This window comes from Bidens hawaiensis, unplaced genomic scaffold, assembly GCF_021521415.1.
Source record: "Bidens hawaiensis isolate Kalapana, Puna unplaced genomic scaffold, B.hawaiensis_p1.1 tig00011438_1, whole genome shotgun sequence".
NCBI classification, from domain to species: domain Eukaryota; kingdom Viridiplantae; phylum Streptophyta; class Magnoliopsida; order Asterales; family Asteraceae; genus Bidens; species Bidens hawaiensis.
In genome coordinates, this window is record NW_027491891.1 from 537,501 (window position 1) to 661,382 (window position 123,882).

General features: G+C 37.5%; 5 protein-coding genes, 1 non-coding gene and 2 pseudogenes across 8 annotated transcripts; 4 read left to right on the forward strand and 4 right to left on the reverse strand.

Annotated features, from left to right (window-relative positions):
* The window catches only part of LOC143537951 (large ribosomal subunit protein eL13z-like), a 3,015-nt pseudogene extending 500 nt beyond the window's left edge, over positions 1-2,515 (reverse strand).
* A 5,229-nt stretch (positions 2,516-7,744) lies between these two features.
* On the forward strand, positions 7,745-18,914 carry LOC143537971 (putative polyamine transporter At1g31830). Of its 3 annotated transcripts, none has more exons than XM_077031622.1 (2): positions 7,745-7,957; positions 17,110-18,914. In XM_077031622.1, exons 1-2 carry the CDS (start codon positions 7,781-7,783, stop codon positions 18,571-18,573), a joined length of 1,641 nt encoding a protein of 546 aa, XP_076887737.1. In that variant the 5' UTR covers positions 7,745-7,780; the 3' UTR covers positions 18,574-18,914. The 3 variants fall into 3 exon arrangements, with proteins under 3 accessions (XP_076887737.1, XP_076887738.1, XP_076887739.1); XM_077031623.1 differs by lacking the exon at positions 7,745-7,957 and adding an exon at positions 14,231-14,397; XM_077031624.1 differs by lacking the exon at positions 7,745-7,957 and adding an exon at positions 14,525-14,658.
* Positions 18,915-25,866: 6,952 nt separating this feature from the next.
* On the forward strand, positions 25,867-29,857 carry LOC143537972 (26S proteasome non-ATPase regulatory subunit 7 homolog A-like). The gene is made up of 10 exons (XM_077031626.1): positions 25,867-26,182; positions 28,154-28,246; positions 28,332-28,413; positions 28,556-28,652; positions 28,772-28,847; positions 28,929-28,987; positions 29,083-29,205; positions 29,319-29,376; positions 29,474-29,559; positions 29,637-29,857. Exons 1-10 carry the CDS (start codon positions 25,996-25,998, stop codon positions 29,697-29,699), a joined length of 924 nt encoding a protein of 307 aa, XP_076887741.1. The 5' UTR covers positions 25,867-25,995; the 3' UTR covers positions 29,700-29,857.
* Positions 29,858-30,738: 881 nt separating this feature from the next.
* TRNAA-UGC (transfer RNA alanine (anticodon UGC)) lies at positions 30,739-30,811 on the forward strand. The gene has a single exon. It is a non-coding gene; the product is annotated as a tRNA-Ala (tRNA).
* Positions 30,812-31,871: 1,060 nt separating this feature from the next.
* On the reverse strand, positions 31,872-68,340 carry LOC143537952 (uncharacterized). The gene is made up of 11 exons (XM_077031608.1): positions 67,725-68,340; positions 65,038-65,069; positions 42,340-42,448; positions 41,986-42,253; positions 41,820-41,913; positions 41,623-41,741; positions 41,467-41,548; positions 41,248-41,365; positions 32,650-32,804; positions 32,218-32,570; positions 31,872-32,131 (listed from the first exon to the last, which is right to left on the reverse strand). Exons 1-11 carry the CDS (start codon positions 67,857-67,859, stop codon positions 32,049-32,051), a joined length of 1,548 nt encoding a protein of 515 aa, XP_076887723.1. The 5' UTR covers positions 67,860-68,340; the 3' UTR covers positions 31,872-32,048.
* On the forward strand, positions 44,645-44,979 carry LOC143537976 (18S ribosomal RNA; annotated as a pseudogene).
* Positions 68,341-83,777: 15,437 nt separating the features above from the next.
* Positions 83,778-85,323, reverse strand: LOC143537954 (uncharacterized). The gene is made up of 2 exons (XM_077031609.1): positions 85,100-85,323; positions 83,778-84,318 (listed from the first exon to the last, which is right to left on the reverse strand). Exons 1-2 carry the CDS (start codon positions 85,265-85,267, stop codon positions 83,791-83,793), a joined length of 696 nt encoding a protein of 231 aa, XP_076887724.1. The 5' UTR covers positions 85,268-85,323; the 3' UTR covers positions 83,778-83,790.
* Positions 85,324-106,830: 21,507 nt separating this feature from the next.
* Positions 106,831-107,923, reverse strand: LOC143537955 (uncharacterized). Its single transcript, XM_077031610.1, has 2 exons — positions 107,542-107,923; positions 106,831-107,450 (listed from the first exon to the last, which is right to left on the reverse strand). Exons 1-2 carry the CDS (start codon positions 107,707-107,709, stop codon positions 106,938-106,940), a joined length of 681 nt encoding a protein of 226 aa, XP_076887725.1. The 5' UTR covers positions 107,710-107,923; the 3' UTR covers positions 106,831-106,937.
* Positions 107,924-123,882: the final 15,959 nt, after the last annotated feature.

Below are 123,882 nucleotides of genomic sequence, written 5' to 3' on the forward strand. Positions count from 1 at the left end.
ATATAAAAGAGTCCACTGCTATACCAATAATTGGAGCAAGTTTCTTTGGAATACCGGCAGCCTATTTTTACAAAAATAATGAACTTCACAGCAAAAGAAAAATGTACAATTCGAGACCGTATAAAGTAATCTAGCTAAGAAAGTTCACATGTTGTAGCAATTGTAAGTGAGCCGTTCGGCAGAAAGTTCGTTCACGTTCATTTAATTAGAAAACAAACAAATATGCACAAGAATTTGTGTTCACTTGGTTAAACGAACAAACATGAACATATGTTTTAATCGTTCACAAAATAGAGTTTATGAATGGTTGAGTTTAGTGTTGGTTAATCGGTTTTAATACCTAAAAATACGGTTGTTAATATTTAAAAAAAAGGCATAATTATCACTATGTCACGCTACTAAGGGGTTATACATCAAATAGCGCCATAGCGGGAAAGAACCTATAGCGCTCTATTCTCGCTATTGACAACTATGTTGTGTTTTATATTCATTTATGTTCATTTATGTTGGTGAATTGTTTGTCTAGAACGAATGAACATGGACAGACACAGCATGTTAATTTTCTCAACTAATGAACATGAACAAATTCTTTCAATTAATTATTATTCGTGTCCGTGACATAGTTATTAAGTGTGTTTGTGCACTCAAGACGCAAGACCTCGTTTGGGGCCTAGGCGCCAAAAAACAAGGGCCTAAAAAAGCCTACTTAAAAAAAAGTTAAAATATATTATGTGCTCCAAAACTCAAATAACATAGGTAAAATACCAAAACTCAAATAACTTAGTTCAAAACTTGAAAACCAGATGTCAAAAAGGTTCAAAGCTGGACAATTTAACTGATAGCCCATGACTTATCAACAACAAACCAAAATAGTATACATCATCAATGAAAAGACATCCCATGACTTGTTAAGTTCAGAAGTCTGTATTGATACGTGTTTAATTAATTAATCTGGGATTTTTAGAAAGGTTCTGGGTGGGAACTTAACAAATAGCCCCATGAACTTAACAGCACTCTTATTATGAATTTAAAAATCATGGGAATTAACCTTACAGACAAGTTGAAGTTCAGATAATTACCTCCAACAAACTAAATTAAATTGTAGTTTAAAAAACATGAGCATCTTCATACAAGTATTAATTTGTCATTGTTTAACGAATAATTAAATATTGAAAGTTTTAAAAACCATGAGCACTGTTAATAAATAAAATCAACAAATAAACATGTTTTTATGTTACTAACCATTCGTCGATTGTTGCTCATGTTAACCTTGTTCTTCCTTCAAGAGATGATGAAGCAGAACTATCGATTGATTTGATTATATAGAGAGATTGGATCTGATTATGGTAATCCGCTTATGTTTAGGTAAATCTTTTAAATATGTTAAGAGATAAGGCAAAACAAATCAAAAGAAATTTTATAAATCCAAAAAAATATCAAATGCCAATATTGGCTCCTAGAATAGTGCCTTTACCATATAATTAGCCTGAAAATACCGCCTAGGCCTGACAAGCGAGCGCTTTTCATAATTATGGTTTGTGTTAAGTTAAAGTTAAAACGCATGGTCGGTCCAACGATTTTGGTGCCCTAAAGCGAATTCTAAAAGGAAGACCTTTCGTGAAAAATAAATCATAATTCTGCTAAAAAGCTAACAAGTTGAAACATGGATCAATATTAGACAACGACCTGGGTTTGAGAGGTGGAAGTCATGGTTCAAGTCACACAGACGTTAAGACTTAACAAAAAATTCTTCGTTTTAAAAAAAGTAATAAAATCCACAAAATATGGACCTATTTTTCATTAAACAAAACATGAAATTTGTTAGCATTCTAAACGATCACCAGTGAAACGTTGATAAATCAATTCCTCTACCATAAAAACTATAACGAAGTTGATCTTTAGAGCATAAAATTTATCAAGAATGAATTATGGAAAGGATCATGTAACATGTATACATGCACTACACGTATCAATACTATGCAAGAATTAGACTAAATGTGATGAATATATACTTATAGTTTTGAGGCCCTAAAAAAGTGGTGGCCCCAAGCTAATGCTTGGGTTGGTAAAGCATAAGGGCCGGCAATGGTTAAACGAACCAACATGAACATATCTTCATTCGTGTTTGTCGAGTTCGTTTACAGACCTACTAGCAAGCTCCAAAAAGAGAGACTATAATTGTTATGTGATGCTAAATTATACGAATCATCTTACTTCCAACTCTTCAAGAGAAAATCCACGTCCCTCCCTAAGTTTCATGTTGTATTTCAACGTTTGTCCATGAACCTGCGGACGAAGTTTTCCAGCAGGCCTCGGGAAAACTTTAACCGCCTTCGCTTGCCGAGCTATAAATAAACATAAATAACACGAGTAACGAATCACCAAATCAGAAAGACAAAGTAAAAACGAGGCAAACTAATAATAATAACAACAACATGCGTATTGACATAATTCAGCCAATGCTTTTTGAAGTGCCCATTTGGCCATTTGGGACAACATTGTTGTGCTTAACCATGACCCCTCTATAAAAGATAACATTGTGAAACTTGTAGAATGAAATACTAAATAAGTGCAAATAATAACTTATCAAAAGTCTATTTTGATATAAGAGGGGGCAGTTATTTGGGTAGCTAACTTATTCATATTTGCAGAGATTTAACTTGTAGTAACATGTCATAATAATTTTAATGTAAGTATATCTGAGTTTGGCTTAACGGCTCAGATTCATTGTCATGTATACTGATCTAAACATATGTGGGCCGGCCAATACCTAAGGGAGAGAATGAAATATAAGAAGTTGACAAGTACAAGCAGGATTTTCTTTTTAAGGGCTAGCATATAAGAGCCCAGCCCATCGATTGCAAAAAACGACTTCGTAGACTAGTGATCGCAGAAATGTTGGGTTGCTCAAGCCCATCATCTTCTACTTTGGAAAAAACCCGCCAGCCAAAGGTCCACTACGGAAAACCCGGTTGGGATCAGATTCGAACTTCATAATTTGAGGTCTCCAGCTCAAATCTTTACTTCCGTCCTATGTCAAGCTTTATATGCTAGTGGAATCCAATAAAAAATTCACATGCCCCCTGCCCCCCCCAAAAAAAAAAATTAAGAATGCACCTTAGCCTTTAGAAGGCCAAATGAGAAGCTTTATTTTATCTAACCTCATGTGTTTAGTTTAGTCTAACAAACTGGAAACAGAAAACATCAAATTAATTTCCTGTTTTTTTAAATTAACTAACTATAAGCAATAGTATGCATTAATTATTACTTATCTGCATATATATATTTTTGATGCACGGGTAAGTGGGTAACTGACAATAGAGTACGTATGTCTATACAACTACAAGGCTCCTAAATCCGGACATAGTGGCTATTCATTCTACATGTTTCTTTCTTTAAGTTATGCAATGTAGATTTTAAAACCAAAAGTTGCACAATCGACATGTTTTGACCCATTATACTTGACCCGTTTTGACCCGTTACAACCGCGTTTATATTGAGCATATTTTTCCCCCACTGATGAAAGTTCCTGAATCCGCCACTGCCTATGTCGTTGAGCTAAATCTCATTGGCCGGCTAGACAATTAACGTATGCTTTATTGCTTTGCATTTTTATTTTTATCTTTATTTTTCTGTTTATTTTCACCTTGAAGTATAGTAAAATAGCAAATTGTCATTTTTATTTTAGATTTTTGTATAAAATTTTTTGTAAGGAAATCCTTGCATTTATAATAAAATATAAGCTGAACCATGTTGATATTAGATAGATGATTTTTCAAACAACAAAACATAAGCCTCTTTTTTAATGCATTGAAGGTAATTTTATTACTGCTTTTTAGAAAGTTGAATGCTTGATATTTCTAAGTTAACAAGTTTTTTTACCCGCGCTTCGCCGCGGAGGCGTGTACCTGAGAGAAAACAACCAACGCCGAAACATTAACTTCTTTCCTTGCGTTGAAAGGTTAAAGACAACTATAACTTACTCAAGGATAAAGGTGACGAAAGCTAACAATTATTTGAAGCTGTAGGCATTCACATATCAAACAATTTTTGTATCATATTTAATATCTTGTGAAATAAACTTGTAATTTGCATATGTGCAACATAGTTAGCAACCATACACGCAAATTTCAAGACTATAATAAACACATGTCAATGAAACTCTCCAATAGAAAATATCAAAAAACGAATTTTGCTACACTTAATAAAGCCACCACTGCTCACCCGCCACCACCACCGATTCCAAAATGAAAACCGAAAATAATAGATGATTGTCGTCATTGGCTCAGATACATGATCATCATAGCCGCATTCAACCAAACCGACAAAGACCACGACCCATAATCGACAACCATAACAGCCCACTGTCAACACGAATCCACAACCACCAAGGGTTTCTAATCTAAACCGGGCAACAGTAGACCGATTATCATTGTCAAAAACATAGTCATCATAGCCGTAGTCAACCAAAACGACAAAAACACAGACTAACAATTGGCAACCTGTGAGCTATAGACCACAACAGGCAAAGATAAACATCCACGAATAAACCGCTACCAAGGGTTTTAAATCAGAACCCGTCAACGATAGACGAAGGCTTCCCTACGGGTGGCCTCTTCGTCCACCGCCGCCGATTAGGGTTTCGTAACGGAAACCGGCAACAATAGATGAGGCACGTACCCCATCCATGGATAAACGACCAACAACAAAACCGCCATTAAAAAAACAGTAAGAGGCCACCAACACCGCTACCTAGGGTTTCAAAACAGAACCCGGCAACAACGTTGGTGACCAACACAATCGCCACCAAGGTAGCATAATCAAATGGCAACGTAGCCGAACAACCGGTGAAGACAGATGTAGTCTACGTCGGAGTCGTCGGTGCACCAAGGGTTCCGAAACGGCGTACACACGGGATTATTATACAGTAAAAAAGAATCCGGACACGGTGATGACCACTTAGCCACCACCCCACCGCCATAGACCTTTCACAACCACCACGTCGTTGCCAAACAGGTGTATGAGATGAGAAGATGAAGATGAGTAGAAGTGTGGGGAGATGTGTATTAGGTGAAGGTTAAAAAATTGTGTGGTAAATTAAAGTAAAGACTTAACAACACGTGTATAGCCATTTGTTGATGTTTTCATGAATAGTATTAGTGAGAGGGTAAAAAATTGGTTTTTGATATATATATAATGTAGACATTCCAACTTTAAACTGTATAAGATCACAAACGAGTCAGGCATTCCCGACACCAACAAGTATACACTCAAACAATGAAGGATACCCGACATGTATGGAACACATCTTTAAACACTATTAAAACAATACAATTGTACACATGGTATTATTCTAGGCCCTCCACATAAAATGCTACCTAGATGACATGTGGAATATTTCCTATTCTCTTAATTTCTAGCCATTAATATAAATCAATATTAAATATTCATGTGACACAGACCCATTTTAGAATATTTATAACCCATGACCCGTAATAACCCGCTTCGTCCACAAAAAACTATACCTTGTCCATTTTTCATAATCCACAACCAATTCCACCACTCATTTTTCTCTCTAACCTCCTCACGAAGATATGAACCCTAATTCCGTCGCTCATATCCAACATCGAACGTCTACAGTATTTACCAACAATTGTTTAATCTACTATGATTTTCTTCACTTCCAAGGTTATTGATGTCTCTAATCGATTCGATTCCGTTCAGTTAATCATTCCTCAAAGACGATGTTATAAGGATATTTTTGGTCAATTAATGATAATTATAACAGATCAATCATCCGATGAATATATTAAAGGTAATTAAGAATTCATTGTTGCACATAGAGTTAGTTATTTATTATAATATTTCCGGCCACTTTGTTGTTCTTTTCTTTAGTAAATTTTCTCAACGTAATTTCTGTCCAATTTCTTTAATTTTCGGCCAATTTCTTATTATTTTGTTTAATAAATATTAAGAAGTTAATTTCCATCCAATTTCTGATTTTTTTTCCGTCCAATTTGTTATTATTTTCTTTACTAAATATGATTTTTTTTTCCGTCCAATTTGTTATTGTTTTCTTTACTAAATATTAACAAACATAATTTCCATTCAATTTATGATTTTTTCCGGCCAATTTTGATTCAGTTTTATCAAAAGTCAGAAACTTCGATTTAATATTTAGTTAATTACAATTTTTTTAATGTTTAATATATTTGTTTGTAAATTATTTGTTTCATATATAATTGAACATATTCGAATCAATTAGAGATAATATTGATCTTTAATATTCCAGAAATATTTGTTCTAAATTTACTAAATTTTTTATAATATTTTATATAATAATTTAAAATATATCTTACAATATAATATTGATATTTTAAATATAATTTATTCTATAATTTTCTAAAAATTTAAATGTACATTAAGTTGATTCGTTATTATTTAACTATAATTGGTAGTCAAATCTAATTTAATATTTAACATGTTGACTATAATTTGAAATTCAAATTTTATTTAAAGCTTTGACTATAAAAACGATAATTAAGGAAGAATTTATGTTTTTATTATTGTTATTATTTGAAACCTAAAGTATTTTCAATGTATTATTATTAAATATGAATTGATTTCGGAAAAACCTTAAACATGGAAATATTAAAACTTATTATATAATACATTCTAATAATACTTTTTTTTATAATCAATCGCTTATTTTTGGAGATGATTGTTTGAATATAATTTATGTTTTAAAGGTTCGACTATAATAACGATAATTAAAGAAAGAATTTATGTCTTTTATTATTGTTATTATTATTTCATTATTTCATTCCTAAATTAAGTTACGTATTATTATTAAATATTAACTTTTTTTAATTAACCTTAAATATTGAAATATAAAATTTATAATATAATAATACATTCTAATAATACATTTTGAATATAATCAATTGGTTATTTTAGGAAAAAATATTTACAATAAACCGCTTTAATTATATTCAAACTTATGTTTAGAAAGTTTCTATACATAATTGTAATGTAACATTACTTTAAATTACGTGAATATTAATTATTAATTAATATTAAAATAATAACCTCGTTATTTTAGAACACAATATTCATATTATTTTGTTTTAATAAAAACAACAATTTAATAAAAACAGCTTTATTAATGTTCAAATGTTACTCATTATTAAATATGTTATTATGGTATATTTAATTTGGATGGTATTGTTTTATTATATTTTCAGGTGGTGAAGCAAAATAAGTTTCTTTTGATAGAATGCTTGAAGAAGTTGATGGTGGTTTAATGTGAAAGAACATGTTTATGTCTTTTGCTGATGTTTTTTGGTTGTTCGATGTACATTAACTTATTGTAACTTTTAACTTTTAATATCTAGACAATGTAAATGGTTAACGTTTTGGTCCGAAAGTTTAAAGAAGTTTTGTGTTGCATGAATTTTTTGTTTAAATTTATTATGTTTGTTGACATGTTTTTTCACCCGTGTTACTACCCTAGTTTTTATAATCATATGCATGAGACTAGATTAAAGTGATTAAGCCAACACAATGCCAATATAATAATTGTTATGGGCTAATATAAGAAACATGAGAAAACCCCGGAAGACAACCTTTGTAACTTAACACCCATAATACATGTCCCCCATCGACTCCAACATTAATGCCACCGAATTGATCGATTTCTCTAAAAAAAAACAATATATAGCACAACCACCTGCTAAAAGCTCTTCAAAAACACCCATTGCATCCATAAACAAACAGACCGATGGATCATCAAAAACATGTTTCATATCCACAAGCTCCGAAATCGGCTTCACCAACCAAGTGCTCTTTACATGATATCAGTGAGGTCAGTATCACCAACGGGGTACCTGCAAAAACGATTCCATCGGGTTCATCGGCAAAAAGCTCTGTCGATTGCACCGGCATGGTTGATGATCAGGTAAACAGTTTCTTTAATCTTTTGTAATCTTCGTTAAGCCAAAATCATTACTTGTTGCCGCTTATTAAACAATTATATATTCATGAACGTACTCACAAGTCATAAATCAGTGGTTCTTGTGCAATTTTGTTGATTTTGAGTTGATATTTAATTTTTTTTAATTACAATGTTATTAGGTTAATCCATAACTCTATATAAAGTTTCTAAAATTGCTTAAATTATGCGTAAATATAATTATCACCATCTTAAAACGAATTGTTGTTCTTTAATCTCACCATAATATGATAAAAAGGCATTCAAGGTATGTAAATATATGAACATGAATAACTTTCCGTATAAAGTAGTTTACATGTAAAACAGTAAAAGAAATTATAAGATGGTGTTTCAGATGAGTAAAAAAGTATATGTAGCATACATGTGAGCGGTATATATTCTACATACACTAACAATAACTCGTTTGCATGCTATACGTATATTGTGATGAGTGGGCCTGTAACTAAAGTGTGTAGACGTTAATTTAGTTGATTTCACGGTTACATAGATTTTAAACAAGCTTGATGATTTAATTATCGTATATAACAAGATTAGGTTAGTGGATTTTTCTAACCGAATTATTTATAGATGTTTTAGTAGCATTGATTTAGTGTACAATTTTTTTAACGTTTATTTTTATATATCTTTTTTACAACAATATCTTCTATGTTTATTTGGTCATTCTTTTCTTCAAACATAAATTTCTTATAATTCTTAAGACTCGAATTCAGATCTTAAATACTTCAAATTTTTTATCGCTGTTAGTAGACCGTCAACGGCATGACATTCTTTTTTTTTTTTTGTCTTTCTTAAATAAACTTTTATTTAGGGTTTAATAGGAAAAATAATAAAATATTTGATTTGATAGTAACTATGAAAAATATATTTTATTATTAATTAATTTAAAAGGACATTGAACATGAATAAGACGCTTTAGGTCATGAATGATTATTAGAACCTCAAAAGTCATAGCATCAAAGTGAAATAAGCGTGCTCTCGTGGAAGCTTTTCATTATTGAATTCAATGTATTAAAAAATAAAAACTTCTATTTTTTATTTACATCCATAATTCGTAAAATCGTCAAGTATAGTCTTCTGTTAACAATGATTCACATTTTCTTACTATTCATAAACTATTCATACTATTAAATTACACCAGCAAAATATGTAATCTACTTAATATCAGGATTTGAACCTTGATCATCGCTCCAAAAGACGATATTTACCACTCAATCAAGACTGGAAAGACATATAATTGTCATTTGTCTTAGATTTGTCACTTGCCTTAGATTTGTAATCGTAAATTACAATCAATAGTTTTATAAAGGTGTTATTTATATAAAATCAAATGTTTTTGCTCTTACAATTTTTGTTTTTTATTTGGTCAGCAAACTTATATGATATGAGATTTTTTTTTCTCTTCGGTTATTATTATGCCATTAAATAACAAAATACTTTGTCAAATGTTTATATTATTTAGTAAATAACGATTTATGGTGTAATATTAAATTGTAATTGACGACATGAAGTATTAAGATAATTATGATGTTACTTTAATAGGAGTACATCTCAATATTAATGTCAATAGCTAATGTTGGATCTTGCAAGAACAAGGATCATGTAAAGGGTCTAGAGATTGTTAGCACGTGTTATTAATACTTAATTACCATTAAGCTTGCTAAAACGGGCGGGTCAACCGGTTAACGAGTCATACAAGTTTTAAACAAAATAAGTTCGACTTGGAACGAATCGCTTTAAAACAATATTAAATTGTCAACCGATTAAAATGGGTAATGACTAAAAATGATATTATCTTAAATGAGTCGTTTTTTAGATCAAATTTAGACAAACGATTGCTGCCATAGTCATTATACAATGTTCTATATTTACAAATTATAATATAAGGTGAATACACACAAAATAAATATACATAATATATTTTATGATGTGAATTGCATATTTAAATATTGTGTTCTTTATTAAGTTCAAACAAAATAAATTAAAGATCAAATTTAACAATCGTATGGTGTTTTCAAAGTTTCATGCTCTCATTTTTGGTGTCACTTTATATAAACACTAATCATGAGATCAACACATGATGTTGATGGCTAGCATAGTAGCATAGTTAAAAGATGATAATGGTAATGGAATGTGGTCGGTTTGAATAAAATTAAATAAATAGTACAATTAATGATAGTGTTAAACATTTAAATTACAATAAAATAGAATATCAAAACTCGTCCTTTATATTTACATTAATTTTTAGTGGATGCTCTTTACAAAGATAAACACCCGAAAACATCATTTACGTTTAAAAACTCCATCACGTTATGTCATTTGACCCTAACCCTGTTAAATTTTTTCGTTAAATTTGATCATGTGCAAGACACATGAGGGTATTTTAGTAACCTTACACGTTATATAATAATTAAAACAAAAATAACATTTATAATTAATAATATTAAATATCTCTCACTCACTCTCCCCTATTTAATAATACTTATTTAATAATAAATATATTTTTTTTGAACGAATAGTTTCTCTTTAACATCCAAATACCATCACCCGCACCATCACCAACCAAACAAACAACCACCACCACCCGTCGCCTCCACCCGCAACCACCATTACTAGTCACTGTCGGCCGCCTCCACCTGTAACTTCCACACATTAAAAACCCAAAATTCATAATACTCTTCATAATTACAATATCAATAACCATAGCTTTAGCCGTAATCCATCTCCACCATCTCTGTCTTGTCGTTACATATTTGGCCGGTCACCATCTAGCGATGATCACCACCACATCTCCGGTAACCAGCCAGTGACCATCACCAACCCTTTCTTATCTCTCTATAAACCCAAACCGATCTTCTTCTACTCCATAACGGTCGTCCCATCTTCAAATCAATAGAGTTGTAGGTCAACTGGAGTAGAGAGAAAGGAAGATAAGAGGGAGGAACTTCGAACCCCCGATGACTTAGTCCAAATCTACAATATTTGGGGTTTCTTTAGAGTGAGAGGGAGACGAGCACCTGTGATGTGCGGTGGCGAATGCCTCCGGAGGTTTGAGGCGATAAGATGGGAACGGTGGTGGTGTTGGAGAATAAAAGGACAATAGAGCCAGAGTACGACTTAGAAGGGGGCGTAGGCGGTGGTTATGGTGATGTATCTTTAAACATATCAGAATTCAAAGAGATGTGAAGATATTAATGAATTGGTGATATGCTCTGTTTGCTCAAGATAGTGATTTGGATATAGAGTAAAGATATTTTATTTTTATTAAATTTAAATGTTCTTTTTGTTTTAATTATTAAATAACGTGTAATGTTACAAAAATACCCTCGTTTGTTTTGCACATGATCAGATTTAACAGAAAATTTTAACAGGTTAGGCCAAAGAAAATAACGTGATAAGGTTTTTAAATGTAAAGGATGTTTCCTGGCATTTATCTTTGTTAATGACATCCACTGAAAAATCATGTAAACGTAAAGGACGGGTTTTGCTATCATGTCTTACAATAATAAAGTTTAACGAGAACTATAATTGATGTAGCGTACTAATCGAGAACGAAGGAAAATCATGTTGATTCTACGAATACCTGTGATGATCCTTCCCCAAACCCCCAAATTCGACCCAAAAGTTAGGAATTTGAAAAGCAAAAGTTTTTTTATTCAATTCTGATCAATGATCGTTCACAAACATTCGTAGCATATTAATAAAGAATCCAAAATAGGCTTGGGCCGAAACAAACAACCATAGGCCCAACAACAACCCAAACAAACCCGAAAAGTAGACAAAAAACATAAAAATGCCCCAAAAGTGTATCTAGAAGGCTTATTTCAAAAAAATAAACGGGATAACCCGCCTACAGCTAGTTACCCCAACGTGGTCCACGTTCCAACGGTTGTTTTGACTGGTATCATGCCTGAAACGGAGGCCCGTAGCCCATTTTCGTGCAGCACTTCTGGAAGCGCAATCTTGATCCTCCATAAACATTATGGCCCGGATTTTACACTTTGGCCCACATTATTAATTGTCCTTTGGAAATAAGGGAGCATTTGACACGATTTTATCTGAGTGTGCAATATGTGTTTTTTTTCTGTAAAGATTGAAGGTTAATTGCTTAAAATCCTACAAAAGACAAGTTATGTAAATTTAAAAATAGTTTAAAAAAAATTGTCATTTGGAAAAAAAAAATGAACTTATATAAGTAAGTGGTGTGCGACTGTGCCCACAGTTAAAAGATTGGAAGTTTAAATTATGGGGTGCGCATTCTTGTGTATTTATCTTAGAAAATATGAAGATTGTTGTTAATAACTATAAGTATTATTATAATAAATGATTTTATATTATCTTATTACAAGATATTTAATTTTAGCCCTGCTTGTGGTGCGCACATATGATGTATATATGTGTGAACCCTCGGGTGGGCAAAAGTGAAATTGCACTAATTTTGACGTTATTTTACTAATCTCGTGAAAATAACGTTAAAAGTGACGGACGGTTAATCAGGCATCATGTAGTGGCGTTGATAGCCGAAAGACAAGGGTACATGCACCGATCAGCCGGTGTCCCGATGATTGAGTGCTATGTGTCTTATGTCCAAGGCTTGATGCAAAACTACTATCGAGCCGGGGGTCTCACCGAAAGCAGCCTCTCTATCCTTATAGGGTAGAGGTAAGGCTGTCTACATCTTACCCTCCTCAGACCCTACTATAGCTTTGCTATTGGTGGGATATACTGAGTAAGATGAAGATATTTAATTTTTTTTATCATAGAATATTGATTGCCATCGCATGGCTTTGATTAATGATTGGATATGTAGTAATAAATAATCAATTCAAGGTAGTGATTATATTGAAACACAATTAAGCGGATAATAAGTTGCGTCGCTATCTAAACATATTTAAATATGTTTAATAATACAAACTTATTATGTTTTTTTAAACGATTATTTATATCGCTATTGACTCACCCGGTCATCTTCATTCCATCATCAGGAGAAACCCATTATATGTGACAAAACCACTTAAGTCAACCTGCCCTCTCCCCCCCCCCCCCCCCCCCATTTTTTTTTGTCACAGAAAGGACTTAAAAAATATCTCCCCCTTTTGATAATGTCAACACTATATACATAATAAATGTGTAACCGAGATCGTTTATTATGCCACATAAACGTGAAGACATTGATGTTTTTGTTTCTTTTTATTTGACATTAGAAAATTTTATAGCTCTTTAGGATATGAACTTGCATAACCAGGATAGCTTATGAATTATCTTGTTTTCAATTTAAAATATTTTGTGTTATGCACCTTCAATAAAATTAAATGGTTTAGAGTTTGAAGAGCATTATGTGTCTACAATCGAACCAGGTAGGAGATAATCACATTGGTAACGCAACATCCAAATTGCTACTACTATATTTCTCGTTTGATTTGATTAGCTACAAATGAGTTCTCATTAAATTGTTCATGTTGTTGCTTGCATGTCTCTTCTTGAACTCCAAAACTCTTTTAATTGTCGATTTCAATCACTTTATTTATCGAATTCCCATTTAAGTCGATACATATGTGTTTACCGTTTCAAGTATAATGATTCTCTTCTTTCGCATCTCTTCATTTGTTACGTCTGAATTTTCTTCTAACAACTTCAATAACCCTATTTTATCAAAGTTTTATGGTTTTTATTCGATTAACTTGGTTCACAAATGTTCCATTTATATTTGAGGTGGAGTCTAACGAGTCTTACTTTGTCCAAATTATAGATCGATTCAAAAGATCTGGTTTATATATTATTATTTTCTTCATGTTATGAGTTGGAGTTAGAAACATGTAATGGTATTTCGTTATTGTTGAAGGAAAGACAAACTATAATTGGACCTCTGACGGACCGCTGATTCATTCGATCATCTCTATTTCACTCTCAGGAGGAAACCTAGCTGTGGGTGAGAAAACCATCTGACCCAACTTGAAACCTCCTATTGTTTTGCTCACATATAAGACTTGTAAATAAAATATTTGAATATCTTATCTTAACCACTTAAGATAGAATTTTGCTCACAGATAAGGCTTGTAAATGAAATATTTTGATGTCCCATCTCCTCGTCACTTAAGATAGGAATCCAGTGAAAAATGTTCTTTCTACAAACTTAAAAAATGTGAGATAAAATTATATAAAAAGTTTTTTAGAAATCTAAAAAAAAGTCATGGTTTTCATCATGTTATAAACAATTAAAAAAATAATAATAAAAGAATGTGTGAGGGATGTTATGTTGTGAATAAGTAATAATCATGTGTTATTAAAGGAAAACCTGAGTTTAGATTCTCTCTGCCTGCCTTGGACGATGGCCGACTACTTGGGAAGCTGGCAAAGCAAACACAAACCCCATCGATAATATATTCATGGTTCGTATATATTCAAACCCCTTCTATTCTTTCTTGTCTAAACTAATTGATAATCTATCTATTCATTATAGTATTATTATTTTATAAGCATCGATTGTATCTAAACATCTTTGACCCACTCATCATCTTTGCAAACTAGGTTACTTCCCGTCACGATTCCCCAATTAGTTGCTTATAGCTGATTGTATGTATCATTAAATTTGTATAATTTTAGATGGTTTTTGAATTGGTCAACTGTTGCTTCAATCTTGGTCAACTTTGGTGAATTGGTGAAATTTGATCTTTGTGTTGACTTCTCAACTATATTTCAGTTTCTTCAGTAATAAATTAAACTTATTGTTGAACACTATTGGGATAATACTATATTTCTTTTATAGTGATAGCCTTATTAAGCTCTTGTATTTATGAGTTGTATCTTGTTAAAGTTCAAATCTTTTTGTGCTCTTGCATTTTGACCTCATTTACAAGTATATCTTCAGTCTTGGTCAAGTTTGGTAAATTGGTTAATTCTAATCCTTGTGTTGACTAGTAAACAATGCTATCATTATTAATTAATAAGAATTCTTGATGAACAATATTGAGACAATTAACAAAAACAAGATATCATAAGTGAAGAATATACTTCTTTTACAGTGATAATCTTGTTAAAGTTCCGATCTTTTTGTGATTTTGCAGTTTGAATTTGCATTTTAACTTCATTTACAATTGTTTCTTCAATCTTGGTCAAGTTTGGTATATTGGTCAAGTCTAATCCGTGTGTTGACTGATCAACAATGCTTCGCTTTTCTTTACTAATTAACAAGAATTCTTAATGAACAATATTGGGACAATTGTCAAAATAAGACAATGATAACAAAGAGTACAGTTATTTACTTCTTTTATAGTCATAAGTCATAACCTTGTTAAGTTCGTCAAATCTTTTTGCGAATTAGGAGAGAAACGCAGGTTATGGTTAACCAATTTGGTTTCATGCAAGGACAGTCAACAACGGAAGCGATACACATACTGAGAAGATTAATGGAGAAGTATAGGGAGAAAAAGAGGGACCTACATATGATATTCATCGACCTCGAAAAAGCATATGACAGTGTGCCACGTAGGCTAATCTGGGATAGTTTAGAAGGTAGAGGGGTACCTGGAAAGTATATAGACTTAATTAAAGATATGTATGACAGGACTACAGCTAGTGTTCGTGCGCCGGTAGGAGATGCAAATTTTTTCCCCGTGGAGATGGGACTCCACCAAGGATCGGCGTTAAGCCCGTTTCTTTTCACGGTAGTCATGGATGAGCTATCCAAGTCGATTCAGGAGCCTGTCCCATGGTGCATGCTCTTTGCGGATGATATTGTGTTAGTGGCTGAGACTAAACAAAGCTTGAACGAAAGGCTAGAGGAGTGGCGTGTAGCTTTAGAGGATAAAGGTTTAAGAATTAGTCGCTCTAAGACGGAGTACCTTTGTTGTGACTTCAGTGGTGTTGGCGATAGCGAGGACACCCAGATCACTATTGAGGACCAGGTGGTTCCGTAGATAACGAAGTTTAAATATTTAGGATCGTTTGTCCAAAGCAATGGAGAGATAGATAGTGACATAACCCACCGCATACAAGCTGGCTGGTGTAGGTGGAAAGCAGCCACTGGGGTTTTATGCGGCAAGCGGTTCCCATCTAAATTAAAGGGGAAATTTTATAGAGTAGCAGTTAGACCTGCAATGTTGTATGGAACAGACTGTTGGGCCATCAAGAAGACACAGGCGCGCAAGATGGAGGTAGCAGAGATGAGGATGCTGAGGTGGATGTGCGGACACACTAGATTAGATAGGATTAGAAATGAGGTCTTTAGGGAAAGGTTAGGAGTAGTTAGCATATCAGACAAAATAAAGGAAGGGAGATTGAGATGGTTTGGGCATGTGAAAAGGAGACCAACAACAGCGCCAGTTAGAGTAGTGGAAACCCTCATTGTGGAAGGAAAGAAGAGTAGAGGCAGGCCTAAATTGATTTGGGATGAGAGAATTAGACATGACTTGACAGAGTTGCACCTCTCTGAGGAAATGGTCCAGAATAGAGATTCGTGGAGACGTAGGATTAAGGTTAGAGACTTTCTAGGGGAAGGTACCTAGTTGGCTTAGCTTTGTATTTAGGGTCTATTTTGGCTAGCTTGACTCCTTGTTGCTTATGTATATTTTTTGTTTGATGCTGTCTTGTGATTCTTATGCCCAAATCTTATTTACAGATTCCTTGGTATTTTGGTAGGGTGCTACTCTATGTATTGCTAAGTGTCTTTGCTTGTAGGATGTATGTTTACTCTGTTTACCTGTATGTAGCTTTATGAGTCGAGGGTCTCTCTGGAAGCAGCCTCTCTATTCTCACGGATAGAGGAAAGACTTGCTTACATCCCACCCTCCCCTGACCCTACCGATAGTGTGCTATGCGGTGGGATATACAGGGCTTGATTGATTGATTGATTGATTTTTTGCGATCTTGCAGCTTAAATTTGCATTTTGACCTCATTTACAAGTATATCTTTAATCTTGATCAAGTTTCATAAATTGGTCAATTCTAATCCTTGCGTTAACTGGTCAACCATGACTGGACAATTGGCAAAACAAGACAATAATAATGAAGAATGTAGTTCTTTTACAGTTATAATCAGTTTCAATCTTTTTTATATTTTAGCAGCTTAAATTTGCATTTTGACCTCATTTAACTAAATGCAGAAATTGAGGATCACAAGTAATAAACAGATATCAATTCCCATGGGAGGATACAATGTACAATATTCAGGGATCAATGAACAACATTCTCCTAGAGGAAACTCCAGTCAAAATATCAAAAAAATCTCCATTTTACCCCTCATTTTCCTCATATTCTATGAGGTATCTGGAGGCCCATTTGGTGTCGAGGACAGCGTTAAAGCAGCGGGCCCACTTTTAGCCCTTATTGGGTTTGTAGTCTTCCCATTTATATGGAGTGTACCCGAAGCATTAATAACCGCTGAAATGGGCACAATGTTCCCGGAAGATGGCGGTTATGTAATTTGGGTGTCGTCCGCTTTAGGCCCGTATTGGGGGTTTCAACAAGGTTGGATGAAATGGCTTAGCGGGGTCATCGATAACGCTTTATACCCGGTTATGTTTGTCGACTATCTAAAATCGAGTTTCCCGGCTTTAGGTGATGGATATCCTCGGATCCTAGCAGTAATCGTATTGACCATTGGTTTGACTTACATGAACTTCCGGGGTATGACGATTGTCGGGTGGGTCGCGGTTCTGTTAGGCGTCTTTTCGATCCTTCCATTTATTATTATGGGTTTTGTCTCGGTTCCCAAAATCGAGCCTTCGCGGTGGCTCGTGGTGGACTTGCATACGGTAGATTGGAACTTGTATTTGAACACTTTGTTTTGGAATCTAAACTATTGGGACTCGATAAGCACGTTAGCGGGTGAGGTGGATAACCCAAAAAAGACACTCCCGAAGGCTTTATTTTACGCGTTAATACTTGTTGTTTGCGGCTACTTTTTCCCTCTTCTTGTCGGGACAGGGGCGGTCCCGCTCCACCGCGACGTTTGGACCGAAGGGTACTTTTCAGAAATTGCTAAAATAGTCGGTGGCGTGTGGTTGAGATGGTGGGTCCAGGCAGGGGCCGCCATGTCAAACATGGGAATGTTTGTAACTGAAATGAGTAGCGACTCGTTTCAGCTTTTGGGCATGGCAGAGCGTGGTATGCTTCCCGAGTTTTTCGCGAAAAGATCGCGGTACAGGACCCCGGTGATCGGGATATTATTTTCGGCTTCGGGCGTGGTGTTGCTCTCACAGTTGACTTTTCAAGAGATCGTGGCGGCCGAGAACTTTTTATACTGTTTTGGGATGATTTTGGAGTTTATTGCTTTTGTGAGGTTGAGAATGAAGTGGCCTGCTGTGAGCCGGCCTTATAAGATACCGGTTGGAACCATGGGTGCAGTTGTTATGTGTGTGCCTCCGACTATATTGATTTGTGTGGTTTTGGCTTTGTCGACGATTAAGGTGATGGTGATAAGTGTTTTTGCTATAGTTATTGGGCTCGTTTTGCGGCCCTTTTTGAAGTATGTGGAGAAGAAACGATGGGTTAAGTTCTCGACTAGTGAGGATCTACCGAACCTGCATGATGGTCATGAGGGTGACGAGTCGTTGGTGTCTTCGTGAGTGGTGACATTAATGTGTGCCTTAGAGCTTGTTTATAGTTTGTGTTATGAAGACAGAATCTATGTTTTTTGGTGGAGGGTTAGTGGTCTTTTTGTTGAAAGTAATAGTAAAACTATGCTGCTAAACTTGTACATCTATGTGACTGATGACTATGATTGCGAACAAGTCTAACCGAGCTCTAGCTCGTGGTGGTGTCTCGATGGCTGGCTCGGTTTGTGAAAGATTTAAGCTTCTAGAGGTGTAAACTTTGATCCCTTTACTTGATATGGGTCGATTGAACTTGTATTTAATATGAATTCAAAGTTATAAACTTAGCTAAAATGATTTTTTTTATAAAAGTAAGGTATGTATTCACTTAGGGGCTGACATTTTCTTTAATCATAAATAGGGTAGTAGTGTTGATATCGACGGATAAGTATTTGTTTGTAGGTGTGTAAGTGAACGGCCAGAGAATGTAAGAGGAATGTCAGATGAAAAACCTTGATTACACTTAATTTTGACGAATAAAAGTAAATTTGTAAGAGCTCATGTGACTAGATGCTATTTCCACAATTAAGGTTTAACGTACTTTGAAATTGATGAATAAGGCCTAGCCTATACTGCCTATTATTTAGTTGTAACTAATGTTGGCGGTAATGCTACATTGGCGAATATTCAAATAAATTCATGAAAAGTTTGATTTGATAAAAGCAACTTTAATTCAAATACATTGTAAAATGATCTGGCAAATCAAACGCCTCAAATAAATCTAGAAATCTATAATTTCACCTATCAAACATTTACCTGACATTGATTCTTTATCACGTGAAACATCTTATTGTGAAAAGATGGTTTTTTCATAAACCATCCTTACTTTTCTTCTTTGAAAATAACATGTTTCATGGGGAAAAACTATCTTTTCATAATAAGATGTTTGCACAAACATGCTATTTTCGATGACGATTTGTGTCACTTGGCCACCAATCCTAGAATATATGTTGATATACTGAACTCTACTTAAAGCATACAAAAAAACGAGTTGAAAATAGATTCAAGTTAAGAACTCGGTTTGTATGTTGATATTGATACTGATATAGAGGCAGGGGCAATCTAATACGATCATACCTAAAATTTATATTAATAATTGTATATTCTTACGTTGTTTTACGGTGTAAAAAAAGTAAATAAAGTATTATATACTAGTCTATATTTTATAGTCAAGTCAGTTATTCATGTGTTTTGTTACGCCGACATTGATAGTTGAAATCACAAACTATAAGACTATCCTCTATGGTGAGGGGCATTAATGCGCCTTCACAGTGCCACGTCAGCATCACGTGGGCACTGGGGCATCGAAGCCTCACCCAATGATGCCCCTTAAACTTTTGTTTTTTTATATACCAAAAAAACCAACAAATATATAAAATACAATAATAATAATAAAAAACATCATCATCATCATACTCAGTATATACCACCAATAGCAAGGCTATAGTAGGGTCTGAGGAGGGTAAGATATAGACAGCCTTACCTCTACCCTATAGAGATAGAGAGGCTGCTTCCGGTGAGACCCCGGCTCGATAGTAGTTTTGCATCAAGCCTTGAACATAAGACACATAGCACTCAGTCATCGAAACGCCGGCTTATTGGTACATGTACCATTGTCTTTCGGCTATCAACGCCATCACATGATGCCTGATTAACCTTCCGCCACTTTTAACGTTATTTTCACGAGATTAGTAAAATAACGTCAAAATTAGTGCAATTTCACTTTTGCCCACCCGAGGGTTCACACGTATATATTTTAAATAAAAAAAAGCAACTATTTTTAGTTGTCGCCGTCGCCGTTATGTTGCTTGTTTCTCCAAAGATGTTCAACCAAATCCGATCGAAGACTGAAACTTGTTTCCCTTCTTCGTGTTCTTAATAAATTAGCAACTTTCTATTCTTCGTTTAGTGTTGAGATCGGCTCTGACGCATCGTTGTACTCGTCTTGACAAATTGCTCTACCAAAGTCCTCCAATATCATATTATGCAAGATAATACAAGTGTGCATTATGTTTCTTAACTTATCCATTTGGTGAAAACGAGTCGGATGTCTAACGATAGACCGACTTTTCTTTAATACCCAAATGTCCTTTCGATGTCCTTTCTGACCGACTCGTGTTTTTTCTTGATATATTTTTGTTTATCGTCAGTCGGGCACGTAAAGCTACGAACCAATGTGGCTCAATCCGGATAATGTCATCGACTAGATAATATATGTATTCGTAGTTGACATCATTCGTGAAAAATAAGGTGTCTGGTCCAACTTCGTTTATGAGATGGTCAAAAATAAGGGACACATTTATCACAGCTATATCATTGTTTGCACCGGGCATCCCAAAAAACGCATGTCATATCCAAAGATTAAATGAATTAACAGCCTCAAAGATAATTGTTGGACCATCATAATCACCCCGATGATATTGACATTTCCAAGCAACTGAGCAGGCTTCCCAATCCCAGTGTGTGCAATTGAGGCTACCAAGCGTACCCGGAAAACCATGTCTTTATTGATGTACCTCGTATATTTTTTGTATGTCAGTTTGAGTCAGCCTCCTCAAATATTTTTTATGATATAGTTGAGGAATACCTAATATTAATAATTTTAAGGTCAGTTTATAAAATTTAGACTTAAAATAAGAAGATTTAGAAATAAATAATTAAAATAATAATAATAATCACATTCATAGAACGTGTGAAGGGTTTTAGGAGCCACTGTCTCAGACATCTACAAAAATACTCTTCCATGGCGTCACTCGTGGTCCCGTACGCTAGTTGATGAATTTCCGCCGTGCATTTTTGCATAGGAGAAAAACCCGGTTTACCTCTCACGTCCTCTCGTTGTTAGAAACAAGCATAATCGCGTTCTAAATCACCAACTAATCGTAAAAATAGTTTGCGACTCATTCGAAAACGGCGCCGAAATCGTTCCGAATCAAAAGTCGCGCTCGGCGAAAAATAATCTTTATCAACCAGTCATGAGCACCTACACAATCCCGTTGAAGATGTGTTCGTGGTTGTGAGCTTTCGCAATGCTCGGCTAAGATTTGGGCAGCCTCTTGAATAGCACTAAATATCACTTCATCCTCTAAATCCGAGTTTGAGATAACGTCGGGATCAGGGTAGTAGTCGGGTGTCGAAGATGATTCGGAAGATTGAATGATATGTTTATAAGTTTGTAAAGATTGAGTGAATGAGTGAATGATATATATATATATATATATATATATATATATATAATATTTTTGAATTTTTTATTCAAACGGTTAAAAAGCCGTTGGGGTGGGGCCCACCCTATTTTCTCTCCATTGGCACCCATCGTTCTGACGATCCTTTCTCACCCCCCCCCCCCACTAAGGGCGCCCATTGGTGGTGTCCCGCGCCTATTGACGCCCACTAGGTCCCTCCACCGCTCCCCATAGTGTAAAGTCTAAGGACATGTGTAGTGGTGGAGAGGAAAGTGTCATCCGCCTTTCCCTTTATTGGCTGAAACCATTTTGTGACATTCGTCAGTTTCGGGTCACTTTTGTATTTGTTTTAATATGTAAACCGACCCGTTTTGTAAACCGAAACCTTCGATATAATCAAAATGATGGATTTTATGTTACATTATTGTTTTATACTTGTCGGGTCTCAAAAACACCATTTTCGGTCCTTAAAATGGCCTTAAAACGCTTAAAAACAACTCCGGAACCAAAACTGTCAATTTTGAAAGTTTAGATTTTTTCCTTTGTGACCTTAGCGCCGCGCTAATGTCCAGGGGCAGTGACATTTGCGCCGCGCTAAGGGAGGCTTGCACCAGCTGCACGTTTTTTTGTTATTTTTAAGCAAACATGTGACTAAACCAACCCATTTTCTTGCAAAACCCTTTATGCTTGACCCTTTCAACTTACTCTATATATACACCACCATTTTCACCCATTAATCCCTGCTACAACACCAAAAACTCTCTCAAATTCAAAGATCTAAAGGTTGTTTTATTAGTTTTCTTGAAGGTTTGACTTCCAAAAGTCAAACTGAGTTATTTCTTTCATTCTAATTAGTTTTTGTAGTCTAATTAATACTTGTTTATGGTGGTACAACATATATATATAATACACACTCCTTGTTACCTTTGGTAGTTGCTTCACCGACTCCGGTTGGTTAAGCTTCGGACTTCGTAAGGCAAGGCTTCATATAGGACTTTTGTGGACCTTGATATATGTATACACTTATATAACTTGTTGCACATATTAATCTTGTTTAACTTATTCTCTTTTAGTTTGTTTGTTATATTTATGAAGTTCCATGGTGGGGGTTTGTAGAGACTAACCTCGGTTAACCATAAATTGTCCAAACCGTGAACCAAACTTTTGCTTACTAGTTTTGTTATAAATAATTGTTTAAATATGTTTAATGTTAGATTTGAGTTTCAAAAATCATTTTTACAAGTTATTGGATATTAAGCATGCAGAATCCATCTATGAACTCGTTGGGAGATGGAAACCGAACCAAACCGAAACTTTTGCTTAAAAGACTTGTTGTTAACTTTTTAGTTGTAAAACTTTAATACTTTTCATTATAAATTATTATACAAGATCTATGATATTTGGGCATATGGAAACCATCAAGGAACATATTGTGAGAAGGAAACCGAATCAATCCGATTTTTACTCGCTTAAGACACACAAGTGTGTTTTTAGCTATCAAGACTTGTATATTTCTTTAAAAGTAGTTTACAAACTGATTTTAATTATTTTTTTTTCTTAAGTACTTGGAATTGTTGGATCCAACCTAATCTCATAACATAGTTTGGACCGACAAAACCGAACACTCGCTTAACGTGCGTTGTTAGTTCTAAAACAATAGATTTACATACGTGGTTAAGTCTTATTAAGTTTTATTGAGTTATCTCATAAAATTCATTATTTTGGAAAGTTGACTTTGGGTTTGACCAATTATCAAGACCCGAACCAACAACCCGAACACTCGTTAAAAACCCATTTTAGTATCTTTGTCCCAAAGGAACTTGCATTTAGCATTTTTTTCTCACCTTATTACTTAACATAGGTTAAGTAAATATTAAGGTTAGATACTTTAACCCGGTTTTGAGCGAACTTACATTTTTAAAGGGTTATTATTATAAATTCTTAAATAGTTACATTTTAAACCATGAACTTTAATTGTTTACTTTTTGCAACAATTATTTTATTTAAAGATCTTCAAGACAACCTTTCTAAATCCAAGACTTTCTTTTGTTTAGGCTTCATACTTTAAACCCGTCGTTCCGACAAATCTTCAAATTACCAACTTTTCAAGTTTATTACTTGAACGTGAGTAACTTCATACCCCGTTTCTATCTTTTGTTTTGGGGTGACATTTCATACTTATTCAAATCAAATGCTTTATACTTGAATCTTAAACCACAAATATTATTGTATACTTTACTTAAATAAATGCTCGATTTGGTGTTCTATGCTTGCATGATTATATGCTTATGTGTCTACCACTTTTGGAAGGTTGATTCATAAATTCGTGAACTATCTGGTATTCTCTTATAGTACGGTGCCGTTAATGTATTCTTATTAACGACCTCATAAAATCCGAATCTATTTGGTATTCTCTTATAGACGGTGCCGCTAATGTATTCTTATTAGCGATCTCATATTATCCAAATTATTGCTATTTATTTGTTGTTTCGTATACAAGATTGTGGCTTTTCTATTATATACATATATGCTCAAAAACTATAAATTGCTCACCAACCTTGGTGTTGACAAACTTCTATTTTATAAAATGTTACAGGTTTGCATCTAGGTTGATTTTGAAGTTCGGTGAAGAAAACGTCACAAATACCGTTAAGATATTAGCAAAAATGAACAATATTTGATTTGCTATATTTTGTTATATTTGACTTATGATTATTGTTATGTGACATTTTCGATGTTGTGAAATGAAATGAGTTGTTAAATATTGTCGCTTAAAATAATGTCATGCGCTTATGGGCAATCGTTACACCTCGGCATGTTCCGCCGCCTTTGATCGGGGTGTGACACATTTTTTAACAAAGTCAATCCAATTTGGATGCCTTCCACAAAAGACCCAAACCATTTTTCCCCAAAGCGCCCCCATAGCATTTTTGGGGGCGGTGTGTCTGACGCTATTGGGCTTCCCCCCTCTAAAGCACCATACTATGTTTGGTCTATCGAGTGAGAATATTTTTTGAGTCTCAAAATGAATCTTATGATTTGAAATTTAAAAATTTATTGACAATTCTTTCGCTATGTTACGTAGTCATATTTATTGAAATAAATAATAAGAAATTTAAAGACGGAGTTGTTTTTTTATTTTTCTTTTTAACTCACAGATTTAAAGAGAAAGTAAAATCCACTTCTAACGTATTTCAAAACTTCCTTTCATTTTTTTCGAACTCTAAGAATATGATGTTAAAAAATATATTCTTCTTTCCTTCAATTTATAGTCTCTTTAACTTCCTTCGATTATTAATCTTTAAAAAAAGTAAAATAAATAAATAACGTTTCTTCAATTTAAACCCTAAATATAAGGCCTTATGTTTGAAATCTAACCGGGGGGGGGGGGGGGGGGGTGGATCCTACCATGGTAGTTTCCTCTTTGACGGTTTTATTGGACGAGTTCGGTATAGATCGTTAGAATCACTGTGGATGGTCGGCATCCTGCCTCAGAATGACTAACTCAAGTATTGGAGGTACAGGTGCACAAAAAACCTAGACATGGAACAAGACCTTGACCCGAAAAAAACCTGAAAACCGGGTGTTTTTATACACGGGTTTTTATTACTCGAACCCGTATCGACCTTACCCATATAGTACGGATATGATATGCATTTCGGTATCAAAACCTACCTGAAACCGGACACAATATGTATCCGATAATACCCCGAAAACCAGGACCGGGTCTATACCCGGAACCAGGTCTTTTAAATTCATGTACCCGAACCCGACTCGGGTATGACCAATACCCGACTTTCTAGTTCTGATTATATCCAAACTAGGGATGAACTCGGGATGATACCGATACCGATCCCGAAATTCAGAAATATTTGATACCCGTACCGAAAACTCAAAATTTGGTAATGAATCGATACCGAAAGTATTAAATCGGTACCGAATTCGATAATAGCATCGTATTGAAAACGCTCATTCCTGACCAAAACCCCGTCTAAACATGAAACCGGGTATTATAAAACTTTGATAATCCGGGTCGGATCCAAATAAACCCACCCACACCAAACCAATATATCATTACCCCTTCACTTTCTTGTACAGAAAGAAAGCCAGACCAGGCACAGCCTTTGCAGAGAGCAATTCTAGGGTTCCAAATCACCACTTTAATTTCACCAATCAATCAAATCCAGCTAAACCAATTCCGGCATCTGCAATGGACGTGATCAAATCACAACAGTTGTCAGTGCGTTCCATCGAGAAGGTGGTGGTGCATCCCTTGGTACTCCTCAGCATCGTTGACAATTACTACCGAGTCGCTAAAGACACCAAGAAGCGAGTCGTTGGTGTTCTTCTCGGTAGTTCCTTCAAAGGCACCGTTGATGTCACCAATAGTTATGCAGGTTTGGCTTTCAATTCATTCGTGAGGGTTTGTTTGGATCTGAACTGTTGATTATTTCATAATTTCAGGTTAAGTGTGTATTCTAGGGTTTATTATTATTATTATTATTATTAATATTACTGTTATTATTATTAATTATAAAGGCATATATGATAATTGAGTTTTTGTGCTTGCTCTTTGTATTCAAGTGTTATGACATTAGGTGTTTGCATAGTTATCAAATGCTAGGCGGGCCTGAGAAAAAAAGCGCACTTAAATAATATATATTATGTATAAGAAGATTAATACTACCTCAAATAAAATTAAAATAATTAATATCATCTAATTAGTACCAAAAGTTCTGAAATAGTTAAGATTCAAATGTAATCTTGAATAACAAAATGTTCAATGCAATTTCTTTGACCTCGATCTAAGTTTCAATCGTACTCCTTGCGTTTGTTAGCTCAGATTTTATCTGTGCATGTTCCTGTCGCCTTCTTGGTTCCACACAGCCTCAATCTTTGGCTTTAATAATTCGCATGATACTAGAGTTTTTGTGCTTGTTCTTTGTATACAAGTTTTGCAGTTTTATGTGCTGTGTATCTGGTTGAAGCATGATAGGATTAGCTGATTAGGTGTTTGCATGATTGAGGAGGATCTGGTCTTACATTTTGTCCAGAATGACTGGTTTAAAAAAGTGCCTAGGCGTGAAGCGCATACGTGTGAGCTTTGAATGACTTAAAAGTGTAGTTTGCACAAAGGCGCAAAAAAAAGCCCTGAGGCGCGCACCTTTTGTACACTGTGATTTTGGTGCATTCGGATGTTGTATAGCAAGCTTTTTAGGCTGTACATGTATGCAATTTATATATTAATTCATATATAAAGCTTATTTGTGTCTAAATGTGGCTATAAACCTATAGAACATATATAAAAAAACTTATGTAATATTGTGAGCCTTGCGTACGAAACCCTATTTTGCGCTTTGCGCTTTTTGCCTCGGTGCGCCTCCATGTTTTTAAAACCAAGCCAGAATGCATGTCGAGCGGTTGACAGCTATGCAATGCTATCATTGATTCATTGGCAACACATTTGCACGATTCGTTATTCTAGTATATAAAACAGAATTTGCTTTGCGGTAGGTGTTGAATACTTGAAATAGTTGTCAATAAAGTAGGGTGTACAAAGATCAGTGTTTTAACTATAATTGCTTGGCTAATTTGGGGTATGAGATGTATGGTAAGCAATCAATGACATCCGGCATTTCTAGACTTCTAATACATTTGAAAGGTTTGTTTTGCAACATGTAAGGTCTTTCTTCGATACAGAATAATATGTTGGAAAACAAGATTTGGATAGATGTTTTGAAAAACTAGGGATTCTAGTCTTCATGCCTAAAAGAATACCATGAGCTTCTCAGTAACACAGTTGAAGCCATGTCACCTAAGATTGATTGCTTTACAGAACTTCATTCGGTGGATGCTTTAACAAGATGGAGTTGTTATAAAAAGTAAATTTACAAAATAGTCATAAAAGATCCGAATTATGCCTGTTCCTAATTTCTTATTGTATTGAATGTTTAATAAGGTCCACAAAAGTTGCAGCATAATTTTGTCTGTGATATTCTTCCCTTCGTTTTATGGAAACATAAATTTGAGTTTTGATGTATGTACTATGTAGTGTTAGAAGACAACCATTGCACTAGTCTTCATCTAACTATGTATGGTTCATATGCACCTTGAAAAGTTTTGTTGCATAAATAAACATCATTTGTTGAATTCTGATTCATGAACAGTCAATACAGAAGTTATAAAACAGAGAGCATATGTTTGCAATGTCAGTCCTGCACACCTCTTTATATGTTGCAGTCTGATTTATATGCACAGTCAAGAACTTCACATTCTGCAACAGTGACTATATATCTATGTAAAATACTTGTATGGTAAACAATTAACATCTAGATTCATTCTTTTATATGATGATTCATTATTTGTAGTGCCATTTGAGGAGGATGAGAAGGACCCCAGTATCTGGTTTCTTGATCACAATTATCATGAGGCCATGTTCTCTATGTTCAAGAGAATCAACGGTAATGCTCAAAATTTCAAAATTACAACAACGATTACAATTCTCCCATATCATAAAATAGATGCTAATATTTAAGTTTGTTGCAGCAAAGGAGCATGTTGTAGGGTGGTATAGCACAGGCCCAAAGCTACGGGAGAATGATCTAGATGTTCATGCTCTATTCACTGAGTATGCAATATTATCTTATTATAAATTTACTTTTCCTTACATTTGCAAGAATCAATCACTTCATTCAAGTTTCTTATGTCTTGTTAACCATTTTGTTATTGATTTATTATTGTTTCTTGACTGTTAAATCTTGTTACTGCAGCTATGTTCCAAATCCTGTATTGGTTATCATAGATGTGCAACCAAAGGAGTTGGGAATACCAACAAAAGCTTATTATGCCATTGAAGAGGTTAAAGAGGTAAATTAATACTACCTTCTATTTTATTATCTTTTGTTAGTTACAATATCTGTTGTATATAAATACATACCATTTATCTCTAAATGTTAAACTAAGCAGTGATTTGCTTCAATTTACAGAATGCCACTCAGAAAAGCCAGAAGGTTTTTGTTCATGTGTCTTCAGAAATCGCTGCACACGAAGTAGAGGAAATTGGTAATCACTTGAAGAAAAAGAAATATTTGTTTGTATTTTCTTGATTATTTGTTTTTTATTAATTGCAATACTCTTGAACAGGAGTGGAACATTTGTTGAGGGATGTTAAGGATACAACAATCAGCACACTTGCAACAGAGGTTTCTTTTTTTGTCATAATTTTTTTCTATATTTCAAATTCATCGATTGCCCACGACACTTGCAAAACTATGTTTTTTTGTTTAATATTGTATAGGTAACTGGAAAACTGGCAGCATTGAAGGGGTTAGATGCAAGACTGAAGGAGATACGAGGGTATCTGGATCTCGTTATAGATGGCACACTACCATTAAATCATGAAATACTGTATCATCTACAGGTTTATTCTTTTACCCTTCATCCAAATATCAAACATCATTAAATCATATCTACTTCTGTTCATATTTTACAACCTGTCAGAGGAATCAGTGTTAAATTGTTTTTAAATTGCAGGATGTGTTTAACCTTCTTCCAAATTTGAATGTTGCTGATTTGATAAAGGCATTTGCAGGTATACAAATATGTTACATTAGAAAAGGGGGGAAATTTTGTTAAAGATTCTTACTCTTGCTTTCGTATCTTGTATGTTTCTTTTTGTTACTTGGCAGTGAAAACCAATGACCAGATGCTTGTTATCTACCTTTCTTCTCTCATCAGAAGTGTGATAGCTCTTCACAACTTGATCAACAATAAGGTAAATGCCCCTTATCATTACTTTAATCTTTATGCTGGGATTTAATGAACTTTTCTTGTTCTATTGATTGTTCCCAGATGCTTAACAAGGAGCACGAGAAAGCAGAAGATGCAAAACCAGCAACGGTTGCCAGTAGTTAAAAGAGAGAGAATCAGCGCGAGGAAATTTTTAATCTTCATTTGTATTGGTTTTCTGAGTTTTTGAATTCATGAATGTTGTACCAGAATGTGTTGCTGCATATCTTCACAAATCTTGTCTAAATTTTTTCGTCAGTCGGTATTGGATAAAAAGTTTTAAATTGCTGTTAAAAACCTGTGAAACCAAACCAAGCTAAAAAATATATTTTATAAAATATGAACAACACTCCTAAGAAAGTACAAATCTCACAAAACAGTTATCTTAAGATGGCTAATCGAAACATGCTTAGATATAGACAATGTGATTTCAAAGCGATGGGGGTGAGTCCAAATTTAAGCTCATTTAGTTAACAAGAATGAACCCTAAATAACCAAAATGACTAGACTTATGTCTTCCAAAATAGCTTCAATTAGTTCTGCATTTTCTCATAGGTTTTTCAGCCATCATTTGTTCTTGATTTCCTCCCCATCCATTTCTTCAGGCCTTATATTCTTATATTTAAGAAAGTCGTTTTTTATTTTTTTTAGAACTGCATTCCTACACCTTAATATCTTATGTTTTAGTGTATGCCTTGGCTTTTGGCTGTCTTCTATGGTATGTTTTTGAGGTATAACCTATTAAACTTTCTTTGAACTTGAAGGAATACGTTTATGAGTATCTGGATCTTTGTTCTGGTCCTGGAACTGGTTATCTGATAATTTCTATGTTTGATTAAACATATATATTCCAACCACAAAATATCCTAAGGGTAAAATAAACCGTCTCAATCTTTTTTCACTATAATGCATTTTGGATATCAATATTATTTTTGTTGTTAAACATTTAGAATTTTCCAAAGGTTAGCAGTTTTTTTTATTTTATTATTAATTGATACGAATATATTTCAGCAATATATCCTATTGTCAGCATCAATTCTAAAAGTGAACTGAAGGGTATAAAATAATGCAAATTACATGCCGACTTGTAAACTGAAATCGTGCCTGACTTGCATACTCAATACAAATTCCAGTTTTTGATATGGGAAACAATGAAAAAGCACATGGGGATGTAGCTCAAATGGTAGAGCGCTCGCTTTGCATGCGAGAGGCACGGGGTTCGATCCCCCGCATCTCCAATTTTTTTGTTTCGTTTTATCTTATTTAGTGTTAAAATTTTGATGTTTGCTTCTACTGGTTTAAATTAAAACATATAATTAATTAATTATTTGTTGTTACGAAAGTGTGTTACATCAATCACATGGTCCTCAACTCCATCATTGTTTTTGATCGAGTTGATCATTACAGTATACCTAGTGAAGGGATCTTGGTGAAGCCGTTATAGAGCTAGAAGACCAAAGTCGCAGTGTGGCACATTGGCTTAAGTCAAAACTGGTATATATTGATGAAGTCATTACACGCTTTTCGATGCAATATTCCAAGCATATATGGTCTCTTGCCAATGACAAAAGATGGTTCTCACCAAATCCTAGAGTCCAGAAACGGATGATGAAAGGAAAACGAAAGATGTAAAAAAGTTTCATATGCATATGCTTTTGCTAAAGTGTAATATGCTTTGAGCATGGCAAGCCGATATTCTAAGGCCATGGCCGGGAGTGCAACGAAGAGCATTCTAAAGGATTTGAGAACATACATGTGAATTAAGAATACGGACTTGTCCCCATTGAACTTGTTCTCGAACAAAATGAATGCCAAGTTCGATGTGTTTCTTGCGTTGGTGCTGAAACCATATAAGTAGATGGCATTTTCGTTATCACAATATACAACAGCCGGTGGAGCTTGAGAAGAAGGTAAGTTGATAAGCACTTTTTTACTTTAGGACATATACATGCAGGCGTTACAAAAATTCAGCGTATCGAACCGGTATGTGCAAATGCAATTGCATTATCTTGCTGCTTTCATTTATTATCCACAAGGTTTCATTTTTTGTTCATTATTCTATAATTTAATCTTGGTATAAACGGGTGGGGCAGTTTCGGGTCAAACAGGTGAGCGCGTTTAAGTCGTGTTAGGGTCAACCAAGATTTACGGGCAGACCCATTTAACTTTTTTAAAATGTATTTAATGTAATAAATTAAATTGGTTTCGTATCTTATGCCAAAATCTACAAACTAAAAGACAAATTAACATAGCTAAAGCACGTGAGATAGGAAGCATCCCTGATCCCCGTTTATCGATCAATTTATTACTGCCACACATTCAGAAACAGAAAAGACACAATTAACCCATGACAATTACGACCCAGCCCCATGTATGCTGATCCGTACGCGCAACTCAGTACATATCACAACAGTGTGAAGTTTACGGTACACAAAAGGTGCTCTTGTGTAAGCGAAAGATAATTGTAATAATGTGCTATAAGGTTTTCAGGCGTTTTACAATACGTGTACTCTTTTTCGGTTTTTCTTTTTTCAGTTTGGCAGTGTCATCATCCGTATCTGGGAAAAAGAAAATACATAAGTATTATTACAAATCTCTTGCATATTCATTAAGAAGGGATTTTAGGGAAGTGTTTGGTATGTACCTTGCGAGCGAGGTAGCTTTCTTTTTACACGAGTTGACTTTGAGCTTGGTGTACTCGGAGATAGAGCGGGTGCTGTTGAGAGTGTGATGGTAGTGGGTAGAGTGGTTTGAAATACTTGGTTGATGATGAATCGAGCTGAACTTTTGAAGATAGGTATAGCTAGCTCAAGTTGAAAGATTCTTGTTTGCCGTATCATTGAGTGCAAAGGTTCTGGTATGATGTTCGGGTCTTTGTAGCCTTGGTCAACAACCATGTTGATGCACTCGGTTTGAAGAAGCGATGTCATTGCCTCGTCGAAGAAGATGGCTGATGCTGACTTAGTGTCATCAGTAATGGTGACATTGACACAATACCTGTTGTACGTTATTGGTAGATTAGGAATATATTGAGATCAAATCATGATGCTATTGATATATATTAGATGATACTTACATATATCTCGGTTTCAAGATGTCACCATGGTCTGCGCATGCCATTATATCTCCTCGAGGCTTCAACTTTTTAAGACATTCGGTGCATCCTTTGTAGTACCATGAACGGCGTTTGTTTATTTTTGTGATTGATGCAATGCATGTGAATCTAGTTCCCTGTATATACGGAGTATAATATTGAACATGTAAATATTTGAGTTGAATATATGTTTCAAACTTTCATTCAATTGGAAGGAAAATGAAAAAGAATTTGATTGTTGCAATGTTTTGGTATTATGTATAGAGCATCAACATAACCTAGTATAATCTACAGAAAAAAGCAATATTAATTTCATAATCATGCCGAACAACAAACATGCCGCCTCACTGATTCACCGGTCGTACTAGTTGAACCGGAACGAAGAACCAGATGACGCCATAAATAATATAAAAATATATTATGTGAGATTTATGGTCTGTTTTGGTGGTCTTTAAAAGCTGTTCTTAAACTGCTCCATTATATTATTTTCATGGACGTAAATGATATTTTGTATGCTAGATACAGAGTGGAAGATGTTGGATTTAATGGTCGGTTCGGGTCAAGTCAACGCGACTGACTCGAATATGACCCGGACTGAGTTACACCGGGGTGACGAGATAAAGGCCTATTTAAATGTTAATTAGGCTCAATTGGTTTAACTTGATTAAATCCTACTAATAATACTATATATACTATAAGATATTATTATTATGAGATAACCATAAAAGAAACAAAACCCTAGCCTCCATTTAAGGATTCCGGCGCCGTTTTCCGGCCACCGGAACTCCGGCCACCGCCTTTCCTCCACAGCAACCACACCTAAGCCACCGGAACCACCAACCCCATATCTATTGGTGTTGCTGCTCGCTACCGCTAACCCGTAGCTCGATTTTCTGGCGGATCCGTTTTTCCGGAGGATCCGTTTTTCCGGTGACCTATAATTTCCGGCAACCCTGTTCGTTGTCTGCCGTTCCGTCGCTTCTGCTGCTACATATTGCAGCTAATACCATTGGTCTGCTGTTGTACGTCAGAATCCACCCACCACCGCCGTTTCCCGTCGTCGCCGGAGAAGTCCGCCGCCGCTGTTGTTGGAATTTTGGAGGCTGTTGATAGTGTCGTTCGTCTAGTTCATCTCGTTAGCCTTCGGTGTCTTCCCGGTTTCGATAACCGAGGTATATCGACAAACTAAACCATGGTTGTTTATTACTGTTTAAATCGTACTCGTTTAAAAGTTGTAATCGTATCCGGGTTTTGGGTTTCGGTTTTTGGTTCGTTTAATCGTTTAACTTTCCGCTGCGTTTTATAGTTCGTTTTTATATCTATGATTATTAATATTGATTAATAACTATTAAACAAAAATTATAACTAAAATGGGTTTGAAATTATTTGACCGTTTTCGTTCCGAACCACCGTTGAAACCCAACAGTGGTATCAGAGCCGCGGTTACAACGTATGAGTCGATGCCGGTTCATTTAAAACCGGATCTACATCTTAAACTTTAAATCGTTTAAAGTTTATAGATCTAGTTTTATTTTCGGGTGATTTTGAGTTGGTCAAAGTTTTGTTTATTTTATTTGACCAAGTCAAAATGACCCGAAATTCGTTTATTTTAAATATGTAAATCCGGCCCCGACCTATGTGTTTGTTTGGTTGTGTTTGGTTTTTGAGCTTGTTTTGGCCATATGGTTGGTTCAAAAGTTGTAAACGGTTATTATTTATTTTTGGTTTTCTTTTGGCCATAAAGATGGTTCAAATTTGTAATAGGGCATATAATTGTTAGTTTATAAATTTGTAATTAAGAAGACGCGAAGATAACCGAGGACGAGCTCAAGGATTTCTTGGAGTTAGTGGGAGTTCGGGCAAGATGACGGGATGCACGAAGAAGTCCATCCTTGTGGTTGTTTTGTGTTGTCAACCCCTTGACCCGATCGGTCTCCCTAATTGGCTCTAGCGAGACCGATCACCTTTTGGCCATAAGGATTTACATATTATTATTGTTTGCTATTGTGATTACTTAGATTGATTATAATAGGATTATAATATCACCGGATCTAATACCAAATAAATTTGAAAAATAAACATTTTATTAATCAATTAAGTTTTGCAAATTGAAAACGTTTTGATTTCCAAAACTAATAACTTAATAGATTTTCTATTAACTTAAAATTGGTTAGTTATATCGCGACAAACTTAGTTTTTAATAGGTTATTTAAAACTAAGTGTCCTGAGAGATGAAAGGGTTCATCAATTCGTCTCGATAATAAAAACAGTAAAATTTGACTTTTACTCTATTTGGTAATCTTAAAATTAATCCCAATTTAAAAACCAATAGTTTATGCCAATCCTACTACAAGTCAAACTTGAGGCATATTGCGAAATTTCGAGTGTTTGGAGCTACAACATCGCACTTGTTTTCTAGCCTATCCCATCATGGTGAAAGCGCTTCGTTGACACATCCGGCCCTTTCACACATCACGGTACTAGGAAAACTATTACTTTACTCTCTTGTTACGTGCTAAAGCTGTCTCGAGACTTAAAGTGGGCAAAGATGAGGCTAAACGTATCTATACAGACAATCGTTGTCTCTATAGGCCTCATAACCGAGAGTTGTGCTCTATTCACAATTGGCAATCGTTGTCAGTCTAACCACTTATTATTGTTGTGTGCTACAGCTGCCTTTAATAACTGGAAGCCAGATTCTCATACTCCTAATTAAGTATTGTTATTGGGTCATTAATTATAGGACTACAACGTCGAAAATACTAATTAAATTTACTTTTGCTTAATTAATCAGATGTCGTCAAACGAAATCTCACCCTACGCCCTTAAGACTATCCTTGAGAAGGATAAACTGAACGGTACCAACTTCATCGAATGGCACCGCAACTTAAGATTTGTTCTCACCATGGCAAAGAGCCTGTATGTTCTCGATGGACCTGTTCCAACCGAGCCTGAAAACAACACAGCCGCTGCACGAAAAGTTCTTGACAAGCATAAGGATGACTCGGCTGAGGTCTCCTGTATTATGCTAGCCACCATGACTTCTGAGCTTGCTAAAGGCTTGGAAGACTTTGGTGCCTATGAGATGCTTGAGCAACTCAAGGGCATGTTCCAGAAACAAGCCCGTTAAGAACGTTTCGACACCATGAAACAACTCATAAGTTGCAAGATGGCAGAAGGGTCTCCCGTCAGTGCGCATGTTCTTAAGATGAAGGGGCACATCGATCAGCTCAAGAAACTTGATTATCCCATGCCTGATGAAATGGCATCTGATTTCATCCTCAACTCTCTCCCCAACTCATACGACCAGTTCGTAATGAATTTCAACATGAATGGTTGGGTGAAGACAGTGCCGGAGCTTCATAACATGCTCAAGGCGGCTGAGATGAACATTCCTTCTAGGACCAATCAAGTTCTGATGATTCGATCTGCTGGTGTCAAGAAGCCAAAACCAAAGAATCGGGATTTTAAGGGAAAAAGCAAGAAGAAAGTTACTGTTGCTGCCAAGGTTGACACCAACACTAACAAGGGAGTTGCAAAGAAAAATCCGCCGCCCTTTGAGGAGCGCAAGTGCTACAAATGCAACCAAATGGGGGCACTGGATGAGAAACTGCCCCGAATACCTTGCTGAGATCAAGAAGAAGAGAGCCAATGGTGAAGGCTCTTCTGGAGGTATTTCCAATATACGTTATTGAAATTTTCACTGTCTCTAGCAACACATGGGTATTTGATACCGGATGTGGTTACCACATCGTTAATGTCTTGCAGGAGCCTGAGAAGTGGAGGAAACTGAATAAAGGCAGCATGGAACTCATCGTTGGAGATAGGAAGAGAGTACCAATTCTGGCAACTGGAGTATTTCATTTTACTTGTCCATCTGGCCTAGTTTTTCCTTTAAATAATTGTTTGTATGCTCCTGGCTTGACCAGAAACATCATTTCAGTTTCGTTGTTATTTGAACAAGGATTTAAGTATGTTCTTAATGGCATGACTATTTCTGCTTACTTAAATGATATCTTTTATTTTGAGGCTAAACCTTAAAATGGTATTTATGAGATTGATGTTCAACCTGACAATAACGTATATCATCTTTCAAAACGTATCAAAACTAGCATCAATGATACTTTTCTATGACATTGACGACTTGGCCACATAAGCAAGGCAAGAGTTAAAAGACTCCAATCCGAAGGGATTATTGAATCCACAGGACCAGAATCTTTTGACGATTGTGAATCTTGCTTAGCTGGCAAACTCGCCAAAGACTCCTTCACTAATAAAAGTGAACGAGCAAGTGATCTGTTAGGACTCATACAACTGATGTATGTGGACCTTTCAGAACCATGACTAGAAACCATGAAAGATACTTCGTTTCTTTTATCGACGGTTATAGTCGATATGCTTATGTGTATCTTATGAAACACAAGCACGAAACTTTTGAAAAGTTCAAAGAGTTTCAATGCGAAGTGGAAAAACAACTTGATAAAACCATTAAGATACTTCGATCAGATCGAGGTGGAGAGTATCTCAGCTAAAAGTTCATCACTCATCTAAAGGAGCATGGAATTGTTTCACAGCTCACTCCACCTGGCACACCCCAACTTAATGGCGTGAGCGAGATGAGGAATCGAACTTTGCTAAACATGGTTCGATCGATGATGTGTAGAACTAACTTGCCTCACTCCTTTTGGGGATACGCCCTTATGACCGCCGCCCGCATTGTCAATCTAGCTCCAACTAAGAAGATAGACAAAACACCATATGAGATATGGCATAAGGGAAAGAAGCCCAAATTGTCTTATCTTAGAGTATGGGGATGTGATGCTTATATCACGAGTGAGTCTGATGACAAACTTGATCCCCGCGACGAAAAAGTTATTTTCGTCGGATACTATTATAAAAGCGGTTATTACTTCTTTCATCCTGATACAAATACGATTTCTGTCAGGAGGAAAGGCCACTTCCTTGAGAAGAAATTTCTCAATCGAGGAACTGGAGATAACATTGTCGATCTTGAAGAAATTCAAGATCCACAACCAACCGCTGAGGAAGTTGGAGAGTCTGATCAACAAGTTGTTGTTGCTGATACATCAGACGTGAACACAAGCGTTCGCAGAAGTAGGACTCCCGTACCAAATTCTAGATACTTATGTCATCTAGATGGTCCCGAAGTCTTATTAGTAGCCGAGTCTGGGGACAGCCTGCTAACTACAAATCTGCTATCTTGGATCCGGAATCCAAGAAATGGCAAGATGCCATGAACGCCGAGATGCAATCCATGCATGATAACCAAGTTTGGAACTTGGTTGAGATACCCCCCGATTGCCGGACAGTAGGAAGCAAATGGATTTTCAAGAAGAAAACCGACATGCATGGAAATGTGCAAACCTACAAGGCACGGCTAGTCGCGAAAGGTTTCACTGAAACTCAAGGTGTTGACTATGATGAAACTTTTTCGCCCGTTGCTATGACCAAATCTATTAGGATATTGCTTGCCATTGCTGCATACTATGACTATGAGATATGGCAAATGGATGTCAAAACCGCTTTCCTTAATGGACATCTTTCTGAAGATGCCTATATGGTTCATCCTGAAGGTTTTGTCGATCCAAAATATCCTAATAGGGTTTGCAAATTGAACAAGTCCATTTATGGGCTTAAGCAGGCATCTCGAAGCTGGAATCTTCACTTTGATGAGAAAATCAAAGAGTTTGGTTTTGTCAAAAACGAAGATGAATCTTGTGTTTACAGAAAGGCTAGTGGGAGCACTATATCATTCCTCATATTGTATGTGGATGACATACTGATCATTGGAAACAACATTCCTATGCTTAAGGAAGTTAAGCAATGGTTGGAATCTTGTTTTGCAATGAAAGATCTTGGAGAAGCCGCATATATTATGGGAATAAAGATCTATAGAGATAGATCTAAGCGGATTCTAGGGCTAAGTAAAAGTACTTACATAGACAAAGTAATGGCACGCTTCTCAATGGAAAACTCCAAGAAAGGAGCAGTTCCAATGACTAAGGGGACCGTGTTGAGCAAATCGCAATCTCCGGCAACGGACATTGAATCTGAACGTATGCAAGCAATTTCATATGCTTCTGCGGTTGGCTCTATCATGTATGCTATGTTGTGTACTAGACCTGACGTCTCGTATGCCTTGAGTATGACCAGTCGTTTTCAACAGAGTCCTGGCATTGCCCATTGGACTGCTGTAAAGAACATTCTTAGGTACTTGAATAGGACCAAAGACATGTTATTGGTGTTTGGGGGAGTGGAAGAAGAGCTCACTGTAAAGTGTTACACTGATGCTAGCTTCCAGACTGACCGAGATGATTCTCGCTCACAGTCGGGTTTCGTTTTCACTCTCAATGGAGGAGCTAATTATTGGAAGAGCACCAAGCAGAGTGTAGTGGCGGATTCTACCAGCGAATCCGAATATATAGCTGCATCAGATGCTGCTAAAGAGGCTGCTTGGATGAAGAAGTTCATCACCGATCTCGATGTGATTCCGAGTATTCATAAACCAATCGAGATATTCTGTGATAACACAGGTGCTATTGCTCAAGACAAAGAGCCAAGGTCTCATCATAGAATTAAGCATATTCTAATAAAGTTCCATCTTATTCGGGAAATATTGGAACGAGGTGACATCGTGATAAGCAAAGTAGACACAGATCAAAATCTAGCTGACCCGTTCACTAAGCCGATGACTCAGGAAAAGCATGATCAGCATAGAGATGCTATCGGGCTTAGACTTTGCTAGTGATTTATTTTGATTTAGTATTTGGATGTATGGACGTTTAATTAGTTGTACTTCTCTGTTCACTTTTGATTTAATGGTTAAATGCAAACGTTGAATAATACAACTGTGTTCATTTTAATACGTTTAATCTGTGAATATTGTATTCTAAATTATCCGTAGCCAATCAGACTCGTGGGAGCGATTCTGAATTAAGACTATTCTGAATTTGAACTCAAGTAGTTGACTTCCAAACTCACAGACCTCATTATGAATGACGTTGGATGTAACTCGCATCAAATCATCTTCATGGATCTTGGTCATAAGATTTTTTGATAATAGTATGCTCATTTAGTATCCTTAGACCTGAGATACATATTAGAACTTTCGTTTACCGAGGAATATTCTTTGATCATGTCAACCGCTGTTGCGTAACTGCCATCCATAAATGCATTGGTTGGGAATGTTCTGGAGTTCAGTGGGAGTTGTATGTAGTCAAGATGGGATTCTGTACTCTTACATTAAAATGTAACAGTTAGACATATTGGCGCCCTCGTTGATTCAAACTGGTAAAGTGTGAGGCCTCACCCAAACTAACTGTGTGTTTGATTGGACCACTTTGACTCTATATCGAGAATTACAATAATTGAACGCTATATGAGATTGATTTGATCCATGTCTCATTGTTCAATTAATGTCTTATACAGAAAGGATAGATGACAACGATTACTATAAATTCATTATCTTGCTATAAGGTATTCCAAGATACTTTGGTTATGGATTTAAAATGTCATATTCGGTTGGGGACAGCTATGTGTAGCTAGAACGCCTCTGGCTGTCAGCGTTGTGATACTTGACCCAAATCCGTCCAAGTGGGAGACTGTTGGATTTAATGGTCGGTTCGGGTCAAGTCAATGCGACCGACCCGAATATGACCCGGACTGAGTTACACCGGGGGTGACGAGATAAAGGCCTATTTAAATGTTAAGTAGGCCCGACACAATTATTTAGATGGACAAGGCTTTGTTTTGTTATTTGGGCTCAAGCCCAATTGGTTTAACTTGATTAAACCCTACTAATAATACTATATATACTATAAGATATTATTATTATGAGATAACCTTAAAAGAAACAAAACCCTAGCCTCCATTTAAGGATTCCGGCGCCGTTTTCCGGCCACCGGAACTCCGGCCACCGCCTTTCCTCCACAGCAACCACACCTAAGCCACCGGAACCACCAACCCCATATCTATTGGTGTTGCTGCTCGCTACCGCTAACCCGTAGCTCGATTTTCTGGCGGATCCGTTTTTTTGGTGACCTATAATTTCCGGCAACCCTGTTCGTTGTCTGCCGTTCCGTCGCTTCTACTGCTACATATTGCAGCTAATACCATTTGTCTGCTGTTGTACGTCAGAATCCACCCACTACCGCCGTTTCCCGTCGTCGCCGGAGAAGTCCACCGCCGCCGTGAGCCGCCGCTGCTGCTGTTGGAATTTTGGAGGCTGTTGATAGTGTCGTTCGTCTAGTTCATCTCGTTAGCCTTCGGTGTCTTCCAGGTTTCGATAACCGAGGTATATCGACAAACTAAACTATGGTTGTTTATTACTGTTTAAATTGTACTCGTTTAAAAGTTGTAATCGGATCCAGGTTTTGGGTTTCGGTTTTTGGTTCGTTTAATCGTTTAACTTTCCGCTGCGTTTTATAGTTCGTTTTTATATCTATGATTATTAATATTGATTAATAACTATTAAACGAAAATTATAACTAAAACGGGTTTGAAATTATATGACCGTTTTCGTTCCGAACCACCGTTGAAACCTAACAGGAAGATACTTACAGTGTGATGTTTTGGTATTTTTTCGAGCAGTTCTGCAAGTGTTGCCCTATTTCTTTCGCTTTCATTGTCCTTATTGCCTGACATGCTGCGTTCGATTGCCGTGTTTTCCCCCTGGAATCTGGAATGACAAGAAAATTAAATGAAATATTGTAATGATATGCTAGAAGGATATATGAGTGGGACCTATAGGTAATATTAAAAAAACAAAAGAGTCATTACTTAGCAGCAATAGCCTTTGCTTGCTCAATGTTTGGATCAACATAAATGTGTGTTGCTGATGTAGATGTTAGTTGAAGTGCACCTGTTATGAAAAGCTATGTTAATACGAAATTTATAAGACATGAATGTTGTATTTTTGTGTTTTTTTCCGTTGACCTTCGTTTTCAACAACTTTCATTGATGTTAACGCTGCTATAACCGTAGAGTGCATTAGAGCATCCTTATCGAACAAAGTTGCAACCTCTCCCGATAGAGTGGCTTCGATAACTTCACCGCTGGTAAAATGCTTAAAGATAAGTGGATGTGCCAACAGTTAGGTTAGATACTGATTAGGTGACGAAAGAAAGACTTACCTTGGGTCTTGAAGCAGTTTTATTTTCAAACAGTTTTTGTCTGATTGGATGAGACTGTCAGTTATACTTTCAATTTCAACTTTCCCCACATAATCTAAAAAGGACAAGTAATGTTTGTCATAAATGTCATGAATATGAATTTAAGATTGGTAGAAAGTTTAGAGACCTGTTAGAAGTTGACGTTTGTTAAGGCGTGCTCGTAAGTTCTCATATGTGACAAAGTTAAAGTAATGTGAAGGAAAACCGTCATCGAGTATTTGAAGAAATGTTGCGGCTTTACCAATCCGAATAATAGCACAATGAGGAACAACCTTTCCAATGTATCTGCAACTCTCACATATATAGTTGGTAACACGATAACATGACTGGAGTGTAATTATAGCGTTGAAGTGTTCTACGTCTCGCAGATCTGCAACAACTTGGATTGCATCTCTCTGTTGGATAAGTATATATATGTTACAAATCTAACAAAAAATTGAAAAGAGTAACTAAGCAAAATTTGAAGGAGAATGATACATACATTTCTGTCAACAAAAAGGTACCAACATTCAATCTCAGTTTCTGGGGGTATCCATCTCCTAACTACCCTCACCTCAATAGGTCCAGCTGCGTCACCAGGGGAAATATCTCTGCAGTATATTATAGTTTGCGTGTTACAAAAAGCAGCCAACAACGCATCAACATGTCTAAGAAAATGGATTCCTATTTGAAGAGTGCATACCCGCATGGATAAGCTCACACTAACCCGTCAATTTAGGATCCAATTCGATATTTTCATTGAGAGGTATCGGGAAGGAATTGGAATGGAATAATATCGATTCAGACAGAAGAAAAGGTTCTCGATTGATTCAAACACTGTACCTATGGGATAAAGAAATCTCGTTTGGAACATGAAACTTTGGTTTCATTCGGCTCCTTTATGGAAAATGGATAAATTTCTAGATTTAAGATGTGAACCAACTTACAAAAAAAATACCCATCTTACAAACAAAAAAAAGGATACCCATAACATCTATGTTAGCTTTTTTTTGAATATATTCATCAAATCAAAACGACTCGCTTTCTAGATGATCCCTCTAGAAGAAGGCGATTATAACAACCTTTGTAGTTACTTCGTTCTCTATTTCTATTTGAGAGGGTCCTAAGGAAAAGGGTTTTCTTTCCACAGAGCTAAAAAAAGATGTCGATGTCTCTACTAAACTAAAGACATTATTTAATAGCTATTTTGCTTCAATTTATTCGCTACAAATCAAAACAAAAATTGAAGATTTAGTTACGATTAGAAATTAGAAATCTACTTGTCTATCTTCATCCATGGATTCTTTATTCATACTCATTCAATTGGACATATTGATCCAATTTTCTCATTTTGTTTCGCAATTTCATAATCCAAGTTTTCAGTTTTTAATTGAACTTGGATAAAAATCCCGAAAATTTCTATTTTCCTTGAATGTTTCATTGAAAGGTAAAGGATTTAATCCTTTAAAAGAAATAAAGTTTTTTATCGGAATGAATCAAACCGAAAGACCCCTTAACTATTATGGGGGTTAATAGAACGAATCACACTTTTACCACTAAACTATACCCGCTACAATGCAATTATTATATATAAATGGACCTTTTGTCGAGGCACTTCTGTATATGTGTAACTGGGCTTCTTATATAAGAAGATATATTTTACTTACATAGTACAGACCCGCTCAGGAATTTAATGAACCAAGCCCTTTTTTTAACTCAGTGGAGGATTACTTCGTTATTGATAGTTATTTACTTAATCGGTAAATAGAAGTATACTCTGGATCGGAATCTGGAAAGTACTCCTTGATCATTTCTACCAATTTTAAGCCCCTAATTCTTTTTATACACAGAAATACACTTACATAATCTCTATTACGAACCCTTTGTGTACCTTAGTGTTCCTAGCTATCCACTCCCGTTTACCAAGCAAAGTTTCGCGAACTCCTCCTTCTTTGCCTTCAATTACATCTGAAAGCGACTTGTAAATTCTATTATGATCATCCCTCATTGGCTGTCCGCAGACTCCATCATCAAGAAGTGCATCCACGGCTTCTTGTAGCAATTTTTTCTGAGATATTATTAATTCTTCTGGCGTAGCTATACTTGTTGTTAATAGATCTGTACCCTTCCTCGTCTCTGGGTGCCTGGGTATCCACCGTAAGCCTTTCCTCGTTTGAACTCGCCCTTCATTTTAAGGCTATGCCATCCTAAGGTGCTGCTAAATTAAAATAAAGTCCCCATATCCAATTTCTAATGAATCGAGATAGCCGTTTGTTCCGATATAAATAGTAAGTATCTGTTCTTCAACCGCGAGAGGGGCGGATTGGGATTGTTTAAGCAATTCACGTAATCGTTGACCTCTTGCCAATTGATTCTGAGTACAATACCAGCGAAAACATCTCTAAACAAGGTTCGAGCAGCATGCCAAATGTGTCCGAAGAAGAAGAGCAAAGCAAATGAAGCATGTCCACCGTTCCGCTCGGCACCGTCGGATCACTAAGGCCGACTTGCGTCCCTGCTCGACGGGTGGGTCTTGCAGTCAGGCTCCCTTCTGCGTTTTCATTTTGATTTGCTACCCCGCCGTGATTGAATGAGAATGGATAAGAGGCTCGTGGGATTGACGTGAGGGGGCAGGGATGGCTATATTTCTGGGAGCGAACTCCGGGCGAATATGAAACGCATGGATACAAGTTAGGCCTTGGAATGAAAGACAATTCCGAATCCGCTTTGTCTACGAACAAGGAAGCTATAAGTAATGCAACTATGAATCTCATGGAGAGTTCGATCCTGGCTCTGGATGAACGCTGGCGGCATGCTTAACACATGCAAGTGGGACGGGAAGTGGTGTTTCTAGTGGCGGACGGGTGAGTAACGCGTAAGAACCTGCCCTTGGGAGGGGAACAACAGCTGGAAACGGCTGCTAATACCCTGTAGGCTGAGGAGCAAAAGGAGGAATCCGCCCGAGGAGGGGCTCGCGTCTGATTAGCTAGTTGGTGAGGTAATAGCTTACCAAGGCGATGATCAGTAGCTGGTCCGAGAGGATGATCAGCCACACTGGGACTGAGACACGGCCCAGACTCCCACGGGAGGCAGCAGTGGGGAATTTTCCGCAATGGGCAAAATCCTGACGGAGCAATGCCGCGTGGAGGGAGAAGGCCCACGGGTCGTGAACTTCTTTTCCCGGAGAAGAAGCAATGACGGTATCTGGGGATAAATGGAAACTTTATAAATAATAAGTAATGATCCTTATCAAATTATTGGTAAGTGCTACAAGATCTCGTGCATCTAAGTATCCATGCCCATGGAAGATACGGTGGAGCATCTGGGATAATCTATGTTCCTTCCGTTTGAAGAAAGGAAGGATCCCAAAGAAGCGATCTTTCTTTTAGTTGTTGAATCTCTCTTTGATTGAGCAATGTGTGATATTCAGAATCCTCATTACTAGTGGAATCAAAATGATCTCTGAATTGATCAGAAGATCCTTTCAATTGGTATTTATGCTTATTTCAATGAATGATTTTTGGGGTGATAGTGGAAAAGTTTTAATTCCCGACCATAGAGGTTCTTTCCTGAATCCGAAAGAGAGTATGCGATACAAAAACCGACCTGCCATGTAACTATTGTAATGAAAGATATATCCTTAGATGAATATATAGATACCGACTCTTTTACATGGTCACAAAAAGCTAATTGAAAAAAAAAAGGATAAAACTATGTCGTATTATGATATGTATAGTAATGGGGGAACATGGGACAAAAAATAAATCCAATTGGTTTCAGACTTGGTACAACCCAAGGTCATCATTCCCTTTGGTTCGCACAACCAAAAAATTATTCTGAGGGTCTGCAAGAAGATCAAAAAATAAGAGATTATATCAAGAATTATGTACAATTTAGTTATTGCTCGAGATCTTATATTTATTACACTGATGTGCACTCACAGTAACATATGTTTGTATAAAATAAGCATATGTCTGAAAAATAAACATACATTATAAACTAACAAACGGCAACCTACTCCCCCGGAGAGTTGGAAGCTCCAAGACGTTGGTCTCTAACTAGAAAAGTAAATGCTTGAGCTTGAGAAGCTTCTGGTCCAGTGGGTCCATAAAACTCACTAGGATAAGCCGTATTATTGAACCAGACAAAACAACAAGCAATGAAACCAAAGACAGATATAGCCGCTAAACTATAAGATAAGTAAGCCTCTCCAGACCATACAAGTGCACGTCGAGCCCATGCGAAGGGTTTTGGTTAAGATATGCCAAATTCTACCAATGCACGACATCTAAAACTTAGTTCGTTCATTAGACAAGAAAAGATTGAATACTCAGTTGAGTTAATCCCTACTACATACTACAGCAACATTTCAGAATAGAAAAAAATCCCTTTTTTTAGCTTTTCATTTCATTATTGAATTCTTTATTAGTATTAGAATATTTAGTGATCAATTTTTTATTTACAACATTTCATAACGCATGATTGGCCAAATCATTGATACAAACAATATCCAAATACCAAATCCGCCTTCTAGATAACCTTCGTGAAATAGAAGAAACACCCAATTGATCTTGTTCTAGTTGTTTATTAGATAAGGTAATCATGACAAAGGCATATTTTCCTACTTCTCTTGCAGCAATAACACGTTGATCTAGTCGCCATCACAACCACACAGGACTACCTAAATTGATTCGTTTTTGCCGATAAGCTCCAATTGCATCATAGGCATTACAAAAAAATGGTTCTTTTTTTTTTGTATACTTATAGTTATTATCTTCATTTTGATAGTTTCTACTATTACATGGATTATACCTATTTACACAAATACCCCGACGATTTCCAGACTGGCCTAGTGGATAAATCAGGAATACAAAAACAAAAACGGCAATTGGACCAGAGAATGCGATTGCATTATAAGGTCGCAATTGAACAATATAAGACCTAATCCCAAAAAGACTAAAAGAAAATCATGTATTAGTCCAGGTAAATCCATTATATATAAGAGATAAATAAATCAAAATCTTGCATAACTTTATTGACCCGGTCAGGAAAAAAGAAGTAACTCCACTTTTTTCTATTGATTCCTATGGATTGGATCCAAAACAATTCTTGAATGGGGTATTCAACTCCAGGTATGAATGGAAAACGACATCTTATTGGTTTTATTGGTTCTATTTCCTATTTTTTATGAAGAGAATGAATCTTTTTATCGAAGGATCAGAAAAAAAGGGTCCGGATCTCCTGCGGGAATGATTTGGAAGAGCCAAAACCAAAAATAGTGGTATTTGCTAGCAAAAACATAATGGAGGCAGTCAATCAATATAGATTGATCCGAAATCTGATTCAAATCCAACATACACCCATAGGTACATAAGAAATGTATTGAATTGATTCTTTTTAATGAATAGATATGGAATTCAAAGGGATCAAATAAGAAAGGATACTCTGAATCATAGAACTCTACTGAAATATACGATCAACCAACATTTATCGAATTTGAAAAAAAGAAAATTTTTTTATTTTATTTCTAGGGGCTATAAGGAAATCTTTTGTGCTTGTAGGTGGTTTGGTTATATGTTTGTAAAAGAAGATAAATCGCAAGAGGGGTAGCACCTAGAAATACAAAAAAATAAAAAAAAATTGGTTTTCCTATGGCACTTAGAAATACTAAAAACCGGTTTCACTATAGCACCTAGAAATACATATGTATAGAGAAAGGGGGGGAGGGGTTAAACATATATATAATTGTTTTGTAAAAAAGTGGAGGAAGATGTCACACCCCCGTCTAAGGCCTAGGAGCGTGACCCATAAGTTGGTATCATGATTGTAAATAAATCAGAGTTACGTTTAATTGCGGAAGACTTGTAAACTTTAAGGATCGAAAATGTAATATTTACGTATATCAAAAGTCGGGATTAAAACACCCAACGGTTAACAAAATATTTATGTGTTTATAATTTACAAACCACCATATGTTTAAGTTTACAAAAGAAAATCTGAGCCATCGGATTTATATAAGTAGCACTTCGATACTCCAAGCGCTAAACTTGTTCACCTGCAAAATGTAAGAAAATACGTCAGCAACGAATGCTGGTGAACACGCTGACGCAAAAATATTTTCTTTTACTTTATTACCCCTTGAGACTACGCCTGCCTCGGCCCAACGTGGCATAGGAATAACAAAGTCAAATAACACATTATGAAATAGAGCCTCTACACTAGGTCACCTCACAAACACCGCAGCGTTCGACTTCATTAAGTACCCGTAAATATACACATACGGTCGTACTCCCTGCAGGAGAGCGTCCTACGACCAAGGGTGGTGCGATCATGCCCATACATCGCATAGTACCACCTATGTAAGGATCCAGACATATGTATACCACAGCCTGAGGTCTAGGTTTATACCCATAGTTAACAGTTTAGGAACACATAGTTCCTTGTAAACAATTTCATATAACAAGTTGACTCTTTTGAAAACAAGTTTAAAAGTTTGGGGGTGTATTCACCTTGTCTCTTTAGGATCGGCTTCACTCACCGTCCATGGGTCTTTCCCTTTCTTTATCTCGTACCTATAGTACGAGTATAAATATTTGTTAGTCGGATACACGATCCGGCTTAAGACCTTTAGTCTTATATCTCAATCCTCAATTGAACCTTAGTTCAATTCTTATTTACTTGAAAACCTCTTGTTTAAAAGTAAATTTATAAACCTTTAGTTTATATTCAAAACCCGACGTTTCTTCTTCTCCAAGAAACGTAATCATTTTATTTTATTATTTAAGAATACTCTTTATTCTTTAAATAATATTTTTATAACAAAGAATATAATCATATATACTTACACACATATATATGTTATCACTATATTCATCAATCATATTTTCATTCATTTATTTATTATGTTTTTTTTTCTTTTATCGAGGCATCGAGTATAACCTCGACTTAAGGCTTAAGCCTTGAATATAATATTCAATTATATTGAATTCATTATTACGCCTAACCTCATTGGCGTTTAGAAATGCTAGGGACTCGAGCAGCACTCCGATGCCGCCTTACTTTGCTCGACACGCTAATCGAGGAATGCCAAATCTTCAACACTCGAGGACATGACTCTCGAGATTCCTCGCCATTATAACAACACCTTCTTGATTGAGTGGGGATAGAGGGTTGGCAAGTACTTCTAGGAAACGTTATACACAAACGAAGGATCGTGGCACGCTTATCGAGGCAAATCGTTTATCGGTTCTAGAGAGGTTAGAGAGAGAGTGGAAAGCTGAGTTTTGGATGTGTGAAAATAAACATCCCATGGCTGCTATTTATAGGCAAATTTTAGGAACCCATCACGGTACGCGATGGATGCTTTAGCAGACCTATCGCGTACCGCGATATAGGTCTGCTGACGCAGATCGTAGACCAGCTACGTGGCAGGCGCCGCTCCACCTGGCGACACGTGGCGGCAGTGTTGCCACGTGGTGACACGTGGCAGCACATGGTGCCACCGTGTGCCACGTGGCACACGTGTCACACGTTGTCAGACACCCCATCGCGGTACGCGATGGGAGTCTCTTCTGACTCATCGCGTAGCGCGATGGGTCAGGAAAACAGGATTTTCATTTTTAACCCACCAGTTTGGATTTTGGCAATTTTAGTCCCTAGACTTTGGAAAGTTGATACTTTGAACTTGAAATTTTCACGATGTTACATCCTCCCCACCTTAAAACAAATCTCGTCCTCGAGATTGCTTTACTCGAACAAGTGTGGGTATTTTCTTTTCATTTCCGATTCGAGTTCCCAAGTATATTCGGGCCCTCTACGCGAGTCCCATTTAACTTTCACAATTTTAAAGTTTTTCTTTTCAATTTCTTTGTTTTCAAATCTTCAATTTTAATTGGACGTTCTACGAATTTTAAATTTTCGTTTATTTCTATGTCTTTCAATGGCATAGCCAAAGATTCGTCGGTCAAACACTTACGCAGATTCGAAACATTGAATACGTCATGTATTCCTTGCATTTCCTCGGGCAGTCGCAATCGGTATGCAACAGTGCCGATTCGTTCAAGTAACTCGAAAGGTCCAACGAATTGAGGACTCAATTTTCCTTTCTTGCCGAAGCGAACAACGCCTTTCCAAGGCGAGACTTTTAATAACACTTTGTCACCGACTTGAAATCCTAGCGGCTTACGACGAACATCGGCGTAGCTCTTTTGGCGATCACGCGCCTTCTTAAGTCTTTCTCGAATTTGGACAATCTCAGGTCCAGACAATTGGTTGTTTCCGGTTTCAGACCAACACATGGGCGTTCTACACTTTCGACTATATAACGCCTCAAATGGTGTGGCTTGAATACTTGCGTGATAACTATTATTATATGATATATGAAAATTCCATTAGGGGTAAGTGGTCGTCCCAACTTCCGCCTAAGTCTATCACACAAGCGCGGAGCATATCTTCCAACGTTTGAATCGTCCTTTCACTTTGCCCATCAGTTTGCGGATGATAGGCAGTGCTAAGATTCAACTTCGTACCAAGAGCTTGTCGGAAGCTTTTCCAAAAATGAGACGTAAAACGACTGTCTCGATCAGATATTATAGACAACGGTAATCCATGCAAAGCGACAATGGTATTTACATAGTTACGTGCTAGTCTATCCATAGAGTATGACTCATTGATGGTTATAAAGTGTGCGGATTTCGTCAATCGATCCACAATCATCCAATAGCATTGTGTTGTCGAGTCGTCTTCGGGAGTTTGGTACTGAAGTCCATAGTAATTAACTCCCACTTCCAAACAGGAAGTTCGGGTTGCTGAAGCAATCCCGAAGGCTTTTGGTGTTCAGCCTTAACTTTTAAACAAGTTAAACATTTCGCAATATGCGAAACGACATCCCTTTTCATCCCATTCCACCAATAATTTGCTTTAAGATTGTGATACATCTTATCGCTTCCGGGATGCATCATGTACTTATACTTGTGAGCTTCGCTCAAAATTTTCTCACGCAAACCTCCAACGATTGGTACCCAAATCCGGTTTCCCATTATGAGGATACCATCATTACCTTTGACTAACAAGTCAATGGTACCATTACGCTTTTCGTTAGAGATTTGGTTTTCATTAATAGCTTGAGTTTGAGCTAACTTGATTTGCTCGATAAGATCAATTTGGAGCTCTAAACGCAATGCTCGAACTCTTTTTGGTTTCTCGTGTTCTTTACGACTTAAGGCATCGGCTACAACGTTAGCCTTGCCTTCATGATAAACAATTTCGCAATCATAGTCGTTGAGCGTTTCCATCCATCGCCGTTGGCGCATGTTGAACTCTTTTTGATCAAAGATATGTTTCAAGCTCTTATGATCAGTGTACACGATAAATCTTACTCCATAGAGATAGTGCCTCCATATCTTAAGTGCAAAGATTATGGCACCTAACTCTAGATCGTGAGTCGTGTAATTCTTTTCATGTACTTTGAGTTGACGAGAGGCGTAGGAGATTATATTCTTGCGTTGCATTAGTACGCATCCCAAACCCGAGTGAGACGCGTCACTAAAGACAACAAAATCCTCAGTACCTTCCGGCAAAGCCAAGATAGGTGCTTGGGTGAGCTTTTGTTTAAGTATATCGAATGCCTCTTGTTGCTTCGTTCCCCATTCATACCTGATATTCTTACGATTTAAGGAAGTTAGAGGAACGGCGATTCGAGAAAAGTTCTCGATGAATCTACGGTAATAGCCGGCCAAACCTAAGAAACTTCGGATTTCAGTTGGCGACTTAGGTACCTCCCACTTATAGATAGCTTCAATCTTAGCGGGGTCCACTTAAATACCGTTAACGTTAATGACGTGACCAAGAAATTGCACTGCGTGTAACCAGAACTCGCATTTTGAGAACTTGGCGTACAACTTCTCGGTTCTAAAAATTTCAAGCAACGTTCGAAGATGAATTTCATGATCGGCCTTGGATTTAGAATAAATAAGTATTTCGTTGATTAAGACGATAACAAATTTATCTAAGTACGGTTTACAGATTCGGTTCATCATGTCCATGAATGCGGCCGGAGCATTAGTAAGTCCAAACGGCATAACCGTGAACTCATAATGTCCATATCTTGTTCGAAAAGCAGTCTTTGGAATGTCTTCAGACTGAACTTTGAGTTGGTAATAGCCGGAACGAAGATCGATTTTAGAAAAATAGCTAGCACCTTGAAGTTGGTCGAAAAGATCATCAATTCGAGGGAGTGGATATCGGTTTTTGATTGTGACTTTGTTTAACGCATGATAATCGATACACATTCTCATGGAACCATCTTTCTTCTTGACGAATAGAATTGGCGCTCCCCAAGGTGACGAACACGATCGAATAAAACCTTTTTCCAAAAGCTCATCGAGCTGTTTCTTCAACTCCTTCATTTCAGTCGGCTCTAAACGATACGGAGCTTTGGCGATCGGAGCAGTACCAGGAATAAGATCAATCCTAAACTCTACTTCACGATTGGGAGGGATTCCGGGAAGTTCATCTAGAAAGACGTCAAAAAAGTCAGAAACGATAGGAACGTCTTTGATTTCTTTTGGCTTTGATTCTTCAGTGACGTAGGCCATGAATGCGAGGCATCGTTGGTTTAAACATTTGTTAGCTCTAATCATAGAGATTATGTTAACTTGGCCAGAGTCTTTGTCCCCTTCAATTCGAATCGTTCGTTTATCGGGGGCTTGAAGTTCAATAGTTTTGCTATTGCAGATGATACGAGCATGGTTATCGGATAACCAATCCATACCAAGTACAATATCAAAACCAGCCAGACTCATGGGTAACAAACATATAGGCAGAATATAACCGGCTAGAAGGATTTTTCCGTTTTCAAGGGCTTCGGAAATTTTAACGATTTTGCCATTAGCAGTCTCAACTCTTAGAGTTTTATCTAATTTAGTTAATGGTTCGTTTAATAGACTACAGAAACTATAATCTATAAAACTCAAATTCGCACCCGAATCAAATAAAACTCTAGCATAGGTGTCGTTGACTAGAAACGTACCGGTTATGGTTTTCGGCACATCAGCGGCCCTTTTTGTGTCGAGTACAAAGACTCGAGTGTTTCCCTTTTTGTTCTGGCCACTTCCACCTTCACCACCAGCAACAGGCTTGTTCTTTGGGCACTCAAAACTCAGATGGCCCATCTCCTTGCAATTAAAGCAAGTCATCTTCTTCTTCCAACAATTAGCAGCATCATGTCCCGTACGATTACAGGACTCACGGACTTTAGGAGATGGGGCGAAATTGCATCGGCCCTTATGGTATCTCCTACAAGTTTTGCACGGCATAGAGTTGTTTCGGTTTACGCCCATGCCTCTAAAGTTGGAACTTCCACCAGTCCTTCCTTGAGCTGTCGTTGGAGTCACCTTCTTGTCCTCTTCCTTTTTGCGGACCATGCCGCCTATCAAGTACCCAGCCAACTCCATAGCAGAGTCAGCGGTTTGAGGTAGGTGAGACCTTATCATGTCGCGGATTTCCCGCGGCAGTCCCCATATGTATCGAGTGACTTTGCTGGACTCAGGGTTAACCAGCTGGGGAACAAGGCGACAATACTCAAGAAATTTGGTATTGTATTCTCGAAGATTTGTTCCTATGACCTTATGGTTAAGGAACTTAGTTTGGATCTGATCAGTCTCATGCATGGGACAAAACTTTGCCATCACCATGGCTTTAAACGCTTCCCACGTTAGGCCGTACATCACATCTCTTCCCTTGCTCATCAGCAATGCATTCCACCACTCATGTGCTTCACCCTTAAACATGAGAGCGGAGTATTGAATTTTCTCCTCCTCAGAACACTTGCTTGTGATAACAAGAGTTTCCATCTCCTCGAGCCACCTCACAGTTGTGATGGCTCCTTTGTTACCATGGAATTCCTACGGTCCATAGTACTTAAAATCTTTGAATGTACAACCACTAATCTTGAGTTTCTTGAACTCACGTCTAATTCCGCCATCGGCGTTAGACTCATGAACACTCTCTTCAACACGAGATAGGTTTGGATGAGATTTTTCAGATTTCTATGGATGAACGGAAGGATTAACAGTTCGAGAATGTCTAGATTGTCTAGATTGAGATTTAAACGCGGATTCTTCCCTAACCGCATCCTTAATCATCTTTTGGATTCTATTCATGTATTTCTCAGGAATTTCTTCCTCTCGCTCGTTCTCAGGACCTTTCCCTTTATTTCTCATTTCTCTCTCATTACGAGCATTCTCGTTATTATTGCTTTGTTCAGACATTTTCTCTTAATATGTCTTTTAACTGAAATTTAGCAATTTCTCATATTAAACACACATTTTATTTCATATATACATATCACAAAAGGATATGTATATTTCATATTACACATAAGTATATATATCGTTCCAACGATATATATAACTGGTCCTATCATTACAAGAGAACGTTTCAAACGTTCTTTATTTATTCGTACTTATATTACACATAACAGACAGGACTATCGGGAACATCTATTGGGTTGTGTCGAATTCCGGGGTAGTACACTGGGTTGGACAAGTCGTGTTCCGCATCTTGGTTGAAGTATGCTTCATAGTATCCGTCACTCATGTTGTCTTCGGGGTAAGGTTCGGATATTCCGGCCTCCTTTGCCTTGCGCATATAGTTTTTGATGTGAGCTTTAAATGACATCTACATTTTATGGGTGGTTTAGAGTGTGGAGTGGGAAAGAAAGGTTAACAGCCTATCTTATCCCTAAAACACATAAACAATTATTTCCTAAACTTGGATCGAAGCTTGGGTATTGTTTTATGATACCCAATTCGCTAAGATCGATGGCTCTGATACCAACCTGTCACACCCCCGTCTAAGGCCTAGGAGCGTGACCCATAAGTTGGTATCGTGATTGTAAATAAATCAGAGTTACGTTTAATTGCAGAAGACTTATAAACTTTAAGGATCAAAAATGTAATATTTACATATATCAAAAGTCGGGATTAAAACACCCAACGGTTAACAAAATATTTATGTGTTTATAATTTACAAACCACCATATGTTTAAGTTTACAAAAGAAAATCCGAGCCATCGGATTTATATAAGTAGCATACTATAGATCTAAACCAACAACTACCTTGATTCAAAGGCTCAGATTTATTATTAGGCTTCTTAAGAAACTATACATTCTTTTACAAGCATACATTCTTGGTCTTCATTGAGTCAACATTCAAGAATGATAAATGATAATTAACGCACAACTTAGAAATAACCGACTTATTTTACAACCAAAAAATATAACTCAAAAAACTGATTACAATATCTTTGGTAGTGATGGTGGTGATTGTTGTGTTTGTTGTTGTTGTGTCGAACACTTATAACATTGTACATGTATTTATACTAGTAACCCAACTTGGTCACCAAACATAATATGTGGCCACCAAGGTGAACTTGGGCAACAAGGTCAACTTGGCCAACAAGGTGAACTTGGTCACCAAGCAAATGGAAAAATGTTTCATAACACCCCTTAGACTTTAACCGACTTGTTAAAACCTCTTAGGCCCGGTTCACCGACTCGTGTCCCGGAATAGGTATTAATTCAACATTCACCCCCTAATTTCTGATTCGGATTAGTAAGGTCTTCAACTCCAAGTAAGTCGCGCATCTCCGTGAACTTGATTCTTGCGAGTGCTTTAGTGAGGATATCGGCATGTTGCTCTTTCCCGCTAATGTGCTCAACATCAACCTCGCCGTCATTGTAGCTATCTCTGATAAAATGAAAGTGAGACTTTATATGCTTTGTTCAGTTGTGAAAAACCGGGTTTTCACAAGGGCTATTGCGGACGTGTTATCAACTTTTAACACAAATTTCTACAATGCTTCTCCAGTCAACTCACTCTACAACTCTCGGAGCCATACAGCTTGACATGTGGCTATTGAACCACCATGTACTCGGCTTCACACGATGAGAGTGCAACTGTCGCTTGCTTTTGTGAGCACCGTGTAATTGGAGATTGCCCGTAATAAAACACGTGCCCCGTGGTACTTCTACCATCATCCTCATCTATGTTGTGACTACTATCACTATAACCTACAAGTCGTTTGGACCCGTTCTTCATGTAGCTCGTCGTTTTCTTCAAATATCTCAATAGGTGTCGTATCGCCATACCATGAGATTCTCGTGGGCTTTGCATATATCGACTAACAATACCCATAGAGTACATCATATCCGGACGAGTGTGTAATAAATACCGTAAGCAACCCACTACTTTTCGATACTCGGTTGCATCGAGTTCGACTTCATTCTCGGCTTTTGAGTATTTCACACCATGATCCATCGGGACTTGAGACGGATTACAGTTTTGCATACCCGTCTCCTTTAGAATTCTTTGGGCGTATCTTTCTTGTGTAATTACTATCTCGTCCTCTCGTTGAAATACTTCGATTCCGAGATAATAAGTTAACTTCCCGAGACCCGACATCTCAAACTTGGTCGCCATACCCTTTTTGAAATCGGAAATTATACTCGAGCTTGTACCTGTCACAAATAAATCATCCACATACACGGCTACGATAAAAAAATGTTTCCATCCGTCTTTCGGTAAACAGATTGTTCCTTGGAACATTTTTGAAACTTCATGTCTCGCAGGATGTTATCGAGCTTTGTGTTCCAAGCTCGGGGAGCTTGCCTTAACCCGTACAAGGTTGTTGAAAACTTGTAAACTTTTTCCTCCTCGCCTTTTTTCTCGTATCCTTCGGGTTGTGAAACAAACACAACTTCTTTCAATTCACCATATAGAAAAGCTATTTTTACATCAAGATGGTGGATTTCCCACCCATTAGATGCAGCCAATGGGATTAGTAGCCGAACGGTCTCGATTCGGGCTACCGGAGCGAAACATCATCAAAGTCAATCCCGGGTTGTTGCACGTAACCCTTTGCAATAAACCGAGCTTTGTACTTATTTATCGTTCCATCCGCAGTACGTTTGATTTTGAACACCCACTTCAACCCGATACATTTTGCACCCTTTGGAAGTTCGACTAACTTCCATATTTCATTCTTGTTTATCGAATTGATCTCGGTATTCATAGCACGAACCCATTCTTGGTTCGACTTAGCCTCAAAATAGCTACTAGGTTCACCACTTGCTGCAAGAAGTAATTGTTCATAGTCAGAGTCAACATGTAACACATAATCTTCTTGTAATCTTCTTGGTAAAACCGAGACTCGGGTTGAACGTCTTAGACCCACTTGGGCCTCATTTTCACCCGATTGGACCTGTGACCCATTACTCGTCGACTGATCTTGAGAGCGGGTTGAGGAATTAGGCCCAATATGACTTGGATCAGTTGAGTCGTTGGACTCGGGTTGAATCGATGATGTAGGTTCAGAGCTTGGGATACTCAGGTTGCTTCTAGAAGTTTCTTCAATAATGGGTTCGATTTGACCAGTTCCATTGTCAACCGCACTCCCCAAACAAAATAAAACATACCCGGCTCTTAGTCATTCTTCTCAACTTTCTTTACCCAATTTCACCCTTTGTTTTCGTCAAACACAACGTCCCGACTAACAACAATGTTATGGGTGTTCGGATCGAAGAGACGATATGCTTTTGAACCCGTCTCCAACTCGAGATAAACGAGTTGTCTTGACCTATCATCAAGTTTCTTTAGATGTACACTATCAACTTTAGCATACACCATGCACCCAAATACTCGAACGTGTTCAATAATCGGTTTATTTTCCTTGAACCGTTCATATGGAGTTTGATCAACCAAGGCCCGGGTTGGGACCCGATTGATTAAAAAGGTTGAATGTCGGACCGCTTCTCCCCACATATAATTCGATACCTGCATCGCCTTTAGAATACTCCACACCATCCCCATTAAATTTCGGTTTCGCCTTTCAACCACGCCATTTTGTTGTGGCGTGTATGGGGCGATTAAATGCCGAATAATTCCACTTTCATCGTAGAACCGATTGAAATCATGTGAAGTGAATTCTTCTCCCCTATCGGTTCGAAGAGTTTTCATTGGTAAACCGGCCTCCATCTCGATTAGGGCTTTAAACCCCTTAAAACTTTCAAACCCTTCACCTTTTTCTTTCATTAAAAACGTCCACATATATCGTGAGTAATCGTCTATAATAACAAAGACATACCTATTACCCGAGATAGTGGATGGGGTTATTGGACCGCACAAATCACCATGAACTAACTCCAATGGTTGGGATGCTCTAAACGAGGATGTAGCCGGAAACGAATGCCTCGTTTGTTTACCCACCAAACACGATTCACACAACTGATTTTCGTGTTCAACATGTGGTAAACCTCATTTAAGAAAACAACTTGATGCATATACGCCGCATCATCAAAATTTTCATGGGCTTCGGTTTTGTTTGCTTCTTGACCCTTTTGAACTCGTTCTGGGCTACCAGATGCAAAGTGACCAAACTGGTCACATCGGTAACATAAAATATTTGACCGATCTTTCTTCACCCTTACTTTTCCCCGACTTGATGACCCTTGTTCGGTACTAAGGGTTCGGTATTGGCCATTAAAACGCCCTCGACCTCCTCGTCCTCGTCCCCCAGTAGATTCAAAACTTCTATGACTTGATGAATCATATTTACCGAATAAAAGTTTACCTTAGTCACCCCATTGAATTTCTTCTTCTCGGATTCGATCCTCATAGGCTCAGAGTCGGCCTACAACATCTTTAAATCCCGTTTTATTGAGATCCAACACTTGCTCAAGCGAAGCAACCATCTGAATATACTTAGATCTTGGGAGACTTTTGATAAACTTCTTTACCAACCTTGCTTCATCTATAACTTCGTCGAGAGCCACTGATTTCGAGGCAATGCTCGAAACTTGCCCGCAAAGTTATCTTTGGAATCTGACTCGTTCATCTTCATATTGTCAAATTCCATTGACAAGGTTTGGAGACGTGCTTCTCTAACCTGTTCGGCACCTAAGTGTCGGGTTTTTATCGAATCCCACATGAATTTAGCAGTTTCTTGATCTACAATTTGCATGATCAAGGTTTCGGGTATGGATTGAAACAACAAGGCCATAGCCATGTCATTTTTGTCTACATCGGAGACACCCGAGTTGATGGTGTCCCAAACTATGTGACTCTTAGGACTACTTTCATCCTCCAAGCCCACATGGTATAGTTCGTTGCAGTTCACATTGGACATTGAATGGAAGATGGCTCGTTCTCTTTCCCCTTTGGTGGCGGCGGTGGAGTCGTGTCACCCATGGCTAGTCAAACCCAACTTGTCCGAATAAAGTAACAATTGAAGGAACTATTTGATCGACAATGACAACAACTTCTCCGGGAGATCAAACCAACTTGTTCGATCAACCACGGGAACAACTTCTTCGAAAAATCAAACCAACTTGTTCGATCGAGACACCTTCTTTGTTGGTCGTTAATTATCGCGTTCTTGAACCGAGCTCTGATACCAATTCAAGAATGATAAACGATAATTAACGTACAACTTAGAAATAACCGACTTATATTATAACCAGAAAATATAAATCAAAAAACTTATTACAATATCTTTGGTAGTGATGGTGGTGATTGTTGTGTTTGTTGTTGTTGTTGTGTCTAACACTAATTTTGTACATGTATTTATACTAGTAACCCAACTTGGTCACCAAGCATAATATGTGGCCACCACTCAACTTGGTCACCAAGGTGAACTTGGGCAACAAGGTCAACTTGGCCAACAAGGTGAACTTGGTCACCAAGCAAATGGAAGAATGTTTCATAATACCCCTTAGACTTTAACCGACTTGTTAAAACCTCTTAGGCCCGGTTCACCGACTTGTGTCCCATAATAGAAATTAATCCAACAAACATGATAAACTTTAAACAGGCTACCACACTGATTACTATCTCGAATTCGTTCACTAAATTGGACGGCATACCTCTACATGCTCCTACATAATATCACTTATTTGTAGGGGCTTTACAATACCTCTTCCTAACCCGACTTGGTGTTGCATTCACTGTCAACAAACTTTCACAGTTTATGCACTCACCAACCAACCCGTCATCATTGGGCTTGCCTTAAACGTTACTAGGATATTTACATGACACTATTCATCATCGGTTAGTTATCAAATTATTGCAATATCTTATACTAGAAACGTGTGTCACAATGTTTCATATTATTGCAATATCCTAATTAGTCGAAGTAAGTCAAGGAATTAATGAACGAATTCAATTCCTAGTAAGTTGATGTGCCAATGAGTTGGCCTGTAAACGAACCGAATTGGACAATGTCTTGTTCATGTTCACCAGTTTAGCTTTTAGCGAACAAATGAATGGTTCACGAACACTTAACCAAGCGAAATTTCTTGTTAATGTTCATTCACTAAGGAAACAAATACAAATGAGCAACCGTAAACGAACACAAACAATCTTTTATATGATTTTGCTAACCGATAATGGTCAGTACCAATGGTTCGGTCTAGCTACTAAGTTTATGTTTGTGTTGTCTTTTAACATTTATATTCATATGTTAATTTGCATATATTGATCAATCACATAATATTCATGTATATTTCTTTTAGTATATAACTTTGCTTAAATTATATATATATATATATATATATATATATATATATATATATATATATATAGGGTTCGATCAAATACAAATAATATTAACGTGCTAATTGTGATAATCAAATAGAGTAATTATATATACAAGTAGAGTAATTATGTAATTACATCATAGAGTAATGTAATTACATAATTACTCTACTTGTTTATATAACTATGTACTTGATTCTCATTATTAGCACGTTAATTTCACTTGTATGTTTATTTTATCCTATTGTAACATCCTACGTTTGATAATAATAGATAAAAAAAATTTCGTTTGCTTATGGTGTGATATTATTTAGTTAAGCTAAATATTAGAGTGTGAGCTTGAACAATAAAAGATTGAATAAGAGATGGTGATGAGCCTTAGGTCCATGGGTTTAAGGTAGAGGTGCACAAATCGGTTTTTTTGAAAAAACCGGTTCGGTTATTAACCGGACCGGTTTTTTTTATCCAGAAAAAAACCGGTTCGGTTAATAACCGGACCGGTTATTAACCGGTTTTTATTGCTGAAAACTCAAACCGGCCAAACCGGTTTGGACCGGTTTAAAAACCGGTTAGAACCGGTTATTAAACCGGTTTTTTATAACCGGTTTTTAATAACCGGTCTAACCGGTTAACCGGTTTTTTTTTTTTTTTTTTTTTTTTTTTTTTTTTTTTTTAGGGTTTAGGGTTTAGGGTTTCGTTGTTAGCATTCTTTGCTTGGAAGATTAAAAACACATAACTTTCATTTATAGCTTTTACATTAAAAATACAAACATTAAATCGTTATCGCATATTCGTAACTCAAAAATACAAACATTAAAGAATGCTTAGACACGATTACATTAACAAGTTGATGTTTGTTACTCATTTTCTTCGCTACCCGATCCCGAGCTATTCCTTAGGTAATCGTCGTACGCGGCTTCTTCATCGGTCATTGGTTGAATGTGTCCTTGATTGACCTCGTCTTCATACAAGGCCGCCTCATAGTCCATTTCCCCCTCGAGTGAGCGTTGATGTTGTGCCCTGTCTAAAGAGTCCAAGTAATCCTTGTAGCAAATCGACATCTCTACAGCTGCTGGAGTGAGTCGAGTCCTCCTAATCGATATAACCCTGCCAGAAACAGAAAAAGCAGACTCCGAAGCTACCGTGGAAGCTTGGACCGTTAGTAAATCTTTGGCCATGGCGGCGAGGATCGGAAACTCATCCTCCTTACCTCTCCACCAAGCCAGCAAATCAAGACTTCTAAATTCATCCGGAGTCATGTGTTTCACAAAGTTGGTACCACCATACCTTCCAAGTTCACTGCTTGGGGTGTTTACCCTTTGACGTTTACCGGCGTCTTCCCAAATCATGTAGTACATCCCCATTTCAAGGTCGGTTTGGGATTGGGATTGGGCAACAGCTCTTAACGAGTCATGAATTTGGGAAGACGACCCGTGTTTTGTAAGGTAAACATCATACATGTTTGCCAATGTGGTGTTGAAATCATTCTTTAAAGTTTGGCTATAATAGGGGTTTTGATCGTCGTTTAACCCTAGCTCATCACAAATTTTTTCTATTAAAGCTTCAACACCACCAACATTGATGCAAGGGTTTAACGCAGCCGCACAGGTCAAAACAGCGGGTAGTTGTTGAAAATATTTTATAAATTTTTCTTTCATTTTTGCACCCATATCAAAATAAGGTGCACCCCTACAATGAATTTCAGTCAACTTTGTGCACATGACAGCAATTTTTGGTAAAGCAATGGGGCTTGTTGGATAGTAAACCCCGGATAAACTAGTTGTGCAAGATTTAAAAATTTGAAGAACCTCCGTAACGATCTCAATCAATAACCAGTTTCTAGGATCGTACGGTGCACATTTACCCCTACTTGACATTATTTGATGAAACGCAACTAGTGATTCTTTTTGTTGGATGGCTTTCTCAAACATATCACAAGTCGAGTTCCATCTTGTTGGACAATCCCAATTGGGCCCCAACCATTGACAATTAGCTTCATCACAAAATTTTTTGTATCTTGAAAATGTTTTATTGTTGCTAAAAACATCTCGTAACATTCTTTTAAAATTGTTTCTTTGCGTTTCGATCACGTTTAACCCATCTTGCACGGCCAAGTTGATAATATGTGCAATGCATCGGCTATGAAAAAACGCTCCATCACAAATAGGTTTATACTTTAATTTTAAATGGCCAACCGCGGCCGTATTGTTGGACGCGTTATCAAACGATATTGAAAAGATTTTATCTTCAATCTTGTATTGTCGAATGACTTTATCCAAGAGTTTAAAAATATTTCTACCCGTGTGCGGGTAATCAAACAATTGAAACGCAACGGTTCGTTTCATCATTTGCCACGACCGGGGGTCAACCCAATGAGCCGTCACACAAATGTATGAGTCGGGCGAACCATTAGGTACCGACCACACATCCGTTGTTAAGTTCACACCAGTTTGTAAGTTTGAAAAGTATGAAATTAGTTCGGATTTAGCGTTTTTCCATGCTTTAAGCATATCTCTTCTAAGGGTCGAACGACTTACGTGTTGGTAGCGTGGTTGAACATACTTTTGCATCATCTCCGTGAATTGAGGGTTGTCGAAGTGGTTGAAAGGAAGTGATTGTTGAATCACAAAGTTGCCAAACTGTTGACGTACCGCTTCAAGGTCGTACGTAAACACCGTTCCTTGATTCGTCATCTCCGGCTGCGAACTACTTCCGGATTCGTCCTTCAAGACCTTGCAAGAGGGCCTTTCTACATGAGCTCTTAAACTGGAGTTTGCTTCTTTGTTATAAAACTTCAAACAATGTTTGCATCTAGCTTTTTGGGTTCCGTTAGACATTTCGCATAGGTCGAAATGTTGCCAAATATCTTGGTTTCGTTTCGTGGGGATGACCCGAACGACGGTTTCTCCCGTGTTCGAGGCACCCATGTTGACCGATGAAGCAGCACTTTGGGAGGCCATGATAATCGACTACGAATTAAGAGTGGTATACACGAGTATGAAATAAACGACTACGAAAGAAGAGCGTTTGGAGTTATAATCGCGTATGAAATAAACGTTTAGAGCTTTTGGAGTTGTATAATCAAGTGTGATCTAACCAATACCCAACCTAAACTATATATAGATGTTTGTGGGGGTAAAAAAACCAAAAAAACGGCTAAAAAAACGGGCAAAAAAAAAAAAAACGGCTATAAAGCCGTTTGGTAACGTTCGAAAACCGGTTTAACCGGTTAACCGGTTATTAAAAAACCGGTTAACCGGTTTTTTTATAACGGCTATAAACCGGTTATTTTAAAGACCGGTTAACCGGTTTTTTATTAACCGGTTATTACAAAAAACCGGTTTTTTTTATAACCGGTTATAAAACCGGTTTTGGCTCCAAAAAGTATAACCGATACGTAAACCGGTTACGTAAACCGGTCAAACCGGTTTTTAAAAAAACCGGTTTTTAAAAAACCGGTTTTCCGGTTAACCGCCCAAACCGGTTCCGTAACCGGTTTTTTTGAACACCTCTAGTTTAAGGGCATATAAACGTTCTTAAACCTCCCTAAAACCCTAAAACTCTCATTTCCATCTTCTAGTCTCCATAACACACTCAAAACACAAACAAAACTCCCATCATTTCGGACCAGATCCAAGCTGAAGAAAGGTTGAGTTTTGTGTTCAGCGTCAGTAAACAACAAGAGAAGCACGTCCAGAATCACGAGTTGAATATGAGCCGAAGCAAAACCAAACCCAAAAGGTACGTTTTAGAGTAAATGTTGAGTTTTTGAGGTCGTTTGCCCTAAGATTTGATACTAATGCAAATCCGACATTATTATGCAAGAAAAGTATGAACTTGAACGTAAACGAGATGTTTGAAATGAAAGGGGACAAATGGGTAACGGTTGAACCAAGTTAGTGCAAGGAAACAATATGGTTAAAGTCCTAAGCTCATTTATTATGAATAAATCCAATACCAATGTAGGGCATCGGGACCGGGGCCTTACACCCATACACACACACACATGATAAGATTAGAAAAATCATTAAATGATATATAAAAGCGTTTAAAGAACAAACATAAACAAACTTTAGCGAACACTAACGAACACCTTATCGAATGTTCATTTACCTAATCGAACGAAAGTCATTGTTGCAAGTTCGTTTATTCACCTAACGAAATTCGTTGTTCATGTTCGTTCATTTATTAAACAAAATTTCCGTCGAATGTTTGGTTGGTTCATAACCCTAAATGTGAGTGTGATCAAATTTATCTTTTTATGCACGCTGGTTGCTAGCATGGACGCACATTGCGTTGTCATAATTGAGCAAATGATTGGTGACCATCCTCACCGGCAAACAATATAAAAAAGTTGAGAAGCCACGTTTCATAATTTGTGCGTAATTTTATGTTTTAATTTGTTAAATTGATGCCAATCATCTGACTTCAAAGGTCTTTCAACTATTGTCCATTTGTCCTTGATTTGTTAAATCCAACTTGCAATCTTGTCAATTGTTTGTTATTTTTTTAAGGCAAATTCTGCTATTGGACCAGCCGCACGTTGACAATTTTTTGGTTGTAGAGTTATTGAATGTAAAGTATAGCATAAAAAAACCAAGTGACTCACCTTAAGGGTATGGGTGGTGACTGGATGCTCTCCTGCATCATTAAAATTTCAAACTTTTAGTGTGAAAACGTTTTAACGAGAAATGTGAACGATATTATTTATATATTTATATGTTCCTATCAAGCTAACAAATGCCCAGGAAACCATTAATTGTATACTAATGCAACACACATGTAACATATAATATATGCGTGCCATCTCCACTTTGGTGGGATGGTAAAGGCTTAGGCCTTTGGGTGAGAGGTCCAGGATTCGATCCCTGGCAATGACGGTTTATTGTAAATAGTAGGAGGCAAGCTTAAACATTCAAAAAAAAAAAAATATGCGTGACAGAGAGAGAATATATAAAAAAAACAAAAATAATACATATAAGTACGTTGAATCTGCCTCTCCAACCTTTTATACTTCGAAATAAAAACCAAAAGTGTACATGTAATATTATAAGTTCTTGATTTTATATATTTTGGATTGTGTATAAGTTCTAATATAAAAAGAAAGATCAAATATAAAAAGGATATTGAATTTTAATAATTTAAACTTTGTCGTATTGACAAACGCTAAGCTAAACTTTAAAAATCCATGAGTACTAAGTTTCGACGTATTAAACGCAACAAGTTTTTCACTAACGGGGTTTAGATTATGTTAGTTTTGATGACGATAAAGATGCCATGTACGGTGATATGACAAAAAAAGTGACGTGGACTGCTTACATGGTAAAAAATATTTTGTAAATCATATACATTTAATATAAACTAGTGTTTTACCCGGCGAGCCGGGCAGGTTGATAAACCCGGGCGGTGGTAAAACCCTAGTATTGTCGGTCCCAAGCGTTGAGCCGTTGAGGAGATAAGTCAACGCGAATTATGTCGGTTTCGGTTACGTGCGTTATTGTACGAGAACAAAAACTAAATATAAAACAAAATGCATTATAAAAAATGAGGTTGATCAATGGAGTAGCGTCAGTCAATAAAACTCGAGTGTTCGCAAAGCCTGGCCGTTATCAATCTCGGGTGTTGAGGCTGTGAGTATACGCAAATTCGGTCGGTTTACACCACGTTTGTTACGGTACCCGAAGTAAAACAACAAAAAGGCATTCGGTTGATTTTCGTTACGGTACTGGAGGTAAAACAAAACACAATGAGTCTACATTTATTTGGTCAGTTTCCATCATGTTCGTTACTACGAGAATTAAAGCAAAACAAAAAAAAGAAGACAAAATAGTTGGCCCCAATCAGGGACTTACGGCATCGATCGGTTTGTGTAAAACGAAAATGTCGGTACCCGGTCGTTGGTAACGTTGTTGGTTCTGGGTGTGGCGGCGGTAAGTTGATACGAGTAACCATTTCGTTATTAAATTTAAAACAAAACCAAAATCCGGAAAATAAAAAAAACGTTACTCGGCTTGTCGGTACCCGGTCGTTGGTAACGTTGTTGGTCCTGGGTGTGGCGGCGGTAAGTTGATACGAGTAACCATTTCGTTATTAAATTTAAAACAAAACCAAAATCCGGAAAATAAAAAAAAAGTTACTCGACTCACTCACGCGTTGCCAAGTGGACAATCATCTTAGTGTGGCACCAAGTTTCAACTTTACTATATATAGATAATGAAAATATCAAAGTAGTGATTATATCGAAACATAAGACAAGAGGGCAACAAATTGCGCTGCTAACCAAAATAAACGAACCGAACCGTTTTTATAAACCAAAATAAACGAACGGGCTACTTTTCTAACCAAATTAAACGAACCAAACTACTTTATAAAAAAAATTAACGAACCGAACCACTCTTTTTTAACAAAAATAAACGAACCGAACTACTTTTTTTAACAAAAATAAACAAACCGAGCAACATTTTTTTAACAAAAATAAACAAACAGAGCCACTTTTGTGAACAAAAGTAACAAATCGAACTACTTTTTTTTAACAAAAATAAAAAAGCAGAACTACTTTATTTAACAAAAATAAACGAACTGAACCAATTTGTTTAAAAAAAAATAAACCAACCGAACCACAACCACCACCAACACCACCGTTCTGACATGAACCGCTTTTGACATGAAACACGTTTTGACCCGAACTCTCTCGACATGAGTTTTTTTTATTAGAAAAGTAGTTCGGTTCGTTATTTTTGTTAAACTTAAAAGTTGTTCGGTTCTTGATTTATGTTAAATAAAAAAGTGGTTTGGTTCGTTGATTTATGTTATAAAAAATTTGGTTTGGTTTGTTTAATATTGTTATAAAAAGTGGGTTGGCTCGCTTATTTTTGTTAAAAAAATGGTTAGGTTTGTTGATTATTATTAAAAAAAAGTGGTTTGGTTCGTTTATTTTTGTTCAAAATGTAGTTCGGTTCGTTTATTTTTGTTAAAAAAAAGTGGTTCGGTTTGTATATTTTGGTTCGAAAAAATAATTTTAATTTAAAATATTTTTTTTACCAAATAAGCAGTTCACGTCACTATCCACGTCTTAAAATTATTTCTTCCTAATATCTACATTTTAATAGTCTGTCAATCTTCGCAATCCTAAAGTGTACTTATTTATATTGTTACATACATAGAAGTAACTACATTTTCCTGTTAAGCACAATCATCTTTCTCTATAATTGGAGTTAAAAAAAAATAGCCTAAAGTGTTTCCCTCAAAAGATTTATCAGTTCGATCAGTTAATGGATAGAAAGGAGAAGAACTTACTTGATAATAAAGTGCAGTTTCAAGCGTACTCACAACCTCTGTCATTCGTGGGCGTGCTTCACGCTTTAGATTCAGACACCGATACGCAATTGTTGTAAATGTCTTCAATGAACTTGGATTTATTTCATCCTTCATTTTATCAAAAATGATTTCCTCTATTTTATTCTGATCATAAAACCGTTGTACCAATTCTATCAGAGGCTCCTTATACGTGCCATTTGGGAAACACAACCTCCCACATAGCACTTCAAATAACACAACACCAAAGGAGTAAACATCGCTCTCTTTTGTTAGTAACCCCGCCTGAACATATAACGGATCGCAATACCCAATTGTGCCTACTGGATTTGAAACCTGAAACGTCTACGGTTGGTTAGCAGGACCGATAGACCAAAATCTGAGATCCTCGCATTCCAGTCTTCGTCTAGAAGTATATTACCACTTTTAATATCGCGATGCAATACTCTTTGATGAGCGTCATTAGGACGATGGAGGTACGCAAGTCCACGCGCTGCTCCAATGCATATCTTAAGACGTCGAACCCAAGTGAGATCATCGCTATTGAGATAGAGGTCAAGACTTTTTCTAGAAACGTATTCGTACACAAGGATTTTCTCATCACAAAATCCCAAGAGAGAGACAATGTTTTCATTTCTGTAGCGAGAAAGCGTAATGATCTCCTTCCAAAATTCAGGTTCGCCTTGACCGATTTAAGCGTTTTATAGCGACCGTTGGAGTGGGCGAGTTCTCCCTTATACACACTCCCAAAACCTCCTTTCCCAATACGGTTTTCTTTAGAAAAGTTGTTTGTGGCTGATTTTATAGCTTCTAGTTGTATTTGAAGATGATCGAAATGTTTTATAGGAGGCTTCATTTTCAAGGATGGTGAAAACTGGAAATCAGAAACAACAAGTGCTGATCAATTAAGGAGATGATGCATTTATGTTGCTATGTATCTTTTTATTGTGCCACCAAACCTCGTTGACTCTTCCCACTAATAAAACATGTCTATGTATATACTAGTTAGATCCAGTGTATGATTATAGACCGGTAACAAAATAGAAAAAGAAAAAGACAAGAAAGTAAATATAATAATATAAATCAATCTTACTTTTGTTTATGAATGTTATTTATAAACTTTTCATTTTCATGGAGTTTAAAACATAACTAAGAGAGTGTTTGGGATTGCTTATTTTTACCAACTTATAACTTATAAAGTTTGTGAGAAGTAATAAAGTGCTTGGGATTGCTTATATTGTGAGAGGAAAAGTTCCATAAATTACACTTTTGTAACTTATGAAGTTAATGGAAAGTAATAGAAAGTAAAATAAGGAATCCCAAACACCCCCTAAGACAACTTCCGAGCATCTCAAAAAAGTTTAAACACATGTTCGGCCTAGCCCGGTTTATATGACCGGTTTCCAGTAAAACAGTAAACCAAATTGATACCGAAAACAAACAAACCGATCAAGGAAATACGAAATTGAATAATTTATCAATGTGAAAGGAGAATTTTTTTTATTTTTATTTCCTTGATTATAGAAAACAATGATTACTTTTATAATTATAGAAAATAATGGTCTTCAGTTCAGTTCAGTTCAGTTCAGTTCACACTACATCTATGTTGCTCAACATCTTATTAATGTGCCACCTAAACTCGTTGACTCTTCCCTCTTAGTCTTCACACATACATACATATTGTGTATCTATACTGTGGATCATATTTATTAAAATGATATATCAATTACTGTAGAATTTTTTTTTTTAATTTCTTCAAACTGCCAATAATTGTGTACATACAATTAAATATTCGGTTGATATGGGGCCTGACAACACAATCAGAAATCTTGGTAAAATATTATTCAAATATAATAACACAAAAACAATCTTACGTTTCAAATTTCGTAACTCTTTTGGTTGAATATAACTAGATATTTACCTGGCACGTTACGGAGGCTAGATCTATTTTGTTTTTTGAAACATACAAGCCTGCGGGAAATACAAACATAAAGTTGTCTGCTTCGAATTAAGCTGGAAGATTAACAACATAAACATCTGAGAAAGTTTAAGGGTAGGATTTAAATTTTTTGATTTGAATATATCCTGACATATTACTATCTTCCTAGCCGAGTCGATTTCTGACATACCTACAACGGTAGGCCGTTGTTCAAAATTATGTAACTGCAAGTCGTGTTGTTGTTTGCTGCTGCGCTTTGACTGATGATGTGGGTGTCACACCCTCAAAATCCACTAACGGAGTTTTACCGTCAGAGGGTGTGAACTAACAGGATCGGAATCATCAGTTATAATCAAACCATAAAATAAAGTTTTAAAACCATGAAAACGTTTACGAGTAAATAAATGCGGAAGCGTAAAAACCTTTAATCTAAAAGTTGCGTCACGCAGGACTACTTAAAACCAATGATAACCGTTAAAAATAAGTTTGCATAACAAAAGCGTTTTCAATCAATGCATGTTCCTAAACCGCGCGTCCGCCTCGGCTACCTGAGAATAACATACTAAAAGTGTCAAAACAAGGTTGGTGAGTTCACAAGTTATATAAAAATAAAGTGATTAGCGTTTGCGTTCAGCGTGTTGCGTTACAGCGTTTTGCGTTACAGCGTTTTGCGTTACAGATAGTGTTACGTCAATTATATATCGATAGGTAGCTAGTCTATACAACAAGTATTACTAAGTGTTCGACACCGAAGCTGACTCGTTTATTAAGTGCCTTGTCACCAGGTCCTCCAGACCATGGTACGTGTTAGCCAAAATTACACCCGCTCGACCTCCAGTCGAGTTTAGCGTTGGGTGGGGTTTGTCAAACCCAGTAGTACTACTCAACAGTGACTCGCTATTCTAAATATTAACCGGTTCGATGTGTAGGACTTCAAATGTTTCGTTTGCCACTTAGCCTTTACAAGTGATATATAATTTATAACAAAATCTTAAATGCGTTGTGGAGTATGTTATCTCCCCCAAGTGAAAAGCGTTTGAAAACAGTTTAAAGAGGGGAAAGTGAAACTCACTGTTTGCGAAGAATTTCCCAAATTAAATCACCAAGATGCGCGTCACCGAAAAACTCTCTCTAGCGTTCTAAAACAATAAAGAGATTTTTCTAAGTGTCGGAATATTATCAAGTCTCTAGACCCGGCACATAATACCTATGCACATAACATGTTTCGTGTTTCGTTTGTGAATCGTGTGTGACTTTAACAAGTGTTTTTGTGACACATTACATGTGTAAGCAATCATATACGTGTCATGTATTCATAACGTACATTACTAGCAATTATTCCCTGTAAGGGCATTTTGGTCAAATCATGACAATTAATTAGCCATTATTCCCCATAAGGGAATTTTTGTCAAAACACGACAATTATTTTGCAATCATTCCCCTCAAGGGCAATTTGGTCAAAACACGATAATAAATTAGCAAGTATCATATTTCATGCATTTTCACAAAACTCAGCAGCTAGTTTCACCGAAACAGAAATTCTACTTAAAAGATTGTACTATTCCACCGATCATAGCATCTCAATTAATTTACCAAAAATCATCACAGAAGCATATATGTCTTAGGTTTCCAGAACATATTTTATTATATTTTTATTCCACATAGTTTTCTCACAATCATCAAATCATTACAGCAAACTCATAACAGTCAAATTCATGCGCAACAGAATGTTATTTGCAATTCCCGTTAAACGAAAAATCCAATAAATGCAAGACCACTTGGGTTAGGTTCCTAACTCAATAAGTCAACTTCCAGAAGTGGAACCAACCCAATTGGTCTCGTAGTTCATGAGATATAACATTTACAACACAACCTAACAGCAGGTCTAACAGCTCAGCTTTGCACAACGTTTTTGTAAAATCATAAAAGTTAACTTCTACTTGTCCAAAAATTACAAGTTTATATTCTTTAGAAACTAGACTCAAACTAGTTTACTGTAGTACCAATAATCTCAACCAATTTTCACCTTTACACTTCGTTACAGTCACTTAAACATCAATAATACATTCTGTCCAGAAACTGTTTGCATCCAAACTCAACATAATAACAAACTATGAACTATCATGCATTCATATAACCCTCTAGACTCCATAAACACCATCCATGCACATCAATTACCCATTACATACATGATTAGGGTTTTTGTTTGAACTCAAATCATAGACACAAAAAATCAACATGTAACAATATCAATTCTAGTTATCAAATCGTCAACAATCATAATAACTATATATACATATAGAATCGGCAGCTAGGGTTTACAATTAACCCAACAAACATCAAAATCAAGTAATAAGAATGTATAGGATAATCAATTATACATTCCTAGCACCTAATTCTTCAATCAAAAGCTTGAATTGGTGGTTGTATGTGTGTGTGAGGGTGACGGCAGCCAAGGAGAACCAAGAGGGTGGCTGATCGGTTTTGAGTGGGGAGGAAAAGAAATAAGTTAGGGTTTAGTTTATTGTTATTATTTATAGAATACTATGTTACACTTTGGCCCCTCCACTTCTAAGTATTACTTTTCCTAGCTTAAACTAACTTAGTTCTTGTTTCTTGTCTAGCATTACACAATATAATCAAGTAACACATATGTTAACACATAATTATCACATAATTATTATGTTGACGTTTTTCGTTTATTCATCAACCGTTTGCGTCAACTCGTTTGCGTCAACTCGTTTGCGTTTCGGTGCAAATCCCGAAAGACTACACATGTAGTAAGTGTTAAGCGTCATTTAAACCCTAGTTTAAATGTAATGAGGTGTGCATTAGAGATTCAATGATCTTAAGTTTGAATTGACGGAGTTGAGTTAACGGAGTTAACCTGAAATTGACGATTGTCACAGTGGGTCGCAAAAGATTTCGTTGGAGAAAACTGCAGAGCTATGTCGAGTTGGCTTACGTGGTTGGATCATGAGCCCTGGTAACTCAGGTGTTTAGCCTACATTACCTGCAATATGCATGGTTGTGAGTTTCTAACTGTTGTTTTGTGTAAGTTGATTGTTTGTGGTTACCTTCACTGAACCAAAACAATGTCACTTTTAATTTGCGGGCCTATAGGATCAGTTCTTAGCTTTCTTTCGTGGAGGCGTTTCATCTTCTGAATAATTGTTGTGTGTGTTATCCATATGTCAATAAAAATCAGGATATGGATCTTTGTTCTGGTTCTAGAACTGGTTATCTGATTATTTCTATATCTGATTAAACATATTTCAACCACAAATTATCCTAAGGGTAAAATAAATTTCTACTTTTTTACCAGACCATCTCAATGTTTTTTTCACAAAAGGCATTTTTTGGACATATTATCTATTTATAAATTTGTTAAACATTTAGAATTTTCCAAAGATTTGGTTATCTGATAGTTGCCACTTAAAGCAACCGTCCAAACACGTCGTTTTTTTATATATAATAAGTGATAATCTGATTATGATTATTCAATAAGAACATCCAATATAAAGAAAAACCTTTTGAACAATAATACAAATTTATGATTTTGATAAGATAAGTAAACTTGCAATCATGTATGACACATTGACACAACTGATAGTTATTAGTTAAGCTTGATCATAAAGTTAAACAGTGATGGACATAAAAAAACTTATACTAAAATGTCATGATCCAAATTTCAGTTTGACATAAAGACAGCCTCAGGATTGTATGATCAAAAGACAAAATCTAAGACTTGAAATTTGTTGTCATCTAACTCACAATTCATAAATAGAACCTAGAACAATCCTAGCAGTTTTTCGGTTAATATATCACATCCACCTTCCTAAACGGAACGACCAATCAATGTTAAGTAAATCAGAAACAAGAATATAGATGTATGGGGATGTAGCTCAAATGGTAGAGCGCTTGCTTTGCATGCGAGAGGCAAGGGGTTCGATCCCTCGCATCTCCATTATTTTTATTCAATTTTATGAATACTTCGTGGTTTTTTTCGAATGTTTGAATTATTTTGTTGTCTGGAGTTATTCTTCCACTATCCATTTTAGAAGTACTTTTTTATTAACGACAACTCATCTCGTATTAATTACACCAAACATATATTGCAGATTGCAAGGATAACTTTACTTTATTACACTAGTGTTACTCTAGATTCATAAAATAATTTTCTAATCGTCTTATTTTGTACTTAAAAGTGTTCGACATAACATGTCTTCAAATCCATCTTAGTGTAGGGGTGCGTGTTTTATCCGTACCCGAATAAGAAAACCCGAACCGAAGATGCCCGAGACTCAAATAACCCTATCCGAATTCACCCGAACCGATTAAACTCCTAACCCGAAACCGAGATAAAATATTCGGGTCGGTATTTGGGTTTAAATACCCTTATTCGGGTTGACCCGAATAACCCGAAGTATGATACATCGATGTATGTATCCTGATTTTTATAGGGTAGTTTAGCGGTGAAGTAACATAGTGACCATATGTATTCTTGTTCAGCTGTTTTCAATACTCCAATTAATATTTGAATCTATCACATTGGATCCCAATATATTAATTACCGTAAAACATGTTGAGAATGTATCTTCAATTCAAAAACTTAAATAGTATAGTATTTAAACCAATATGTATTGGGCATGTTTCTTCAATCTACACAAGTATTGATCCACATGCTACAACACTCCATCTCGTCTAATGCATGCTTGTATGATAATTTTCAGGTTTTGCTAAATATTATAATTCATTATTGAATATGATTGTATAACGGCTTAGAATATGTTTTTTTTATATTGTTAAAGGTGGATAATTTTTTTTAATTTGTTAAACCCGAAACCCGACCCGAATTAACCCGAAACCCGAACAAACCGAACTTATTTGGGTCGGTTCTTGGGTCATATTGTTTTGAGCTCAAACCCGAACAACCCGACCCGAACAAACCGAAACCCGAATAAATAACCCGAAGAACACCCCTATCTTAGTGTATAGTGTCTATCAACTCAAGTCAAGATGTCAGATTTGAGGCTTAACATGTTTTATGAGTTGATCATGATCCTATATTATTGCTTTCTCAACTCACATACTCAAACCTTGCAACTACTATCGGCTCGGAAAATGTTAAATAAAGTATTTTGTTGAAGTCATATAATAAAACAGTGCCGGGTTCTTAAGATCGTTAACATTTGTTAGGCTGAATGGGCGAAATAGTTTGGGCCCTAAATAAAAGGTTTTTTTTTATTGTATTTAAACAATTAAAATTTTAAATGGACTTATTAGATTATAAATACATATTTACAGGGTTAAATTTTTAAAGCTAGCTGTGTAATAAAGATATACTAGGTTAGGTACTCGTGTACTACACGGGTTGAACATTTAAATTTTTATAATTCATAGCTCTATAATAAAATAATAACAAATAAAGTCATGTATTAAGTTAAACTAAAAACATATTAAATTACAGTTATAATTCACAAACGTTGTGTATACATTACAGGCAAGAAATTGAGAATCCGAAAATTATAGGCGATATATTGAGGAATGAGGGGGGAATGTTGACCCTTTCATTATAAGCAGTAATCATGACATGCTTTATAATATCATAATTTTGACCCGTTAATTAAAAAGTGGTCATCTTGACCTTTTCATTAAAATATAATAAACCGTCTGTTAAAAGCGACAATTTTGACCCGTTTATTAAATTTATAATTTTGACATGTTTACTAAAAGTAGTAGTTTTTTTTAATCATTTACCAATGCAAAAACTTTGTACTTCCGTGTTACCCGAATAACCAAGATATAAGAATAAAAAATGACTGGGTCCAAAAAGATAAAATTTGTTTATATTAAGAACACAAATGAGCGAACAATTAAGCCTCCAATCATGGATACAATAGAGTCGACACATGTATTTAACCTTTTATGCATTCATTTATAAAACTGAATAATAAAGTTTCTAGTACAACTTACTTTCTTTGAGTAGAGCATGGTAGTTGATCTCTTATTAAGGCCATGTGTAGTGGAGGGGCTATAATTGGGAGCGAATTGTGCCACGTGGCGCCCAGTTAGTAAGGGATGTGAATTTGTTTTTGAGGTGTAATGGTATATGGGCTACAAGTTTGGCCCACAGTATCTTTTTTTATTATTTTCTTTTTATAACTAAACTAATTAAATAAAAACCAATTTATTTAAATAATTTTTTCTTATTAAAATTAAAAAGAAATACAAAAAAAATACATAACTAAAAATATAAAAAAACATATAGCTCGGTTGGCGTACATGTTTAGGTTCGGGTCGGGAAATTGAAACGGATAGCTCGGTTGGTTTAGGTTCATCGGGTTCCATTGTAAGTTCACGTTCGGTTGGTTTTGCGAACCATGATGTTGACCGAAAGGAGGAAATGGGTGGTTCAATTGGTTCGGGTTGTTTCTAGGATTCATTTTGCATATACATATATATACACACACAACATATATACATATACATACACATATACATATATATATATATATATATATCACACACACAACATATATACATATACATATACATATACACACACAACACACACACACACATATATATATATATATCACACACACACAACATATATACATATACATATATATACAATAGTAATATAATAATAATAATAATAATATTCTTCATCTTCTCTGGGCGATAAAAGAACTCCGCCCCCGCCCCAAATCGCCTGGGGGCGGTGTTCTAGCCCCTTCGCGCCCCAAAATCGCCTGAACCGGCGCCCAGTACACACTGCCTAATAATGCCATGAGTAGGCTTGTGCTTAAAATGGTTTATTTCCTTACTTCCATATTAATAAACTTACTGTCACACCCGGCCCTGAACGGCGGAAACAGCCGGGCGCGCGCGAGTGGGGATTGATAATTAAGCACGGGCCATTGCAAACATTCAAAGTAAGATTTTCATTGCGCATGAAATGTTTAATACAAATACATTACATTGTTTAAAAATTACATAAAAACATCCAAGTATAAAAACTGTTGAAGATTTCCACGCCATATCCCCTTGCGCGGCGGGAACAACCACGCGCATCGAAGGGATAGAACTAAAATCTTCCAAAAAGCTAGTTTTAGATGTTCAGCGTGAGGTGCTCTAAGTGTGACTCCATGCGCTACCTAGTTATCTCCTGAAAGACACGTAAAACATTTGAATCAGTATAAACTGAGTGAGTTCACAAGTTTTAGTAACTTGATAAATCGTATCGCGTCATAGTCTTGATAAAAATCATATTGAAACACATTTCTGATTTCATGTCTAAACATATGCTTGATAAACCGTATGAAAACATAGATCTGACAACATATTTCTGATAGAACCGTTCCGCGGGTTACGCGCGAACGTTTCTGGAAAACGTGCTCGTCCATGCAAAGTGGCGCTGCCACTACGAGCTAAAATAATGTAATACCGTCCCGCGGGTTACGCGTGGACATTTCTGAAAAACCGTGCTCGTCTATGCAAAGAGGCGTTGCCCCTACGAGCTAATCAATAATACCGTCCCGCGGGTTACGCGCGGACGTTGTGCCGGAAAACAAGGCGCTCGTCCATGCAAAGAGGTGCGACCCCTACGAGCGGGCTCAATCCCATAGTACTGCTCCATTCTAGGCACTCGTCCATGCAAAGAGGTGCGACCCCTACGAGTGGGTGGATCAAACCAGCAGTCCCTACCCTTCGAGTTCCAATGGTAAAGTGATCACTTACTCGAATCGCACTCTCATCGAAAAACCATAGGTAACCGTTTGCATTGCTCGTAAATATACCATAATGAAACATTATTTAAACACATAATTGCTTGCATTGCTTGTAAGAGTATCATGATAAAACATAATTTAAGTACGTGTCCCTCGCCCCGAAAACAGTTTAAAAATAGTGAAAATAGGGGCTGTGAGACTCACATGTGGTTCTTGTTAAGGGATTAATCGAGATTCGGGTTTTCTTGGTGTTGGCCTCGGAATTGAAGGTCTAGAATACGATTAAATAACAAGTATATATATTAAGATCAAGAAATAGGAGAATATAAGGGTTGGAACGTAGATCTCAGGGTTATAATCTCGGCTTACCTAGTAACAGGATCGGAAATGAAAACAACGGATGCTTGGGAGATGATTAGTGCAAGTTTGCAGTTCTGAAGAGAGAAGTTTGAAGTGTGTTTGAGTGATAATTTGGGTTACATATTTATAGGCAAGATTTAGGGAACACAATCCCTTGCTTTAGGGGATTGTAATCTTTTCATATCTAGGTGTAATGATGATAAAGTATGGAAATTATTATTATTTATTTAAAAGTGGAGGAGTGGATAAAAGATTCTGATTTGATTTGGACAGGGCATGCAGGTCTGTGGTTGGTGGGAGTAGGGTGGCTGACGGTTGACTTTTCATGTTACAGTGTGCTTTTTCAGGTGCTTTTGTCAGTGTACAGTTTAAAAAGTAGAAATCTCTGAAACACGCAACTGTTTCCTTTTTGGGCGGGAATAATCCCTTATATCCGGAGATTAGGCTAAGTGTTCTGCGCGTATAGCTTTGTGCGCATAGCTTTCTGTGTGAAGGACATTCCTTTGCTGTGGGTAGGTACGTAACCTTCTCGTAGTCAGGGACATTGAGTTTCATTTGTAGATTCTCCAGGTGGTCTTGGTATTTCAACATAGTGATCAGTTATGTTGAAGTCAATTCCATCTTGGAGCTTCAGACAAACTAACTCTCAATGTTCCCGCCATGCGGGGAGGTTAGTTCCCCTTCCGCACGCGCATAAACGATTTGGGATGCACCCGCCTTAGCATCATGCGGGACGGTCAACCCATTAGACAACATAAAGTTAAGTTACATGAAAACATAAAGCCAAAACATTCGCGCATGGCGCATATAACATATGCCCACGCTGGTTCTTACATCGCGTGCTCGCGCAGGGCGCACATAACGTGCCCGCGCTGACTCTAACATAGCGCGCTCGCGCAGGGCGCACATAACACATGCCCGCGCTGATTCTAACATAGCGCGCTCGCGCTGATTCTAACATAGCGCGCTCGCGCAGGGCGCACATAACACATGCCCGCGCTGATTCTAACATAGCGCGCTCGCGCAGGGCGCACATAACACATGCCCGCGCTGATTCTAATATAGCGCGCATAATATTCACAATCACCTAATTATTAGGTTGATTACTTAGTTTATAGAGTTGGGAAATTACCGGGTGTCACACTTACCCTGATTTCAAAAACTTCATAACATAGGAGTCACAACAGCCAACACAATTTTTAGTGTCAAATTATATATATAACTTAGTATATCAGCAACACAAAGTTTATAAAAGAGAAAAAGATGGATAAAAACGTATTAAGACAAACCAAACCGTTTGATACGAATCAAAGAAAAAAAGACACATATGATATGGAGTCCCCTTAGCTCCTACTATCACAGCTCTTAGAATATCCATTCTCTTGTTGTAAACCCCAACCAAAAATAAAATTGTAGCAACAAAATCAAATCAACCTACAAGTAAAAAAAATAAATAAACTACACAACTTTTGTAGGAATAGGTAAATCGATTGGATGTAAGAATCGTCTACCAGTGGCATTAACAATGATTGAATTGATTTGAGTCGTTAGTGGTATTGTATAGTGTTATTGTATGAAGTATGAACTACCCACATCAATCGGCTCAAAATTTCAAAATTTTCAAAGTTCAAATTAAATATAAATAAAAAAACATAAATAAATAATAAAAAGAGAAAGATCAGATACCCTTGTCAAGCTATGAGGGTTTATCTTCAACATTGGCTTCTCCAAAGTTGAAGTTGCATAGTTAATCGTTAATGGGCATGCAAAGAACCGGCGACATGTTATGTACATTTAAAGTTTTTAACCATACAAACTATCAATGTAGATAACAAAACTGTAAAAAGATGAAAAATCTAATATCATTTATGTAGAGCTTGGAAGGAGACATAAGAAATCACTCCACTTGTTAACACATTTGAAATACAAACGAATTATTACTTAATTAGTCCACAATCTTACCAAGTAGATTCTAATTGTGAAGGAGGAAAGGAGCAGGAGTGGTCGATGAAAGGTTGCCGAACTTGTTTCTTGATCTTTAGTTACATCAGACTCTGTAAACAAACAAACACAAAAAAGATTCATAATAAAATATATTCTAACTGCTCTCACACAAAAAAAAAACATATTTCTTCCTATGAATCGTTTTTAAATACTTATTGATGACTAAGCAAGTAAATATCAGTTAAGAAGCAAATTACCTCTAATTTGGCCTTAGCTTTACCGTCAAATGTTTTACCAAGAATCTCATAGCTCTTCTCTACTTCAATTACTCCCATCTTCAAGATAAAGGTCAAGTAGTATGAACTAATTTAGTAGGAACACATAATGTACCTGTAAAAAACTGCATACGAAATGCAATATGTGTGTGTATACTACTTTATGACATCTTTCTAATCACCACAGAACCCATATTATTCTGAAAACACAAATAAAAACACAAAAATTAATTACTAAACCAATAATAAACACATCATTTAGAAACATTTCATATTACAGTTTATATATAATGAAGCAGATTCAGGCAAACAAAGAATCTAATTTAGCAAAGCCCCAAAATATGCAGATCATTGTAAGTCAAAACTGAGCTCTATAATGGACCTTATGATGCTAAACTTAATTTTTTATGATGTTCCAAACAAATTAGCAAGGAAATTGTTGTTAATTTGTCATCAGCAATTATCAAATATAATTCAACTTTTTAATTTAACCAGATCATCCAAAAGTCACACTAAAATAAAACAAAATAATAATAATAATTATACACTAAAATAGAAATTGAAGTACCTTGTTCTTAGCAGAATTAACCGACGATACAACAGAACCATTTCCCTTCGTTTACGTTTACATAACTACTGAGATTGCGAGGCTCAATTCCAATTTCCTTCAAAAGGTCCTACTCTTTATCTGGACTTATAGTCTAACATCGCAATCAGCCTCTTAAGAATCAGGATGTTGATGAACCACTAATTTTGAAAAAGAATATGAATTATTAATCACCCGTGCCCGTGGAGAGTAATAATAAACCTAAATATGCTTTAAGTGGGAAAATAAAAATATAGGTGACTGTACTGTAGATGTATCAGCTGTCTAATATTTGATTAGATTAGATTAGATAGAAATAGACCAAAGACTAACATTGGCTTAGAGCATTCACATCTAAACCATCAAAATTTGTGAGTGGAGTTTTTATAACTCATGAAGTGGTTTAAAGTGTTGTGAGTGAATGAGAGAAAAAATATAATGGTTTTTTTGTATATATTTGAAAAACTATTATAAAGATATAAAAAGATATTATTTAACTGAAAAAGATAAATAGAGAGAAAATTTAGTGTTTTTAAATGTAATTTTGGAATTACGTTCAAATATATATTGATAAAGTCATTACACGTTTTCCAATGCAAGATTTCAAGCATGATCATTTGCCCATGTCATACGAAGGTTCTCCTTCAATCTCAGTGTCTGGAAACAAGTGAAGGAAAGAAAAAGATAAAAAAAAAAGAGTTTTGTGTGCTTATGCATATCCCCACGAGTGGCGAAGAATTTGTGGCAAAACTGAAGAAGGGGCGGTGCTTGCCATCAACACCGCTACCATATCATCATAAAGAGCGACGATGCGGTGTTAATAAGGACACCCGTAGTGGGCAGTAAATTCAGGCGACAATGGTCGATGAAGGGCGAGAACACCGCCCCCCCTGGCGATTTTGGGGGCGATAGGGAGGGGGGGGGAAGGTTATTGTCGCCTGCTTGTTTTGTATATATATTAATATTATATATGTTTGTGAGTGTGATATATATATACATATATGTATATGTATAAATGGGAGAGATATTTTGAAAACTTAATAAGTTGTAAGAACTTTAAAAATTCAATTTTAAACCACGCATTTAATTAAATGAGCTAAGAATATGTGGCTGATATTAAATTTGATTAAAAAATGAATCAGAAGAGAGAATAAAGATTTTTTGTTGATTACACGAGTTTAAACTTTAGTTACACATGTATAAAAAGTCGATCGGTGTGTAAACAATTACGGTGATTTTTTGTACATTACTTACACTTACATATTACACATGTGTAAAAAAAATTCAAAAAAAAAGTTTTTACGTTGAGTTTTTTCGAGTTCTTAAAACTCAAAGCGGTTCTCAAAAGAAATCAATCCTATATGTGTATATATATATATATATATATATATATATATATTGGGTTACAACACCAATACACCCTTAAAGCAAAAACCCATCATTTGCTGATTGGATGCCACATGACGCAAAACACCTCATTTTGTAGCCCTTCCGGTACACATAGCCTAATACCATATAACTTTATTCCATCTTCTAAAAAATAAGTATCATCACCAAAAAAAGTCAAATATGATATAAACGCTTTAGCCTTTTATAAAAATTACCTTTATTTACAGAGTTTTTAAATGTTACCACTTTGCTAATGAAATTTACTTTTTAATATCACAACAAACACCATTGATCAGTAAACATTAATCACAATCCATCTTGTGCTCATAAAACTAGAAGTGTATTCAATTACATAAAAAAAGTTTACATCATATAAAGAGTGTTCTACAATTTCAGCAACCATGTTTACACCTCATTTGCTACCTCACTCACCACCCTTCCCTTCTTCGGTTCGCCAAACAAGAAATCAAGATTATAAAACACAGGCACCATCGTCATAGAGCACAGAAACACGAGCAACGGCCCGAATATCCAGAGTGTAAACAATTACGGTGATTTTTTGTACATTACTTACACTTACGTATTACACATGTGTAAAAAAAATTCAAAAAAAAAGTTTTTACGTTGAGTTTTTTCGAGTTCTTAAAACTCAAAGCGGTTCTCAAAAGAAATCAATCCTATATGTGTATATATATATATATATATATATATATATATTGGGTTACAACACCAATACACCCTTAAAGCAAAAACCCATCATTTGCTGATTGGATGCCACATGACGCAAAACACCTCATTTTGTAGCCCTTCCAGTACACATAGCCTAATACCATATAACTTTATTCCATCTTCTAAAAAATAAGTATCATCACCAAAAAAAGTCAAATATGATATAAACGCTTTAGCCTTTTATAAAAATTACCTTTATTTACAGAGTTTTTAAATGTTACCACTTTGCTAATGAAATTTACTTTTTAATATCACAACAAACACCATTGATCAGTAAACATTAATCACAATCCATCTTGTGCTCATAAAACTAGAAGTGTATTCAATTACATAAAAAAAGTTTACATCATATAAAGAGTGTTCTACAATTTCAGCAACCATGTTTACACCTCATTTGCTACCTCACTCACCACCCTTCCCTTCTTCGGTTCGCCAAACAAGAAATCAAGATTATAAAACACAGGCACCATCGTCATAGAGCACAGAAACACGAGCAACGGCCCGAATATCCAGAGTGTAAACAATTACGGTGATTTTTTGTACATTACTTACACTTACGTATTACACATGTGTAAAAAAAATTCAAAAAAAAAGTTTTTACGTTGAGTTTTTTCGAGTTCTTAAAACTCAAAGCGGTTCTCAAAAGAAATCAATCCTATATGTGTATATATATATATATATATATATATATATATTGGGTTACAACACCAATACACCCTTAAAGCAAAAACCCATCATTTGCTGATTGGATGCCACATGACGCAAAACACCTCATTTTGTAGCCCTTCCAGTACACATAGCCTAATACCATATAACTTTATTCCATCTTCTAAAAAATAAGTATCATCACCAAAAAAAGTCAAATATGATATAAACGCTTTAGCCTTTTATAAAAATTACCTTTATTTACAGAGTTTTTAAATGTTACCACTTTGCTAATGAAATTTACTTTTTAATATCACAACAAACACCATTGATCAGTAAACATTAATCACAATCCATCTTGTGCTCATAAAACTAGAAGTGTATTCAATTACATAAAAAAAGTTTACATCATATAAAGAGTGTTCTACAATTTCAGCAACCATGTTTACACCTCATTTGCTACCTCACTCACCACCCTTCCCTTCTTCGGTTCGCCAAACAAGAAATCAAGATTATAAAACACAGGCACCATCGTCATAGAGCACAGAAACACGAGCAACGGCCCGAATATCCAGAGCACAACCGGAAGCGCCAAATAAAAAAGGCGGTTTCCTATCGCGTTAAGTGAAAAACTCTTCTCTAAAAGCTCGGATACATACGTAGTAGTCACTATTGTAGAATCTTGTGGGCAGTTGATTAAGTAGTTCACTTGGCTTATGAATCTAATTGACAGAGAATGGCACATAAAAGAAAAGAGGAATATAACAAGGAGTGTCACATACTTTAACGCCACCATGAATTCTCCATGCGCCCCGTATATAGCGTCGTTAAGCGGTTTTTTAACACTATAAGTACTGCTGATAACTGCTGCTAAACCAGAACACAAAAGCATTGATGTGGTGGCCATTAAGGTTGATCCCATGATTGTATTTCTAAATGTCTGAACGGCTAAGATGTTTTTCTTGTCATTATCCTGCCAAAAGATAGTAAAAAAGTAGTTTAAGGGGTGATGTTTAATATACATGAATATTGCTCCATACGCTATTTGAATCTAAACTGGCAACGTAGACAACACGATTGAATTAGTAAGTGGTCTACGATTCTGTTAAGATGTTCATAATTTAAAAGTTTTCTAGACAATTCGCTACCCCTACAAGAGAAGGAGTTCGTTAGGGTGACAAACAAGCTCCATAGAGTTTTTCATCAAACTTAACGCGAACTCTATAGAGTTCGCTTGTATACGTAGCGAGCTTCTTGATGGTAAATCTGCAAAAATTCATAAATTGACATGTTTGTCTTTTCAGAAAAGATAAACACAATTTGTTGTGGTATATCTTTTTAACAGGACATAAACCGCCTTTTCACACCCTCAAAATCCCACTTGAAGTTGCCACCCTGAACCTGATACCTTTATGGATTCCTGCACGGATATGCACTCAAACGTGTCTACCCACTCCACTAAACATGTTTACAAATTAATTAATCATATTTATATTAATTAATATGTTTCTTATTTCATGTGTTTGATTTTTTAGAACGGCAAATTAACACCATGAAACACGAACTCTCAACCTCATGAAAAAAAAACACCACTAGATAACCTTGGTGTATCATCGAATGAATATATATCAAAGGTGTCAAATTAAAGCTGTTCAGAAATTACAATAATCATCACAATCACAATCATACTGTTGTTAATTAATATGTGTGTTTTAAAAGCAAACCAGCCATGAAAGTCTAGAGTGGTTACTCACCTTCATAATAGTTGATACCCATAGCCGACGTCCATGGGCATTGGTACCGATAACAGTTGAAAGTGGTTGAGTCCGGACCTTATGCCATAACCAAAGGTGATAGCTGATAGATATCACAAACGATAAGGGTACTAGAATTAGATCAAGATAATATTTCTTGAACTCCATCTTTCTAGCTCCTTACGAATCTTAACCTCTTTTTTAAGAATGTTTTCTAGCTTATGGTGTCGCTAGCTGCTAGTTATGTGATATATGCTGGTGTGGGTGTGTATTTATAATAGAGGGTGGTGAGGTATATGCATGCCTGTAGTACTAGTTGATTATTTGGAATAGTATCTAAAAACGTTTTACGTAATATTTTGTACTATATTAACTTTAATTAGTTTAGCCAATTTTTCTATGAAAAGAGGCTTTAATTATAAGACTACTAGTTTGAGGCCCGTGTATTACATGGGTAATTCTTGAAAATACAATATTTAATAAATAATCAGTATACAAGAAACAATAAACAGTAAACACTATTAATATAGTCGTACAATAGTATTTAATGCAATTTTATAGTAAAAGATAATTACAAATATCAAATGTTTGAAAAAAAAAAGTAAATATCAAATTAACAGATTTGAAGCATAAATCTTAAGAATTATAACTATTATTTTACTATTATAAATTTGTTAAAAAGTGTGAGGCTTAATGTAGGAGTGATAAGTAGTAAAACTTTGTAATATTTTATTAGAGACTATAGATATAGATTTTATAAATGGAGTTGTGGGTATTTCAAACTATCCAAAGTAATAATATCTAATTACATATTTCTAGCAATTTTTTTTTCTTTTAGCAATTGATAAGAATATTATAGAACAACAATCACAATTATGATTTCCAACTTTTAGTCTTAGAATTTGAAAGTCTTCTAAAATTCTTTGTATTAATATGTATATATATACACGTATAAAGCAAAGATAAAATGTATGATTTGATTCGAACTTTAAATCGGAAATTGAAAATTCGTATTCTATTCAAAATACGACAACTGAGCTTGAATTAAATCGAAATTTTGAAAACCAAATTCGAACAACCTAGAAGTCGAATTTGATTCGAATATTAAGTTTTTGATGCGCGATTCGAATACTGCATCTACTATAATATCGATACATGAATGTATAATGAAGAAATCATCTTGTCAAATAAATAGCTTTCTCAAGTTTTATGTTGTTATTATTATTACTATTATCATTATTGGAAATGAAGAAATTAACTTTTTTTTTTATTTTTTTTTATTTTGGTTTACTCAAGTAAAATATTCTGTTAACTAGGTATTTTCTCAAGTGCAAAGTCTACATATTAAAGAAAAGGTTTTTTTTACAGTAGAATTAGATTTAACTAAAATAAAATGTATTTTTGTATTATTTTTTTAAATAGTGTTAGTGTATAATACATTTTTTTCATCTATAAGAAAGGTTACGTATTAATAACTTTCACCCCATTTCAAAAGCTTGTAAGAAAAAGGGGGAAGAATAGGGTGGGAGGAGGATCCAACCTGCGATCTTTAATTTCCCATGGAAGCTAAGCTGGTTTATGACTTGTAAATGTATTTCGAAAGAACAATACCACACATCAAAAGAAAATTAAGGGAGTGGGTTAGTGGGTGAAAGGGGTTAAACCCGTGACCTCTTAGATAATGCTCCACACGTACTTCTAAACAAGAGGTACCAACATACAATCAGCAGCATTATCTGTATTTGAAGAAACACGGATCCACTCCTCGAGTATGGGTCCTGGATCTAGTGAGTTCACAGGGCACAATATAATAACTACTACCACGATATGAGTAAAGCTCCCTAAAGTCCAGTGACCGGAACCTGCAAAACAAACACCGTGAGTCTCGTTACAGGAAGGACAAGAGGGGGGGGGGGTCTTCCTTTAACCACCCTCCGGCGTGAGAATCAGTAACGTTCGTAATGAAGAAAATACCGAAGTACAGAGACTAAGTGTAGTCAGAATATATGTGAGTGAATGAATACCTCATACCGTTTAACAAGGTATTTATAGCCGAAGGATGATGGAAGATGATTGGGGCAGCTGTCATCTTCTAGAAGATCTTTGATAACCGCCTGGACACGTGTCTTCTTGTGATAGGTTGGGCTATACGTCCCATGTGCATGGGTATAACAACCTGAACACGTGTCACCAGCTGATAGGATGGATCGCACCCTGACCATGTGCACGGTTATAACAACCTGACCAGGTGTCATTTGTTCATTAGTTATTATGTCACGTATTCCCCAAGTAAGAATCACGAGCCTTTCTTCTAGAAAGTATTTGAATGGTGACAACTGTCCTACTGGCACTGTCCTCCAGTTATTTATGCGGACATATGTCTTGTCCCGCGGATGACTTTTGAGGACGCCTGGATGCTTCCGCGCGTATTATGAGGACGTTCCTCCTCTATCTTGATATGCGGGTGATCCGTTTGTCCCGCGGGTGGCTTATAAGAGCATTCTCTGTGACCCGCGGGTGGGACTTAAGGGTATTTGGGTCTTTTTGGTACCCTACCTCTACAAGTTCCCCCAGTCCAGTATTTCTTCCGTGTGAAGTCTTTATACGGGTGAAATTCTGGACTTAATGTGTGTGGGGGATTTTTTTTTATTCGGAAGTTAGGTAGAAAATATCTTCTGTTGGGATAGATAATCATGAAAAAGGACAAGTTGACCACTCGCAGGCGCGTGAACAGGTGATGGAACGTTTTTGACGGCTGTCACTGTACCCGACTATACAACTTTTTCTCTTTTTCGAATTTCTCGCGTGACGTGGAAATCACTGATTGGGTGATGTTTTTCTCTCTCTGCTGTTCATATCCCATCGCATTAATTGCGATAGGTATAAATATGGAGAGACTCCTTCTTTTAGAAGTTTTATCGCTCTTTTGCTTTGATTATCTTCTTAATTTTTTTCTCTAATAAAGCATTGAACTTTCTTGTATTCTCTCATCAAATCTTTCTAAGATGTCGAATGTTCAAACTGAGGTTGACGAGACAGAAGTGTCGTGAGACTATTCTGATTACGAGAATATGCTAGAGACTTATGGCATTCCACCGGAGTGGGGGCCAGAGTTCCCTGCTCCTGGATCCACAGCCAGTTTCCCACCGCCTGGGAAAATGGCTTTGTATGCCGATTATTTTGTTCACGGGAATTTTCGTCTTCCTATAACAAAATTTTTGCAGAGATTGTTAACTGCGTAGGGATCCACTTATCCCAATTGCATCCTCGTGCTATGATGCGGATTCGTCACTATGAATTTGTGTGCATAGCATGTGACATGAGGCCACATGTCGACCGATTCACTGTGTTTTATCGTCTTGCTAACCGTAATGGTTGGTATACATGTTAAGGGCTTTCCGATCGAAGTATCGGATATGAAGTTGAAAAAGGGTCCAAGGACTGGCGGAACAAGTTTTTTTGGATTTCTGAGAACGTGGTGCCGTTAGATATGGTTCGCCGCCCAGTAAATTCCGCCCTTCTTGACGTTGTTACCGTTGCTCATGAGGGCCAAGAATGGCACCGTGTACTCACAATGGAATCGACACCCATACGAGCCTTACCGGAAGAAGCTCTAGTGTGGGCGGGCATGAGCCGTTTGTGGCCAACAGAACTTATGGAGCCCATTTTTGTAGACTTGAATGAGCGTAAGTTTCCGTTTATTGTCTCTTTGCTTGCTTGAATATTTTGATAATTTGTTTTCCATCTTTTTTCAGGCCGAAGCTCTATGTTCAATGCCTTTTTTGAAAACAGGGGTTGTGTCCGCAAAAGTATCCGCGAGGCGGGGGACCAACCTATTCTTGAGAAAACTAAGTCCCGGTTTTTGTTTACGAAGAAAGTTCGGGCTGAACCTGTGACTTTTAACGCCACCTTTGAAACAGGTGCGTACACTCTAAATCCTCCTCCCCTTACTGCTGTTACTTCCGAAGGAATGCCTGCCATCCTTTCATCAAGCGATGATGATGGGGATGTGCCTCAGTTTTCTGCTTCGGAAGAAGAAGAGGACTCTGATGAGGGTGCTTCTGAATTTTCCTCTGTCTCATCTTTATTAGCATAATTAGAGAAGAATAGAGCTTTCCTTGCTTCTCAGATGGGTCATACGAGTGTGAAGACTGCGGATTCTGAGGCGGGACCATCAAGGAAAAAACGGAAGATACACCGTCCCAAGAAGCCACAGTATAGCCTTGCTGACCGTATTGACACTGTTGAAGGTACATGTTAACCCTTAAATACTGTATTCCTTGTGTTAGTATTTTGCTAAGTATAAATTTTGTTGTGTAGATCCGTTGATCTTCAGTGAGGATATATCGGAGAAGTTTTCCACACCAACTCCTCAAACTGAAAAGCCATCATACCCTTTTTCAAGGGGAGGGGCGGAGGATAAACCATCTACTCCGCCTGATGCTGCTTACGTGGAGGATCGTCCAACCTCCCCTTTGGTTGAAGTTACTGCAGACGAGAGGATGCCGACTCTTCCAACTGATGTTTCAAAGGGGGGTCCGGACGATCAGTCCGGCCGTGATACCCGTTTTGATTATTTGTTTCAAGGTGGGGGTGGTAGTGGTGATCAGCAAGACAGTCCTACTGCTGAGGAGGAGCATATTCAGACTGACGAGCTTCCACGTTAACCTCCTCCTCAACAGTCTTCTTCCACCCCGGCTCGCCTTAAACCCTCGGGTTCCCGTTATTACGGGGATACGGGCTTGGGTGACAAACACGAGTTGTTTGTCCCTCCATGGGGCATTACCAATGGTTCTCGGTTTTCCCAACCGAGAACTTGTATGGAATTTTTTGAACATTGTGCACCCCCTACTGAGATGGCATATCAGCGTGATCTTTCCCGCTACGACCTTCATACAAATGTTGCTTATCATCTGGCTAATGCCTTAGCCGGTAGCCATGAGGTCTTAAGTGAGTGGCGTACTCTAGGCGGGAAGGTGGGGGAAGCTCGTCGGGCGGCCGAGGTTGCCAAGAAAGAAGCTGAGGAGCAACGTATTGCTGCCCAGACCGCTAAATGGAAACAACCGATGCGGAGATTGCTCTTAAGAGTGAACAAGATCGCAATGCTGAGGCTGCCCGTCGATGGAAGGAAGCTTGTGAAAAGCAGAATTCCGTTCTTGAAGCTGCTCGAGCTAAGGCTCAGAGGGAAAGAGACGAGTTGACTCGGGTTCAAGAGGCTAATACTTCATTAGAAAATCAAGTAGCCCTTCAAGGTGCGCGAATTCACGATCTTGAAGCGGAGCTAAAGCTGCAGAAGGAGCGGGCTGAACTTAAGGATCAAAGTGCTGTTGAAATCCAGACTGCCTATGACTCTCTTCTTCAAGCTCATGAGGGAACTACCGCGGAAGCTAAAGAGTTCCGAGCGCGGGCAGAACGCGCGGAGCAAGAACGTCAATGGTTCCTTACTCGGGGAGTTGATGCTGTAAGTAATACTTTTATCCTTTGTTGTTTTACTCACGCCTTTTGATATTGGGAACTTACGTTTTTGTCTTACCAGGTCGTCCGCCATATCAAAGGAAGCAAGGAGCTGACTGACAGTTTTGCTAATGTGATGGCTGCTTCCACGTCACTCGGGCGTGTTACGGGTTTTCATGAAGGGATGAATTATGCTAGGAGTAACCGCTCCTTTAAAGATCATCCGCTTTATGGCGTAAACGTCAAACAAGACCGTACCGACCGGGTTAAGGAGCATGACACGTTAGTCTTCCCTCTACAGGATATTCTTCCGGAATTTGCTTCCGCATATGACGGTGTACAACTTTTGAAGAGCTATCTTGGGGAAGAATCTGAAGATGACTCTTCGGAAGATACGTCTGTGAAGGCTCCGGAGGACCCGTCCGCTTCAAACCCATAGGATAGATTTACCGTTTATATAACTTGTAATTTTTTCTTTTCCTTCTTGTAATGTTTTTATGTCATTAATGAGGAATATTTCTTTTGACTACGTATGATCTTTTTACTGCTTTTAATGCCTTCTGAGAGGGTTTTTCTGAATCCTTCAATTTGTTGAAATCTTTGAAAATTTTAGATAACTATAGTGACGTGGCGAAGAGAGAAACTTTTTGAGGGTAACTGACTGGACGTGTATGACACCCTTGACAGCCTGTTTGCACTATCTTGAACTTCCCGCCTGACGTGTCAGTCATCTGGCGGTCCGCGGTTTCTCTCTCTTCTGGCAATTTATGAATCGCATTAACTGCGATGGGTATAAATACAACCCTTGTGGTTTCCATTTAACCCTTATCGCTTTGAGATTTCTTTTCTTTCAAACGTTTAAAGCTCTTCATTTTTCTCTGAGACTTCTTCTTTTTTCTGTGACTTTCTTAATCCTTTCGGAGCCAAAATGGCTAAAGAGAAGAAGGGTACCCCTACTATTACTGAAGTTGAGGTTTGCCTTAAAGAAGAAGAATTTAACGATGTTGTCAGTGTATATGGACTGGCGTCGGAGTGGGAACCAGAACGTCCGGCTAGTGGTTCTATTGCCACTAGTCCGCCTGCAAAGAAGATGGCTGTGTATATAGACCATTTTACAACGGGGAATTTCCGGATTCAGGTGACGCAGTTTGTCCAGTCGATCTTGACGACATATGGAATTCATCTCTCACAGATCCATCCCTTTGGGATGTTAAGAATTCGACATTTCGAATTTTGCTGTCAAACTCACAATTTTGATCCCTCTGTTGGCATGTTTGTCGTATTTTACAAAATGACCTTCCGTGACGGATGGTATAGCTTTGCATCTATTGATAAGAAGAAGACTGTTGGTACGGAGTGGATCCGTAGTCTTCATGACTGGAAACCAAAATTTTTCTGGATCAGAGAGGATGTTATTCCGTTTTTAATGACGAAACGTAAGGCGGATTCTCCTATGCACTTGGTTCCTGCCTCCGCTCATGAGGGTCTCCCATGGTTTAAAACTCTAATCTCAACTCCTACTCCCATGCGTCCCATCCATGAGGGGGCGATGGTGAGCGCGAAGATGAGCTGTTTATGGCCGTTCCCTGAATTAGAACCATATTACGAGAAGACTGATAAGAGTGAGCTTTGTTTATGGCCTCCGTCTGTTCTTAATTTGAATATTTTCTAACTTTTATGTATTTGTGTAGGTGAAGGTTCTATCATCAGCACTTTACTGGACAAGGAGGGGGGATGATGGTGCGACGTCCGCTTGACCCAAGAGACAGACCCTTTCTAGATCGGACGAGCAACAACTTTTTGTTCCCCACTGCCTTTCGCCCGGAACCATTGTTCTCCAGACCAATGTATGCTAAAGGTGAGAAGTATGTTGAAGAAGCCATACTAAAAGGTGAGGGTATTTTACAACCCCTGCCTTTAACTGTTGTTACCTCTAGCGGGGTGATCGTACTCTTTTCGTCTAGCGAGGAGTCGTCTTTGTGAGGAAGGTAGTTCAACTGATGCTAATAAAGCTATGGACTCGATTGCAGGTCTCACCCGTCAACGAGCCGCGACCGATCAAGCAACTGCGGAGAAGACCGATAAAGTTGATGCTACCGCGGACGTTGAAGGTCCGGGACCTGATGATATTACTGCGGAGATTGGATGTCCGGTCGTTGACGCGGGCGTTTCCAAAGCGGCAGGCAAGCGCAAGGTTAATCCAGAGAAGACTGTCCCCAAGAAGAAGAAGTCTAAAAAGACAAATCTTTCCGCCTTGGGAGACCGGTTGGAACGTCTTGATGCAGAAGACCCGTCATTGGGTATGCGATGTTTTCCTTACTTTTATTATCCGTTTTGATTTGAGTCATTCCTAACCTATTGGTAATGTTTTTCAGTGAACCTAGATAACCTTTCTGAAGGTATTTTTGGTTTGAATGAGTCACCTATCCGTCCGTCACAACCACCTCCTAACACCGTTGAGAATCCGGTCGTTGTGACAGATGATTCTCCATTGAAGAAGGAGGGGGATGATACAACTGATCGTACTAAGGTGTCACCCTCTCATAACGTTTCCCGCCTCAGGGAACAAGGGGGTGTGAGCACATTTCCATATGCTTCCCCAACTTCTCCCTCTCCTGGGGAGGAGGACCCCACCCCACACCAACCTAACTGATCCTTACGTCAGGATTCAACATTACGTGACGTGGATGCATGTTTTGATTTCTTGGGGGAATGTCTTCCTCCTGGTGAAAAGGAGAGACGTCGCCTTAGTATTCGCCAAGAGTTGCTGAACTCTCATTCTTATTACTTGGCGAATACTATTTCCACTACCCATGAGATAACCAGGGATTGGTTGGCGATGAACGAACAATGGGATGAACTGGCGGCCTCTGCTTCCAATGCCAAGGATGAAGCCCTTAAGGCTATCAACGAAGCTAAGGAGGCCGGCCAGGCCCTAGAAGTGGAAAAGGCTGCTCGGTCTGCTTCCGAGGAAGCCAGGGTCGCTCTTCAAAAGCAATTAGATGAGCAGGCTAAATTGCTGGAGATCCTGCAGGCTAAATCAGCGACCAAGGACAAGCGCTTGACTGATCTTAACTCTAAAAACCGTGGTCAAGCCTTGGAATGTGCTAAACACAAGATGGAAATCATCCGGGCCAAGGAGGACCAAAAATGGTTATTGGCGGAAGCTATTCCCAAGGTATATGCCTTATTCTTATCATAAATGTTCTAAGTACTTTTAGAGTTACTTATGTGTAACTGTTCTATCAGGTCATTGCCGATGTTCGGGCTAGTGATGAGCTTGGGAATTGTGTTGCTATCCTTTTGAAGGCTTCTAAACAAGCTGGCCGCCAACTGGGTTTCCAAGAAGGCTACCAGTTCGGCTCAACTTCCCAGCTTCCTGAAGAATATGTCTTAGATGGTCAAGATACTGATGCCATCCTTAAGCAGAAATCAAAGGACTTCGACTCATTGAAATTCTCTTTGACTGATCAGATATCCGAACTTGCTGATAAGGAAGACAGTATCCAGCAGCTAAAGACTCTTCTCGAGCTTGATGAGGAAGAAGAAGAAGAAGAAGAGGAAGATGCAGGACATGAAGATGCTGCGCCATAGATAGAATTTTCTTCTTTTTTTTTGTAACTTGATCCTTTGTAATCCCATTTGTGTATATAAAGAAGTTTTAATTTTGTATCCGCTACACTTTGTTTATTTTGTCATAATATAAGTGTTTTTGTAGGATCTTTTTTGCGTGCCAATAAAGGATTACATAACAATACCAGTCTCAAATGACTTGAAACGAAAATTTTCATAACTAAGGCATAAGCCAAATTACAAGAAACGAAATTACAAAGGTTTTAAACATCTAATTAGGCACGCCATCCAAAAGACAAAACCACTAAATGTAGCATTTCTTCAGTTGGGCCCCATTCCAAGTTCTAGGGACCTCAGTCCCGTCCAACCTTTCTAGTTTATAGGCACCTTTAGACAAAATTTTCTGGATTCTATAAGGTCCTTCCCAAGTAGGGGCCAACTTGCCCGGAGGCTCTTGCTCTGAGGCTTCGTTACTGCGGAAGACATAGTCTCCCGTGTCAAATTCACATCGTTGAAACACGGATCCACTCCACGGGTATGGGTCCTGGATCCAGTGAGTTCACAGGGCACAATATGATAACTACTACCACGATATGAGTAAAGCTCCCTAAAGTCCAGTGACCGGAACCTGCAAAACAAACACCGTGAGTCTCGTTACAGGAAGGACAAGAGGGGGGGGTCTTCCTTTAACCACCCTCCGGCGTGAGAATCAGTAACGTTCGTAATGAAGAAAATACTGAAGTACAGAGACTAAGTGTAGTCAGAATATATGTGAGTGAATGAATACCTCATACCGTTTGACAAGGTATTTATAGCCGAAGGATGATGGAAGATGATTGGGGCAGCTGTCCTCTTCTAGAAGATCTTTGATAACCGCCTGGACACGTGTCTTCTTGTGATAGGTTGGGCTATACGTCCCATGTGCATGGGTATAACAACCTGGACACGTGTCACCAGCTGATAGGATGGATCGCACCCTGACCATGTGCACGGTTATAACAACCTGGCCAGGTGTCATTTGTTCATTAGTTATTATGTCACGTATTCCCCAAGTAAGAATCATGAGCCTTTCTTCTAGAAAGTATTTGAATGGTGACAGCTGTCCTACTGGCACTGTCCTCTAGTTATTTATGCGGACATATGTCTTGTCCCGCGGATGACTTTTCAGGATGCCCGGATGCTTCCGCGCGTATTTTGAGGACGTTCCTCCTCTATCTTGATATGCGGGTGATCCGTTTGTCCCGCGGGTGGCTTATAAGAGCATTCTCTGTGACCCGTGGGTGGGACTTAAGGGTATTTGGGTCTTTTGGTACCCTACCTCTACAAGTCCCCCCAGTCCAGTGTTTCTTCCGTGTGAAGTCTTTATGCGGGTGAAATTCTGGACTTAATGTGTGTTGGGGTTTTGTGTTATTCGGAAGTTAGGTAGAAAATATCTTCTGTTGGTATAGATAATCATGAAAAAGGACAAGGTATAGATAATTTTCTGTTGGGGATTTTTTATTGACCTTTTTGTTTTACTTTTGTTACCGTCACAAATGTAATCAGAGCTAACTAAATTCACATAGACTTACCGCTTATGTTTTAGTTTCGATACCGTAACAAAAACCGACTGAATGCCGATTTTTTTTAGTTATGCTATCGTAATGAACGTGATGAAACCGACCGGATATGCTTAGACTCATCGCCTCAACGACCGATATTGACAATGGTCGGTTTTACTATCACTCGAGTTTTACCGATAGACGCCGCCCGGCTCATTGGTCTATCTCGATTTTTATAATCTTTTTTTGTTTTATGACGCACTTAAATGAAACCGACCGAATTCACGTCGACGTACCGCTTCAATGCTCGAGACTGAGAGCGCTTGAGTTTTACCGCCATTTGGGTTTCACCAACCTGCCCGACGCAATGCACCTTGTAAAACACTAGTTTGTTGATAAACTATATTATGTTCTTATATATATTTTAATTACCATTGAAATAGTTAGTTACTTAGATAATTAGGGGGTGTTTGGGATTCCTTATTTTAGCTCCTTATAGCTTAGACCATATGCTATAGGGCGCTCTCAAGGGGCTTTTTTGGGCGACTTGGGCGCAGAACACCGTGGTGGGGCGCCGTTGAACGAGGGGTGGCGAGGGTTCGGCCGTTCCAACAGCCGGCGCGGTTCATTGAATTTTGGTGGATGCCCCCCTCCAACGTTCATATTAACGGCTAATTAAAAAAAATCTAATTATTTTATTTATAAATACCAACCCATTTTATCAATTTTTACTCAAACAAATACCAAATTTCTCTAAAAAAAAACCTTCAAATTTCACTACAAAAATCACTCAACTCTCTACCATGGACCCTTTCTCAAATTTCACAAGCTCGAGCTCAAACCCGAACACAAGCTCGAGCTCAAACCCGAACCGAAACCCGAACCCCAACCCAAACCCGTGGGATCCGGCTCAAATGTGGTGGGCTAGTATGCTCACAAACAATGACCCTACAAACCATTTCTATGCCAACCAGCATCTACCCGTAATGCCTCCAACCGTACAACTGTTTTCCAACGATATGTTGTATCGAATGCCAATGTTGTTTATGCCTCCGCCACTCGAAACCGAAACACCCCAAACCCCAACACCCGAAACCCAAGTTCCCGAAACGCAAGTTTGTCGCAAACGAAGCCATAAAATAAAGGTTGATGCCGATCAAACACCAACCGAAAAGGTTGACAGGAAAAAGTGGGAAGACGATGAAGAAGCGGCGTTGGCGCAAGCGTGGATCGACTCATCCAAAGACTCAGTCATAGGTGACGGTAAACGCAGCGCGATATTTTGAGCAGAAATACGTGATAAGCTCTTTGAGATAATGGGTCGAGGTCGCTACCGTGGGGATGATTCCATCTCCAACAAATGGAAGGCAATGGTTTTAAAAATGAACCACTTCTCCACAATTCACACTCGCCTTTCGAACAACAAACCAAGCGGCACGAATGACGCCGACCTCCTTGAGGCTATCTTGAAACAATACTAGGGCCTTCATGGTCACCACTTCGGCATGGTCATGTTTGAAATTTGGAGAAAATGCACGAGCTCGCCAAAGTGGCATCCGATTCCGACATCTTCACCGCGACCGTCCAAACGGTCAAAAGCAACGTCTACTTCGGCCAATCAATCGCCGTCTCAAGCCGGGTCGAATGCTCGTTCTCATTTAACTTAAACGAGATTGATCTCGATTTTATTTTTGATGAACCGGATGAGTTGTCACCTCCGGTAGGAAGAGAAAAGGCTAAGGCGGAGGCTAGAGGTAGGGATCTTCGTCTAGAACGACATCCTCGATGAGTTCCGACGTGAGCACGCGCGGTTTGACAAGTTGGAGCTTGCATTTAAAGAGTTTCGCGAGGACAAAAAACACTCGAAAGAGGAACTCAAGATAATACACGAAGAAAAGTGATGCATGTAGAATACAAAGCCATGCATGAAGAAAGAAAGAAGGCTAGCTCGGACGGCAACGAGAGAATGACTTCAAGCTCCTCGCAAAGGATCTCTCGCATCAAGATCCGGCCACTTGGGCGTTTTTGGAGAAAAAAAAGCAAGAATAATGGCAAAATACGCAAATGAGGACGCCGAATATTAGTTCTATTTTTTTATATTTATACGTTTTTTATGTTTTTAGTTTAATTTAGTTTGATTTTTATTATATTTTAAGTTTAATAAATTTGTTGGTTTTTTAGTTTTATTAAAAAAATTTTAAAGGGGCTTCCAAGCCCCCTCACCATAGAGCGGTATCTTTGGGTTGGGGCTTTGTAGCCCCCACTGCCCACGTGGCGCTGACGTGACACTGGGGAAGGGCTTCGAAGCCTTTTATCATAGAGGATGGTCTTACAAATTATGGGTTATGAGTTATAAGATGTTTGAGAAAGTTAAGTTTTGTAAGTGTGAGATATAAGTTACAACTTTGCGACTTATACCTTATACTTTAAATAAGTTATAAGGAGGTAAAATAAGGAATCACAAAAATTCCCTTAGGTTGACAATATTGTTTATCAATAAGGCAGATATTCAAACACACTGAAATATCCACTGCCACAAGAAAAAAAAATATGAAGGTTAATTTACGGTGTATAACTTTCATGCAGGATGTTCAATCCGTATTTCGAATAAATCTCAGATAGTTGATATCACTGTCTAAATTCGTATTTGAAATTTCGAATATCTGAAAATCGACGATCTGATATTTCGAATTTGGATTCAAATATCCAAACAAATATTAAATTATGAAAAAAAAGTAAATATAAAAAAATTATAGAATTATTTTTAGAGAAATCTGCAATTTGCCTCACTGGGTTATATCGTAGCTAGATGGAATAACCACTAAAAAAGAATTTGCGAATGTTGCGCCACTATGTTTCTCTGACGGGTTTTTCTGACTCCTGCCGTCAGTTGACTGTTGGTATTTTAGTAATAATATCAACATATTAAGAGTATTTTAGTGATCTTCTTCTTATAAATAATAATAATAATAATAATAATAATAATAATAATAATAATAATAATAATCATCATCATCATCATCATAGAACAGCAGCATCTCATCTTCATATTAGAACATCAGAAGCCTTCATAACATCATCTCATCTTCATAACATCATCTCATCTTCATCAGCATCTCATCTTCATCATCAACAACCTCAAATCCTCAAACCCACCACCAAGTAATCCCTCTTAATATCATCATATTCATCATCAGTTTCATAACAAGTAATCAAATCTCTCAAATCCTCAAACCCTAGATTTCATCACTCAAACCCTCAAATCTCTCAAATCCCACCACCATTCACTTCAATAATTCAACCACCGCACTCATAAATCATTCCGATTAAAACCCCTAACCTCCGGCCGCCATGGATTCCGGCCATCTCGTTTTTCCGGTCATGTGTCTTTTGGTGCTTTTATAACAGAGCAAGTGGAACTGTGGAAGGGTATGCTATGTATTGCAATAATCGATCACAACCCGGTTAACACACTGGTTTTCCACATCCAAACTTGCAAAATCTTATAAATAAAACTGAAATCATGATAGACATATAAACCATAGAAATTAGAGAGATAATATTACCAGTGATGAATTGTCGGATAGTTTGATGAAGACAACAAAATGCTGTTTTAATATCAAGATTATTATTATAAGTTGTTTTAATTAATTTTATGGAATTAAAACTTAGGAACTCTAATTATAATTGGGGAAGATGAAGTGATAAAAGTGATAATATGTAGTTTAGGTTGTATAGCTATACCAAACACTAACTTAGTTCAACTGGTTGTTTTGGCGGATTGTTAAACTGGAGGTCTCGAGTTCAAATCCCGGCATTCACATGGTTTGGGTGATTAGTTTAAAATGAATTATAGGCTTAGGGGTAAAAACGTAATTTCAACATTTTTTAACAGGTCAACGCTTGGTCAACTGACGGAAGGGCACATACTGCCCTGCCAAAATATCACAAACGTTCAACATACGCAATTTCGTTTTTAATGGTTATTCCATCTAGCGACGATATAACCCAGGGAAGCAAATTGCAAATTTCTATTATTTTTAAAAATAGTAAAATGAATTATAGGCTTAGGGGTAAAAACATAATTTCAACTTTTTTTAACAGTTCAACGCTTGGTCAACTGACGGAAGAGCACATACTGCCCCGCCAAAATATCACAAACGTTCAACATGCGCAATTTCGTTTTTAGTGGTTATTCAATCTAGCGACGATATAACCTAGGGAGGCAAATTGCAAATTTCTCTTATTTTTAAAAATAGTTTGGATGCCCGAATATCCGAGAAGATCCAAAAAATTAACCAAAATATCCGAAAAATTATTCAGATATTCAAAAAGTAATATATATTTTAGATAATTTGGATATCTGAATATCCGAAAATTTCAAAATCACTATCGTAGTCCGAGTCTAAAATTTCGGATATTCGAGATTCGGACTCTTTTGAACACCCCATCTTCCATGTAAGATTGAAAAATCAAAGATGCGAAGAGAAAAATATGGCATAACCTTAATATTCGATTTTGCTATTGACGTTGTTTATTTAAGATTATATTCTCGATCTTACCATCTACTGATTCCTGCCTAAATCTTTTAAGAAAATGGAATCGGTAAATGATATGGAATCAGCATCTAGTTTGGTTTTAGATTCTTCTTGAATTTTCCCATTTTATTGCTGTAAGTTCACCTTCAGTGCATAGAATTCTCATGTTGTACAAAGTATAAGAAAAAGGAAAACGAGGATGCATGAACTAGTGACTTGAGTTATATTATTTTGTGTAGTACACAATGGTTGAGTATTCATGTATAGAGGATCCCTTGTATATTTTATTTTGTAACTTTTAAACATTCTAATTAATACATGTGGAAAATGTTGTTTCATTTTCTTGTCTAATGTTTGTTTCGCATAATCGCATGCATGGAAACATATATAATATATATATAAGGGTAAAGTTAAAATACAATGGGAAAAATGGAGACAAAAATAAGAATTGTAAAAATGATTTGTGACAACACAAAAAACTTGTTAAAATTTTCAAAAAAAAATAATAACTCAAAATATAAATAAAAAACGAAAAAAATTCAAAAATTAAATGTTTCCGCCATCATTCACGTTCAAAACAAATTGTCGAAAAGACACAATGTCAAAATTGAACAAAAGTCACAATTATAGCTAAACAAATACACAATATATCGCAAAATATAACAAAGTGCTGAACAAAATATAGCACAATGTTGACACAATATAATGAAAAAGACACAATGTAAACAAAATCAATGACGAAAATAAACACAAAACACAATGATAAACAACAGACACATTGATCTTTTTCACTCATCGTTGTGTCTTTTTTTAAAACGAGAAAGATTGTGAAAACATTTTTGTGTTTTTTTTATTAAGTTTTGAGTTACAATTTTTTTATTCATTTTTTGGGAGTTTTTAAGTATGGCTATAAATTGTCTCATCCTAATCATTTTTATTACACTTTATAAAATGGCTTAACCCTACATATATAATAAAGTGAAACTAACCAACATGACAAATCTATAGTATAAAAATTTGCATGCCTGAAATGTATTTCTCTTAATGATTAGTTAGACAGTCATGTGATCGGTGAGACTTTAACTAGTATGCCATTTAACTAGCACGTTATTGATTAACTAGACATTAAAATAACAAAAACAAAAAACATGTGATAATTGGTTGTTAGTAGGCCGGACCCGATATTAATTTGTTTCTCACCGTTATAGGGATGGCGCCGGACACAATGAAGCCGGACACAGTCAAACTTTACCTACGTATATGGTAAAGATGGCGCTCTTTTAACTATAAATAACACCTAGCCTTATATCTTTTATAAATTCTACCTGCTCTTCGTTGAGAGAAAGTTTGATATTTTTTTATAAGGAATTAACATAGGTTGATTAGATTATGTTGCTATGAAAAGTTGTATGTTTTTTCAATTACCCAAACCCCACGACAAACCTTTTTATTTGAATCTTTTAATTACCGTATCACGTGATGCATGTATATGAAATAATTCACAAGTATCGAATTCTTTCAAATTTTATTAGTTTCTATAAATATATCACAATTTATTAGTTTTTTTTAAAGTTCGACTGTTCTTGCTGAATTAAAAAATAAAATAGATAATTCTACTGCAATGAACGTGCAATATACCGATAACATACAGAAACATGAACGAAGAAACGAAGAATCCGACCATTTTAATTAAAATAACAACACTTGGACTTCATCTTATAATGTTGGCCATTATGCATGCTTATTCGGAGATAAAGCATAAAATACTTTTAAGGAGTATTATAATTTAATCGCCCATGTTTATATTAATATGCTTACTGATTTGGTATCCATGCATGCAAACCACTTTGTAACAAGTCACTTTTAAAAGAACTTAAGAGTTTCTTTATTAGATAATATGATAATATTAAAGAAGAAAGCCCACCAAACTTCCACCATTAATTTTCGTCTTACTCGATCAAACAATAATCATCACACACATATTGTGTCACACAATCATATTTCCCTAAAAAGCAAAGGAAATTAAAATATATAAACCGACACAAACAAAATAGCAAACTATAATAACTTTGGGTTCACATCCCCGATTGAGAACCCGAATTATAGTTACCGATTATCAGGAGCCATGGCCGATGAATATCAAATTTTGCCGAGGAGAAGTCAATGTGAAACCGACTCCTCCCTGATCACCCTAAGTATATGAATTAAAATGTTGTAAACTCTATTTGTTATATGTTTTGAATTCAGGTTTATATACTCAGGAAAAAGTTTAAATACAAAGTTTTCTTATTTTGGTTGAGAAGATTATGTAGCCCGTAGTTCTAATGTGTTACATGTTGAAGCTATTTGGCTGATATGTTATTTTTTATGTAGGTTGTAAATTTTTTGAATCATGGTTATATTAGGCTGGTTTCAAAGTTGATGTGTATCTTTTGGTATTCTAAATAAGTTTGGAAGTTTGTTTGGGTTTTTAAGTTGTATTAATGTTATGATGGTTAGTATGATATGTTAAGGGTGTGTTAATGTTATAATGATTGGAAAATTGTAACAATACCACCTTAACGAGCCAAAACGGTTAGTACGGAAAATAAACGAGGCTGGTTTGGTAATCTATAAAGGGGTGGTTGGGGGAGATTAATAAAGTCAAAGGGTAAGTTTGAATTAGTTGGAGACTAAGCTCGTTTATTATTATCTTTTAAGTTTAGATAATTATTATTTGTTTTGAATTTGTAGTTTAAGTCTAAGTAGAACATGATTCGTTTGGGTATATAACCTTTCTTGGTCTCTGTTTGTTTTTTCATGTATCTTGTTTTTGCAATTGAATAAAAACAAAAGAGTCGATCGTTCCGATCAAACCTGTGCATTCTCGTGTGTGTTCTAGAGCCCCCCCCCCCCCCCCCCCCGGTTTAACAACTAGTATCAAAGCATACATACATACGATCCAGGGCCCGGAGAAAAGTTCAATTAAAGAAAAGAAGAATCCAACTAAACCCTAATTGGAAATCATGAGCAACATAGCAAAGGCAGTTCGTTCGAAGACCGCACAACAACAAAAACCCAATTGATTCCGACGATGGCAGATTCTCAGATTGCAAGTTGGATAAGGAAACTCAACAAATCTAACTATACGACCTGGGCTACGCGTGTGAAGTCGTACTTGCAAGGGCAAGATTTATGGGGAGTCACAAACGGGCCTGAAACGGAGACGCCCATGATCGATACGAATGAAGCAGTGCACAAGTGGAATGTTAAGGCGATCCGAGCAATGTATATTTTGAAGACCACGGTAGAAGAAGAGATGTTGGAATATTTCCAAGAAACCGGGTTTCCTAAAGTTGCGTGAGATACATTGGCGAATCTCTTTTCTATGAAGAATGACACCCAACTTCAGTTGTTAGAAAGAGAGTTGATGTTATTGTCTCAAGGTGAACACTCGATTCCATAGTTTTTCAGAAAAGTGAAGACATTGTGCAGGGAGATTGGTGAGTTGGGCCCACAGTCTAGATTCGGAGAACCTTGGATGAGACTAATCATCGTCCATATTTTGAAACCGGAGTACAAGACCTACGTTACCGCAATCCAAGGCTGGCCAACCCAGCCTACATTAACTGAATTTAAAAACTTCTTAGCGGGTCCAGAGGCACTAGTAAAATAGGTCGTCGGGGTGTCAGTCAAGAACGAGGAAAGAGAGATTTATGTTGAAAAGGGAAAACAAAAACAAAGGTACAATCGATATCAAAATCAAAACGATAACAAAGGAAAGAAAGGTGGTTGGGAGAAAAACAAGGGTTACGAAAAAAAAACACAAGGTAGAGGATAAGAAACCAAATAAGAACAACAAACGTTTTCCATGGAAGTGTCATAAGATGTCATATGGCAAAAGATTGTCGGGAAGAAAAATTTTATTTTCATTAACTGCCTTAACACAAATTTCATTATAATTATTACTTTACTCGCTAACTCATTCGTTATAACGAATGGTCTTTGTTTAAGCATCATTTGCTATCTCATTCTTTATAATGAATGGTTCCATTCGTTATCTCATCAGGATGAATAAATGAATAACGAATGAGTAGGCTATTCGCTATGTCTTTGAGATGAATGAGAGGTTCATTCGTTATAGGAGCATGCGAGTGTATCTTATAGCGAATGGCTTGATTCGTTGTCTTAACATAACGAATGGGTGGGTAACGAATGACGAATACCATTCATGAATTCTATAGGACGAATAAAGGGTTCATTCGTTATAAAAGTCATGTGAATGTATCTTATTCGTTAAGTAATGACCGGCGATTCGTTTGGCATAACGAATGAGCATCAGACTTGTCCAATCTTTGACCCACCCTGGTCAACACGAACCAAATTTGCAATTAAACCTCAAATCTTGACGAAATAACACGAATTTGGTATCAATGGGTTCGTTTACCCAGCGCCTACAAACCTTAATCATCCAACATTCATAGATCGTGTTTAAACAGTGCGTTTGATCGTTATAAGTTTACGGCTCATATTCAATTGATTAACCAGTTCAATGTTAACGAATTCCAACAAGAATCGTTGCATTTGATTCGTTTTTACCATTTACATTTAGATCTAATAATACTAAACGAAACGAGCATAAACGAACAAGTTTCCGTTATAAACGTACCTTTAACGAATCGGTTTCACGAACCCGATCTAATCTTGATGTCGGTTTCAGCTCTTTACGACGTCCTAGCACCAACAAGCTTGGGTTTTCATCTTTGAATCTAGGCTCGGGATATAGGGGGTGTTTGTGTGTGTTTTTTAAGGTGTAGTCTATGGTGTAGAGATGAATAAAAATGAAAAAGTTTAGGGTTTAAGGGGTATTTATACTCCCTTAAGCTCATGGACCTAAGGCCCATTCCATCCTTTAATGTTCAAGCACACTCTCTAATATTTTATTTATTTAACCGATTAACGACACACCAATAATAAATGAAATTTCCTTTAATAATATTATCGAAAGCAGGATGTTACAGTTTAATTGACGTTAGTGACGCGCACGAGTCGATAACCTAGTACAAAGTATAGTAAGGACTTTGGCCATTGATTTCGATTAAAATAGATAGTTTGTGACATAAATGTAATTACGAAACTAGACCACACACAATTATGACTTTTTTAAGTTCCTTTCACTTTTTTTTAAAAACATTAATAACTTTTTTATACGACATTATTAGTAAAGAGAAAAATACACCATAAATTTGAGCATTTTATTCTATGTAATTCACGTACCATACGTATTACTATACTTTTGTTTTTATTTTTTGTAAAGAAAATTTGAGGTTTTTCAAAAAAAAGAAAAGAAAACAAGATTTGCATAGGTGCACGACTAACTTTTTTCATGCATAATTATTTTTATTCATGGGTAAACATTTTTTTTTCATTCCTAATATAATTTGTTTTCAATAGGCGTTATTTTTGTTTATGTATAATTGAATTGAAATATAAAACATAAGTATATTAAGTTATAAAACTTTTTTTTGAACAACGATATAAACAAATATTATAATAATTGATTTGAAGCTTAATTAGGATTAAAAACAAATTTTAGTGACATGTCTAAAGACTAAATTTAAAAGAGGGAGATCTTAGGTTCATGTCTCACATATTAAAAAAAATTGATGGTTTTAGGTTAAGATATGAGGTTTAAACATCCACGATGAGTTTCCTTTTGAGCGTGGAAGGAAGGTTAGTGATATAAATAATCATTAAAAAAAATCTAAAATATAACTCAACTAATTACACGGATCGTTATGTGGTTTACATAGACTACCGATTTTCAATAAATACAACTTTTCAATTATTTATAGCAAACTATAATAAATACAACAAATGACCTCATAATGTACGACCCAACCGGTTGAAGTCATGCTCTATAGTTTTTACCTTCACCAAGCCTATGTTAAGAACACATGAGAACTTAGTTTTTTATTTTATTTTTTAAGTAACAACATACTAATTACTTATATTATGGGATGGATCTTGCGAGAAGTGATATTACAGAGAGAAGTGCGATAAGTGAATGTATAACTTCATTAATCCCTAATTTCACACTCCTTTTCATATGATGTTACATACATATATGTAGGTTGGTTGTATTTATGTTTTAATTACACATTCAAACCTACCTACAAACATATAAATGTACCGAGCCACATTCAAACCTATGTACCTACACACATACAAACATACATGCACATATACAAACATACGTACACATATACAAACATACGTACCTACACACATACATATGCACCTACACAACGCATCTACACATAAGTAAGAGAGTGAAATTAGGGATTAATGGAGTTACACCTTCAATTCTCGCACTTCTCGCTGTAAAAAAACTTCTGAAATGATCTTACACCTTAATTAGGTAGCTTAATCCACCACTACCTTACACGTAATAGAATGCATTTAAAGTAACATATGCTTCTAGCCTTCTACTCACATTTGATGGTAGCACCACATCTTAAGTTATAATGTGCTTATGCAACATCATACATCAAAGCTTAAGTGTTTTCAAAATATAGCAATTCTCGACAATCTTTCAACCAATTTAATTACATCGAGTAATCACAAATGCAATAACGGTTTTTTTTCTTCTTTTTGTGGTCAAGAAATTAGACAAACATACTCAATCATTTTAACACATAAATAATGAGCGATTGCACTCATAATCTTTATTCTCAATGAACATTTCACAATTCAACATGTCATTGTCTTCCTCTTATTTGAATCTCCAAACAAGAAATCAAGGTTGTAAAGAACAGGAACCATGGTTGAAGTACATAACAAAACTAGCACCGGCCCAAAATTCCAAAGCATAATGGGAAGTGCCGAATAGAAAATCCGGTTTCCGATCATGCTAAGTGTAAAACTCTTCTCTAAAAGCTCTGATACATACATCCAAGTCACTATAGTTGAATCTTCAGGGCAATTGATCAAGTAATTCACTTGGCCAACGAATCTAATTGACAACGAATAACACATGAAAGAAGAAAGAAATAGGACAAGTAGTGTCACGTACTTTAGTGCCACCATGTATTGTCCATGAGCCCCATAAATGGCGTTGTTAAGTGGCTTTTTGACACTATAACTACTACTAATAACAGCCGCCAAACCGCAACACCAAATTATTGATGTCGTAGCCATCAAGGTTAATCCCATGAGTGTGTTTCTAAATGTTTGGATAGCTAAAATGTGTTTCTTCTCGTTATCCTGTCAAAAATGATTGAAGGATATTTAAAAGGACCATAGAATATGAAAATTAACCGGCTTTTGTATCCATAAAAGAATTTAGGAGAGTTACCTTCATAATGGTGGATACCCATAACCGGCGACCATGGGCATTGGCACCCATGACAGTCGAGAGTGGTTGCTTCCGAACTTTATGCCATAACCAAAGGTGATAGCAAATAGATATCATAAATGATAATGGTACCATTACTAGGTCAAGATAGTATTTCTTTAGTTCCATCTATCCAACTTACATATATCTCGTGTATTCTCGTTGGTATCACAATCAAACAAGTAATACAGTGTCTGCTTAGTGTATGTGTATATATAGCGTGAGGTTGGGTTGGGCAGAATAACATTGGTTAGAACCTTCAACGAGGAACAAAAGGAAAAAAAGTAACACTCACATTAATCTAAAGTTAACATCACTTTTGATCATACACTAAGTGCTTTGTTGGGCATGCATTAAGCCCTTTTACTTGCTTTATAAATGATATGAAGTCTCATTCTTAATATATTTACTAAAATGGCATCCATGCAAGACATATTGGACAATGATGAATAGTCCACCTCAAAAGAGGTGACAATGATAAAATAAAATAATGTAAAACATTGAACGACCTAATTACTTTAAAAAAATAAAGGTTGTTTTTTTTCCTTAATTTTGGTTTTTTAGTATTGCAATTTTTATGTCTAGACCACGTATTTTAATTAGTGTCGCATGTGGTATATAGTATACCAGTTTAATTTATGTCGTTCAGTTTGTGTTAATATAATGAACTTTTGTTAAAAAAAAAATAAAAATTTATGTCATGTTTTAAGGGTTGTACATTCTTTTTGATATATTCAACATACAAAGATTAGCATGAGGATATCCAAATCGATCCGCATCCTTGTCTCGGTCTCATACGTATGTTTTGTGCTTTTTATCCGGTCTTATACTTGTGTTTTTTTTTTGAGTCGAGGGTCTCTTTGAAAGCAACATTTATATTCTTTGGGATAGAGATACAATTTGCCTATATCTCACATTCCTCATACCCTACTAATAGTTGTGCTATTTATGAGAATTTTACTTGATATGGTTGTTATTGTATCCTTATCTCGGTCCTTTTGTTACTCCAACTTCTTTTATGTTACACGGTGTGGGTTAGAGGAGAAGGTCCGTGAGTGTAGCCTCGTACGGAAACATTTCCTCCTTACCTTGCTTCAGTTATTGTTAGATGTTGTGTCTCATCAATTAGATGTCAAAACATTTTTACATGGTTTTTCCTTTTAAGAGGTTGATGAATCGTTTGAATAAAATAATAAAATATGTTATGATTTTAAGCATGCTCCTTGTGCCATATATATACCAACATTTATCTTTTAATAAATCATCCTTGGTTTTGTCAAATGACCACTCTTTCAATGGTTTGTTGTCATTAGGTTCATTTAATCAACATTATCTTCTTACAAAATGTATGTGGTTGTAGATGGTCAATTTTAACTCACTTTTTGAATACTTTGTCTCATGTGTACATACATTTTTTTTCTTCATATGTGAACAGTGAACACAAATAACAAATTTTATACTAGTTAAATAAACGTTACGGAATTATAATATAGACAACCACATGCATATAAAATAAGTGATCAACACATAGTAATGTTTGAGAGAGAGAACGTAAGGCACCTTCCCAACACATTGCTTTACCTGGTCGGTTTTTAAACAGGGTACCATATTGTATTATGTGGAGGTGAGTTTGATTCAATAGTTGGTTCTGCTTATTTGCATTAAGACCGCGTGTTGTAGACCGGGAGGGGGGGGGGAGGTTATTTAACGAAAAGTACAGTCACGTCACTGTCACATAGATAGTGGGTACTAACTAACCAAACTAAAAAACAAGTGTTATGAAGAAGGGTTAGTTAACAAGGTATTAAAATAACAAAAAAAAAGGTGAGTGGTTAAATGAGGGAGGATCCTACATATGTCCCTCTTGGTCGCCGTTAATCGGTAAGCGATGACAAAGGGTATAAGAGGAGCGCCCTTGTGCGTTTTGGTTTGAGATCCAATGTTTTGCTGAAGTTGCCAGGTAGGTGGCATTTGAAATTTTTTTCGAAATGGCATAAAAGATTGGAATGAAATAGTTTCTAGGAGAGAGAAAATTTAAAAGATATCTAGATGATTTAAAATTTCGAATAATGGATTTTAGAATGATAAATTGATAGCAGAATGTGTTATTTTGTGCCGGCTGAGTTGGATAAGAGTCAGGACTTACGCCGTTTGAAATGGAAAATGGCGGAAGCCACTTCCATGGCATCCGTCAATGTGATTGGCGCGTCACTCAACAAAAACTAACATATCCGCCCCTATAATTTTACAGACTTTCGCCATTTCAAACGGAAATAGTGAATAGTAACCTACGCTGGTAGATTTGACTAGTCTTTTCACCATTTTGACACACTATTCACTCTTGCCAAGTTATGATTTTTTTAAAGTTCTTATTTTCTTTTTCAGTAAATCCTATTAAGTGTTTTTTCAGTTTATCAAAAAATACATGTATTTTTTAGAAATGGCTAATTTGAAAAATACACGCTTTAATAATTTTTCAGATTTGGTACTTGAACCAAAAAAGCTCTTCTCTTTTAAACTGACGTCTTTGTCACTTCAACTACATGAGCCCGTATCATTAAAAAATTGCTATTACAAATTAATAATTACTGGCTTAAGTAGTTGAAGTGTTAAACCCAAAGACTTCAGTTTAAAAGAGGTGGTGTTTTTGAGTCAAAGTTTCACATGTAAAAAATATTAAAAAAACAAATATTTTCCAAATTAGCTGTTTTCAAAAAAATACTTTTATTTTTTTAAAAAACTTGATAGGATTTATTAAAAAAAAGAAAGTAAAACTTAAAAACAAATTCGTAAGTTAACTTTTGCCATTAATTTGAAATGACAAGATTGAATAGTGTGGTAAAAAAGGTGAAAAAACCCATCAAATCTGTCAACGTAGGCTTACTGTTCACTATAGCCATTTGAAATGGCGGAAATATGTCAAAATTATAGGGGCAGTTGGGCAGACAAGCTCTTGTTGAGTACGTGCTAGTTAAATTGGCGGATGAAACGGCAGTGACTTACGCCATTTGAAATGGTGGAACACAAGAAAATTGTCATGTTTCCAGCATTTCAAATGACGTAACTCCTGATAATAATCCAGCTCAGCTGACACAAACTGACACGTTCTGCTTTCATTTTAGGATATGTCATTTAAATGACGAATAACCTAGAAATCTCCAACATCTTTTCTCTCTCCTAGAAACATTTCACTACTTGAATTTTTTTTCTGTTTTTAAAAACTTTTTAAAATCTACCACCTCCACAGCACTAGTTCTAAGTATCTAGACGGAAATAAAGTCATGTTCCTTACCAAAGAGAATGGGGTCCAATATGTGTTGGAAAACTGTTAGTGAAAATGGACTTTTGCTAACTTTGATTTAAGTAATGGTATTTATATATGCGTTATATATATATTTCCGGATTGGTGTCATGCTAAAAGCTTAAAGCCCCTCAAGAATAAAATCATAATGGTATCAAGAAATTGTGTTTTATGATTTGATAGTAAATAGGAGTAATAATTCATGATATAATACAAAATCAGTGAGTTGTCGTATCTAAATTAACCACGTGCATGGTTAGATTAACATGTTTAATGCTTCTAGTTAAGCAACTGTTGCTCGACTTTAGTAGCGTCCATCGGCCTTCTGTTGATAATATTAAATTTGTGGCTTGAGTTATTCATTGTTGTAACATATCGAAGCATTAGCGACTGATATTCTAAAATTTTCGTTTACAATTTTCTAGGGGGAGGGGGGGGGGGGCATGTGTGATTATGATGAATCTCGGTCTTCGCATATACATATCGAATTATCGTCAATGATACTTATTTTATAGTAAGGAAATGAATCATGGAGCAAGTAACATGATTTTAAATGTGTCAGAGTTAGGGTTGGTAATCAGATGCGGATTCTCCCAATTGCCCAAGAAAATGTTTGAATGTGCACATGAGCTCATTCCCAACCTAAAGCTCTGCTTCCTCTATTCGCTAATCGCAAGTTTGCAACCATCGGTCTTTAGCCTTCTGTCCATCGCTAATTACCAGGTTACATACATCAATTGATTGATAGATTGAAGTCATCACTCATTAAACACGCATTTGAACCTGCCACTTAATTAGTCAAGCTCGTTGTTAGCATGCGGCTTGTGCCTCCCAAGCGAAATCTAATTCTAATTATCTCCCTAGTCTCCAAATGCCTCTCATCGCCATCTGATTGCCTCGACCATTCAACATCTTCGAACAATCAAACATTGAAGGATTCGAAGCCCAAGCCTAAAACCCCAATCGACATGGTGTAGGATTTCAATCAAACTAGTAAGTTTTAACATTTTTTTTCCTTATATTTTTTTTATCTCTAGAATCTTGATAATTTAATTTGAATACATATTTAATATCTAATTTGCATAAATATTCTATTTTCTTTTACAATTTACGCCTAAGTTAGATGCCTACATATTGATTTGAGGCCCTTAGCTGCTAATTTGGGGGATTGTTTTGCACTAACTTAAACTAAATACTTCTTCTACCTTTACAACTTTGGTTTCGTTTAACTTTTTAATCCGACAAGCATTTTGCGCCCCTTACCTTATATTATTGTCCGCCATGTATTTGACACCAATAAATAAATATGCAATGTATATGGGTTTAACAATTCAACCTTCGATAACCTTATTTCATTTCTTCGTTGACAAACCTGTGGAATATCCTGAACAAACAAAAGCATATTCGATAGTAGGAATGATCAAAACTATTGTTTTCTATGTAGTCATATACATAAATATGACTTGGTGGTTTCAATCTTTTATTCTGACTTGTGATGTGTGTAACTCCACTTTATTTTAATGATATTAATGAGAAAAGATGGTAGGGAACACGAGTGAAATCTGACTGGGTATGGATCGAGAAACAAGAAGACACGACGAAGCCAACAAATCCACCCTTAATTTCTTTCTACACCCACCCACATAACATGGTGGCCATCGCATCGTTAATCAACACAGTTGAGTTCTATATCTAGATAGATCACCTTTCGGTGGCTGCCATTTTTGCAACCATTTAACATTTTCTATAAATAATTTGGATAATGACACTATTTGTTGATTAATGAGCTAGTATTAGTACTCGCGCCACACGGCAGGGATAGAAACTTTTTTGCGTACTTATAGCGGTTGCGGTTGTATATATGTTGATCAGTTTCTCATGATGATAATGGAAAAACATAATAATATGATAAATCTATAATAACATGCGTAGAGAGTGTGGTAACAACAAAGGAATATGATCCGGACAATATAATTGTCAACTTGGTTGAGTTTCCCTTTAGAGTGGATAACTAAGGATATAGTAAAAGTGAGAGAGAGAGAGAGAGAGAGAGAGAGAGAGAGAGAGAGAGAGAGAGAGAGTATAATTATGTGACAATTATAATGTTGATCTTTTATCTCTCTTTATTTATATACATGATTATAATAATTACATATAAATAAATACTTTATCTTAAATCTTAAATATATATAAACGAACACTTTAAAAGCTCTCAGGTAGCTCTATAAATTCTTTCAAGTCACAAAATTGTTTTATTTGTAAATGAATACTTCCCATTCATTTGACCCGAATTCATGGGTGAGTCTCATCAAACCCAGAAAGCCCTTAAACGTCTTATCACATCTTATAAAAATAAATCTTAACAAATATTTGATATGAAAATCCGATAAGATAAGGATATATTAATAATTAATATCCGATTTTTTTATTAAAAAAGATATAATTATAATTAAGAAATAATTTTATATTAAAAAAAATAAACGGGTTATGGGTCTCACCAAACCCCGATTGCTTTTAAACGGGTTATAACATCTCATTTTTTTGTAGAACTCTTTCATAATCAAACACTAAGTATATTATTAACTTACGATAAATAAAACTAAAATAAAAAATATATATATATATATAGATATATATATATATAACGAAAATGTAAATCAATCTCGTATTACGAGAGATAGAACCTAGCAATAATAATAAACGGGTCAACAAAACATTAAGTAAAAAAAAAATCTAGAAAACAAAAATAAAAAAGAGAAGAAAAAAGATAGAATAAAAAAGGGTTTTAACTCAGCGAGTGCCAAATGTGTGTTGCAAGGAAAACGTCGATCAACCTTTTTTTTTCATCTTTTTAATAATAATTATTTACACGTTTGAATTAATAAATGATGACATATTTATATCCTTAGTTTTAATTGATGTTATTAACAATTGGATAATTTAAAATTTTTATAACTACATAAATTTGAGTTTTTTATATTTAGATTTTACAACTGAAGTCATGACTGCTAACGGTGGTTTGGGTTTATGGCAAAGTATAATAACTTATAATATAAACAAAAGGAAAAGCACGTGAAGAAATAAAATAAGTGAATTTCATCTTATATTGATGGATGAAAGAAAATGGAATGAAGAAACACCAGTCGAACCCCGGGCAGATTACTGGTAACCTGGAGGTTAGATAGATGTTTCCCACGAGGGGTTAGACCCTTGGAAGATGGTTCTTCTGATAACCTGCAAAACAGACACCGTGAGCTCGTCACTGAGAAGGGGGGGTTCCTCCTTGTGACCACCCTCCGGCGTGAGAATCAGACTAGATTGCTCTTTAAATATAAAAGTATATTAAGAGATTGCTAGAGCAGATATCAGGTATATATGATAAGATAAGATGATGTAAGATGATCATACCATTGGGGTATTTATAGCCGAAGGTAGGTTTCCAAGGGGTTTAGCCGGCCCAACACGCTACCAACTGTAACCTATGCACGTGCCCTGCCTGTGAGTGGTGGATAGGTAGCGGCTGACACAGAGCAGGCGTGTCGTGCACTCTTCCTCTTCTGCCAACTACAGGCTAGGCACGTGGTATGGCAGGAGTTGGTGGGTAGGCGGCGGCTATTGGTCACAGTGCTGTGGCGTGCTGTCTGCCATGCTGCTGTCAGTGAGCTGTCGCATTCTTGGTCAGATCTTTTGTCTGTACCTCGTCAGGTATCACACAAAAGATCCTCCATCATACGGACTGGCTCATTTAGGCGGGAGTTTTCCCCCTCCCGCCTTTGCTCATTCCTTCAGGTGACACTGGGGAGAGTTAAGTGCCTTGTGCGTGTAGCCATGCTGCGCGGGTGGCCTTCCCTAATGGCTTGTATCCGAGGCTGCGGGGACAGGCGGAGTCCTTCACCATTGGGAGGCATTTCCTGCGGGACCAGCTTGCGTACTGCGCGTAAGGACGTTACGTCTCTGAGCATGGTTGGTCCTGCGGATCCAGTTGGTCTCTGCGCAGACGTCCCTGTTTAGGGTGAGTCTTGCGGGTCCAACTGGGCTCTGCTGGGACCTACCTCTTCAAGTCCCCCCAGTCCAATGTTCTTCTCATGAGTGTTTAATAAAATGAGGTGAACTTTTGGACTTGAGCAAAGGGTTTTGAAAAGGGTTTTGTAAGGTTTTCCATGGGGATTCTTTCCGCGGAAGTCCTTGTCACTTGCAGAAATGCCCGAGTTTCCTGCTTGGTCTTTGGGTATGATGCGGGTAGGTCTGTAACCTCCTCGCAAGTCAGGAGCATTGAGTCCCAGTTGTATGTATTTTCCATGAGGTTTTGGTAGTTTTGAACATAGTGATCAATTATGTTAAGACCACCAATTCCATCTTGGAGCTTCAAACAACGTAGTTCTCGACGTTCCCCGCTATGCGGGGATGTTATTTCCGTTTCCGCAAGCATTGCCCAGAAGATCCTTCTTGGTTTCAATTCCCAGCGGAGCGCTAGGTATGTGAAGGGTTTTGCCTTAACACTGTACCTGTGCTCGTCTTACGGTTACTTTACTTCCAAGGTATTCCTGGCGTCAATTCCCTGCGGGTGTTAGGTATGTGAAGGGTTTTGCCTTTACACTGTACCCGCACCCGTCTTATAGTTACTTGGTTGCCGAGGTACTTGGCTTCAATTCCCTGCGGGTGCTAGGTATGTGAAGGGTTTTGCCTTAACACTGTACCCGCATCCGTCTTACGGTTACTTGTTCAAGGTTTTCTTGGCTTCAATTCCCTGCGGGTGTTAGGTATGTGAAGGGTTTTGCCTTAACACTGTACCCACAGCCGTCTTACGGTTATTTGTTTGCCAAGGTTTATTTGGCTTCAATTCCCTGCGGGTGCTAGGTATGTGAAGGGTTTTGCCTTTACACTGTACCCGCATCCGTCTTACGGTTACTTGCTTGCCAAGGAGTAAGGGGTATTTTCCCGCTTTCTTTTTAATATTTTCGAATTTTGAATTTTGAAATTCGAAGAGTTGGTGAAAAGATAAGTCCAAACCTCTGAAACGTCGTGCGACGGTTTCTTCTGACTGTGTCAGGACGTGCAGGGAGTTATGGTGACGTGACAGAACATGGTCATTCCAGTTGCTTTTTCAGGCGCGTGGGCACGGGATTTCGGGCGCGTAGCCGCGAAATCTCTGGCATACGTCCTTGTGACAGATGTTGCCAGCTTGCTTTTGCCACGCGTCATAGTTTCATTGCACCTCTGATTTCTCTCTCTTCCGTATTAAATTCATCGCATTAATTGCGGTTACTATATAAAGGGGGAGAGGGTTATTTGCAATTCACACTTTTCACTTTCATCTCTTCTTCTCAAGTAATTTCCGGCGAATTTTTCTGTTCAGTAAAGCATTACCCTGAAATCTCTTTTCATCTTTCTTCCACCATGTCTTCTCATGATGCTGATGACCAGAAGACTGCTGGCGAATGCCAGTGCTCTCTTCCTGTCGATCTGTACCAGTATATCGTCAGGAAGTTCATGCTCGAGTCTCTCGAGCCTGAGTTTCCTGAACCCCACCATACTGTGTACGATGCCCCTAGTGGCAAGATCGGGGTTTATGCTGCATTCTTTGTTTACGGAAACCTTAGGTTTCCGTTGACAAAGTTTGTGTACCGTGTCCTGGAGAGGCACGGTGTGCACCTGACAGAGGTGCACCCCATGGCCATTGCCAAGGTCCGGCACTTTGAGTGGGTGTGCCGGATACTGGGCCTTGAGCCCCTCGTTGACCGTCTGATGACCTTCTACACTTGGAGGTGCATCCAGGGGTGGTACACTCTTACAACCCGTATCAAGGGTTTAAAGATTTGTACCACCGAGCGGAGTCTTCGCTCATGGAGAAGAGAGTTCTTCTTCATATCCGCTCGCGCCATCCCCATCGCCATGAAGTTCAAGAATGGCCAAGCGCTTCCGAACCTTCCCGCCCTCAACTACGAGGAGGCGGAATGGTTCTCGAAGATATCCCGGGTCCAGTCCCCGGTTTTCCGTTTTCCGGAGTCGGCGATGGTGATGCTGGGGATGAGCCGGGTGTGGAAGGCGGCGAATGCGGATAAGGTTCCGATCGTCCTTGAATATGGTTCGAACTCTGTCCCTTATGGTACGTCTTGTTTCATTTTGCTGACTTCGATTTTTTCTAAACTTTCTTGTTGATTTCAGAGGGGAACGATCTTCAGTCGCTCCTGAACCCGCGGGAGGAAGATGGTCCCGCGCGGATGGGTACTCGTGCTCTGGACGAGAACGAGTTGCCCATCTTAGAGCAGACCGCGGGTCGGTTCGTGGAGGTTTACCCGCCAGGCCAAGAGATCCTGAGCCACCGACGGCCAGGTAAGCCTATCTTCTACCCTGAACCTCTCAATGCTGTGCCTGCTGCTGGAGTTGACATTTCTTCTTCTGAGGAACCCGCAGAAGGTCCTCCACTGGTGCGGAAGAAAAAGGCTGCCGTCGGGAAAGGCAAGGAGAAGGTGGCCTCTACGGCCGACCCGGTAGTCCTATCTGACTCGGAGTCAGATAGTGCAGAGGTGGCGGGGAAGCCTGGTGGTGAGGAGACTACCGCTCCGGAGGCTGTAGCTGTTACCTCCGGGGAGGCAGCGACGACGACGGTTACCGGTGTCAAGAGGCCGGCTCCATCGGGTTCGCCCCCGCTCGTCCGTATGTTCAAGCTCAAGAAACCCCGTAAGTACCCCCATAATTCTTGTCTAGATTTGTTGTTTCAAATAAATTTTTCTAACACTTTTGCTTGTGCAGGTGTGGATGTTGACGCATTCCCGGGTGTAGTTGGAGCAAGTATTCCCCCGCCAATGAGGGAAGGCTCGGTCAGCCTTCCCGAGGCGTCGACCCAGGCGTCTGCGCCTGCTTCCGTTGGTTCTAGCCTTCCTGAGGCTGTTCCAGCTGAGAAGGTGTCTCCGCCGGCCGTGAGTGCAATTTTTACAGCATCTTTCACGGAGCCGGCGGTTACTGTTGCTGAGGAGGCGACGCCAACAATGGCTACCACAGCGGCTGCCACTATACCTGCGCCACCGGCACCGACGGCCGGACCATCAGGTACGCGCCGGGCTTCCCGCCGATCTATGCCACCTTCCCATCTGCCTGACCTGTTGGATGGATTTCCTTTAGGTTCAGGTGATGGGTTTGGCGGCTATCGGCCTGTTATTGACCCTACAGGTACGTAGGGTTCTTTTTCCTTTGTATATTTTTGTCATCTTTTCCTAACTGCCTTTGTTTCTTTTGCAGTGTCGGATTCCAATGAAGTGTATGTTCCAAGATGGAACATACGCCGAGGAACAACCCTTCGCACCCCTGTGGAGTGCGTGGATTGGGCTCGCCACGCTGCTCCTCATGGTGCGTTGGGGGAAGCCATGGCTAGCTACCAGGAGGGTAGGCTAACCAATGAGCTTCGGGTTCTCCAAGCCCGGATGCAGCCCCGCGTCGAGCTGCTTTGTCGTGAAAACGACAAGTTAAAAGCAGCTCGCGCCAAAGAAATATCTGAGACGCGGGCTCTGCGGGAGGAGAACCGGCAGTTGGCCGCTGCCGCCGCCGAGAAGGAGAGAGCATTCAAGGCCCTCGAGGTTGAAGTCCAGGCGCGACTCGAGGCCCACTCCAAGGCTGCCCAAGCTGTGAATGAACAGCTTCGGCTGGCTAAGGAGACTGCGCGAAACTCAACTGAGAGGGCTGCCAAGGCTGAAGCTGTTGCTGAGCCGCTTCGCGAAGAGAATGAGCAGCTTAAATGCAAATTAAAGGCTCTTCAGCATGCTCATGACGCCTTGGCAATGGAAGATGCCAAGAAGCTGCAGGAGATCCTTGACCAGAGGGGGGTGCTTGACCGCACTGAAAGGAAACTCAAAAGCGTCGAAGAGGCTGCCGCCAAGAAAGTTCAACTTGCCAACCTTGATAAAAGCGGAGCCGAACGTGCTTACAAAGAAAGTCAAGCTACCCTCCAATGGCTGCTTCGAGAAGCGTTGCCTCAGGTATCTTTATCTTTTTCTTTACGCTTTCCGCTCGTAATTAGAAAATGTTCTAACTTGTATTCTTTTGTAGGTTGTGCGTCGGGTCCTTTCAGAGACCTCTTATGACGATGCGATGAGCGCAGCCCTCAACGCTTCTCATGAGGATGGGGAGAAGACTGGCTTCCTGCTTGGTCTTGGGTTTGCTGAGAGAGGCTTTCCGCCCTCCAACTTCCCTTTATTCAATGTTAATACTGAAGCTGCTTATGACCAAGCTGTGAACCAGTACGCTGCCTTCCCGCATCCAGTGGTGGAGAAGGTGAATGAAGCTGCTGCTGCTGATGATGGGCTAAACATCCTTAAGGCTTTCCTTGGGCAGCCGCTCTCTGACGGTGCTGGTCCAAGCGGAGGTGGCCCTGAAGCCTGATCCTGAAGATCCCTTCCCACTGCTAGGATAGACTTAGCTTTGTATAGATTTCTTTTAGGCGGGTAGTTACCCGGCCACTGTTGTAATATATCATTGAAATATACGATTGTTATTCCTTTCATTGGATTCTTTGCTTTATAAACTTATGACTTGCATACTTAGTTTAAAATAGCAATTTTCCAAGTGTTTAGAATAAGAACCTTTGAACGTGGTTGATAGTGGGTTAAAGTTTCGCTTCCTCCTTCGTGATTGTGCGGGTAGAACCGTCACTTGCACTTGGTAGGATGGCTAAACTTTAACTTTTATCTAACCTGCGTGTAGGTTTTTCTTACTTTTTTAAGAATTTTGTTTTGAACCGTTCGACGCGCGGTTGTCGATAGGTTAGTGTTCATCTTCCTTTCATGATTCGTGCGGATAGACCGGCACTTTCATTTAATGGAATAATCGAACTCTTCTCCTTCAACTGACCTGCGTGAAGGTTTGCCACGTTATTGGGTTCGTGCGGGTAAGACCGCCTTCCCACGCAACGACTTCACGTAATGTGAATGCCGTCACCAGTGTTGGATTGTTTTAACCGTTCGACGCGCGGTTGTTGATAGGTTAGTGTTCATATTCCTTTCATGATTCGTGCGGATAGACCGGCACTTTCATTTAATGGAATAATTGAACTCCTTCAACTGACCTGCGTGAAGGTTTGCCTGCTGAGGATAAGTTAACCTTTGAACGTGGCTGATAATAGGTGTGAAGTTTTGCTTCCTCTTTCGTGATTGTGCGGGTAGACCCGTCACTTGCACTTAGTAGGATGGCATAACTTTACCCATATCTGACCTGCGTACAGGTTTACCTTTTCCTCGCGCGGTTGTTGATAGCTTGGTGCAGTTCCCTCGAATGATTCATGCGGATAGACCAGCACTTTCATATGGTAACTTTTTTCCCCTTCAACTGACCTGCGTGAAGGTTTATCATGCTTTTTGGGTTCGTGCGGGTAGGACCGCCTTCCCATGCAATGACGTTTTTTGTAATTATGCGGTGAAAACCGGCATATTAGTGTGTACAAAAGTATAAATGTAAATCATCAGCTTCGACGTTTGAAAGAGAATCATTTCCATTAGAAGTGGCTCTTGGCCTTTTCTGTACAAATTGGAATTGATTACATGCGAACTGTGTAATTGAACTCCCTTCCATGTTGGGACAGGAGTGCCATCGAGCCGACACGCACCTGTTTCGGGATCTCGTTCTTTACGCAGCATGTAGTCTCCATATTGAAGCTGATTTTTTATTCATGTTTACCCCAGCCATGGTTCCACACGCACCTGCCTGCCTGCTTAGCTTTTATTTCGCCACGAGGTGTGCGAGCGTCCCATCTCTGACGAATGTTTCGACCATGTCTTTTACGTCTATGCATTCTTCAGTGTTGTGGCCTTTTGTTCTGTGATAGTCACAGTACTTGCTCCGATCAGCATCGTGACGATGTCGGATTACTGGAGGCTTTGGCCATGGGAGCTCTTCAGTAGCAAATATGTCAGTGACGCTTTTGGTAAGTGGCGTCCATCTGGAGTTCCGGTGCAGCTTTACATTATCCCTTTCACCCAATCGGTGCTGTAAGCCGGATGAGGTGTCAAAGTTTACCCTTGACTGCCAAATGCCTTGCTTCCGTTTTTTGTTCAATCGGGCGGTGAGGACGTTGTCCTCTCTCGTCCTCTGGGTGTAAAGGTTTGTGCTCTGCGGAAGGTCTCTACCCAGTTGCTTCTCCGTTTCCGCATAGCGTTTAGCTGCTGTCATGATGCCATCCCATGTGGATGGCATTCCATCTTTACCCGTTAGGGTGCGGATAAGCTCTGGGTCCTGCGCGCCCTGGATGAAGGCTGCGCGAACAAGATCCTCGCTGATATTGCCCAAACTTAACTTCTTTGAGTTGAAGCGAGTGATGAAGTTTGGCAGAGATTCATCTTCTTCCCGTATACATTTGAGGATTGTCCATTGCTCCTCGGTATACTTTCGCTGCTGGCTGAAGTGTTGGCTAAACTTCTGCTGGAAGTCTGCCCAGTCGTAAATGTGGTTAACCGGTAAACGATCAAACCAAACCCTAGCAGCCCCCACCAGCGTCATTTGAAACATGTAACACCACGTGGGTTCCGTCCAGTTGCTGACGGTTGCTCCTGCTATGAACCTGTTCAAATGGTCGTCTGGGTCGGACATACCATCATAAGTGCCTATGTTGGGCATTTGTTTGGCACTTTTTGGGGCAATTGCTTCCGCAATGTCCCTTGCAAATTTGGACGTTCCCCGCATTTGCAACGTTCGGTCTGTACGTTTTGGAGAAGTCTCGTGAACTTCCACCTGTGCTTTTTGGTTTGAAGGCTTGTCCAAAATGCCTTTTCGGTTGGGATTCCATTTCCTTACGTTTCCCTTTTGCCTTATGGCGAGGGTTCGTGTCGGAGTCGGATTCCTCCGAGTCATTGTCCAAGTATTCTTCGAATTCGTCGGCCTGTTGGACGGAACGCAAGCGTTCGTCCAACTCAGCTTGGAATTCCTTTTGTCGTGCCTCCGCCCATGCCTTAACTTCATCGAGAGTTTGGCGGGGGAGTCTTGTTCGTTTTTTAAACTGGGTATCGGTGAATCCCAGTGGGCGATTATTTACTGCACTTGCCCCAGCTTGGGTAACTGGGGTAGTGTTCGTAAAATTTACTTCACTTGCCCCGGCTTGGGTAACCGGGGTAGTGTTTGTAAAAACTGTGTTGCCGGTATTCCCTCCAGTAGCTGGGGTTGTGGTTACCGGAGTTTCTTTAACCATCTTTCTAGAAGTTTGAAAAAACTGGAGAAAAATGAAGTTCTAGCTTTATGCACGGATGGCGCCAATGAAGAAACACCAGTCGAACCCCGGGCAGATTACTGGTAACCTGGGGGTTAGATAGATGTTTCCCACGAGGGGTTAGACCCTTGGAAGATGGTTCTTCTGATAACCTGCAAAACAGACACCGTGAGCTCGTCACTGAGAAGGGGGGGTTCCTCCTTGTGACCACCCTCCGGCGTGAGAATCAGACTAGATTGCTCTTTAAATATAAAAGTATATTAAGAGATTGCTAGAGCAGATATCAGGTATATATGATAAGATAAGATGATGTAAGATGATCATACCATTGGGGTATTTATAGCCGAAGGTAGGTTTCCAAGGGGTTTAGCCGCCCAACACGCTACCAACTGTAACCTATGCACGTGCCCTGCCTGTGAGTGGTGGATAGGTAGCGGCTGACACAGAGCAGGCGTGTCGTGCACTCTTCCTCTTCTGCCAACTACAGGCTAGGCACGTGGTATGGCAGGAGTTGGTGGGTAGGCGGCGGCTATTGGTCACAGTGCTGTGGCGTGCTGTCTGCCATGCTGCTGTCAGTGAGCTGTCGCATTCTTGGTCAGATCTTTTGTCTGTACCTCGTCAGGTATCACACAAAAGATCCTCCATCATACGGACTGGCTCATTTAGGCGGGAGTTTTCCCCCTCCCGCCTTTGCTCATTCCTTCAGGTGACACTGGGGAGAGTTAAGTGCCTTGTGCGTGTAGCCATGCTGCGCGGGTGGCCTTCCCTAATGGCTTGTATCCGAGGCTGCGGGGACAGGCGGAGTCCTTCACCATTGGGAGGCATTTCCTGCGGGACCAGCTTGCGTACTGCGCGTAAGGACGTTACGTCTCTGAGCATGGTTGGTCCTGCGGATCCAGTTGGTCTCTGCGCAGACGTCCCTGTTTAGGGTGAGTCTTGCGGGTCCAACTGGGCTCTGCTGGGACCTACCTCTTCAAATGAAGAAACACCAGTCGAACCCCGGGCAGATTACTGGTAAAATTTATAACTACATAAATTTGAGTTTTTTATATTTAGATTTTACAACTGAAGTCATGACTGCTAACGGTGGTTTGGGTTTATGGCAAAGTATAATAACTTATAATATAAACAAAAGGAAAAGCACGTGAAGAAATAAAATAAGTGAATTTCATCTTATATTGATGGATGAAAGAAAATGGAATGTCTACATCTTGGTATAAATAAGAAAGTGAGTTCTTATCATATATCGTTAGATTATAAAATTAGTAAACTCTTTATAAGAAGACTGGTTTATTTGATAATGTTCTTATAAGATAAATCACAGCTAGTAGTCTTAGTGGAGGGTGCGGAGCACCCGACACTCACAGACACGGGCGAAGTGCGATGGGCGCAATGTGACGCTTTGATGGCGCACTTTGCATTTCGCACGTATTTTTGAAAACTTGCTCCTTCGCGTTACGTGAAGAAATGCATTCAAGCTCCTTCGCGATACGCGAAGCACTATCATTTATCCAAAAACTCTTTTGTCTTTCGTGTTACACGAAGTATTCCTCCGCGCTACGTGACGTGCTAGTCACGCAACAGTGGCACGTTGCCTACCACGTGGCACGCAACAGTGGCACATATTGTTTTCTATGTAGTCATATACATAAATATGACTTGGTGGTTTCAATCTTTTATTCTGACTTGTGATGTGTGTAACTCCACTTTATTTTAATGATATTAATGAGAAAAGATGGTAGGGAACACGAGTGAAATCTGACTGGGTATGGATCGAGAAACAAGAAGACACGACGTAGCCAACAAATCCACC

What these genes read in the sequence shown, in the direction of transcription:
- LOC143537971 (XM_077031622.1), top strand. Translation starts at nt 7,781, where the DNA reads ATGGATCATCAAAAACATGTTTCATATCCACAAGCTCCGAAATCGGCT. An exon ending in CCGGCATGGTTGATGATCAG is followed by an intron (nt 7,958 to 17,109) that starts GTAAACAGTTTC and finishes AACTAAATGCAG; the next exon opens with AAATTGAGGATCACAAGTAA.
- LOC143537972 (XM_077031626.1), top strand. Translation starts at nt 25,996, where the DNA reads ATGGACGTGATCAAATCACAACAGTTGTCAGTGCGTTCCATCGAGAAG. An exon ending in AAATACTGTATCATCTACAG is followed by an intron (nt 29,206 to 29,318) that starts GTTTATTCTTTT and finishes TTTAAATTGCAG; the next exon opens with GATGTGTTTAACCTTCTTCC. An exon ending in TTTGATAAAGGCATTTGCAG is followed by an intron (nt 29,377 to 29,473) that starts GTATACAAATAT and finishes GTTACTTGGCAG; the next exon opens with TGAAAACCAATGACCAGATG.
- LOC143537952 (XM_077031608.1), bottom strand. Translation starts at nt 67,859, where the DNA reads ATGAAGGATGAAATAAATCCAAGTTCATTGAAGACATTTACAACAATT. An exon ending in CAAACGTCAACTTCTAACAG is followed by an intron (nt 41,914 to 41,985) that starts GTCTCTAAACTT and finishes TGTCCTTTTTAG; the next exon opens with ATTATGTGGGGAAAGTTGAA. An exon ending in ATCTTGAAACCGAGATATAT is followed by an intron (nt 32,571 to 32,649) that starts GTAAGTATCATC and finishes AACGTACAACAG; the next exon opens with GTATTGTGTCAATGTCACCA.
- LOC143537954 (XM_077031609.1), bottom strand. Translation starts at nt 85,267, where the DNA reads ATGGAGTTCAAGAAATATTATCTTGATCTAATTCTAGTACCCTTATCG. An exon ending in GGGTATCAACTATTATGAAG is followed by an intron (nt 84,319 to 85,099) that starts GTGAGTAACCAC and finishes ATCTTTTGGCAG; the next exon opens with GATAATGACAAGAAAAACAT.
- LOC143537955 (XM_077031610.1), bottom strand. Translation starts at nt 107,709, where the DNA reads ATGGAACTAAAGAAATACTATCTTGACCTAGTAATGGTACCATTATCA. An exon ending in GGGTATCCACCATTATGAAG is followed by an intron (nt 107,451 to 107,541) that starts GTAACTCTCCTA and finishes CATTTTTGACAG; the next exon opens with GATAACGAGAAGAAACACAT.